General features: G+C 37.4%; 1 protein-coding gene and 1 non-coding gene across 2 annotated transcripts; one reads left to right on the top strand and one right to left on the bottom strand.

The window, feature by feature from the left end:
• Positions 1–18,837: 18,837 nt before the first annotated feature.
• On the bottom strand, positions 18,838–113,700 carry MED13 (mediator complex subunit 13). Its single transcript, XM_052657509.1, has 30 exons — positions 113,589–113,700; positions 111,560–111,794; positions 103,531–103,699; positions 86,279–86,424; positions 85,234–85,431; positions 83,644–83,838; positions 82,912–83,074; positions 82,608–82,718; positions 71,491–72,174; positions 58,590–58,803; positions 57,259–57,340; positions 55,476–55,597; positions 53,425–53,515; positions 53,076–53,290; positions 52,658–52,854; positions 51,014–51,930; positions 40,398–40,559; positions 36,176–36,399; positions 34,380–34,569; positions 33,046–33,508; positions 31,656–31,875; positions 30,805–30,996; positions 30,399–30,622; positions 28,460–28,602; positions 28,026–28,184; positions 27,722–27,907; positions 25,197–25,345; positions 23,472–23,645; positions 19,843–19,943; positions 18,838–19,501 (listed from the first exon to the last, which is right to left on the bottom strand). Exons 1-30 carry the CDS (start codon positions 113,652–113,654, stop codon positions 19,369–19,371), a joined length of 6,525 nt encoding a protein of 2,174 aa, XP_052513469.1. The 5' UTR covers positions 113,655–113,700; the 3' UTR covers positions 18,838–19,368.
• TRNAC-ACA (transfer RNA cysteine (anticodon ACA)) lies at positions 27,494–27,565 on the top strand. Its single transcript has one exon. It is a non-coding gene; the product is annotated as a tRNA-Cys (tRNA).
• Positions 113,701–122,834: the final 9,134 nt, after the last annotated feature.

Raw genomic sequence — 122,834 nt, 5'->3', positions numbered from 1 at the left:
CTGAAGCCTGGCTTGGAGAATTTTGAGCATCACTTTACTAGTGTGTGAGATGAGTGCAATTGTGTGGTAGTTTGAGCATTCTTTGGCATTGCCTTTCTTTGGAATTGGAATGTTATATATTCTATCTTTAAACTGATGGTCACTGAACACTAAAATTGATTTCACAATCTACTAATGGGTTACAAACCGTACAACACTATCATTTTTTTTAATTGATATCTATTAAAAGACACTTACTGAACACTTGCTAGGTACTAGTGCTTTTTATCTATTATCTGATTTAATTTTCTGATGTGTAATATTATTCTCCATTTTACAGTTATGGAAATTGAAAATGAGAAGTTAAGCAATTTCATCATCCTGGATGATCATTTATAAGAAGAGTGAAGGGAATTCAAACATGGCTTTGGTGGTTGAATGTGAGGAGGAGGTAGATGTATACTTTCTTTTTTGTGTTGGCTATGTTGCAGGTATCTTTCCTTGTGATACAGAGACCTCTTTCTATTGCAACACAGGGGCTTTGTAGATTGTGGCATGCAGGTTCTCTAGTTGAGGCACCTAGGCTCAGTACTTTGTGGCAGACAGGCTCAGCAGTTGGAACTCAGGCTTAGTTGCCCCACCGCATGTGGGATCCTATCTCCCTAACCAGGGGTCAAACCCGGGTCCTGTGCATTGGGAGGCAGATTCCTAACCACTGGACCCATCAGGGAAGCCTCTGAACTAAGTGACTTTTATCTGTTTATGATCCTGTAATCACAAATGGAGGCACAATATGTAGATCCATCTTGATAGATATACAGAGACCAGCAAATCACATCCAACCTGAATGAGAGACATCTAGAGTATAACAGTTATGAATATTGATACTTATTTTCCTCCAAGTACCTTCTTTTCCAATTTTTATCTCAGTGAATATCACCAAAACCCAAAGGTGCTCAGACCAGAAACTTGGAAGCCATCCTAGCATCCAACCTCTCCCCCTCATATCCACTTAATCAGCAAAAGTCTTTTAAATCTACATTACAATGTTTCAGTTCAGTCGCTCAGTCATGTCTGACTCTTTGAGACCCCCATGGACTGCAGCATGCCAGGCCTCCCTGTACATCACCAACTCCCAAAGTTTACTCAAACTCATGTCCATTGAGTCAGCAATGCCATCCAACCATCTCATCCTCTGTTGTCCCCTTCTCCTCCACTGTATAATCATAAGGGATGTGATTTACGTCATACCTGCATGGTCTAGTGGTTTTCCCTACTTTCTTCAATTTAAGTCCGAATTTGTTAATAAGGAGTTCATGATCTGAGCCACAGTCAGCTCCCGATCTTGTTTTTGCTGACTGTATAGAGCTTCTCCATCGTTGGCTGCAAAGAATATAATCAATCTGATTTTGGTATTGACCATCTGGTGATGTTCATATGTAGAGTCTTCTCTCGTTTTGTTGGAAGAGGGTGTTTGCTATGACCAGTGTGTTCTCCTGGCAAAACTCTATTAGCTTGTGCCCTGCTTCATTCTGTACTCCAAGGCCAAATTTGCCTGTTACTCCAGGTATCTCCTGATTTCCTACTTTTGCTTTCCAGTCCCCTATAATGAAAAAGACATCTTTTTTGGGTGTTAGTTCTAGAAGGTCTTGTAGATTTTCATAGAACCATTCAACTTCAGCTTCTTCAGTATTACTGGTTGGGGCATAGACTTGGATTGCTGTGATACTGGTTTACCTTGGAAATGAACAGAGATTACTCTGTCATTTTTGAGATCGCATCCAAGTACTGCATTTCAGACTCTTTGTTGACTATGATGGCTACTCCATTTCTTCTAAGGGATTCTTGCCCAAGGGATATCTTGTAGATATAGTGGTCATCTGAGTTAAATTCACCCATTCCAGTCCATTTTAGTTCACTGATTCCTAAAATCTCGACATTCACTCTTGCCATCTCCTGTTTGACCACTTCCAATTTGCCTGATTCATGGACCTAACATTCCATGTTCCTATGCAATATTTCTCTTTACAGCATTGGACTTTACTCCCATCACCAGTTATACCCACAACTGGGTGTGTTTTTGCTTTGGCTCCATCTCTTCAGTCTTTCTGGAGTTATTTTTCCACTGATCTCCAGTAACATATTGGGCACCTACTGACCTGGGGAGTTCATCTTTCAGTGTCCTATCTTTTTGCCTTTTCAAACTGTTCATGGGTTCTCAAGGCAAGAATACTGAAGTGGTTTGCCATTCCCTTATCCAGTGGACCGCATTTTGTCAGAACTCTCCACCATGACCTGTCCATCTTGGGTGGCCCTACACGACATGCCTCACAGTTTCATTGAGTTAGACAAGGCTCATGGTCCATGAGATCATGACAAGTGGTCCATGTGATCAGATTGGTTACTTTTCTGTGATTGTGGTTTTTAGTCTGTCTGCCCTCTGATGGAGAAGGATAAGAGGCTTACAGAGGCTTCCTGATGAGAGAGACTGAGGGGAAAGCTGGGTCTTATTGTGATGGGTGGGGCCAGGCTCAGTAACTCTTAAATCCAATTTTCTGTTGATGGGTGGGCTGTGTTCCCCCCATGTTATTTCAGTTCAGTTCAGTTCAGTTCAGTCGCTCAGTCGTCTCTGACCCTTTGTGACCCCATGAATCCCAGCACGCTAGGCCTCCCTGTCCATCACCAACTCCTGGAGTTCACTCAGGCTCACGTCCATCGAGTCCATGATGCCATCCAGCCATCTCATCCTCTGTCGTCCCCTTCTCCTCTTGCCCCCAATCCCTCCCAGCATCAGAATCTTTTCCAATGAGTCAATTCTTTGCATGAGGTGGCCAAAGTACTGGAGTTTCAGCTTTAGCATCATTCCTTCCAAAGAAATCCCAGGATTGATCTCCTGCAGAATGGACTGGTTGGACCTCCTTGTAGTCCAAGGGACTCTCAAGAGTTTTCTCAAACACCACAGTTCAAAATCATCAATTCTTCAGTGCCCAGCCTTCTTCACAGTCCAACTCTCACATCCATACATGACTACTGGGAAAACCATAGCCTTGACTAGACGGACCTTAGTCGGCAAAGTAATGTCTCTGCTTTTGAATATGCTATCTAGGTTGGTCATAACTTTTCTTCCAAGGAGTAAGCGTCTTTTAATTTCATGGCTGCAGTCACCATCTGCAGTGATTCTGGAGCCCAAAATAATAAAGTCTGACACTGTTTCCACTGTTTCCCCATCTATTTCCCATGAAGTGAGGGGACCGGATGCCATGATCTTCGTTTTCTGAATGTTGAGCTTTAAGCCAAATTTTTCACTCTCCACTTTCACTTTCATCAAGAGGCTTCTTAGTTCCTCTTCACTTTCTGCCATACGGGTGGTGTCATCTGCATATCTGAGGTTATTGATATTTCTCCCGGCAATCTTGATTCCATCTTGTGTTTCATCCAGCCCAGCGTTTCTCATGATGTACTCTGCATAGAAGTTAAATAAGCAGGATGACAGTATAGAGCCTTGACATACTCCTTTTCCTATTTGGAACCAGTCTGTTGTTCCATGTCCAGTTCTAACTGCTGCTTCCTGACCTGCATACAGATTTCTCAAGAGGCAGGTCAGGTGGTCTGATATTCCCATCTCTTTCAGAATCTTCCACAGTTTCTTGTGATCCACAGAGTCAAAGGCTTTGGCATAGTCAATAAAGCAGAAATAGATGTTTTTCTGGAAACCTCTTGCTTTTTCCATGATCCAGCGGATGTTGGCAATTTGATCTCTGGTTCCTCTGCCTTTTCTAAAACCAGCTTGAACATCAGGAAGTTCACGGTTCATGTATTGCTGAAGCCTGGCTTGGAGAATTTTGAGCATTACTTCACTAGCATGTGAGATGAGTGCAATTGTGCGGTAGTTTGAGCATTCTTTGGCATTGCCTTTCTTTGGGATTGGAATGAAAACGGACCTTTTTCAGTCCTGTGGCCACTGCTGAGTTTTCCAAATTTGCTGGCATATTGAGTGCAGCACTTTCTCACAGCATCATCTTTCAGGATTTGAAATAGCTCAACTGGAATTCCATCACCTCCACTAGCTTTGTTCATAGTGATGCTTTCTAAGGCCCACTTGACTTCACATTCTGGAATGTCTGGCTCTAGATGAATGATCACACCATCGTGATTATCTTGGTCGTGAAGATCTTTTTTGTACAGTTCTTCTGTGTATTCCTGCCACCTCTTCTTAATATCTTCTGCTTCTGTTAGGTCCAGACCATTTCTGTCCTTTATCGAGCCCATCTTTGCATGAAATATTCCCTTGGTATCTCTAATTTTCTTGAAGAAATCTCTAGTCTTTCCCATTCTGTTCTTTTCCTCTATTTCTTTGCATTGATCACTGAAGAAGGCTTTCTTATCTCTTCTTGCTATTCTCTGGAACTCTGCATTCAGATGCTTATATCTTTCCTTCTCTCCATTGTTTTTCACCTCTCTTCTTTTCACAGCTATTTGTAAGGCCTCCCCAGACAGCCATTTTGCTTTTTTGCATTTCTTTTCCATGGGGATGGGCTTGATCATTGTCTCCTGTACAATGTCACGAACCTCATTCCATAGTTCATCAGGCACTCCATCTATCAGATCTAGTCCCTTTAATCTATTTCTTACTTCCACTGTATAATCATAAAGGATTTGATTTAGGTCATACCTGAATGGTCTAGCGGTATTCCCTACTTTCTTCAATTTGAGTCTGAATTTGGTAATAAGGAGTTCATGATCTGAGCCACAGTCAGCTCCTGGTCTTGTTTTTGCTGACTGGATAGAGCTTCTCCATCTTTGGCTGCAAAGAATATAATCAATCTGATTTCGATGTTGACCATCTGGTGATGTCCATGTGTAGAGTCTTCTCTTGTGTTGTTGGAAGAGGGTGTTTGCTATGACCAGTGCATTTTCTTGGCAAAACTCTATTAGTCTTTGCCCTGCTTCATTCCGCATTCCAAGGCCAAATTTGCCTATAACTCCAGGTGTTTCTTGACTTCCTATTTTTGCATTCCAGTCCCCTATAATGAAAAGGACATTTTTTTGGGTGTTAGTTCTAAAAGGTCTTATAGGTCTTCATAGAACCATTCAACATCAGCTTCTTCAGCGTTACTGGTTGAGGCATAGACTTGGATTACTCTGATATTGAATGGTTTGCCTTGGAAATGAACAGAGATCATTCTGTCGTTTTTGAGAATGCATCCAAGTACTGCATTTCGGACTCTTTTGTTGACCATGATGGCTACTCCATTTCTTATGAGGGATTCCTGCCTGCAGTAGTAGATATAATGGTCATCTGAGTTAAATTCACCCATTCCAGTCCATTTTAGTTTGCTGATTCCTAGAATGTCAGCGTTCATTCTTGCCATCTCGTTTGACCACTTCCAATTTGCCTTGATTCATGGACCTGACATTCCAGGTTCCTATGCAATATTGCTCTTTACAGCATTGGACCTTGCTTCTATCACCAGTTACATCTACAGCTGGGCATCGTTTTTGCTTTGGCTCCATCCCTCCATTCTTTCTGGAGTTATTTCTCCACTGATCTCCAGTAGCTTATTGGGCACCTACTGACCTGGGGAGTTCCTCTTTTGTTATCCTATCATTTTGCCTTTTCATACTGTTCATGGGGTTCTCAAGGCAAGAATACTGAAGTGGCTTGCCTTTCCCTTCTCCAGTGGACCGCATTCTGTCAGACCTCTCCACCATGACCCGCCCGCCTTGGGTTGCCCTGAGGGCATGGCTTAGTTTCTTTGAGTTAGACAAGGCTGTGGTCCTAGTGTGATTAGATTGACTAGTTTTTTGTGAATATGGTTTCAGTGTGTCTGCCCTCTGATGCCCTCTTGCAACACCTACCATCTTACTTGGGTTTCTCTTAACTTGGGCGTGGGGTATCTCTTCACGGATGCTCCAGCAAAGTGCAGCCGCTGCTCCTTACCTTGGATGAGGGGTATCTCCTCACCGCCGCCCTTCCTGACCTTCAACGTGGGATAGCTCCTCTAGGCCCTCCTGTGCCCACGCAGCCACTGCTCCTTGGATGTGGTGTGGCTCCTCCCGGCCTCCGCCCCTGGCCTCGGAAACGGGGTGGCTGGGGCCAAACCCTGGAGCAGTTCTCCTGGGTTCCCTTACCCTACTGCTCTCCACCCAGGTGCCCTGACCAATAAAATCTCTTGTTTTGTCAGCACGTGTCTCTTCGGACAATTCATTTCCAAGTGTTAGACAAGAGCCCAGTTTCAGGCCCTGGAAGGGGTCCACCTTCCTGCAACAAATGGTGACTCTGGCGGGGACTCCTCTTCACTGAGACTGACATCCTGACCATTCGGGGTACTCAGGGGCCAGCTTGCCTGCCAATGGACCAGACCCAGTGGCCACAACTAGGACCCTTTTGTCCCTGGTCTCCTCCTGACGCGGACAACTGGCCAGAGTGCCCCCACCGGTAAGGAACAAGAGACTTTGTTGACCTCTCTCTGCTTCCCTCTCCCTTTCCTCTCCTTAACCCTACCTATCCCTCCCTGTTTTTCTAGTCCCCCGGTCCTGGACTCAGGAATCTGGTTGAAGGGCCCTCAGCCTGAGCTGAGGATTGTAGACTGATCACCTCCTCTTGGCAGAGAACTCGAATTCTGGTTCTGGTCTGGTCTGATTCTAGTAGGGCCGAGTCCCAGTCTCCCTTCTCTGGAGGCCCAGGGAAAAGTCCCATAATGCCTGGGTATTGGCAGGTGGCAGGAGACGTCTGTAAGGCCACCCTTTTTGCCCCCGCCTCCTGCCTCCTCCCCCTTCTTCTTTCAACCTGGCTTCCTTTCCTCCCTTGAAATCTTTGATGTTAGTACTTGGATCTGAAGTTCTGTGTCTCTATAGGAGGTTTTCTGAGAGACTGTATTCTTGTACTTAAGGGCTTCCCTGGTGGTGCAGAGGTTAAAGCATCTGCCTGCAATGTGGGAGACCTGGGTTTGATCCCTGGGTCGGGAAGATTCCCTGGAGTAGGAAATAGCAACCCACTCCAGTATTCTTGCCTGGAGAATCCCATGGATGGAGGAGCTTGGTGGGCTACAGTCCACAGGTCTCAAATAGTCGGACACAACTGAGAGACTTCACTTTCACTTTCAAACTATGGTGGAGGTAATGAAGATAATGGGGAAAAACATTGTAATGTTTGCCATTCAAATAATTTTTGTAATCATTATATAGAACTCAGACATCCTAGTGAAAAAATATTTATTCACGAGCTTTCAAGTTTTAGATCTGCTTTCTCTAAGCGTACTAACTAGGTGTGAGTGCTCAGTTGTGTCCACCTCTGTGACCCCACGGAAAAGTCCATCAGGCTCTTCTGTCCATGGGATTATCCCAGCAAGAATACTCAAGTGGGTTGTCATTTCCTCCTCCAGGGATCTTCCTGACCCCCTGGAGGAGGAAATAGCAACCTACTCCATACAAGGTACTTTTATAAATTACTGCCCTGTAAATGAGCTTCAAGAAATTAGAATACTTGGGTAAATATTTAAAAGGGCACCAATGTTCTTTGGAAATAGAATCACAGAATTTCAAAAATAAAGGGATCTTAGGAGACATCTAGCTCGTTTTTTCCACATGGAATTTTAAAATAATTATCCTAAACAGTGTGTCTATTATATAAGGTTTCTTCAATTGTTTCTGCCTGTTGGGATCTTTTGGACTCTTCTATTATACTGGCTATCTGCTTTAGCTGCTCCCAGGTGGCACCAGTGGTAAAGAATCCGCTTGCCAATGCACACAGATCCCTGGATTGAGAAGATCCCCTGGAGGAGGGCATAGCAATCCACTCCAGCATTCTTGCCTGGAAAATCCCATGGACAGAGGAGCCTGGAGGGCTATACTCCATAGGGTTGCAAAGGGTCAGACTGAAGTGACTTAGCACGCATCTGCTTTGGCTAAACACATCTACATTAATTTTATAAGTAAAATGTTGAGTAGAATTGAGTCTAGCCAAGGTTCTGTAGTGTAACATTAGAGACATCCCTCCAGGTTGACATAGCTCCACCAATCCAGCCTTTTTGGGTATGATTGTTCAACCAATGATGAATCATCCCAACTACTAATGCACTTTCCTGCCTAGGGATAAAGCTCACTTTCTTTAAGGTGGCACTTAAAAGACAGTTTTTCATGGTCTGACTTCTTTCTAGCCTGGACTCCTGCCATAACCCACAATTGTGCCTCCATTTTAGTCAGTTTGAACTGCTTGTTTCCCAAATCCTTCATGTTCTCCCCTACTATTCTTCTATCTGTAATGCCTCTTATTATTTTCATTTGTTTTATATAGTAACTCCCAAGTATCCTTTAGATCTCACCTCTAGTTAGAAATCCTTTTCTCATCTTGCAAGAAACCTTTCCTGACAAATCATTTATCTCTTCATTAGATTTAAGTATCCTTCTTTAGGGCTCCCAAGCCACCCTTTGCTTCTTTTCATCACAGGACTTCACATATTACACTAATCATTAGGATTTTGTTTGTCCTTCTCACCGGAAAGTCAGTCCTTTGAGGGTAGGATTCAATCTCTTTGCCTTTGACATACAGTATAATTACTATTGGTTTTTAAAATTAATTCAAATATGAATTATGAAACCTTATTAAATAAGCTGCTGAATGTGCACTTCCATAGCTTATCAGTGCTGTGAGAATAAAGTGTAATGAGCTTGATTTCAGCTATTCCCTCATCTATGCACTGCACTGTCATTCATATCACTTTAAAGGGCTTATCAAACTATGTTTATACAAGTATGTTTCTCAGTAGACGAGGGCTTAAGGTCAAAGACTTTCGTCTCATTACTAGTATAACCATCAGTTTATTGAAATAGTGCTTTAGTGAATAGTGCTTTATCCTGGCTTCTATTGATCTTGTTCAGAGTCAAGCACATTTACTACTGGTTTCTAGCAATAGCATACGTTTACCTAAGGTTTGTTTTTTTTTTAAACTTTAAAAACTGGGAAAGTTGTACATTTTCTCTTTCAGAACCCTTCATTTCCTCAGTGTTTCTGAACTCACATCTGCAAGTTTTTTCAGAACCAAGATGTAATTCCTTTGGGTATGGTGAACTGAGCAACTCCTTTAAAGCAGTTAATTTTATCAGATTTTAACTCCATCACGTTACATTTTAGAGCTTGAAGACACTTCAAACTGATTTCTTTTCAGTCATAGTAGTTTGGGACAGAAGGGAGCTAAAGCTTGAGTACTAAGTACTCCGCATCTTTTCCATCCTTGCTCTTGCTAGAAATATATTTGTGTTTGCCATTAAACATCTTTTTTCTCTTGCAAGCTTTAGCTCATTCTGGACTTCACTCTTCTAGAGAACATAGGTATTACATTAATCATCCCTTGTATTTGTATTTTACAAAGTTCAGTGTTTTTTGCAATTTTCCTTTGAGGTTCACAAAGTTGGTTAGGAAGTCATGGTTACTGTTGAGTTCGTGTACAAATGAGCAAATTGAGACTTCAAGTGTTTCAATGATTTGCCTGAAGTTACAAGAAAGAAAGTGATAAACTAGGCAAAAATCCTAATCCAGTGCTGCTGCTTGCTAAGTCGGTTCAGTCGTGTCCAACTCGGTGCAACCCCACAGACGGCGGCCCACTAGGCACCCCCATCCCTGGGATTCTCCAGGCAAGAGCACTGGAGTGGGTTGCCATTCCCTTCTCCAATGTATGAAAGTGAAAGTGAAGTCACTCAGTCATGTCCGACTCTTAGTGACCCCTACCAGGCTCCTCCATCCATGGGATTTTCCAGGCAAGAATACTGGAGCGGGGTGCCATTGCCTTCTCTGCTAATGCAGTGACTCTAAACTATTTCTACTAATATGAAAGTAAATGTACCAAGTAATTAAAATTGTATAAATTCATTTTAATTGTGTGTAAAACTCACACTAATACTAAGTTCTGTAGTTTCTGGTATTTGTTACAAGAAATCTATTCAAAAAATATTTTGGTGCCTTACTACATCCAGGTGTTGGATTCAAACCATGTGCAAAATAGACGAAGTTTCTACCCTCATGAAGTTGTTTGGTAGCAGACAAATCGTAAACTGCAAAACACTATGAAACACCATAAAACATAGGGTGTTACAGTAAGAGTATGTAACAAGGGACCCTGATCTGAGGCGAGGGTATATGTGCTAATTAGGGTGAGGCTTTAAGATGAGAATAACCATGGGGCTTTCAGAGAACTCAAATGCCTAGGAAGCTAGGAGGAGAACACAAGAGAAAGGCCCGTTTTGAAGCTTGTAGAGGAGGAGACAGAGGACAGATCATCTAAAACTTGTGATATCTAGCTTTTGAGCAAGCAGCAGCCATAAAGGGTTTTAAGCTACCAAGTAAGGAATATACTGAGGACTACCTTGGTGGTCCAGTGGTTGAGAATCCACCTGCCAATGCAGGGGATATGGGTTTGATCTCTGGCCTAGAACGATTCCACATGCTGCAGGGCAACTAAGCCCGTGTGCTGTACCTACTGAGCCACGCTCGGGAGTCTGCAAGTCACAACTAACTGAAGCCTGCGAGCCCTAGAGCCCATACTCTGCAACAGCAGAGGCCACTGCGATGGCCATCACACTGCAACTAGAGTGTGGCCCCTGCTCACCACAGCTAGAGAAAGGCTGCGAGAAGCAACAAAGATCCAGGGAAGCCAAAAACAAAAACACACAAATAAAAATTTAAAACATACGGAAAGTATAGAGACCAAGTTGGGAGGATATTGCAGAGATAAGATTCTTTTACCTAATACCTGTATGAAGTTGCACAGTGCTAATTTAGACTAAAGTCAGACCAACAGAGATAGAAATGGACATATTTGATAGTAAAAAGATAAGACCAACAGTTTTTGATGACTGGTTACAAGAGTTTATGGTTTGCCCTTGCAAGGATGACAGTGCAATTCACAGTGACCAGGAACACTATTAAGAACCAGCTGGTTTCTGTGGAGGAAGATTGTTGGTTTTAGTTACAAATAATTTACTCAAGAAAAACAAAACAGAAACAAGACAAACTGTAGCATTCTGAATGCAAGCCTATAAGACACTACATAGACTGGGGACTATTGAAATGTATCATTCAGTAAGAATTTTTTCCCCTGTAGTTGGGGCTGACAGAGTAAAGTTTTTGAAACATCAAACTTTAACTCCACAAAAGGCCACTCCTGAAACAGTCTGGTGGATAGCTCTGAAAGAAAAAACAAGAAACACTTCATTCAATTTTAAACAGAATTTCTGGTTATAGCTATAGTACTCTGAGAATGAGGGTTCTTTATTTTTCAACCCAGGTGTGACATCTCTGAGAGTATACACAGAAGACATTGATCAGTATAGATGACTCAGGAATACTTCCACAACAGTTAAATTTATCTTTTACCATGGGCCGAAACCAAAGATTCTCTATTGTTTCGCTTCTGTGAAAAGTGTTAGTTGTTCAGTCCTGTCTGACTCTTTGTGACTCTGTGGACTGTAGCCCGCAAGGCTTCTCTGTCCATGGGATTCTCCATGCAAGACTACTAGAATGGGTTGCCATTTCCTTCTCCGGCATATCTTCTCAACCCAGGGATCGAACCAAGGTCTCCTGCATTGCAGGCAGATTCTTTACCATCCTTTACCACTCTTTACTTCTGTGGACCTTTCAAATAACTCAGTGTGCCCTTTGGACTTTGGAACTTTTAATTATATGTTCTTGGGGGCAAGTGGAATTGACTTATCTGAACTAGTTGTTAGTAGAGCAATACACCCTGGATATCTTGTTAAGCAAAGCCTGGACATTCAACATACTTGAGATATAACAGTCTTCCATTAAATGCCTGTTTCCCTAGAAACTAACATTTCAAGATGATTTGTTTGCATGCACAATATATTCCTTGTAGAACATCTCAAAATGCTCACCATATTCCACAATTTTACCTCTCAATCTGTAGCTCTTAATTCATATGGAGAATGTGGCAGTTAAGTTTTACAAGAAGACTCCCAGGGATTAACTAGCATCTTGAGCTTTCAAGACTTGGAATTCGCCATGATGTAGAACAGTGTAGAACAGTAAACAGTGTAAAACAATGTAAAACAGTACATTTGCCTAAGGTAAGGAACATATCTGTTTCTAAGCAGCTTGAATTTTTCACAAATACTGAAGAAAAGAATAATTTCCTTCAGTAAGCCACTCAAAATAGGAAAGAATGAAGAGACAGAGCCAAAATGAAAGCAACACCCAAATGTGGACGTGACTGGTGGTGGAAGTAAAGTCCGATGCTGTAAAGAACAATATTGCATAGGAACCTGAAATGGTAGGTCCATGAATCAAGGTAAATTGGAAGCATCAAGCAAGATATGGCAAGAGTGAAGATCGACATTTTAGGAATCAGTGAACTCAAAGGGACTGAAATGGGTGAATTTAATTAAGACCATTATATCTACTACTGTGGACAAGAATCCCTTAGAATAATGGTTTAGCCCTCATAGTCAACAAAAGCGTCTGAAATGCATTACTTGGATGCAGTCTCAAAAGTAACAGAATGATATCTGATCGTTTCTAAGGCAAAACATTCAATATCACAGTAATCCAAGTATATGTCCCAACCAGTAATGCTGAAGAAGCTGAACAGTTCTATGAAGACCTACAATGACCTTCTAGAACTAACATCCAAAAAAGATGTCCTTTTCGTATAGGGGACTGAAATGCAAAAGTAGGCAGTTAAGAGATAGCTGGAGTAACAGGGAAATTTGGCCTTGGAGTACAGAATGAAGCAGGGCAAAGGCTAAGAGTTTTGCCAAGAGAACACACTGGTCATAGCGAACACCCTCTTCCAACAACACTAAAATGACTCTACAAAAGGAAATCACTACATGGTTAATACCAAAATCAGATTGATTATATTCTTTGCAGCCAAAGATGGAGAAGCTCTATACAGTCAGCAAAAACAAGACTGGGAGTTGCCTGGCTCAGATCATGAACCCCTTATCACAAGATTCAGACTTAAATTTTAGAAAGTAGGGAAAACCACTAGGCCATGTAGGTATGACCTAAATCAAATCCCTTACGATTATACAGTGGAAGTGAGAAAATAGATTCAAGGGATTAGATCTGATAGACAGACTACCTGAAAAACTATGGATGGAAGTTTGTGCATTGTACAGGAGGCAGGGATCAATACTATCACCAAGAAAAAGAAATGCAAAAATGCAAAATGGTTGTCTGAGGAGGCCTTTCAAATAGCTGTGAAAAGAAGCGAAGCGAAAGGCAAAGGAGAAAATGAAAGATATACCCATCTGAATGCAGTTTCAAAGAATAGCAAGGAGAGATAAGAAAGCCTTCCTCAGTGATCAATGCAAAGAAATAGAGGAAAACAACAGAAGGAGAAAAACTAGAGAGATCGCTTCAAGAAAATCAGAGATACCAAGGGAAAATTTCATGCAAAGATGGGTACAATAAAGGACAGGAATGGTATGGACCTAACAGAAACAGAAGATATTAAGAGGTGGCAAGAATACACAGAACTATACAAAAAAAGATCTTCATGGCCGAGATAATGATGATGGTGTGATCACTCACCTAGAGCCAGAAATACTGGAATGCAAAGTCAAGTGGGCCTTAGTTAGCACCACTTGGAATAAAGCTTCTGGAGGTGATGGGATTCCAGTTGTGCTATTTCAAATCCTCAAAGATGATGCTGTGAAAGTGCTGCACTCAGTATGCCAGCAAATTTGGAAAACTCAGCAGTGGACACAGGACTGGAAAAGGTCCGTTTTCATTCCAATCCCAAAGAAAGGCAATGCCAAAGAATGCTCAAACTACCGCACAATTGCACTCATCTCACATGCTAGCAAAGTAATGCTCAAAATTGAACCGTTAACTTCCAGATGTTCAAGCTGGACTTAAAAAAGGCAAAGGACCCAGGGATCAAATTGCCAACATCTGCTGGATCACGGAAAAAGGAAGAGTTCCAGAAAACATCTACTTTTGCTTTATTGGCTATGCTCAAGTTTTTAACTGTGTGGATCACAAAACTGTGGAAAATTCTGAAAGAGATAGGAATATCAGACCACCCTACCTGCCTCTGAGAAATCTGTATGCAGGTCAGGAAGCAACAGTTAGAATTGGAGAAGGATTAACAGACTGGTTCCAAATCAGGAAAGGAGTCTATCAAGGCTATATATTGTCACCCTGCTTACTGAACTTATATGCAGAGTACATTTTGTGAAATGCTGGGCTGTATGAAGCACAAGCTGAAATCAAAGATTGCCAGGAGAACTATCAATAACCTCAGCTACACAGATGGCACCACTCTTAAGGCAGAATGTGAAGAACAACTAAAGTACCTCTTGATGAAAGTGAAAAAGGAGAGAGAAAAAGCTGGCTTAAAACTCAACATTCAGAAAACTAAGCTGTGCACTGAAGAATTTATGTTTTTGAACTGTGGTGTTGGAGAGGACTCTTCAGAATCCCTTGGACTGCAAGATCAAACTAGTCCATCCTAAAGGAAATTAGTCTTGAATATTCATTGGAAGGACTGATGCAGAAGCTGAAACTCCAATACTTTGGCCACCTGATTTGAAGAACTGACTCAATGGAAAAGATCCTGATGCTGGGAAAGATTAAAGGCAGGAAGAAAAGGGGACGACAAGAGGATGAGATGGTCTGATGACATCTCCAACACGATGGTATGAGTTTGAGCAAGCTCCGGGAGTTAGTGAAGGACAGGGAAGCCTGGTGTGCCACAGTCTATAGGGTTGCAGAGTCAGACATGTTAAGTGACTGAACTGAACTGATTGCTAATTGTTTTAAAAGGTAGAGAATGACCAGATGTAATAAAAATATATATTTATATTTTTTTTCTGTCTTGACAGAAAAAAAATTAGAAATTCCAATGATATTCACACCTTTTTAAAGTATTCTGTTTTTACTTCTGCTGTCAGAAATGACCACCAGTTTTAAAATGAGCACAACAATTTTGGGGTTTGTCCTTACTCAGCTTAAGTTTGGACAAAAATATTTTGAACAGTTGCTTAAACAAAATCGGCAGAGCTATTTTTCAACTGGTTGTTTATATGTGAACACTTCTCTGGAAATTCTCTGGTAGTCCTGTGGTTGGGACTCCACGTTTTCACTACTGAAAGCCTAGGTTCAATCCCTGGTCTGGGAACTAAGATCCCATAAGCCATTTTGTGCTGCAAAAAAACCAAAAACAAACCAACAGACCTCCCACTCACCTACTTTGTTTATGTTTCAGTAACACTTATGCGATTTTTTTATAGTACAGAAGTAAGCTTTCAATTTCAAGGTAGCTTGTTTAGACTAGGAAACTGATATGAAACTGATCAGCCTAAAAGGAATTTATATGTATAAATATAATTTCCCTGTATATTATACACTGATGTATGATTAAAATCTTTTACAAAGTAAAATACTTCAAAGAAATTAAAAGCTCATCAGTTTTTAGATTGCCCCTTTTCATTTATAAGTGGCATAAAAATATCACTACTACTTTTTACATGAATTTAAGATGGAAATATTTTCAAGAGAATGAGACACCACAATGAAGGCTTCATGAATAATTTATTCCATTTGAAGTTTTTTTTGTTTTTGTTTTTTTTTAAAAAGTATAAACCTTTTCATTTCCTCAATCACAATTTGTACAACTCAGTGTTATGGCATTCGGCAGCAATAGTGTTTGTTCCTTATTCTTTTTTTATCACGTTAAAAAAAAAAAAAAGCAATTGGACCATATTAAATGTCACTGCTAAACAACTTTAAAACGCCCCTTCGTAAAGTGACCAAGCTATTTTGAGAGAGTTGATGCTGACATGTCCAGTAATGACATTACAATTTATAGTTTAAACTCAGTAACTTTAAGGTCCACAAATCCAGTTTACTCTGAAAACTAAAGCTATTTTAAAACTTCATGAATACATCAACCTGAGGAGTATTTTAGGTCCCAAATCCAGTTTTAAATTAATACTCCACAAAAAAGAAAACATATATATATAAATTTAAACCACAGTTCTGGGCCCATTAAAACATCAAGAAAAACTGAATGGTTAAGATTTTCTAGCAGACTTTTTTGAGGGGTGCAGGGAAGCAAAAGAATTTTATGTCAAAAACATTTTTCCTTAATTTAGACAAACTAAAGTCTTAAGAGGAAACCCAGACCAAAACATCACTCATGCAACGTTAAATGTATTAATAGACTGATATGTGATGCCACAGTGGATGAGCAGCAAATTATATGATGCGACAGCATTTAAAACCTTCGTTTTAATGTCTTCAATTTGAACATTTTAAATAACGCAACATAGTATTTTGATATTACAGTATTAACATAGTGCTTGATTAAAGATCTGCAAATCTTTGTAGTAACACATTAAGTTAAAAAATTACCTCAGAAGGTAAATATGAAGACGAAAGGAGAATATTTTAATACAGTAATCTGTGTCATACTGACAATTGAGTACGAATACAGCTGAGGATAGTTGACTAAGTAGTAAGAGCTTAATTTTTAGTGGTTTAAGAAAAGTTAGAAAGATTTAAAAATTACAGCTACTTTTAAAATTTAAGGATTACATATAAGTACACTTGGTGGCCTTCTGGCCAAACAATAAGGTGTACAGAAATTTATTCATACAGTGTTAATTCACAGTCCTGATAACTGAATGGCTTGCATAAGAAAGGTATGGCTAGATGTTTCTCACTGGCTGGAAGCAGACATTATATAACTAATCCTTTAAAATGCCAAAATACTCAACTCCCACCCTGCTTTGTAATGGATAACTGCACAAAAAACAGACATTAGCACTGTAACAAAGAAGTCATGGTGTTGGTGATCAACTGGTATAAAGTATATTACTTTGCTTACCTATTTAAACAAAACTTGTCTGTAACTACATTAGTAAGTCAGATCCATCATCCTGCACGAAGGGCTTAATATTTTTTTTTTTTTCTGAAACAAGTTTCCTGACCTTTTCGAATGGCTATTTAATAACTTTCCATTTGAGTGTAAATTTATGTATGAAGGGAAGAAAAAAATCTTATCAGTAAATCTTATATATTTGGGAACTATTCCTTGATTCCCAGATAAAAAGGAATCATGTAACGGGTTCCTTTCTTATGGCTCCATATAAAAGAAACTGTCAGGGAATAATTTTTTAAAAATATGTTTTCAAACTGAGGTGTGGTTACTATAGATTAGTGATTTTAAACAACTGAGAGTATATTTTTTAAAGAGTCACTACTGAGATAATAAAATATATAAAAAAGAATACCATTTTAATACAAATTTCAAATAAGCATCTTTCCCCTCAAATCTTAGACAAGTATTTTTTTAAGTACAGAACAAAACATGCCAACATAATCTGTAGTGTGTTAGCATAATTTAAGAACAAATGCACAGATGTGACCTTTAAATTTTCATTTCAAAATAGGCTGACCACTGGGATTGCATTATAATTTTGAACAAATGATTGAAAACCTTTGTTACCAATTGTGTTTTCTCTATAGGAAAAACAAGACTTGCTAATGTTTTAATGTACACAATTTGAAGAAGTTATATTTTTCATAAGAAAGTGATATTTAAGCTAAGCATATAGTATTTACAAAACAAGTTTCAGTTTAAAAAAAAAATAACAAAACATACCAAATTACAGTTTTGTAAATACAATCCATTTTGTCCTTGTAGAGAATTAGTGAACATACAAATTCAGAATTTAGCTAGACTGCTTCCAAGAAAGACAGGTAGACTTGGCGACTGTGAATTCAAGTCAGCTACACAGGTAGGAGGCTAACTTGGACTCTCTTGTGAGCAGCACTGTAGAAAGGATTTTTTTTAAGGGGATAAAGGCTGCATAAAAGCAGTTATCTTGGCATGTGCAAACAAGAAAAGGGAAAGCTGTATTGAAGGAAGGGGTGAATTAAAGTCCCTAAAATTCAAGTCCCTTCTTTAGGGAGGTGAGAACCTCCTTGGCATATGCCCTGCCTTTTCTGAGCTGTGTTATAGAAAAGTACAGACTCTGGTGTTTGGGACTGCCATCTCCAAACCAAGAAAATTAAATAAATAAAAAAGGCAAAAGGAAACAGGCTAAGTTTAGAAAATGGTTCTTTAACTAGTGGAATAGTCTGAATACCAGAATTCACTGAGATCTATTTACACCACAGTTTGATTGCACACACACACCCATACAAATGCATACTCTCACACACATTCCCAATCTTTAATTAAAAAAAAAAAGTCAAACAATCAAGAGTGACTGCTCTTAAAATAATTTGTAAAATGCCTAGAGCTGGGCTAAATTTCAACCTATAGCAGATCCTGAAGATAATTTTCATAATTAATAATACTCCCATGCCTAGATGTGCCACTGTTAAACAAAAAATTTTAAGCATGTAACATTAAACACCAAAATTAGTTTAAGCATTCAGTAGCAAATGTTTTTCTTGTAAAACTAAGTTTCTTTCACTGGAAATGGCCTGAAATATTAGTCATAGCCCTAAACCATAGTACAAAATATAACTGAAGAATTCTCATTTTTATTCTAAGTTAAACCACCTAACAATATCACTTGTATATTGCCATCATGTTATTCTGTAAAGGTGTGATCGATATAAAATGTTGTAAGACCCGGTACCTTTTCAATTTATAAACACAGTGAACTTCATTACTGTACATGTACTCTGCAACTACAGCTTAGCTGTAAATCCTCCACACACAATGGTATGGACATTATTTCCCCTCTATCCCCATTAAACTGTACATCAAGACAATACAAATTTACTGTCCCACCCACCCCCTTACAAAAAAATAATACTCTAAAAGCAACCCTACTGCAACTTTTTAATTAAGACGATTACATATATTTTAGACCAATTGCTTTAAAGCAAGAAGGCAGTATAAACCTTCTAGGAAAATTTTTATAAAAGAGGTTAAGAAATATAAGACAATTTATACATTTAAAAACTTACAATAAATAAGAGATGCAGGCATTTTTGAATACTAGATACTATAATCCAATACAAGAACATCTTGATGTTCTGAAGCCATATGTTGATATTCATTGTTCCTCATGTTTCCTTCTCCATGCTTTTAATATTCATTTAACATGACTGGGTACTATGGCTCATTACTTTTCACAAATACTGTGACTGGAAAAAAAAAGGTTAATTTTGCTACGAAAATGTTATAATACGTTGTGTATGATCAGTCATCATCCTAAAGAGTTCAGTATAGTCAATGAAAAATAACAGGGTTATCGCCCCTTCCCACAAGTCAAAACAATATTTGTTGAAGTAATAAGAATTAGACCCCATCACAAATGACTTTCACTGAGAAGATAACTGTAACTTAATCTTGCAGCGAAATCTTTTTCCTTGTTCTTTTCTTGCACAGTTCCATCAAATGAAGATCACAGCATATTCATGATAAAGTTATATAACTGATTCAGCACCACAAAATGAATTGGGAGACATGAGCGTCTGTCCTGGATTGCAGGGTCACAGGTTAGCCAGGAGAGTGCATTGTACTGTTCCAAAACAAACCTGAAAAGCAAGTAAACTAAGTAAGTCATGTATGTACCTGCACTGTAAATTTTTGAAGCAAATTAGAAGATGGCATATAAGATTAAAAGTCACACAAACAAAAAGTTAAAGTATGAAATGAAATAGAGGGTCTTAGGGAGGTTAAAGAAAACTGATTTTCATTAAAATTGTTCTCAGAGGTAGATAACATGTATTAGAAAGGAAAGCACTCATTCTGAATGATAAATAATTCAACTAGGGGTCCAAAGGTAACACAACTGTAAACTACTGCCCAAAATGAGAAAAATATGAAAGGATCAACATGATATTCTTCCCAAGCTTAATGGTAACAAGAATTGTACCTGAGGACATCTGAAGTCTGATTTGAGTCCAGTGGGTGGGAGTGTTTACTGTGAAGCAGCTCGTCAGATTGCACTGAAGGCACGTGGAGGTGCAAAGAGGCCTAGAAAGTAACAGATAATCGGTCAGCCAAATGGAAAAAATCTATTGGCTTTACCTTATTTTCCCAAGGTCTCTTCCTTGATGAAATATATTTTAGACTTATGTAATGAATGGGAGCCACTATAAACATGGCTATTCTTCTTGTTTAATTCATTATATAATTTTTAAGTGCATAACAAAATTTTTTCAGTTTCACTGCTTTTGAGGCCACATAATAATCCTATAAAAAGGATTTCTAATTATTTTCTACCTGCCTAGATGTGTAAAGTAAACATTTAAGAAAGCACAAAACTGATAAACCTGAGTACAGTCTCTATGTAACATAGACTATGTAAATTAACCTAGGTCTAGCGCTGAAAAAAGTACTGTGTTAAGTAGCTACAGTGTGTGTGTGACTCCTTGCGACCCTGCAGACCACAGCCCGCCAGGCTCCTCCGTCCACAGCAAATTTTCCAGGCAAGAATACTAGAGTGGATTGCCATGGCCTCCTTCAGGGGATCGTCCCAATTCAAGGAACGAACTCACATCTCTTATGTCTCCTGCACTGGCAGGTGGGTTCTTTACAACTAGAGCCACCTGGGAAGCCTGAAAAAAGTACCAGGAGTAAGCATATGCAAATGTTTTACCTATAAAGCTATAAATCTTAAGCAGAGCTACTTTCAGTGGCTGGATGAAGCACAAGCAGGAAATCAAGAATGCCAGGAGAAATATCAATAACCTCAGATATGCAGATGACACCACCCTTATGGGAGAAAGCAAAAAGGAACTGAAGAACCTCTTGATTAAACTAAAAGAGAAGAGTCAAAAAGTTGGCTTAAAACTCAACACTCAAAAAATGAAGTTCATGGCATCCCGTCCCATCACCTCATGGCAAATAGACAGGGAAGCAATGGAAACAATGACAGACTTTACTTTCTTGGGCTCCAAAATCACTGTAGATGGTGACTGCAACCATGAAATTAAGACACTTGGTCCTTGGAAGAAAAGTTATGACCAACCTACACAGCATATTAAAAAGCAGAGACATTACTTTGCTAACAAAGGTCCATCTAATCAAAGCTATGGTTTTTCTAGTAGTCATGTATGGATGTGAGAGTTGGACCATAAAGAAAGCTGAGCGCTGAATAACTGATGCTTTTGAACTGTGGTGTTGGAGAAGACCCTTGAGAGTCCCTTGGACTGCAAGGAGATCAAGCCAGTCCATCCTAAAGGAAATCAGTCCTGAATATTCATTGTAAGGACTGATGCTGAAGCAGAAGCTCCAGTACTTTGGCCAACTGATGTGAAGAACTGACTCACTGGAAAAGACTTTGAGGCTGGGAAAGATTAAAGGCATAGGAGAAGACGACGACAGAGGATGAGATGGTTGGATGGCATCTCCCAACTCGATGGACGTGAGTTTGAGCAAGCTCCGGGAGTTGGTGATGGACAGGAGGCCTGGCGTGCTGCAGTCCACGGGGTCGCAAAGAGTCGGACAAGATTGAGCGACTGAACTGACTGACTGACTGAGCACCTTAGGTAATACAGTGCACAGAAGCATTCTTTTGCCCATTCAATTTCATAGTGGAGGCTTAGGAACAACTCATACACTCACTTAGGTATGGCAATGAAGAGTAAAAGAAAGGAATATGGTATTCTTCTGTGTACGCCTATAAAAGGTACTATTTCATATTGAGATGCGCTCTCCTCTACAATTGCAATAATATGTATAAAATTTTGTGTTGTGTATTTAGAAATATAACCAAAAATATGTTTCAACTGCCCACGGGCCCTTGATTTACAAGTTATAAGCAAAAGTCTCTCATATGGCAGATTACAACAAATAAATGAATGTAATTAGTAGTAGTGCTCTAATTTCAATGATAAAAAGTTTTTTTAATCATCTAGGTAACAACCTTTTTTTCCCAAGACAAGAGAAACATACCAAATGATTTTATTGCCTATGGTATAGAAATAAAATGGAATGTATGAAAAAAAAGGGTGAACAAAATTATGGTAAGTTATGCCTTACCTGGTAATTCAGACCAGAAGTCCTAATCTTGTTACACTGTATCTGAGGGTGAATGCCCACTTTACACTATCCTCTCTGCAAATAAATATTGAGTAGAAAAGAATCTGGATAGTCCCTTGGACTTCTTATAGTGGTGTTTCTTAAAAACATGTTCTGTGAAACACTATTATTTGCTGCTGTTTTTCAGAGCTTTTAATGTGTATGGTAATAACAAAAGAGAGAGCAGAAAGCACACGGAGCACTTCCTACAGGAGCAAAGAACCCTTTGTTTTGTAGAAACTCCAAGGATTACTACAGAAGTGCAGAAATCCCCCTGGGAATACGTTCTTGTAATGAGACACAAGACTACTACACATATACTGGAAGGGGCAGAAAAGTCTTATGCTAAAACTATTACCTTGGCCAACACTCTCTAAATATATTATCTCACTAACAGTCAATTCAGATCAACAGCTCTTGTATTCTTCATGAATGTGCTACAGAAATTCACTGTTTAATCAAAATGTCACTAACTCAATGATACGTAAGCCAAGGGAATCAGATTTAATAGTAACAGGCTTAAAAGACAGCAACAAGCTTATTGGTTCAAGTACCCACTAAATATAATCCTAAAAAATTAAAGTATATACTATTCAACTTTTACCCTACAAATAAATATCAGTTGGCAAGCAGTTAAGTTAGCATAATTTATGGAATAAACCAGTCAACTTCTGATGGGTTTATATAAGAATAAGTGAAATCAGATCTACATTTGTTATTTTGGAAAAGTAGTAGTAGCAGCAGGAACAAACTCTAGATAGAGCTTTCACATTTCATTTTACCATTTTATGATTTATCTCCACACCTTGTTCTATCACTTGATAATTAACTTGTTTTGATAAAATAAGTCACTATGGGTCTAAGAATACCATTACTTGAAAACCACTGAATAGTTTTAACACAGGAATTTACACAAAGCTAGCAAGCTTTTTTAAGGAGGTAGGGAAGTGCACCTAAATAGTAAACATTTTTACAAAGATTATGACTCCTTTAGTTCTCAAAATAATGATGCATAATAGGAGTATACTATGATATAATTCAAAGAATAACATTACATAATCATTAGAAGATCCAGATTTTAATCAAGTCTACTACTAATTTATGACTGTGGACAAACAATTTTTTCTGAACTTTTAATATGCTCACTGAGAAAATGAAAAGGTTAGATTAAAGGTATTTTAATATAAGGTTTCTTCTAGCTCTAAACTCTAAATGTGCAGCTAAAAATAATTAAGAGCAAGGGTCTCAGATAGTCCATTTAAAGTTATTTAAAAGTTTAAACTTAATATAAATTTAAGAATTAGAGTTGTTTCATAATTATTCTCTTTGTTATTTTATCTACAGAGTTATATATGACAATGCATTTAAGACCTCAGACAAAAGCTAAAGACTTCAAAACATCACTTCCATACTTCTTAGGACTTAAGTGGTCAATCAGCATCACTCAGGAACTGGCCGAAAAAAAAATAAGAGCAATACCTTAAGAAAAAGGGGACACTGATATTGTGCTTGAGGACATGCTGACCAGAACCAGTCAGGTAAGGGACCCGCTTTGGCAGTTGATACAAAGTAACCAAGGGCCAATGGTTGCTGAAGAATATTAGTTACTTCATCATGAGATTCTGTTGAAAGTAGTCGATCAGTACCTTGACCCTTAAAAAGACAAAATTAAAAATGTGTTAATCCATTTACTATAATAGCTATAAATACAGAATGGTTTTTTATTATCAGTCTCATCTAATTACTTCAATTTAAAAAATACTGAAGGATATTTTAAAAAGTCAATTTGCTATGTATCATAATTAGTAATAGCATTAAATAAATGAATTTTAAGAGTTTTAAGAAAATATACTATTTTAACAAGTTTGTATTATTATGTCAAGCCCATGTTCAGTGTGTGAGTGTGTGTATAAATCTTTGTAGCTGACTCAAAAGTACAAAACATTCAATGAACTTTCTAACTTATTTCCTAATACCCTCTCAACTAATTCATGATGGTATCCTGACCCAAAAGGTGGACTGAATTTATCTTTGCTCATGTAGCACTATCTATAAAATGCAATTAAGAGATTTGGAAGGCATTATAGCAATGCTCATATCCTTTAGACTAGTTAACACATTCTTTGCTATTTATTTTAAGGAAATAGATAAAAAGAAAACTGATATATCAACAGGAAACATTCACTGCAATTATTACCTACAACAGAAAAAAAATAAAAGATTTAAGTGTCTAATATTTGCAGAATGATGTAACAAACTAGATAGTATTGCTGACTCAATGGACATAAATTTGAACAAACTCAGGAGATAGTGAAGGACACAGGAGCCTGGCATGCTGCAGTCCATGGGGTTGCAAAGAATTGGACATGACTTAGGAACTGAACAGCAATGAAAACAAACTATGGTAAAGGAACAGTGTAATTAAAAAGCTGCTAAGGGAATTCCCTGATGGTCCAGTGGCTAGGACTCAACGCTTTCTCTGCTAAGGATGCAGTTTCAGTCCTGATCTGGGAACTAAAATCCCACAAAATTGGTTCTATTAAAGTGGTATGATTATTGGTGCTTTTCCTTATTTGTTTCTTTTTTTCCATCATTTCATTTCTTTCCAGTTAAAAAAGAAAAACGAAAGGATGCAAAGTAAGGTCAAATGAAGATCCTTCTTTAAACATTATGTAAACATATGCATATTACAATAATCAAATAACCACTACATATAATTTCATTCAAATAATGATGTTATTCAAATGAAGCTCAAATAGTTTTGAGTTCAAACAGAAGGACAAGACAGAATGTTTCTGTAAGTGGTAAAAATAAAAAGGGTGGTGTTTTTTCTATTTTTATGGGAAAATCACTATTTCCTTTATGTTCCTTGTCCACAGCTCTGAGATGAATGGCAGCTCTTAGAGTCATATCCTGTTTCTCAGATAATCTAATCCTATTTCTACATAGAAGCTATTGTGAAGTGGCAGGAAAACTAAAAGAAGGATTAATGCCAAGTAGTCTAGAAAATACAAAGTCAGAGAAAGCAGAACCTTAGAGACCCTCTTAATAATGTACAACTCTCTGTGGTAGAAGTACATGAATGGACTGTTTTAATTTTCTTGCTTATTTTCAAGGGAAAAAAGTGTTCTCTCTCATTGATATAATCCATTACTAAGTTAATGAATGACATTTAGATAAACGGGACTTTTATAACAGGGTTACCTTGCCAGCATCACCGCCATGGGGGTAATGAGATCCTGGAGAATGAACAGGAGAACCCGTTGGAGATGCAGGAAGGATATTAATGATATCAGGGTCAAGATCATCTCCTGTGTCTAATAAATCAAAGATACCCATTCCATCTGCTCCATCTATGAAGAAGAAGAAAAAATTAAATACTCCCTTTTTCATATCCCACGGTCATTTACAAGAAAGGGTTAAAACAATGGATCTTAACCAAAATGAGTTAATTTAATCAACATTTATTGAATGTCTACCATGTGCCAAATATTGTGATAAGAGCCAAATAATCAACTATGCATAAATAAACATGAGACTGCTTTGAATAATGGTCCCTCCCCAAAATGCCCACATCCTAATTCCAGAAACCTGTGAATATGTTACAATGAAGAACTGCAGATGTGATCAAACTACAGGTCTTAAGATGGGGAGATTTTTCTGGATTATCCAAGTGGGTCCAATGTAACCAAACAGGTCCTAATAAGAGGGTTAAAGTACGCTTAGAGTCACTAAAGATGTGACTGTATTAACTTGCTGGCAGTGAAAATGAAAAAAGGGACCATGAGCAAGAGATGTACATGGTCTCTGCTGCTGCTGCTGCTGCTGCTACTAAGTCGCTTCAGTCGTGTCCGACTCTGTGCGATCCCATAGACGGCAGCCCACCAGGCTCCGCCATCCCTGGGATTCTCCAGGCAAGAACATTGGAGTGGGTTGCCATTTCCTTCTCCAATGCATGAAAGTAAAAAGTGAAAGCGAAGTCACTGAGTTGTGTCCAACTCTCAGTGACCCCATGGACTGCAGCCCACCAGGCTCCTCCGTCCATGGGATTTTCTAGGCAAGAGTACTGGAGTGGGGTGCCATTGCCTTCTCTGGTACATGGTCTCTAGAAGTTGTCAAAGACAAGGAAACAGATTCTCCCTTAGAGCCTCTAGAAAGAACCAACCCTGTAGATACCTTGACTTTATATTTATAGCCCAGTAAGAATAATTTTGGACTTCTGACTTCCAGAACTGTAGGAAAAGAAATGTGTGTTGTTTTAGGCCAATAAGAAGGTGGTAACTTGTTACAAATAGCAACAGGAAACTAACACAAATGCTGGGAATGAAAATGTATTTAAAATGAGACTAGTCAGAACAAATTCCTTAATTCTTTATTATTAAAATATTCAAGTTACTGTATACACATTAAAAGAGGAGAATAATTATTACCCATACTTTTGACTTTAGAGATGTGCCATTTTCTAAGGTAACTCAGAGCAACAATGGAATATCACTTATTTTCTCTTGTACTAAAATGCAATCTATACAAGTACATCTAGAAAAGTTATAAATTATTATATTAGTTTGGTAAATCAAAACAGAAAAGAATATAAAATGACCTGCAAAGTTTACATACAGGTAACTCAACAGTATGTACATAAACTGTACAAATATTTTACAACCAATGTTGCCTTTTAATGAAGGTAAACATCAGGGACTTCCCTGGTGGTCCAGTGACTAAGACTGAACTCCCAATGCAGGGAGTCTGAGACTGATTCCTAGGAAACTAGATCCCACATGCCACAACTAAGAGTCCGTATGCCATAAGCAAGACTCAGTATAGCCAAAGTAATTAATCAACTCAAAAAATAAGTAAACATTTATGGGATAATTCACAGCATTAGTTCTGATATCAATAAAGCAGAAGAATGGTATTAGTCTCCTGTAGCAGTTTAACAAATTTCCACAAACTTGTTTAAACAGTGAACATTATTTTCTTCCAGTTCTGGAGGTCAGAAGTCTAAAATCAGTTTTACTGGGTTGAAATCAAAATGCTAGTCATTAGGCCAGAAATCTAGGTACAGGCAGGGGTATGCTTTCCCTCAAGGCTCCAGGGGAAAAATCTGTTTCCTTCTTTCCCAGCATCTATTCCTATTTTCCTTGGCTCATGCTCTTTCCTCCATCTTCAAAGTCAGCAGCAGTCACTTCTCTCTGACTCTGCTTTCCTCTGTTCCCACTACCCAGTCCTCTCCTCTTCTGTGTACAGTCAAATTTCTCTTTGTCTCCCTCTTCTATGAATATGTAAGACTGTGTTTTGGGCCCACCTGCATAAGCCAGAGTAATCTCTCCATCTTAGATCTTTACTCAGATCTGCAAATGCATGCACATAACATTAACAGTCACAGGTTTCAGGAACATACACAGGACACAGATGTTTTGGGAGGCATTATCCAGTCTATAATCAGTCAGAATCACCCAGATTTATTTCATATTTGCAAACCTCTAGAGAACAATTTGACTTCCCTGGTGGCTCAGATGGTAAAGCGTCTGCCTACAATGCAGGAGACCCAGGTTCAATTCCTGGGTCGGGAAGATCCCCTGGAGAAGGAAATGACAACCCATTCCAGTACTCTTGCCTGGAGAATCCCATGGATGGAGGAGCCTGGTGGAATATAGTCCATGGGGTCGCAAAGAGTCGGACACGACTGAGCGACTTCACTTTCACTTTTCAGAGAACAATTCACTTACCATTGTTGGGATTGAAAGCTAAGTCTAAATTTTCAGTGGTATAAGTAGCTGAAGCTACTTGCACAGAAGCAGAAGTTGGAAACACAAGTATATGAGTACATGATGTATCCTGTGGGGTATTAAGCTGAGATGTCTGCATGTTTAGAGTGGAGCTTCTTCCGAATACAGAACCAGTTGACACAGAATCTGAAAAGAAAATGAAAGGTATTTTTTTCTCTTAATGAATGAAGAATTAATTTTATATAATACTTAGAAACTTAAGTACATAAAGAATTAAATCTGACATAAACTAAAGATAGCTAACCTGGCATAATAACAAAAGAGCCTTGGGGTTCCATTGCTACCAAGCAAGCACTGAGAATGCTAGGAGAGTCTGCAGCAGATATACCACACATTCTACACATGTCTTTCAGCCTTTTACTTAGAGACTGCAGGTTTCGACGACTCAGCAAACAGCTCCAATCTGTGGGTATCAACAGTAAATATTAATAGTAATAATAATATCCAAAGTAAAAGCACTCTGTTACCAACCTAGAGAACAAAAGTTACAACATAATGGTTTTGAAATTAATGTATTCTGCAAGAGTCAAGTCAAAAATCTATTACTGGTATGTCTCAACATCTTTTACCCCCCTAACTTCAATACATGCTGATAACAGTATCTACTGAACATAGGATGAGTTGACTAATAAGCAGAAAGAGGATAAAACTGGAAGATGACAAGAATAGCAAATTTACCTTTTAATTCTCCATGACCAATCCTTCCTAAACGGCCAATTACAACTCTCCATGGCAATGAACTCATCTGTACAAGTCCTAAGCACCATTCCCAAAGTTTCTGTAGACCAAATCTTCTAGCAGATCCTTTTTTCCGACGAGCTCTGTTGTATGGAATAGAGACAGTCATGAATATTTCTAAAATTCCTATGATGACATTTCAAAAGAGCTCTAATTTGTGAAAAATTGGTTCCTTCATTTTAATGCTTGACATTTTCCCACAACTCCTAAATAAGAATACATATAAAATTACAAGGTTTGGTATGCTAGTTTACATTTTGTTTAATACATGCTAAAACATATACTTAAAATTAAAAAGCATTCACAAATTATCAAAATTCATCAGAAACAGTGCTCTACACCAGAGACTGGCAAGCTTTTTCTTTAAAGGGCCAATACTTTAAGCTTTGCAGGCCATCAAAACTCTTCTGCAACAACTCAACTCTGCTGCTGCAGCATGAAACAGACAACAGTTACACAAATAAGTCTGGCCAGATATGGCCCCAAAACTGGAGTTTGCCAACCTCTGCTTCATACGTTAAATTGAAAAATATCGAACAAATCCCCCCATACTTCTCACAACAAACAATGCTGTTTTCATGTCCTTTATTAGGCAAGTACATAAGCACTCTCTGGAGAGCAACAGTAGCTATCATTGTTGAGTACTTACTATGTACCAAGTAGCATGCCCAATTGACTTCTATGTAACACCTCATTTCATCCTAAGAACCCTTATAAGGCAGATAAAATTACCCTCCTGACTTTACAGAAAAGCAAGCTATAGCTCAGCTGGGTAAGTAACCTTCTCAAGATCACACAGCCAATAAGCCAGGATTGGGGTCTGAGTCTAGATCGCTACGACTCCAGCATTAGGCTTCTTAACCATCATCTCACTTTTGCTTTCAGTGAAATGGCAATATACTATCTCTATACTGGGAAGGTGGTATTATTCTTTCTCTATTCTCATTCTCATCCTTCACAGATCCATGTTTCTATATCCGTTTCTTCAGTGCCACTATACCCAAATAATCAATTTTTTTTTGCATATAACCAATTTCTGACCTTAAAACTACAGCGTATTTATAAAACGAAGAAGAAAATAAAGGAGAGAACCAAAAGTGAAAGATTGAAAGTTATTTCATGGACTTTTCACGTTCTCTTAAGCAATGTTCACTAGCTTTGAAATATGGTATCAGTGTGTCTTCTTAGTGATAACTCAATACAAGGTTAATCTGTTGTAAACTATTAGTCACAGTCTTCATGAATAACTAGTCATGATACCTAACTACTATCAGCAAGAATTCTAAAGAGGGCCACCATTTTCAGAAGACACTCCAGTATTTAAATAGTAAAATTTTTAATTGGTGTTTAGTCACTAAGTCATATCTGACTCTTTCGTGACCCTCTGGACTGTAGCCTGCCAGGTTCCTCCATTCCAGGGATTTCCCAGGCAATAATACTGGTGTTGGTTGCCATTTCATTTCCCAGGGGATCTTCCTCACCCAGGGATCAAACCTACATCTCCTGCATTGACAGGTGGCTTCTTTACCACTGAGCCACCAGAGTAGCCCAAAATTTTCAGTGAATAAAGTTAATTCAGTTTATTAGGGACTGTATCTTAGATGGTACATGAGAAAAATAGATGTTCTAGGATGCTTTACTGGATTTTAAATTGCAAATGACCTTCTAGTCCCATGTTTCAAAATTTGTTAGGCTAAAATCATTACCTCAAGGTTTATTATATACAATTTAGGGGCTTTAACCTCTTTTGTCTATTTAACAGATTAATCAAAATTAATTCTCTTACATAATACAATATAAATATTCATTATAAAAGAAATGAAAAGTACCCATAATCCCAAGACTTCATATAATGACACATTTAAGAAAATAAAAATACCTGTTTGGGACATCAATGTTAATGATACAAGTTTCTAAAAGTTCTCCATATAGATCTGTGCAAGATGCAAGAATCCATCTTTGATCATGTGATAAACAGTAGCCCACGAAAAGAACATTATATTTCTGTCCAGCTTCCCCAAAGGTTTCTCCTAGCTCTGTTTGTTTATCCTTCACTGGAGCCAGGATAAAAGGAGGTGTGTAAAGTCGAATACACTCTGGTCTCTGTAGAATAAAATGTTAAGTTACTATGGCACCATACAAGTGCAGAAAAACTTTTTATTGAAAATAAAAACCCATTACAAGATAACTGGAAAATAAGAACTAAAAAGAAACCTGCACTTAGTTTTGCATAAAATCATACAAAGTAGTCATTTAATAACTTTGGTTATGGAAAACATACTTACATCAGGACTTTTAAGAGCTGTTTCCATGGCTAAACCTGGACCAAAACCAGTCAATGTTTTCACATTGGTTGATGTTGGAAGTGGTCTCCGACACTGGGTAAAGGCCGAAAAAGCCAGAGATTTTAAATGCTGGGTATAGATTTGTCTATCTTCATGCTTCACAGGTTGCAACAGGTACTGACAGGGAACAATCTAAGAATTAAAGGCAAACAGTACAAATGTTAAACTCTTAACAAGAGATAAAAAAAGAATAGTAGGTTTAAAACTCTAAAAAATTTTTTAGAAAATTTAAACTGAACCTAAGTAAAATAATAAAGAATTATACTTTCTTATCTAGTACATAGATTTTAATACTCAATTATACTAATGAGTTATGTAAAAATCTTTAAACATTTCTACATAGCAGCCATACTGATTAATACTGCCACTGACTGCCATAGTCCTATTGTAGTATATAAAGAAATAATTCAAATTCTCTGCATACAACTTAATGTGGTTAGTTTTTCTCTACTTTTACTTTATAATCAGTCTTTTTTAGAACTCTAGCTTATATCAGTCCATTCTTGATTTTCTTATTTAATCCAATGAATTTAAAAATTATATTACATAAAAGTAACATAGGAGAAACATTTACTCTACTTAATGCAATCTTTTTATTCTCCATTATTACTGTGGTATGACTGCAAGTTTATCTTTTATAAACTCTCTAAGATTTCTAATATCATTTAAAATGAAGTCAATAAAATAGAATCTGGCTTTTAGAAAATCAATCTAGATATAGAATAGTAGCTGTGAAATGTCTATCAGGACCAAATTGTTTTAAATAAACTTGTAACATTTATCATGCTTACCTGTACAGAAACAGTATTCTTAATATGAGGAGGAAGAGTCTGGACCATTTCCAGAAAACATCGAAGTAACCCCAAAGTCCATACATTAGAAGAATTAGTGCTCTCATCTTTATTTTCATATGTAAAAGGGTCAATTATATAAACAACAATTGCAGGTGGATAAGTGATTGCATGTGAATCACCATCTGTGGGGATGCCCACTTTGTCCCGATCCATTGTGCTAAAATTTGAAGTAGAAATAAGACAGTTAGGGAAAAATCTGTACACTACCTTCTTAAAATAGCATCAAAGGAGGTTCTTATCCTCTCCCCACTTTGGGGGTGGGGTGCTATCGAGAGCTTCTCTAAAAATGAGGGACACCGTTCCAAAGAGAATCATAAATGTTCACAATTTCATGGTGTACAACGACCCTTGGCATTAAGAGGTTTGCAATTAAAACAAACAGAATTCTTAAAACCACAGAGTATAAGAAATGTCAGACAGCATAGTGCTTCTGTGTTAAAACTGAGCTACAAGTTAAATGAGCTGCCCAAGATCACAAGGCTGTCTAGAGGCAGAGCTAGACCAGAAAGAAACCAGTTTTCCAGACTTAGTCAGTGGTCTACTACATTTTTAGAAAATACACATTCATTTCATACTTCATAACTTCACTGGTGACTAAGCTTCATTCTTTGATGGTGGTATGAGTTTTTCAAACTCCAAATCTATAGATATTAAAGATAGAAGGATCTAGCTGGGTAATTAAGAGTTTGTTTTTAATCACATTTGTAACTTTGGGGAAAACTGCACCTGGGAGCTGAAAGACATAACCAGGCTCAGGCTAACCTAACCTATAAATCAAAAGGGAATACCTTCTTCATAAAAGGAACAGAGCTGTCATCATCATTGTTGTTGTTATAAATAACTAATGAGATCGGAAGCATTTTCTGAGGCACACAATGTACATTATATCCTTCTGCTCCCACTTTCCAGATAAGAAAACACTGGCTCAAAAAGTTTAGGTAACTTTCCTAAAGTGATATAGCCAGTAAATGACAGAGCAAGATTCAAACCCTGGTACAACTCTTATGCCTCTGAACAGGGTCATTCAATAGTGACTTATAGATTATTGGAGTGATTTGCACAGGCGACTCAACTTGACAATTATGTCACAGAATAGACTCAAACATCACGGGACAACTGGACTAGACGGTTTTCAGGGTCTTCATTTCCACTCTGAGATTCTATGATAAAAGACTTTACAAAGAGTCTTCATCATAATTTTATAGGTAAAATATTCAACATTAAAAACTAAAATTTCAAGGGTAAGATCAAAGACTTTTCTATATTCTTATTCAGACAGAAGCGGCATATATTTATATTTCTGCAAAATTAGTATATTTAAAGATACCTTTCAGACACATCAGGATGTGGCTGAGTGGGAACTGAAGACGACTCTCCAGAAATGCCAGCAGTTTGTAGAGCTGATGGAGGTTGCCCTCCTAGCTGGCTATTCGGAACTGTACTTGCTTGTGTAGACATGGATCCCGTAGCGCTACTGTTCATAGTGCCAAAAGGTGGAAATGAAGGTAGTTTATTTGATGACATTCCACTATTCAAGTTGGAGGACAACGAAGATGAAGTTGAAGTTGTAGTCAAGGTTGAGTTAGCTGTGGCAACTGAAGAAGACATGGCAACACCTGAAGTCATTGTCATAGTGCTGCTCACTGTGGAGGCCAGGGTGGCAGATGGGGTACTAGCATTTCCAGTACTTGTCATCTGAGGTGGTGTAATCAAAGACTGACTTGTAGGGGCAACTAAATTTGGCTGGGAAAGTAAAGAGCTGTCCAGTGGCTGGGACGCAAGATAAGGACCTAAAGAAAATAAAAACAAGCAGGATAGTTAATTCTTTATTTCACTAATTGGTTCTTTAGTTACTATGTGAATAATAATTAGTGGATACTTTTTCAGTAATTACCCTCTCCCTAAGTTGCCTGGTAACAGTGTAGCGCACACTAGCTTACTATTTCCCCTAGAAAGTGAAAAAAATGAATTCTGAGTGGAATTGGAAACCACTTTCAATTGAAAAACCAACAGATACAAAATAAAAAAATGATTTCCATGAAATATCCAGCATGTTTTCATTAAACCATTCAAAGAGTTCCCTGGTCACAAGTTGAAAAGTGACTATACTGGGGACTAATTCAATATAAAACAGAGGGGTTCAAATTATGGAGTTCAAACGATAGGAATGTCTAATGAGGTTCAATGTTTTGGTTCTGTGTCTCTTTGGATTAAGTCTAAAGTAAATCCACTGATATTCAGTTAAGGGTTTTAAAAACAAGTCTTAATAACTGTCATTTTCTTAATGCTAACAAAGAACTCTCTCTTGATATTGTAGAGGGAACTACAAGTTGTTTTTATCTCTAAACCATTAACAAATCAAGAATCTCAATGTTAATAAACTTAAACAAAAAACACATATCTTCCTACTTGATAGGAGCCCTACTGCAGTGATCAAAGTTTTTTCTGTAAAGGATCAGATAGTAAGTATTTTTGGCTTTGCAAGTTACACAGTCTCTGTCACAACTACTTAGCTCTGATTTTAATAGCACAAAAGGAGGCCCAGGCAACCTGTAAATAAATGAATGGCTGTGTTTCATTAAAATATTATTTACAAAAAGTTGGTGAACTGGGTCATACTTTGCTAAAATTGGCCTTATACAATAAATATAATTTCAATACCTAGGTCGTATCTGCAGACTTGTGCATAAAGCTTGAGTTTAGAAAATGCTTCACTGTTACCATCAGCTGCCTGAGAAAACCATTCTGCTACCAACTTTTCTGATAATTTCTTTGATGCAGTAGATCCAACTCTCATGATTCCATCCGTCAATAATCGAGAAATAGGTCTATGTTGACCCAATCGACAACACTATAAATATACATACAGAAATCAGAATTAGTGAATTTGCTATAGTTGTTTTTAGTACATATCATAAAATAAAGCATTGAAGCTATTTAAAGAATAAGCTTTATCATTTATAATTAACATCTGGAATAAAAATATCAAGTGTGAATCAGTGCCATAGGTCTTCATGCTTTTTACATTAGAAATCCATTAAATTTCTATCAAAGTTATCTCCAATGAAATAAAACACCTAGATAATAATAATAGCACTAAAACCATGTACTTTGAATAACAAAAACTTGCAGAATACAGAAGTAACTGAGTATAGATCTGCAGCCATTTTTAGTCATATAACTATTTCAAATCATGTATATAAATACAAATATTCAGCTCTGCCTCCAATTCTGCTGGCCACTATGGTTTGTTATATGAAGTCCAATTTCAAATAGGTTTGCAACACTGGGTTACAAAACCTTATGACAAAGAATTTCTGTACTGTAAGAATTTCAAAGGCTTTAATAATCTAACATGTATAATAAATCTCTAAAAGGTAAATAAATACACAATGTCTCTCCAAACCTATCTAACTATGGAATTTTTTTCTCGGAAGATTTTGCAGGACTAGTGTTCTAAGTAACACTCTTTGGAATATTTTCTTTTATAAAACACACTACAGATATCTTGCAATTATTAAGCAGAATATTAATGAGGAACTAAACTGGCACAAAATAATGATTCAGATTGTAAAAGAAATTTTAAAGACTAGACTTCCAAGTATTTGTAGGAAAATACCATCGGTCCTTCATATCCTTAGGTTCTGCAACCACAGATTCAACCAACCAACCATGGATTAAAAATATTAAAAAAAAAAAAAAGTTTCAAAAAGCAAAACTTGAATTTCCCACATCTGCAACTACTTACATAGTATTAGATATTGGAAGTAATCTAGAGATGGTTTAAAGTATAAGTGAGGATATGTGTAGATTATATGCAAATACTATGACATTTTATATAAGAGATTGGGCATCCATAGATCTGGATATCTGCAAGGGGTCCTAAAATCAATACCCTCAGGATACTCAGGAATGACTATAAAATGAAGCCTTTATGTTCCAGAGTACTTAAAACTTATAATCATTGCACTCAATGATTGATACAACCTAAGAATTATAACTTAAAAGACCAGCCAAGAATTTCAGAAATAAAATGAGTCTTAGAGAGGCCTATCATAGCTATATACTTACTATGAGCAAAATAAGGACTAGAGTCACTACCTGAGGTCCTGCAGAATTAAGAATTCTTTTTAAGACTAGAATTTTAAAAAATGTAATTTTTTTCCTACCCATTTAACAACATTACCCTTTCTTTCAGAAAAAGATTATCTTAAATGGGATGTATACGCATACAATGTTTTCCCTCAGTATGGCAACTTCCACCGTGAGTCATGGCATACACATCTAACAAGGGATCTGGGTCAAAGCTGTAAAGAATGTAACTGGCTGGTACAAGAACTAAACATCTAGCCTGACATCATTATTCTTCTTTACCAATCAACTGAAATGTTCAGTATATTTTATATACAAACATACAAATCATAAGGTGTTTTAAAACGACCTTTTAAAGTACCTACCTCATATATTGCAGTAAGATCTCTAAAAAAGCTTTTAGCTCCATTTAACAAGGCTTCATTTTCTGGACAAAGTACAACATAGGCTATATCTCTTTGAGATCCATAGGGTTCCAGCATAAGTCTCTCCCAGTAAGGGAGAGCAAATGGAGAAAGCACCAGAAAATCAAAATCATAACCCAACAAAAACGTGGGAATTGGCAGTGGTTCTGGGGATTCATCAGTTCCTAAACAAGAAAAGACATATTTTAAGAAAAGATCTAAAAGAGGAACATTTAAATGTCAAGAGTTAGTGAAGTTATTATTAGTAGTAAAAATATTTAAAGACAAAAATGCCTAAAAGTCAGTGACTGAGACTTTTACAGTTAGGAATTTACTAAAAATCTGTATGAAACATGTGACTTATACCTTCACTTAAATGAAAAAAATTAATTTGGGTGAAAAACTTATCAGTACAAAAGAAAATATGGGAGGGAGAGTTTTTAAAAATATTAGTTTCAGGTGTACAACACAGTGATTTGACATTTTCATACATTATAAAATAATCACCAAAATAAGATCTGTTACTATTATTCACCACACAAAGTTGTTACAATTTTACGAACTGCATTGCCCATGTGTACATTACATCCCCATGATTTATTTATTTTATAGTTGGAAGTTTGTACCTGTTAATCCCTTTCACCTGTATCATCATCATTTTACTTTGAATAAATTTAGACTAGAAAAAATCTCCGCAGGCATAATGTAAAATCTGTACATATACAAATTGGTTGACCTGGACTTCTCTGGTGGTCCAGCAGTTAAGAATCCACCTCCCAGTGCAGGTAACATGGGTTTAATGCCTGGTCTGAGAAGATTCCACATGCCATGGGGCAACAAGCCCATGTGTTACAACTACTGAAGCCCACGTACCTAGAGCCCATGCTCTGTAACAAGAGAAACCACAGCAATGAGAAGCCGGCACACCACAACTAGGGAGTAGCCCCACTCACTGCAACTAGATAAAGTCCACAAGCAGCAATGAAGAAACAGCAAGGGCAAAAATTAATCATAAAAATAAAATTTAAAACTAAAAAAAAAAATAAAAATGATTAACCTGACAATATAAATTTTAAATTGTGGCATGAAAAAATACTACTAACAAAGGCAAACAATTAAAAACAAATCAGAAGAAAAGATTTGCAACACATACAACAAAAGGTTAATTCCCTTACCATAGAAAGGGAACCTATAAATCCATAAGAAAATGATCAACATCATAACAGAAAAATGGGCAAAGGATATGGACAAAGTTCACAAAACCCAGAAATACCTCTTATACATAAAAAGATGCTCGATCTCATTAAGAGCAAAGAATTTAAAATAATTAATAGCAAGTGTTACATGCCAGGAAACGTTCAAAGATCTTTACACACATTAAGTCATTTAACCCCATGAAAACCATGAGGCAGACACTAATACTAACTTGATTTTAGAGGTGAGAAAGCAGGAACAGAAGAGTTAATAACTTGTCCAGTGTCACACAAGAAGTGGCACAAATGGGATTAGGATTCAGGAAATCTACCCTTACAGTCTGTATTATTCTACCATTCAAACTATAAAGAAACACACCATTTTCTCCCATCTACTCAGCACCTCACTGGCAAAGGTTTGGGGAAACAGGCATTTTATTGATGGGAGTTTAAACTGCTATGGTAGGGGGCAATTTGGCAATCCTTTTTTAAAAAAAATTACAAACGTGCTTTAAGCCAGGGATTGTGTACATTATAGAAAAACAGCCGTAATGATAATGATGCAAACAATACACATCCATAAACAGTAGACTGGTAAAAATTACACCATGTGTAAAGAATAATGGAATATATGCAGCCATTTGACTGTTAAAAAGAATGTAAAAATAAGATAACAACAAATGCTGGAGAGGATGTGGAAAAAAGGGAACCCTGCTACACTGTATGTGGGAATGCAAATTGGTATAACCATTATGGAGAACAATATGGAAGTTCCTTAAAAAACTTAGAAATACCACATGATCCAGCAATCCCACTCCTGGGCATGTATCTGGAGAAAATCATAATCCCAAAGGATACATGCACCCCAGTGTTCATTGCAGCACTATCTACAACAGCCGAGGCATGGAAGTAATCTAAAGGTCCACTGAAAAAGAAATGGATAAAGAAGACATGGTACAAATATTGTTGTTTAGCTGCTAAGTAGTGTCTGACTCTTTGCATCCCTAAGGACTGTAGCCCACCAGGCTCTTCTGTCCACGAGATTCTCGGGCAAAAATACTGGCATTAAGAAGAAGAAGGAAAAAAAAAAGAATATTGGAGTGGATTGTCATTTTCTTCTCCAGAGGATCTTCCTGACTGACCAGTGATCAAACCTGGGTCTCCTGTGTGGCAGGCAGATTCCCTACCACTGCCCTACCTGGGAAGCTCAGTACATATATACAATGGAATGTGTGCCTGTGCTGTGTGCTAAGTCACTTCAGTCGTGTCTGACTCTGTGCGACGCTATGGACCATAGCCCTCCAGGCTCCTCTGTCCACAGGATTCTCCAGGTAAGAATACTGGAGTAGGTTACCATGCCCTTCTCCAAGGGACCTTCCCGATCTAGGGATCAAACCCAGATCTCTTATGTCTCCTGCATTGGCAAGCAGGTTCTTTACCTGCAGCACCACCTGGGAACCCTATAATGGAATATTACTCAGCAATAAAAAAGAATGAAAATGCCATTTGCAGCAACATGCATGGACCTAGAAATTATTATACTAAATAAGTCAGACAAAGACAAATATCATAGATTATTCAGCTGTGGAATCTACTTGCAAAAAAAAGATACAAATCAACTTATTAGCAAACACAAAAACATACTTACATATATTGAAAACAAACTTACCGTTTGTTACTAAAGGGGAAATGTAGGGGGGAGGGATAAATCGGGAGCCTGTGATATACACACTACTATACATAATCAACAAAGACCTACTGTACAACCCTAACTCAAGATTCTGTGATGACCTATATGAGAAAAGAATCTAAAAAAGAATAAATATATGTATAACTGAATCATTTTGTTGCACACCTGAAACATTGTAAATCATTTTAAATCTTTTAAAATCATTGTAAATCTATTTAAAAAATAGAAAAAAAAACTAAAAATACTATAATTAAACTGCAGTTTTCACTGAGTATCAAGGTTTTTTTTTTTTTATGACTGAACTGCATCTTTGTTGTTGCACACAGGCTTTCTCTAGCTGCAGCGAGCAGGGGTTGCTCTCTAGTTGTAGTGCATAGGATTCTCATTTCAATGGTTTCTCTTGTTGCAGAGCATGTACTCTAGACACCTGGACTTCAAGAGTTGCAGGTCACAGGCTCTAGAGTGCTAGCTTATGGGCTTAGCTGCTCTGCAGCTTGTGGGATCTTCAGGGACCAGGGATAGAACCTATCTGCATTGGCAGGCAGATTCTTAACCACTGAGTCACCAGGGAAGCCCCGAATATCTTTTTTTTTTAATGAAATTTATTTACCAATTAATAAGAGGAAAAGGAAAATATGAGCAAATCTACTACTTCTGTACATGATGCATTCTAAAACCATGCAAAAAAGTCAAGGATTTCAATGCTAAGGACAGTGATTCCAAATATATTTTAAAGTTCCAATTACATCTCACCTTTCAGAGACAATTTTTTCCCCTCTAGAGACAATGTTCAACAGATAGTTCAAGTATTATGAATGTTCCTTCCATTACAGTTGATTACAAATCTACTGTGTACTATGCGGGAGTTATTCTTGTCACAACTGGCAAATTTCATGTTTTTGTTTTTTTAAAAAAGGAAGACCTTTGGGCCTCTTATCACTAGGATTATTTTTATATCATTTTTCATTCAATTTTGTATGTAAAATGGTAACTTACAAAAAAAGTAGTGTATCAATCCTTTTAAAAAATTTGGCAGTATGATTCTTTCTTGGCATAGAATCTTACTGGTCAATGTAACATGTAAAAACAAGGTGTTCTTTCTGAAGTGAGATTGGAAAATTCAGTAAACTGAATGCTGAAAATGTTTAAAATAAGGAAGGCTGAGATTGACCACAATGGCCTTAAGTCAAGCATATGCCACAGAAATATTTAAGGAAGATAAATGTGCTTATTAGAGTTGGGTAAAGACACTGAGAACTGATATGAAATAAGTCAATACATATGATTATAAATTACTTACCATAAGAGCCTCGGCCAGCCATTTTATGAAATTGTTGCCAAGTGAGAGGACCTTGAACCCCCCAAGGCCTTACTGTTCTTTTTTTCTGAATAGCATCCTGAAGAACTGGCTGAAGCGATAGGAGCATTCGAAGTATATCTTGTGAGCACTGCACACTCACATCTACAACCATTAAAAAAAGAAGAATTGCTATTGTCAACAAACAAAAAATTTTAAGATAAGAAATCCATCTAGGAAAGTAAACTCAGCTCTACATCACCAAGATTAAGCATCTGCTTGTACAGAACTATATTGAGTTCTATCTAAAATGACCTGTGCGTGCATGCTAAGTCACTTCAGTCGTGTCCGACTCTTTGCGACCCTAAAGACTGTAGCCTGTCAGGCTCCTGTCCATGGGATTCTCCAGGCAAGAATTATGGAGTGGGTTGCCATGTCCTCCTCCAGTGGATCTTCCTGAACCAGGGATTGAACCCACATCTCTTATGTCTCCTGCATTCACAGTCACGTTCTTTATCACTAGAATCACCTATAGAGATGATTTTTCTAGGTATTTAAAACCAAGAAGAAACGTAATAAAAAACATCGTAGCTTATCTTCATAAAGTCATTCATTAGCTCATTAACCAATTTATAAATTAATCAAATCAATTTCTTCCCTTTTGTATTTATTTTGATTGTCTTTGGTGCTCATCAGTTCAGTTCAGTCACTCAGTTGTGTCCGACTCTTTGTGACCCCATGAATCGCAGCACGCCAGGCTTCCGTGTCCATCACCAACTCCCGGACTTCACTCAGACTCACGTCCATCCAGTCAGCGATGCCATCCAGCCATCTCATCCTCTGTCGTCCCCTTCTCCTCCTGCCCCCAATCCCTCCCAGCATCAGAGTCTTTGCCAATGAGTCAACTCTTCGCATGAGGTGGCCAAAGTACTGGAGTTTCAGCTTTAGCATCATTCCTTCCAAAGAAATTCCAGGGCTGATCTCCCTGCAGTCCAAGGGACTCTCAAGAGTCTTCTCCAACACCACAGTTCAAAAGCATCAATTCTTCAGCGCGCAGCTTTCTTCACAGTCCAACTCTCACATCCATACATGACCACTGGAAAAAACCATAGCCTTGACTAGACGGACCTTAGACAGCAAAGTAATGTCTCTGCTTTTGAATATGCTATCTAGGTTGGTCATAACTTTTCTTCCAAGGAGTAAGTGTCTTTTAATTTCATGGCTGCAGTCACCATCTGCAGTGATTTTGGAGCCCAAAATAATAAAGTCTGACACTGTTTCCACTGTTTCCCCATCTATTTCCCATGAAGTGAGGGGACCAGATGCCATGATCTTCGTTTTCTGAATGTTGAGCTTTAAGCCAACTTTTCCACTCTCCACTTTCACTTTCATCAAGAGGCTTCTTAGTTCCTCTTCACTTTCTGCCATAAGGGTGGTGTCATCTGCATATCTGAGGTTGTTGGTATTTCTCCCGGCAATCTTGATTCCAGCTTCTGCTTCTTCCAGTCCAGCTTTTCTCATGATGTACTCTGCATAGAAGTTAAATAAGCAGGGTGACAGAAGAGCCTTGACGTACTCCTTTTCCTATTTGGAACCAGTCTGTTGTTCCATGTCCAGTTCTAACTGCTGCTTCCTGACCTGCATACAGATTTCTCAAGAGGCAGGTCAGGTGGTCTGGTCTTCCCATCTCTTTCAGAATTTTCCACAGTTTCTTGTGATCCACAGAGTCAAAGGCTTTGGCATAGTCAATAAAGCAGAAATAGATGTTTTTCTGGAACTCTCTGGCTTTTTCCATGATCCAGTGGATGTTGGCAATTTGATCTCTGGTTCCTCTGCCTTTTCTAAAACCAGCTTGAACATCAGGAAGTTCACGGTTCACATATTGCTGAAGCCTGGCTTGGAGAATTTTGAGCATTACTTCACTAGCGTGTGAGATGAGTGCATTGTGTGGTAGTTTGAGCATTCTTTGGCATTGCCTTTCTTTGGGATTGGAATGAAAACTCACCTTTTCCAGTCCTGTGGCCACTGCTGAGTTTTCCAAATTTGCTGGCATATTGAGGGCAGCATTTTCGTAGCATCATCTTCCAGGATTTGAAATAGCTCAACTGGAATTCCATCACCTCTATTAGCTTTGTTCATAGTGATGCTTTCTAAGGCCCACTTGACTTCACATTCCAGGATGTCTGGCTCTAGGTGAGTGATCACACCATTGTGATTATCTTGGTCTTGAAGATCTTTTCTGTATAGTTCGTCTGTGTATTCTTGCCACCTCTTCTTAATATCTTCTGCTTCTGTTAGGTCCATACCATTTCTGTCCTTTATGGAGCCCATCTTCATGTGAAATGTTCCCTTGGTATCTCTAATTTTCTTGAAGAGATCTCTAGTCTTTCCCATTCTGTTATTTTTCTTGATTTCCTTGCACTGATCGCTGAGGAAGGCTTTCTTATCTCTTCTTCCTATTCTTTGGAACTCTGCATTCAGATGCTTGTATCTTTCCTTTTGTCTTTTGCTTTTCGCTTCTCTTCTTTGTACAGCTGTAAGGCCTCCCCAGACAGCCATTTTGCTTTTTTGCATTTCTTTTCCATGGTACCTTAATAGACAGAACACTACCTCATACACAAATGGTACCATTAATTGGTATTATTAAATGGTATTATTAATTATCCACTTTAAATACCTCTACTTTGGTAAAAAGGTCAGATAGATAACATTGGTTACTATGATTAAAGTTTAATTTGTGAAAAATAGTAAACTGTAACAATTCTAAAGTATACAATTTGCATAGTAACATATAAACTTGTTCACACTGCTAGATATTGTCATAATGCACATACTTTATAAACCTAGACTTAAATACCCACATAATTTTTATAAACCTAGACTTAATAGATTTACAGATTATCAAATTATTACGATCTACATTTCTGACCAACTATCAGAATGGATATGAAAGGTGATGCTCTTAAACATCAAATGGCTTTTTAAAAAACCATGATATTTCCTAATGTAATTAATCTGTCCCTTGAGAATGGTTCAGTTCTATCATTAAATCTTGTCTGAGCACTCTGTTACATTAAATCATTTAACTTTAATTCATTATTATTATTACTGCCTAACCTATTATTTCCTGCTCTAATTCCCTATATCTATAAATAGTATGCTGCTGCTGCTGCTAAGTCGCTTCAGTCATGTCCGACTCTGTGTGACCCCAGAGACAGCAGTCCACCAGGCTCCCCCGTCTCTGGGATTTTCCAGGCAAGAACACTGGAGTGGGTTGCCATTTCTTTCTCCAATGCATGAAAGTGAAAAGTGAAAGTGAAGTCGATCAGTCGTGTCCAACTCCTAGCGACCCCATGGACTGCAGCCTACCAGGCTCCTCCGTCCATGGGATTTTCCAGACAAGAGTACTGGAGTGGGTTGCCATTGCCTTCTCCAATAAATAGTATACAGAATCAGAAATAACTAAATTTCAGATATATTGCTAAATAACTATTATACTTAATAAACTAGTATATACATAGCAAAAATACTACTTAAAGTGATAAGAGCTATTTGAAGTGGACTGATAATACACTAGTAAATAAAAAACAGGTTTTAAAACTGGAAGATATTTTACACAAATAGAACTGTGTACTGATATGTGTTTACATAAAATCTAGAAAAAGCTTTCACTGGCTAAGGCTGTTTATCATAATCAAAAGGGGAACTTTTATAAAACACATATACAGAGCTTACCCTGAGAAATTCTGATATGAGTAAAGTTCAGGAATTTACAGTTTGATTTTAATTCAGAGAGATTCTCATTCACAATCTTTCATTATTAAAAACATATAACAAAGACCTACTATAGTTCAGGAATTATGATAGCTGCTGGGAATACTGTGAAATACATTCTTATTCATGTCTTCAGGGATTTTATAATCTTGTGGGAAGGAATGCATGAAAAAGAATATAACTGCCAGGTCTCAAAGCTAAAATCTGGTTGGAAAGCAATGGTTTTAGAATATATATTTTTAAGAGTGATCATGAGGAACAGATATTCTGTTGAGTAGAACAGAAATAAGCATCCAGAAATAAAACTTCATATTTACAGTCAATTGATTTTTGACAAAGATGCCAACACAATTCAATGTGAAAAGATAATCTTCTCAACAAATGGTTCTAAGGCAACTGGATATTCATGTGCAAAAGAAAAAAACTGAACCTCTTCCTTACATGATATACCAAAGTTAATTCAGAATGGATCACAGATGTAAATATGTGACGAAACAATAAAACTCAGAAAAAAAACAGAAGTAAATTTTCATGACTTAGGATTAAAGTCATTGTAGATGTGGCACCAAAAGTATGGACCAAAAGTACAAACCAAAAAGTACACAAGAGAATAATACACTGAACTTCATCAAAATTAAAAACGCTTCTCCTTCAAATGATAGTATCAAGAAAGGGAAAAGACAAACCAGAGAAAAGGAGAAAATATGTGCAGATGTTAAGAAACTCATATCCAGAAGATATAAAGAACACTCACAACTCAACAATGAAAAAACTAAACAATCTAATTTAAAAAGGATCTAATGGGCAAAGGATCTGAAAAGACATTTCTCCAAAGAAAAAATACAAACAGGCAATAAACACATGAAAAGACATTCAGCATCATTAGTCATTAGGGAAATGCAAATCAAAACAATAATGAGATAATATTTCACAATCCAGTATGATGATGATGATGGCAATAATTACAAACACATGACAAGTGTTAATGAGAATGTGGAAAAAGTGGAACCCTCACACACTGCGATGGGAATGTAAAATGGAGCAGCTGCTTTAGAAAAGAGTCTGGCAATTTCTCAGAAACTAAAACAAGAGTTATCAAGTTCACTCAAGACTTATAATAAAAGTATATGTTTACACAAAAACTTGTACACAAATGTTCAGTGTATCATTATTCACATCAGCCAAAGAGGGTAAACAATCCAAATGCCCATCAACAGATGAATAGGTAAATACAATGTGGTATATGCATAAATAGAATATTATTTGGCAATAAAAATGAATTAAGTACTAACACATGCTACAACCTGGATGAACTCTGAAAAATTATGCTAAGAAAAAGAAGTCAATCACAAAAGACTATAGAGTGTATAATATTATTTATATGGAGTATTTAAGAGGCAAATCTACAAAGACAGAAAATAGACTGGTCATCGGCCAGTGCAAGGAGCGGGTGGTTGGAGGAAAACAGGAGTGAGTGCTCATAACTATAGATTTTGGGGATGATGAAAATGTCCTAAAATTGATTTTGGCGATGGCTACACAAGTCTGTGCTAACTAAAAACCATTCAGTTGTTCACTTCAAAGGGATGAATTGTATGATATGCCAAAGTTGCTTAAAAATGCGTGATCATGCAGTGGTGTAATGATGGGGCTGGGGCAATTTTTACTTCTATTTGTCTATATTATTTAGATTAACTTTCGTTTCAGAAAGTATGTATTTTTTATAATTAGAACAAAGCTTTTCCTATTTTGAAAAAAAATAAACATTACCATTAAATTATAGACTCTTAATTCCTTCTAACAAATATTTCAACACCTTGGACTTCTGGACATCTACTACATGCCAGGTACTATTTTAGGTATTTGGACATAACAAACAAAACAGACAAAAATCATTTCTTGTACACAGAACTCACACAGAGTGAACTTAATGGAGTGAGAGATAATAGTTAATACATTATGCAACATGTTTAGAAGGTAATAAGCAAACACTAGAGGGAGAAATCAAAAGCAGCAGGATGGGGAAGATGAAGGGTGGTTTGCAATTTTACACTAAGATGACTTCTGACAAAAGTAAAGAGAAAAGAGAGTTACTCATGTGAACACCTGGAAGAAGTGTCCCAAGCAGAGGAAACAATTGGGGCAAAGGTACTAATGTATTAAATCAGAGCTTGCTACTATTTAATGAAGCTGTTATAATTTAATGAAAAAGTACTCCATGATTGAAAATTTAGGTTTTATAGCATGTTTATATTGAAATTTTAAACTGAAATATATTTTCTTTTGTTCTGAATTATTTTCTCAATGTAAGTTCTTAGGATAAAACTCATCTTTATGGCTGCAGAGTTATCTGTTTATATCAATCTTTATTGTTATAAAGAAAGTGCTCATTAGGTAAATAACCCAGTATTTGCCATTTGTTGCTGTTGTTCAGTCGCTCAGTCATGTCCAACTCTTTGTAGCCCCATGGACTGTAGCATGCCAGGCTTCCCTGTCCTTCACAATCTCCCAGAGTTTGCTCAAACTCATGTCCATTGATTCAGTGACGTCATCCAACCATCTCATCCTCTGTCACCCCCTTCACCTCCTGCCTTCAATCTTTCTCAGCACCAGGGTCTTTTCAAATGAGTCAGCTCTTTGTATCAGGTGGCAAAAGTACTGGAGCTTCAGCTTCAGCATCAGTCTTTCCAATCAATGAAGTGAAGTGAAGTGAAGTTGCTCAGTCGTGTCTGACTCTTTGCGATCCCATGGGCTGCAGACTACCAGGCTCCTCTGTCCATGGGATTTTCCAGGCAATAGTCCTGGAGTGGATTGCCATTTCCTTCTCCAGGGGATCTTCCCAACCCAGGGATCGAACCCAGGTCTCCCGCATTGTAGACAGACGCTTTACCGTCTGAGCCACCAGAGAAGTCCAATCAATACTTAGGGTTAATTTCCTTCAAGACTGACTGATTAGATCTCCTTGCTATTCAAGAGACTCTGAACAGTCTTCTCCAGCACCACAATTCAAAAGCATCAGTTCTTTAGCACTCAACCTTCTTTACGGTCAAACTTTCACATCTATACATGACTAGTGGAAAAAACCATATCTTTGACTATATGGACTTTTGTCAGCAAAGTGGTATTCTGCTTTTTAATATGCTGTCTAGGTAGGTCATAGCTTGTCTTCCAAGGAGCAAGTGTCTTTTAATTCCATGGCTGCAGTCATCTTCTACAGCGATTTTGGAGCCCAAGAAAATAGTCTGTCACTGTTTCCCCAGCTATTTGCCATGAAGTGATGGGACCGAATGCCATGATCTTCATTTTTTGAATGTTGAGTTTTAAGCCAGCAAACTCTCCTCTATCACCTTCATCAAGAGGCTCTTTAGTTCCTCTTCACTTTCTGCCATAAGGGTGGTGTCATCTGCTTATCTGAGATTGTTGATATTTCTCTCAGCAATCTTGATTTCAGCTTGTGTTTCATCCAGCCTGGGATTTTGCATGATGTACTACTCTGCATATATTTGTTTCTGCTTTATTGACTATGCCAAAGACTTTGACTGTGTGGATCACAACAAACTGTAGAAAATTCTGAAAGATGGGAATACCAGACCACCTGTCCTGCCTCTTGAGAAACCTATATGTAGGTCAGGAAGCAACAGTTAGAACTGGACATGGAACAACAGACTGGATTCAAATAGGAAAAGGAGTGCGTCAAGGCTGTATATTGTCACCCTGCTTATTTAACTTCTATGCAGAGTACATCATGAGAAACGCTGGGCTGGAGGAAGCACAGGCTGGAATCAAGATTGCCGGGAGAAATAATACCTCAGATATGCAGATGACACCACCTTTGTGGTAGAAAGTGAAGAAGAAGTAAAGAGCTTCTTGATGAAGGTGAAGAGGAGAGTGAAAAAGTTGGCTTAAAGCTCAACATTCACAAAACAAAGATCATGACATCTGGTCCCATCACTTCATGAGAAATAGATGGGAAACAGTGGCTGACTTTATTTTGGGGGGCTCCAAAACCACTGCAGATGGTGACTGCAGCCATGAAATTAAAAGATGCGTACTCCTTGGAAGCAAAGTTATGACCAACCTAGACAGCATATTGAAAAGCAGAGACATTACTTTGCCAACAAAGGTCCGTCTAGTCAAGGCTATGGTTTTTCCAGTGGTCATGTATGGATGTGAGAGTTGGACTATAAAGAAAGCTGAGCCCTGAAGAATTGATGCTTTTGAACTGTGGTGTTGGAGAAGACTCTTGAGAGTCCCTTGGACTGCAAGGAGATCCAATCAGTCCATCCTAAAGGAAATCAGCCCTGAACATTCACTGGAAGGACTGATGCTGAAGCTGAAACTCCAATACTTTGGCCACGTGATGCGAACAGCTGACTCACTGGAAAAGACCCTGATGCTGGGAAAGATTGAGGGCAGGAGGAGAAGGGGACGACAGAGGATGAGATGGTCGGATGGCATCACCAACTCAATGGATATGGGTTTGGGTGAACTCTGGGGGTTGGTGATGGACAGGGAGGCCTGGCATGGTGCAGTTCACGGGGTCGCAAAGAGTCGGACGTGACTGAGCAATTGAACTGAACTCTGCATACAAGTTAAATAAGCAGGGTTACAATATACAGCCTTGATGTACTCCTTTCCCAATTTGGAACCAGTCTGTTGTTCCATGTCCAACTCTAAACTGTTGCTTCTTGACTTGAACACAGGTTTCTCTGGAGGCAGGTAAGGTGGTCTGGTATTCCCATCTCTTGAAGAATTTTCCACAGTTTATTGTGATCCACACAGTCAAAGGCTTTAGCGTAGTCAATAAAACAGATGTTTTTCTGGAATTCTCTTGCTTTTTATATGATCCTGCAGATGTTGGTAATTTGATCTCTGGTTCCTCTGCCTTTTCTAAATCCAGCTTGTACATCTGGAAGTTCTCGGTTCACGTACTGTTGAAGCCTAGCTTAAAGGATATTGAGCATTATCGTGCATTTTCTATTGCTTGGCAAATAAGTGCTTTTTTCTTTTTTTGAGGAATAATTGACATAATATTAGTTTCAGGTGTACAAAATGATGATGCATATGTATTGCAAAATGATCACCACAGTAAGTCGAGCTAACATCCACCAACAAATACAGTTGTAAATTCTATTTTCTTGTGATGAGACCTTTCATCACAAGAAGATGAGTTGTTTCTTAAAAACAAATAATAAAACAGAATACCACTAATGCTACTCTTTGTTATTATTGCTACTGTTACTACTGCAAATATCTGAATTCTTATTTTGTGCCAGGCACTCTGTTTTATATGGTCTCTGTTTATTTGTATTAGCTCATTTGATTCTCTCAACATTGTAAGAGGTAAATACTATCACTATTTCCAAAAACTGAGACAGAGATGAAATAATTTGCCCAAGGGCATAAATTATAGTGATGGAGCCACGTTTCAAACCCAAGTGGTCAGTTCCATGGCCTATGTTCTTAATTACTACTTTAAAAATCTATGTATTAAATCTGTTATCTATAGATACATTAAATCCACCAGTATACCATACTTCCTCGGTCTTCTTCCTACCTCCTTAATCGCCTACCCTGGGCCCTCCTCTTCTTCCCCCTCTCTAAACGTGAGTCCTACCCTTAGACTTCTCTACCTGCAGTCACTCTCCAGGCTGTTCCATGCAGCTCCACAGTCTAAAACACTGACAGGGGCCATGTAGGCGTCACATGTTCAGTCATGTCTGACCCTTTGAGACCCCATGGAGGAAGGGCTGCGACCCCCTAACAGGCTCCGCTGTCCATGCCTGGAAAATACCAGAGTGGCTTGCAATTTCCTCCTCCAAGGGATCTTCCCAATCCAGGGACTGAACTCACATCTCTTATGTCTCCTGCACTGTAGGTGGATTCTTCACCCACTGAGCTATCACTGGGAAGCCCCAAAACACTACTAACACACACACACAAAATTTTTTAATCTCTAGCCCCAACCACTCCTCTCAATTTAAAACTTGTACTTCCAAATATTCATTTGGGTAAGTAAGGATCGTCTTACTTTTTTGCTCAAAACTGTCCTAGTCATCTTGGAATAAACCATAAAGGCCACAGTTAAACATGGGCCATAAGACTCCACATGACATTGGTGCTACCAGTCCTCCCATCACCCAGCTCATTCCAACAACAGTGCCTCTTTCCTGTTTCTCAAACATTAAGCACACTACTACGGTCTTTGCACTGTCTGAAAACACTTCTCTCGTTTAGCCACACAGCTTACATTCCCCCATTCTATGTAGGTCTTTGCTCAAATGCTGTCCCTCAGTAGTATCTTCTCTAAACATACCTCTAAAGTAACACATTTCTGTCCCGTCTTTTTCCACTTCTTTCCCTGCTTTTCCTTCAAAGAAGTTGTCACTATCTGATACCATATAATACTTTCACTTAAATTTGTTATTTTGAGTCTTATAGGCTCAGAAAGGGCAGGAAATATGTTTGCTTTAATACTGTAGTTTATAAAAGAACAGTCCCTGGCACATACTAGTTGCTCAATAAATATTTAATGAGTGAAAGAATTCTGAACAAAGCAGACAACCAACAGTTTTCTGTTAATTAACATGTGCAAAGTACCTTTTATACTCCTACACAAGTACGTAATTACAGACTTGTAATAACCATACTTTTGTTGCTGAAATTAAACTAAACTACTCGGAAGTTCTTTCTTTAAAAGTGTCATTCTTGAAGGAGTTTTAAGTGCAAATTTAAGTGTCTCTATTAGCTAAATGGGAAACTGTCTTTATTACCTTTTTTTTAGAAGGAAAAGTCATACAACTGAAACAAATAGAGAGGAAAAATTACTTCATTAGCATACTTACCATTTCTTTTGGACCAGGGGTGTAAGCATGAACTTTTCACAAGTGCTTCATCAACTTTGCCTCCTGACATGTTATCCATGAACTGACGCCCATGTTCTAATGCAAGGTAGCAGTCATTGCAACAGTCCCGCTCTTCAACACGTACCCAATTGTTAGTTACACCAATTTTGGGAAAGGGATCTTGGTCTGCAGCTCCAAAAGGCGAAAATAAATTAGTGCACTGATCTTGTAGCAATAGTATCAATTCATCAGGCAATTTTTCGGATTCCTTTAGTCCTCCATTAACATGTTCAGCAGAAGTAGCCCTGAGAGCTTCAAAACGTTTTTCTGCTTCTTTGCCACATTCTGTGTTGCGTCCTATGATGTCTAGTTCATCTTCTAGAAATAATCCTGAATTGTTTCCAAACTTCCTGTTCATGACAGCACTGAAGCCACAAGTACACCGATACTGTGCTTCCTGTGTTGGATCTGGAATGTAAACTCCAACATCGGCACCCTTGATATTCATGTTGCAAACACAGATACAGCAACTATCAAAGTTACAGTCTTTAAACAAATTCATAACTGATTCTGAAAGAATGAGGTTTACATAAAGACTGTGTGCTTCAGGGATGGAAGGAACAGTTGCAGGTTCAACAGAATTAAGGGGTCTGCAGGTGGATGGGGTGGAGGCTGGTGAATATAAGTCTGAATTTTCATATTTGACTGAACCTTGAGCACTAGCCGGTCCACCAGCTCCACGAGGAGTCCTTGGAGTCCTTGGGGTCCTTGGAGTTGGAAACCTAGGGGTAGATGGAGAAGGAAGAATTCCTGTTCCACTGTTACTAGGAGGTGCACTGCTAGGAGGCATCCCAAAGGAAGTATGAGTTTGAGGTGTATAAGCAGGGCCATATTCTTGATCCATAGTACTTCCATCACTAGCATCATCAGGGGAAAAGAAAATAAAAAAACATACATAAAGGAACATATTAGTAATGTGAAATACAACTAAAAATGTCCCAAGTATTTTTCAGTGATACTGAAAATTATGAAAACACAATTGGTCCAAAAATTGTTAAGTACAATTAAAATATATGTTTGGTTAATATATCCACCCCAGGTGATTGTTGTGTGGTGAAATCCAACTAATTAGCTCTATTATAAATAAAATTTGCATATACTGTTCCACATCTATATATCCATGATTACTATCTCTACAGTTCTTGTACTAGAAATACTCATACTTCATTGACTCTAAGATGCCACTAATTGTTTAAAAAAAAAACCCTGATTTTAGAGATGTTTATGGGTAGAAAAGGACAGTGGCAATTTTAAGATGTTACCAATTATAAGACAACCCAATTTCAGAGATACTTAAATATAAAAAGTGTGTGAAATATGGCAAATATACAAATAAGTGTGATTAGAATTTTAGACCAAAACAAAAGATGCTTCCAAATACTAAGTTTTCTCATCTTTTGTGTTTCAATACTTTAACAGTACCAAACACCATTATAAGCTATTAATCAGAAAATAATTTTTAAAAATTTTCAAAAACCAGTATCTTTTTCCAGATACCAATATATTAGGTGTTAATTATTAAAAAAAAATTGAAGCTACCAAAGTGTTCATATACTATACCAATAACATAAATTTAAATCATACCCTTCTTTGATGAATGGCATTGTAGGCCCTGAAGAAAGCAATTCTAACTTTCCAACAGTCCAGCTCTGACGGTAAATACACTCTTCTGGCAATTTGATAGGAGGCAGACACTGGCTTGGTAGAGTTTTTAGAGGTGCAAACATGGAACATCCCACTAGAACCTGACAATTTTCAGGCTTATACACATAAGAAAAATCCTATAATATAAACAACATGATTTTCAGCATCTTGTCTTTCAAGGGGAAAAAACAAAACAAAACAAAGTAACTCTAACCTTTTTTTCCTTTTTTAAACAGAATAATAAAATGTAAATATAATTCTACTCTTTCATTATGAAAGCATTTTCGAATATAGCAATAAACCAATTCTATATAAAATGTAGAAGTGAATCATTTTTCTAGAAAAATAAAATACTTACTTTAATTTCAGAAGGTTTTGGGCTACAGAATCCTTCATCAACCTCAATTTTGAACTGTGCTCCAATACTAGAACTATTTCCTTCTAGAACAGTTCCTCCAGGTGTTGTATCCATACTACCATATTCTTTATTATTCATATTCATTGGGGAAAATCCCATAATATGTTGTTCCAATGATGGTGGTGTAGGATACATTTTATGAAGATCTGCAGTGCCTATATTTAATAAAATACACATTTTAACATAAGACTAAAAAGAAGTTATTTTGTATATAAAACAAAGGGATGGGAAACATTATTGAGATTAAAAGTTTGCAGATTTATCTGGAATATATATTTGGTAAGCTTACTTATGCAAGATAATGGGTCCAGATTTCCTGTCTTTGATTCCTTGCAGCTGGATTTATCATCTGATCCATTCGCTGATTTTTTAGATCCAGGCTATTAAAAAAACACACACACACATACATACATATTTCTCTGAAATTTAAATCCAGTGTGATCAAGATAGTAATCATTTGTATGTAACTTGAAAGTAGAGCCCATTTGTGTCATAGCCAAATATCTACTAGATGCATTTTAAGGACATAAAAAAATTTTAGGTATCAATAAACCAGATTAGTTTCTCTAATGATTATAATAATACTCCAAATTAACAGAGAGAGGAAAAAGTTCCTTCATGAAAACAACCATTACTTTCAAAATACATTAAAACCTATTAAAATAACAAAAAAATAATAAGAAAACTTACAGAATTTGGGAACTGCCTCTTAGTAAAAGATACTTATAAAGCATTTGTCTCTTTAAATAAAAGACATTAAAGATTCCTATATAATCAATAACCTCTCCAAATTCCTTTTACATTTTTATCTTTCCTAATAATCTTGCCCCTACAAATATGCTACAAAAGGTTAAACTAAGCAAAACTTCAGAAAGATCTTGTACGACAAAGCAATAGGATCCCTAACTAAAGGCAAGTTTTAATACATTGAACAAAACAAGTCTTAAAATCTCCAATCTGTCATCAGTGTTGTTAGAACTGACAATTTGGTTCCTAAAACCAAGTGCCTAACAGGATACCAGGAACTAAGCTGTCAGCCTAGCAACACTGACAAATGAGCAGCAGCAGCAGGGAGAAAGCACAGAAGTATCGGAGTGCTCAGGGACTGCCGTTAGTCTCCAAGTCTTGTCTGACTCTTTGTGACTCCATGCACTGTAGCCTGCCAGGCTCTCTATTCACAGGGTTTCCCAGGCAAGAATACTGGAGGGGGCTGTCATTTCCTTCTCTAGGGGACCTTCCCGACCCAGGGATCAAACCCACGTGTCTCCTGAATTGGCAGGCAGATTCTTTACTGCTGAGCCACCAGGGCTTCCCTATATATATTTACCTAAAATACACTATATTATGGGATGTGGAGTAGAAGTTTATATATAGTGATATCTGCATTGTATCACTTATTTGAAGAGACCAAATGTACAGTAGAAGTTTCCAAGCTACTTTTATACAGATGAAAAAGGAATTCCCTTTTATAATGTAATGCTCAATTCATTAATTTCCCAGAGATTTCAATTCTGAGTGATAGTCGCTCAGTCATGTCTGACTCTTGGTGACCCCATGGACTATAGCCTGCCAGGCTCCTTTGTCCATGGAATTCTCGAGGCAAGAATACTGGCATGGGTTGCCATTTCACATTCTAGGGACTCTATCATTTTAAGCTTTAATTTCTTTTATCTTCACCTTTCTCTGCAAATGGGTGTTAAAGATTAAATATTACTTTTTCTTCCTCTTTCACTACTATAGTATATAGATGTCTTATAATAATAACTGTGGTACCAAACAAATTCCTGAATAAATTGACAATGCATGTAACTTCAATGTTAATTATTTATTCTCTGATTGAGTCAATTCTTGGGTCATTTCTAAAATTACAGGATCAAAGATTAGGTAACTAATTCTGCTTTCTAAGGACTGCAGAAAAGGAACATATGGCCGAGATCAAATTAAGCTTAATTATACATGTCCTTCAAACATAAAAAATAACAGAAAAAAAAAAAACCCTTGAAGTTTATAGGTGACATTATAAATGGAATGCTTAGGGAACTCTCTGGTGGTCTAGTGGTTAGGACTCTGCACTTTCACTGCCAAGGGCCTGGGTTCAATCCCTGGTTGAGGAACAAAGATCCCGCAAGTAGCACAGTGGAGCCAAAAAAAAAAAAAACCACCACCACCTCAAACACGAGGTTAAAAAAAGAATACCAATTAGAGAAATTTTATTTCAAAACATTTCCTATCATTCAGGGCTAAAACATAGTATTCAAGTCACATATCACTTCTAAAGAAAAACTTCTATAAAACTGAGGAAAATAAATTTTAATTGTAATCATTAATAAGGATACTTACTGTCAGTTCATCTTCATCAGAATTAAAAAGATTATCAAGGTCAGTATAAGAGACAGCCAGGTCTGAGTCATAAATCAAACTGGTTGATGGAGGTCGGGCATGACCAGCAGGGCGGGGAGCATCTACATACGGCAATTAGAAAAACAAAATAAAAAATTCTACTACTGACCAAATAAGTATTATTCTATTTATTTAACCTAGACATGTACATTTACATTTATAAGGGTATTATGCAATAAGAAATTCTGATTTGCTTAAAATCCATAGATTTTTTTTCATAGAAATAAAAATTGTAAATATATGGTGATACCTTCCCCAGGAAGCTCACCATACACAGGAAGCTCAGGTTATATAACTGATAACATAGCTAAGCAACCTACACTAATAACACATCAAATAAAACTGTAAGGACAACAGAATTAAACAGACATTTTTAGTTTCTCTTTCTGAAACATAAAGGAAGCACAGAATAATTAAGTTCTCTAGTTATGTCAGAGAGACTATTTTAACTTGAATTCCAATTCCAGCACTAACAGTATGACAAGAATTAAACGTGAGAGAATGCATTAATGGATAAATCACTTTTGCCCAGTGACAGGAACTTAAGTACTCACTTAAGTACCTCTTAGTTAAGTTTCATTTCAGTTTTAAAATTTTATTTTCCTTTTTGCTTTTCTCCCCAGTTTTAGTGAAAAAATATTACTTTAGAGAAAATAAACATACAAAGGAAAAGTTATATTCCACTTGCATTCCCACACAAGGAAAAAAAAGAAGCAGTTGGTGTATAAACCTTCCAAAGCATCCTCAGGATGGTTAAACGACTTGAAACAACCCTCCCTTTCAGACAGATTAAAGTCACTCTCCAACTAAAGCAGTAGTTCTGAAATTTTAGTGTGTAAAAGTCATCTGGAATACTTATTAAACACCAAGATTCCCAAGTTTCACTTCAAAAGATGCTCAGTGGCAGATGGTCCACATTTTGAAAAAGCCACACCATAGGCATAATTACACAGTCCCTTTATCCTAAGGCAGGTAAATAAGACTAAAAAACCTAAATAGTTAACTCACCAAGATACTTAGAACCACTGACAATTAAATTTATTCCATGAAAGACCATCATCTCTTCTTTATTTAGATGGACATTTTTTCTTATTTCGTTTTTGGCTACAAAAAGTCTGATGGATCCTCCCTTATTTATTCCAAATGCTAAAACAAAACTGTCCCTCATAGACACATACCAAAGAACAATTTATTTTGCCTCCATCAAAAGTTAAACAGATCTTGTAAAAGAAACAATACAACCCGTCTCTCTTTTCTACTTACAAGGAGGACAAAACAGACGCTTTCAAAGTGGAGTCTTCAGTGTACCTCCAGTGCTGAGAACATTCTGGGCTAGAAAACTATGTCAATATAAGGACCTCAGCAATAACTGCTCTAACTTGGGCGAAGGGGGAGAAAAGGACAACCAAATTACAGTAAAGTCGAATTCATAAACTGAGTTTTTATAACTGAGAGGGATCTTAGGAAATGATCTTATCCTATCTCCTTCTTTTACAGGGAGTTATTTTTATTTGTTAAACACAGGAAAGCAGCTCCACAATTCAAAACAGAATTTCTATCACCTAAGCCTCCTTCTCCTTAAAATCCATCATTTAAAAGATTAGTCCCTTTATATGAAACATGGATTATGCAAAAAGGAATACTAAAAGTCCAAGAATATCAGATATACTTTAAAGCAACAATCCTGGAATGCAGTATTTTGATGGGAAAATAAAAGTTTTACCTTGCTTGATAGAGGGACTAAATAATGACATAGCATCTTCTTCATGTGATAACACTGTAACACTAGATGGCCCATCTTCTACCTGCATACAATATTACATATTAGATTGAAATACTTATTTTACCAATAATAAAATATACCAATTCTTGAGTAGCTATGTATTGATCCAAACAGTCCATCCTAAAGGAAATCAGTTCTGAATACTCACAGGAAGGACTGATGCTGAAGCTGAAACTCCAATACTTTGGCCACCCGATGCAAAGAACTGACTCATTTAAACAGACCCTGATGCTGGGAAAGATTGAAGGTGGGAGAAGGGGACAACAGAGGATGAGATGGTTGAATGGCATCAGCGACTCGATGGACATGAGTTTGAGTAAACTCCAGGAGTTGGTGATGGACAGGGAGGCCTGGCATGCTGCAGTCCATGGGGTCGCAAAGAGTCAGACACAACTGAGCAACTGAACTGAACTGCTGTACTGATCATTCTGCTGGGTGTTCTACAGACATTATCAGTAACTCTCACAACTAACCTACAGGAGAAGTAAGTATGTTCACCTTACAGACGAAAAATACTTCTATAGATAACACAGGAAATACAACTGATAAGTAGTGGAGATGGGATTTTAAACTAAATCTGTCAAATTTCAAAGTCCATGTTCTTTCTACAAAATCTATTACCTTCCCAGCTACTTGTTTTCATATTTACAAAAAAACAAAATGTCAAGTACCTGGCACACAAAAAGGCTAAGCAAAACTTTGTGAAATGAATTCTTTGAATTAAACATATTACTGGGTCCTTTTTGTAATTTTATAGCCTTCAATTTCCAATTCTGTGTTTAAGGCAAAACTCTTCTCTAGCAGAGTTATCTTGTGCTTAATATTTGATTTAAAAAATTTTAAAAAAACTTTATTAACTTAAGACTTTACTTCTTGGGTCACATATTCAAAATATCATGTATTTTATAAACACAGTCATGTGTATTTTACTGCATTTTTGAAAACTGTTAATTCACTTACAGCATAGTTTTACTCAGAATCAAAGCAGTTTATCAACCTAAGTGTTCTGATTTCAATATAACAGAAATTAATGTCCTTTTTCTCTAATCTCAAAACTTTTGTAATAAAGATCTATTCATTATCATCAGATCTAGTGATAATTTCAAATCCATATAAGCTCTTAAATTTTGTACAATGTGCCTGATTAACCTATTTTTAAGAAATGTTTTTCTAAGTTAAAATGATGAATCTTTTTTTAAAATGAGAATTGTGGTACCATATGCAGAGTTACAAAACATTAGTGACGCATTGGTGTACTTTCTCTTACTCACCTTGTGTTTTTTTCCAGCTTCTCTTTCATTATTTTGTCTATCTTTCTTATCAGGAAAAAGGAATTCCTCATCTCCTTCAACGAATGCATATGGATCAATTTTAGGTTCTTGTTCTGAATCAGATGCTATTGCTGAAAGATACTGATTTTTAATTTGATATTGCTGCACTAATTCATCAGAAACTTTTAAAGGTTTCTTACATTGCACCATTAACCTGCATTAAAAAATAAAATTAGAAAAATTAATTATATTCTCCATAAAAGCATAAAAATTTCTAAAGTGACTAAGTATCAAAGTTTTCAGAATTATTTTCTTAAAAAAAAAAAAGAATTATTTAGAGATGATCTAACTTGCAATCCTCCATTTTACAAATGAAGAAACAGGCATAGAAAGGTTTTGTGATTCACTGAAGTCTCAAATTCAGCAACAAAGAAATGGAGTTAAAATCCTGGTCTCACAGTCTTTCACCCAAATGTGTTGTCTTTTGGTAATCCACTCCATTCCCAAATACTCAAGTGCACTAACCTGTACAAATTCAATCACTTGAAAGGGATTCATATTTAAACTACTTCAGCACAGAACTCTCAAAATTTGCACTCAACAGTGAGATTATTGAACTTTTATACAATTTATATCTTTATATAATACCTTTATATAATTTATGTCTAATTCTATACAGTTTATACCTTTACACTTTTATACAGTGAAAGTGATTATCCTTTTCCTATTGCCATGAGTGGATATACTTTAAGTTTAAAAAGTTTAAAAGGCTGATTTGTATTTCATGAAATCAACAATTTTCTACTGTATTAGTCAACTGTAAATAATTCTAGCAAAACTTTTATAATGTCAAGTGGAGTTTCAGCACAAGTTATCTCAGAGGTTTTTACTAAACACATTGGAAAATAAGTTATTAGTCTTCTGGTTCCACTTCATGAATGATAAAAGTATTCTCTATACTCTCCTAAAATATCCAATAAAATGACAAAGGACAACAGAATAGGCAAGAAGACAACACTGAAGTTAGAAAGATGAACTACTAGAAACAGAGACGAGAAAAAAGGGAAATCTAAGGCTTAGCAAAGGAAGTCACAAGCTGATCCCATCACAAAACCCTGGAAATCATTAGGACTTTTACATGTCTGAAGACCAAGGTGCTTGGTGAGTGTGAATAGAGAAATGACTCATTTTTGGTTTGTATGACACTTTTAGACTCCTGAATTCATTTTCTCTATGGCTTGCAAAGTTGAGATTCCCACACTACCGTTACGATGGCAGCCCGGCTTCTAGTCAGATAATGCTTAAAATCCTGCAATAACTATTTTACCCTGAGTAAAAAACAAAGTCCTTATAATATCCTATCAAAGCTTTCCATGACCTGTCTTCCCTTTTCCCTTCAACTTCATCTTCTACTATTCTATTCCTCCCTCTCTCACTGTTCTTTCAAGGGCTTCCTTGACGTTCCTCAACAGGTCAACACACTCTTGACTGTTCTTTTTATCTGGAACATTCTTCCTCCAAATATCTGCATGATCAACTCCCTCACTTCCTTCAAGTCATGTCACCTATTTATGAGACTTTATTTAAAATAAATCCACTATCTCAACATTGATCCCCCTTATCTGGGTTTACTTTTCCCTCCACAGCATTTATCTCTTAACATACTATGTAATTTGCTTACGCTCACGGTTGTCTGTCACTCCACTAGACTATAAGCCTCTAAATGTCAGGGATTTTGTCTCTGTTTATTGAACTATCCCAAATGCCTAGAGGAGTGCCTGGGACATAATAAGTGCTCAATAAACACTTGCTAAATTAATACATGAAACCTCAAAGCCACAGAGGATTGAGATACTGTGTTTGCATTAATAATTCTAAGATACAGTATGTTGTACTTTGAAGTAAATCACCTTTATTTGTCAGAAAGTGATAATACTGCTGCTACTTGTCTGTCCTGGATATCAAGACAAAAAAAAACATAAAGAGAAATAAGGTTTGGAATCAATGAGGTATTTGCTAGTTTATAAACTATCTGAATGACAGAGCTATCATAGCTAGCTAATCTATTCACTAATGTCCAGCACCAGAAGCACTCTATACCCTATAAACTAAGGTTTGAAATAATCAAAAGAATAACTGACATTTTCTCACAATGCTATCAAATATATGTCACTACTATCTCAATGTGCCTCAGATTTATCCTCAAACTGAAATCTCAAATATACAAAACCTTTTTCCATAGGAACATAGTGCTAACCCAACTGTCAATGGGGTGTATGCTTTACAGTTATCCGTTAGAATGGCTCTGTTCTATAAATAAGCATTTATTTCTTAAGAGAACTTTTCTATCTCACCATATTAGATGCTAAATGTTTCCTGAAATGTCTATCAGATACCAACATAAATCATTAAAATAGTATTCCTATCTACTTTGACATGTATTTTCTTATTTAATACTTAAAGTCATGAAATAGGAACCAGAGGGTGTGCTAACTTGGATGTGAAAATTAAGTTGGAAGAAATGGTCCAATAGTGGCAGGGTTAGGGCAGGGAAGATTTTAAATATGCAAATACACGTAACTATTCATAGGGGGAAAGTATGAGAACCTACCCCTCCAGCCCCAGTCACTAACCTGAAAGACTACTCTGTGTTGAGGTGAATAAAACAACTATTTTCATATTAAGTTGTCCTCTGGCAGAAGCATAAAAACTGCCACACTGTTCACGTAAGTAGTTGTTAAGCTAGTGGGCAGTAACATTAAAAAGAAAAATCCTACTGCACAGGGCTCTTTTAGGAATAAAAATGAGTAAACCAAATGCAATACCTAAAGACAACTTTTTGTTATTTTATTGAATGGTTCTCACAGCAAAGAACTGAAATGAAGTCAATGATATCAAGAGTATCAAGTCACAATAAATGAAAAATGTAAATTATTTACATTATACATCCTTCTATATTTAAAACTGATAAAAGAAACAAAAACTGTGATTTTTTTTAAAGATAGGCCAGATTAAAAACTGAAGTTAGCATTTCATCACTATCCAATTATAAAGTATACAGACACTTTTGTGAACAGGAAAAACACACCTCGCCTTTTCTAAAAGGAACTTTCACATAAAGCCAAACTGTTAACTACAGAGATAATTTCAGTCAGATATAAAAGCAAATACAGACAAACTGGGAAAGAATGATTAGGTACAACGATGAATAGGAACCTTTGTAATGCCCAAAGCAAACCAGAATTACTTTTATTAATTAACTGCATCTCCTTCTTTTCACTATGACAAAGCAGCACACTACCCTAACAAGTATTTGTAGAGAATTTAACATGGCTTACAGCTTATGGTTTTATGTCTTTATTCAAAAGAAATTCTTTCAGACAAGATGTAACAATATTTTAGAACTAGCAATTATAAAAAGAGGTAAGCTATAATTCAAGAATTGTTAATGAAGAAATAAATTTAATAAATCTCAAAAAGTTAATAGTACCTTTTCTAATACCATCTCCCATATTCAGAACCAATCCTTAAACTGAGTCAAACTAGCTGTCAAAAGTATAGCTGTATTGCATTAAAGTAAGATATCAAATAAGGAAGAAAAAAACCTTAAAAAGAAAAAAACTTAAAAGATCTTAGAATACAGTAAATCAAAGCAAGTTTACTTCATCATAGACATCTTTCTATGAAGCAAAGTAAAATCTTTTGGAGATCAAATAATGCATTATAATAAGTATATACATACAATAAAAATCTGATATACCACTGAAACAACATAAAAGCTAATTCTACTAATGGACATTATGGTTAAGATATCCTGATGTATCCTTATACTGACCAAGACATCATGATAAGAACTATGCTCAAGTACAGCTCTTTGTTCAGAGTTTAGAAAGATTCCTTGTGAATCAGAATAGCAGATTATTTTAAGCTGTCACAAATTCTACTAAAACTAAACTCTTGAAAAAATATGTCAAAGAGCAACTGTAATGTTTCTTGGCAGAAATTTTGCTTTTAAAAAATATTTACAAGGTCTTAAGCCACTATTCTAAAATAGATGTTATCATTAACAAAGAAACTAAAATAAATTAGACACAAAAAGAAAATAAAGATATTTGTCACAGATGTGTATATCTTGTATGTGCGATACTCTAAGCTTCACCCAACCTCTCTCTCCTCCAATTAAATTCTAACAAATCAGAAAAGGAATTTTGCTTTAAAGTGGCTACTAAAAAATTCCATACTGGATGAAGCACAAGCTGGAATCAAGTTTGCCAGGAGAAAAATCAGCAACCTCAGATATGCAGATGATACTACCCTCATGGCAGAAAGTGAAGAGGCTCTAAAGAGCCTGTTGATGAAGGTAAAAGGGAGTGAAAAAAGGTGGCTTAAAAGTCAACATTCAAAAAACTAAGATTATGGCATCCCGTCCCAACACTTCATGGTAAATAGACAGGAAAACAACAGAAACAGTGACAGACTTTATTTTTCTGGGCGCCAAAATCACTGCAGATGGTGACTGCAGCCATGAAATTAAAAGATGCTTGCATCGTGGAAGAAAAGCTATGAACAACCTAAACAGCATATTAAAAAGCAGAGACGTTTCTTCGCCAACAAAGGTCCATCTAGTCAAAGCTATGGTTTTTCCAGTAGTCATGTATGGATGTGAGAGTTGGATCGTAAAGAAAGCTGAGCGTCTAAGAACTGATGCTTCTGAACTGTGGTGTTGGAGATTCTTGAGTCCTGTGGACTACAAGGAGATCCAACCAGTCAATCCTAAAGGGAATCAGTCCTGAATATTCATTGGAAGGACTGATGCTGAAGCTGAAACTCCAGTACTTTGGCCACCTGATGTGAAGAGCTGACGCATTGGAAAAGACCCTGATGCTGGGAAAGACTGAAGGCAGGAGAAGGGGATGACAGAGGATGAGACGGTTGGATGGCATCACTGACTCGATGGACATGAGTTTGAGCAAGCTCTGGGAGTTGGTGATGGACAGGGAGGCCTGTCATGCTGCAGTCAGTGGGGTCACAAAGACTTGGACACAACTGAGCAACTAAACTGAACTGAGCTACTGAAAAATTTGGCATCAACTCCTGCACATGAAGCCTAAGAATAAAGGAAATGCTTAGAAATGATGAAGTAATTACTCTTCAGAAGTCAAGCGGCCATCACCAACTAAAACTGATAAGCAAAATAAAGAGTATATCTTTCTTCTATCTACTTATTATTAATACCTATTACAACCCTCTTCCAACAACACAAAACAAGACTCTACACATGGACATCACCAGATGGTCAACATCAAAATCAGATTGATTATATTCTTTGCAGCCAAAGATGGAGAAGCTCTATACAGTCAACAAAAACAAGACCAGGAGCCACTGTGGGTTAGATCATGAACTCCTTATTACCAAATTCAGACGTAAATTGAAGAAAGTAGGGAAAACCGCTAGACCATTCAGGTATGACCTAAAAGAAATCCCTTATGATTATACAGTGGAAGTGAGAAATAGATTTAAGGGCCTAGATCTGACAGATAGAGTACCTGATGAACTATGGAATGAGGTTCGTGACGTTGTACAGGAGACAGGAATCAAGACAATCCCCATGAGAAAGAAATGCAAAAAAGCAAAGTGGCTGTCTGGGGAGGCCTTACAAATAGCTGTGAAAAGAAGAGAGGCGAAAAACCAAGGAGAAAAGGAAAGATATAAGCATCTGAATGCAGAGTTTCAAAGAATAGCAAGAAGAGATAAGAAAGCCTTCTTCAGTGATCAATGCAAAGAAATAGAGGAAAAGAACAGAATGGGAAAGATTAGAGATCTCTTCAAGAAAATTAGAGCTACCAAGGGAACATTTCATGCAAAGATGGGCTCAATAAAGGACAGAAATAGTATGGACCTAATGGAAGCAGAATATATTAAGAAGAGGTGGCAGGAATACACAGAAGAACGGTACAAAAAAGTTCTTCACGACCAAGATAATCACGATGGTGTGATCACTCATCTAGAGCCAGACATCCCGGAATGTGAAGTCAAGTGGGCCTTAGAAAGCATCACTACAACAAAGCTAGTGGAGGTGATAGAATTCCAGTGGAGCTATTTCAAATCCTGAAAGATGATGCTGTGAGAAAGTGCTGCACTCAATATGCCAGCAAATTTGGAAAACTCAGCAGTGGACACAGGACTGGAAAAGGTCAGTTTTCATTCCAATTCCAAAGAAAGGCAATGCCAAAGAACGCTCAAACTACCACACAATTGCACTCATCTCACATGCTAATGAAGTAATGCTCAAAATTCTCCAAGCCAGGCTTCAGCAATATGTGAACCGTGAACTTCCTGATGTTCAAGCTGGTTTTAGGAAAGGCAGAGGAACCAGAGATCAAATTGCCAACATCCACTGGATCACGGAAAAAGCAAGAGAGTTCCAGAAAAACATATATTTCTGCTTTATTGACTATGCCAAAGCCTTTGACTCTGTGGATCACAATAAACTGTGGAAAATTCTGAAAGAGATGGGAATACCAGACCACCTGACCTGCCTCTTGAGAAATCTGTATGCAGGTCAGAAAGCAACAGTTAGAACTGGACATGGAACAACAGACTGGTTTCAAACAGGAAAAGGAGTATGTCAAGGCTGTATATAGTCACCCTGCTTATTTAACTTATATGCAGAGTACATCATGAGAAACGCTGGGCTGGAAGAATCACAAGCTGGAATCAAGACTGCCGGGAGAAATATCAATAACCTCAGATATGCAGATGACACCACCCTTATGGCAGAAAGTGAAGAGGAACTAAAAAGCCTCTTGATGAAAGTGAAAGTGGAGAGTGAAAAAATTGGCTTAAAGCTCAACATTCAGAAAATGAAGATCATGGCATCTGATCCCATCACTTCATGGGAAATAGATGGGGAACAGTGGAAACAGTGTCAGACTTTATTTTTTGGGCTCCAAAATCACTGCAGATGGTGACTGCAGCCATGAAATTAAAAGACACTCCTTGGAAGAAAAGTTATGACCAACCTAGATAGCATATTCAAAAGCAGAGACATTACTTTGCCGACCAAGGTCCATCTAGTCAAGGCTATGGTTTTTCCACTGGTCACGTATGGACTGTGAAGAAGGCTGAGCGTTGAAGAATTGATGCTTTGAACTGTGGTGTTGATGAAAACTCTTGAGAGTCCCTTGGACTACAAGGAGATCCAACCAGTCCATTCTGAAGGAGATCAGCCCTGGGTGTTCTTTGGAAGGAATGATGCTAAAGCTGAAACTCCAGTACTTTGGCCACCTCATGCGAAGAGTTGACTCATTGGAAAAGACTCTGAAGCTGGGAGGGACTGGGGGCAGGAGAAGGGGATGACAGAGGATGAGATGGCTGGATGGCATCGCTGACTCGATGGACGTGAGTCTGAGTGAACTCCGGGAGTTGGTGATGGACAGGGAGGCCTGGCGTTCTGCGATTCTTGGGGTCGCAAAGACTCAGACACGACTGAACTGAACTGAACTGACAACCCTTTAATACCAATCAGTGGAAAACTTCATTTATTTCTGCCAAATGTAAACTGAGTTGCCACTTAACAAAAATAAAGGTCTAAATTTCTCCTTCATCATTTCCTAAAAAGGCATACATTTGTAAAAGTCAACTAGTATAAAGAAACTATTTTTTATTTCTACTGATGCATTCTTGCCACTCTTTGTATGATAGATCTATTCTAATTGGCCATAAGGTTCTTTAGTCTACTCCACATCTATAAAATCCACCCATCCCTACTGCATCCTTCTAACTTCCTCGGAAGGTCCCTGTATCACCTTATAAACAATATTCTGCTACTCTATTATACAGCCTCACCGTCCTCTTGAGATTTCATTTCTCATCATGTCATACCAAATCGCTGAGCAGCACCCTATAATCTTTCCATACTAAGCTACTTAAAGCTTCTGATCTCTATAAATGGAACTATTTTCCACTCTGGCTCTGTGTTCCTACTATATTGTACATATGTCTGTATCAGAGAATTTAATATTATTTTCCATTAGATTAGAATTTCATTTAGGGCCAGGATCAAATTTATCTTATATTCCAACATCTTACAGCATCTTGTATGCTACAGAAACTTCAGTTTTATTCAAATTGATAATGCATCTTTGAGGAACATGAATTTAAAAACGATAATCTTCCTACAAAAGGAGAAAGAATAATGTAGGAGTTGCAACAACCTTCTACTTAACCTCATTAAAATTAAGTGTTATACGTTTTAAGACTTTCAAAACTCAAAGTATGGAAAAGGATGATAGAAATTTACAGTGACTGGGTAATAGGAATTCACAAATTTTTAAAATATAAAACAAACTAGGCTTTTGAATGGATTACTATATGGCCAGAAATGTGTTTGACATATTACATCCTTAAAAATATAGAATACTTCTACAAAGAATTTAAGAAGATTGTTTAAATGCCATTAAGGAAGTTTAACAGCAATTTAGGGTATTTATAATTCTTTTTAGAGAATTCATTTTTAATGATAAGGGACATCATCTGACTCTGTCAGCTGGCTTTGCCATTTACTGTAAGGTGATGACCAGTCCTCATGAATTCCCATCTCAAGTTATATTAAGAGCAGGCACTTGAATTAATAAGTTATTTCAACAAGATCTCTTTAACTGTGAGAAAAAATAACTTTTGTTTCAGCACAATACAAAGAAGACCATGCCAGGTATTTTACTGTGGTTTGGAGAGACAGAGTACGGGAGAGCTCTCACGTGAAACTAATCATTAAACATGTTTAGCATATCTAATATAATAACTTATTCTATATTTCTATTTCTGTTAAAAGTTATTCATGACATTAAAGGATCTCAACATGATTAACATTTCAGGCTGGAGAATTCCTTGTTGTACGGGATAATCCTATACATTGTAAGATATTTAGCAGCATCCCTGGCCTCTACCTATCAGATGGCAGTAGCACACTCCTGGTCGTGACAAACAATATATCTCTAGACACTGCCAAATGTCACCTGGGAGAGTGTGTGTGTGTGTATCAGATGTCAGCAGACATTGCCAAATGTCACCTGGGAGGGGTGTGTGTGTGTATTTATGTGTTGTCTGTGTATCTCAGATGTCAGTAGACACTGCCAAATGTCACGTGTGTGTGTGTGTGTGTGGTGTCTGTGTATCAGATATCAGTAGACACTGCCAAATGTCACCTGTGTGTGTGTGGTGTCTATCAGATGTCAGTAGGACACTTCTGGTCATGATAAACAATCTATCTCTAGACATTGCCAAATGTCACCTGGGAGGGGTGTGTGTGTGGTGTGTGTACCAGATGTCAGTAGTACACTTCCAGTCTTGACAAACAACCTGTGTATGTGTTTATGCTGGAAGAACACAGTAGTACACAAGATGAAATTCTTACCCTCACAGAGTTTACATTCTAATGGGGGAGGAGACCATTAACAAATATGCAGTTTCAGGCAATTTTATATATATATACACACACACACACATATATATATATACACATATATGGAAAACAGGAAACCAGTTCACAGGATAGGCAGTCACTTAGGGATTAAAGAGAAGCCACAGTTTAGTTACAGTGGTCAAGGAAATACTTCCTGACAAGGTAAATTTCGAGTTCGACTGAACAAAAAGGAGTGAGCTGTCCCCTCTCCCCCACTGCCCCATAATGCAGTTCTAAAGGCCTTGAGGAATGACCTTAACTTTCTGACAGAACAGCAAGAAAGCTGATATGGTTAAGTCAGGAAGCAAATAGGAGAGTAGGAAACACAAGTGAAGAACCAGGTATGCAGGAGATTACAGATGAGGAAAAGACTATGGATTTTATTCTGATGTAAAGGGGAACTAATTACTTGTTTCCAAGACATCAGTTGTTTTCAAGAGATCTGCTGACTAATTTAGTAACTAAGTTAGTCATCTTCCGTGATCATAAGGATATCCTAAAGTCCCTCAATTTTAAATTAATTTTAATTTTTTAAAAAGTCATACTAGTATGCTTTTACAGTTCAAAGTGCTAGACAAAGCACACAGATACATCTTTTAAAATAATAATCAAGGAACTTTAAAAGAAAATACATCTCTGTAGGGATGAGAGGCTATAAATGGATTGGGCATTTTTATCTCAGGGAAGCTCAAAAATTAATGAAACACAAGCAAAAGAAAAAAAAAATCAACAAAACACTGTAGAGAAAGTTCATAGTTTAGAATATGCAAAAGGGGGCTAAAGGCAAACTACATTAACAACAGGAGAGCCAAACTGCCTAAAAATCTCTAGAAAGAAATGAAAAAGCTGAAAATGGAGAAACAGAGTGCTCCTTTTTAAAAATAACCATTTTTTAAATTGAAGCATTGTTAATTTACAACATTCTATTACGTTCAGGTGTACAGTGATTCTGTTTGGTGTGTGTGTGTATACATTAATTTTTCAGATTCTTTTCTATTACAGGTTATTACAAGACACTGTGATATAGTTCTCTGTGCTGTACAGCAGGTCTTTGTTGTTTATCTATTTTATATATACTAGTATGGATATGTTAATCTCAAACTCCTAGTTTATCCCCCTCCTCTAACCCCGCCCCAGTCCTGAAAGGGTTCCTTTTCTAAGAAAAATGAATAAATAACCTGCTGAAGGCACAAGATTAGTCATTCTTTTTATCCTGAAAGTTTAGGTATAAGGCCTCCCCTCCAAAACATCCCCTACCCCATTACCATAAAGCAAAGTGTTTGGAATTGATACACAATTGATACTGAAATATTTATTGAATGAGTAAATCCTGCCAATTGACAAGGTTCTATCTTTACACACTAATTTCCACTCAGCTCCTTTATTCCCTCATTCTAAACTCTGTAAGATGAGGAGCTTCCCTGGTGATCCAGAGGCTAAGACTCTGCACTTCCAATGCAGGGGGCATGGGCTTGATCCCTGGTCAGGGAACTAGCATCCCATATGCTGCAGCCAAAACGAACAAATAAAATGTGTAAGATTAAACAATAATATGATGAGAATCAGTAAAGAAAAAGACCAAAACAAAGTACTTCTAAAGGGAAAAAAAAGTTACAGGACATTTAACAAGGGGGTGCTATTTCTTTTTAGTTTAGAAATTAAAAACACATGAATAATAAATATTAAAACTGTAAGAAAAGAGCTAGAAGTTGAGGAATCCCCTCAGGAAAAAAAAAAAGAGAGAAAATATAAAAGTTCAACATCTAAATTCTAGAAATTCCACAGAGAATGGAGGAAGAAACAAAGACATTATCCAAGAAAAAAGTAACTTCCAGTGATGGGAAAAAAAAACAACCAAGACTTCAAATTAAACCAGCCCTCCTGAAAAGTTCAGCACAAGGAATGAATGAATAAAATATCACTACATTTATATGTGTGCGTGCACGCACGCGTGTGTGTATATATATACACATACACATATTCTTGTGAAATTTTAACATTCTAAGCAAAAGATCCTAAAAAATTTCACTGACAACAGACAGAGAAGAAAATGTAATTAACCTCTGCACGCTACTTGGCCTTGTATTGATAAATAGGTAGTTTTAATGACTATAATAGTAAATGAATATAATGGTTGGTTTTCACCTTTTAAAAAAACACCAACTGATTCACTTTGCTGTACACCTGAAACTAACACGACACTGTAAATCAACTATACTCCAACAAAAAATCAGGGGAAAAAACCCTACTATAGATAAGAATGCAAAAAGCTTATGGGACAGATGATAATCAGAACAACAGAGAAAGTGAAGGGAGAACTGAAAATAAGACCATTTTTGCCCCAAAGTATGTCATACATAATGTGTACGTATGACATACTTTGTGGACAAAGAAAGCAGACCACAGAACAGAGGAAGGTATCTGTAGTATGTATAGCTAACCCAAGATTAACAGCCAGAAGATACGAAGAATAAATCGGGGTGGGAGGGAGGTGAAAGACCAAAAATGGACTAAAAATTATATCCAAAGCATATATAACTAATATAAGATTAACAACCAGAATATGAAAAGAATAAATCAGGGGTGAAAAAGAAAATAGACTAAAATATGATATATAGTATAGGCGCATAAACACTTTAAGTGCTGCTTAACCTTACTAGGAAACTGTAAAACATATAGTAAGATAATATGCCATTCTGCATGCAGCAGACTAGAAAATTAAAAGTCTCTTCATACCAAGTACTGAGGAAATGTAGAATAGCTATTCTCATACTCTGCTGTTTGATGAGGGTATAAACTAGTATAGTTTAGAAGGTAATTTGGCAACAACCTTTAATGCTGAATATCAATATACGCCATGGTGCAGCAATTCCACTTTTTGCTATATGCCCTAGAGGGATTCTTACATACAAGTGTACAAGGAAATGTGTACAAAAAAATTCACTGCTACATCTTGTGAAAAACTGAAAATAATCAACATGCCATCTCAAGAGAGTAGATAAATTGTGTAAATTTTGGCTAATATATTCATAACAAAGAAAATACTTGAAAGCAAGTGAAATTAGTTAACTAGAGCCACATGCATAAAAACATGTAGAGAAGTGATAAATATCAAATTCAGGATAGTGGAAGGAAGAACAGAGGAAAAATAATAGTATACAAAAGTGCTAATTGTATGTAAAATCCTTAAGTTGGCTGATGGACCAACTTAGTTGATGGATAAATGTTATTATTTTCTCTTTTTTTGTGACTAAAATATTTCATAATAAAGAGGTCCCCTGAGGAAAAAATACAGTAGAGAAATTATCCAAAATTAATACTCAACTACTGAAAGGATTTATTATTGTAAATCCAACCCTGAAACCATTCTGGCATCTATTAAGAACGTACATCATTTCCACCCTTAAATTTTAATTGACTATTAAAAAAAATACATACTCTGTAACTGATGTTACACTTTCCTGTCCAAAAGGTCCAACTGGATCATCCTTGAATTTATCACTTGGAAGTTGAGGTGGTAAAAACTCTAAATCTTTTTTCTTTGGGACCTTGTAATACTTCCAGGCTATATTAGCTTCATCTTCTTCCAAGTTTACTGCTGTACCAACATATATTGTAGGTTCTACAGCTTCCTGGAATTGAGCTGGGAAAGACTGGGATAAACTGTCTATCCCATCTTCCACTGGTTTAGAAGGAATCAAGGGATCCGGTGTTGGCATTTGATAAAAGTGTTGACTTTGCGGAGTTGAGGGTGTTTTAGTCACTCCTTCATCAACCACATCACAGGGGTGAGGACTAAGTGGGGGTGGTTGAGGTGAATTTGCCATTTCAGTGCCATGCATTTGAGGAGTCTTTGCTACATCATTAGTTCGGATATTTGTAAATCTCACTTGACTGTCTGGAGCAGATATCACAAGTCTTTGGCTGGCTGAATCTGTGTCCATGCCAACATCATCGCTAACAGATACACGATGGTGAAAAGGAGTCAAGGGGCGTTTTTGTGGTTTTTCACTCTTTTCTTGCTTTTCATTGGTCTTGTGCTTCGGAAGTACTTGCTGTTGCTGACTTAAAGATGGTGCCTGTCCTTGCTGTCCAGGATTTCTAGGTTTGAGATTTTTGTGTCTGAAAAGTTAAAAAAAAAAGGTGTATTTATAGTATAACTATTGTATCAAAGTATATAAGTTAACAGTATTAGAAATTTCAGATGTCATTTTTCACACATAAGCCTAAAAATTATTTAAATTTACATAGGAAAATTCCCTTTAGTGGCCTAAAACTAAGACCATGCAGAAAACTTTATAAAAGTCAATTCTCATGCTCACTTAATATGTGGTCAGATAGGCAAAGGTGATTTTCCTTACATAATTTAAGTATCCTAGTATTTGAATATAGAGATAAGATTCTAGTTAAGATAAAAAGGTATAAAATGAACTCAAATTTATCCATTTAACCCTCTCCACTGAGGGAACATACTGAGATACCCTTCTGTGCAGAGCCTGGGACCTCTTATTGTACAGGAGGGGAAAAAACCATGAAGTTAAAACTGCAATTATGCTGAAATGACACAAGAGAAACCCATTATTACCATGACACCAAAATCAAAGACACTGTAAGAAAAGGAAATCATAGAACAAAATTCCTTAAGAAAACAGATGTACTTAGTGATTACATGGTTGTATATATTTGTCAGAACTCAAAACTGCCCACCTGAGAAGGATGAGTGTTACTCTATTAAAATTTACCTCAATAAATTTCACTTGAAAAAAAAAATGCAAATCAGTAACAAAAGATAAGCAATTGAGAAATGCATAAATTAAGAACACATCAAACATAATCAAACTGGATTTGTACCATGAATGTAAGGTGTAACATTCATAAGAAAAAAAAACAGTATTGTTCATCATATTAATAAAACTATATGATTATCTCAATACATACAGAAAAAACATGACAAAATTCAATACTTATTCATATAAAAAGATTCAGCTAGCAAGTACTAGAACTTAATCCAATGAAGTTCAGTTCAATTCAGTTTCTCAGTTGCGTCTGACACTTTGCAATCCCATGGACAGCAGCACGCCAGGCCTCCCTGTCCATCACCAACTCCCAGTTTACTCAAACTCATGTCCAGTGAGTCAGTGATGCCATCCAACCATCTCATCCTCTGTCATCCCCTTCTCCTTCCACCTTCCATCTTTCCCATCATCAGGGTCTTTTCAAATGAATGAGTTCTTCACATCAGGTGGCCAAGGTACTGGAGTTTCAGCTTCAGGATCAGTTTTTCCAAATAAATTCAGGACTGACTGCCCTTAGGATGGTCTGGCTGGATCTCAGTGCAGTCCAAGGGACTCTCAAGAGTCTTCTCCAACACAATTCAAAAGCATCAATTCTTTGGTGCTCAGCTTTCTTTATGGTCCAACTTTCACATCCATACATGACCACTGGAAAAACCATAGCCTTGACTAGATGGACCTTTGTTAGCAAAGTAGTATCTCTGCTTTTTAATATGTTGTCTAGGTTGGTCACAACTTTTCTTCCAAGGACCAAGCGTCTTTTAATTTCATGGCTACAGTCACCATCTGCAGTGATTTTGAAGCCCCCCAAAATAAAGTCACTATTTCCAGTTTCCCCATCTATCTGCCAGGAAATGGTGGGACCAGATGCCATGATCTTAGTTTTCTGAATGTTGAGTTTTAAGCCAACTTTTTCTACTCTTACACTTTCATCAAGAGGCTCTTTAGTTGTTCTTCACTTTCTGCCATAAGGGTGGTGTCATCTGCATATGATATTTCTCCCAGCAATCTTCATTCCAGCTTGTGCTTCATCCAGCCCAGCGTCTCGCATGATGTACTCTGCATATAAGTTAAATAAGCAGGGTGACAATATACAGCCTTGATGTACTCCTTTTCCTATTTGGAATCAGTCTGTTGTTCCATGACCAGTTCTAACTTTGCTTCTTGACCTGCATACAGATTTCTCAAGAGGCAGGTCAGGTGGTCTGGTATTCCCATCTCTCTCAGAATCTTCCACAGTTTATTGTGAGCCACACAGTCAAAGGCCTTGGCATAGTCAATAAAGCAGAAATAGATGTTTTTCTGGAACTCTCTTGCTTTTTCTATGATCCAACCGATGTTGGCAATTTGATCTCTGGTTCCTCTGCCTTTCCTAAAACCAGCTTGAATAGCTGGAAGTTCACGGTTCACGTACTGTTGAAGCCTGGCTTGGAGAAAATTGAGTATTACTTTACTAGCATGTGAGATGAGTGCAATTATGAGGAGTTTGAGCATTCTTTGGCATTGCCTTTCTTTGGGGTTGGAATGAAAACTAACCTTTTCCAGTCCTGTGGCCACTGCTGAGTTTTCTAAATTTGCTGACATATTGAGTACAGCACTTTCACAGCATCATCCTTGAGGATTTGAAACAGCTTAACTGAAATTCATCACCTCCACCAGCTTTGTTCACAGTGATGCTTCCTAGGCCCACTTGACTTCACATTCCAGGATGTCTGGCTCTAGGTGAGTGATCACACCATCATGATTATCTGGGTCATGAAGCTCTTTTTTGTATAGTTCTTCTGTGTATTCTTGCCCCCTCTTCTTAATATCTTCTGCTTCTTTTAGGTTCGTACCATTTTTGTCCTTTATTGTGCCCATTTTTGAATGAAATGTTCCCTTGGTATCTCTAATTTTCTTGAAGAGATCTCTAGTCTTTCCCATTCTATTGTTTTCCTCTATTTCGTGGCATAATCACTGAGGAAGGCTTTCTTATCCCTCCTTGCTATTCTTTGGACCTCTGCATTCAAATGGGTATATCTTTCCTTTTTGCCTTTGCCTTTCACTTCTCTTCTTTTCACAGCTATTTGTAAGGCCTCCTCAAACAATCATTTTGCCTTTTTGTATTTTTTTCTTAGGGATGATCTTGATCCCTGCCTTCTATACAATGTCATGAACTTCTGTCCATAGTTTTTCAGGCACCCTGTTTATCAGAGCTAATCCCTTCAATCTACTTCTCACTTCCACTGTATAATCATAAGGGAAGTGATTTAGGTTATACCTGAATGGTCTAGTGGTTTTCTCTACTTTCTTCATTTTAAGTCTAATTTGGCAATAAGGAGATCATGATCTGAGCCACAGTCAGCTCCCGGTCTTGTTTTTGTTGACTATACAGAGCTTCTCCATCATTGGCTACAAAGAATACAATCAATCTAATTTCAGTATTGACCATATGGCGATGTCCATGTAGAGTCTTTTCTTGTGTTGTTGGAAGAGGGTGTTTGCTATGACCAGTGCATTTTCTTGGCAAAACTCTATTAGCCTTTGCCCTGCTTCATTCCATATTCCAAGGCCAAATTTGCCTGTTACTCCAGGTGTTTCTTGACTTCTTACTTTTCCATTCCAGTCCCCTATAATGAAAAGGACATCTTTTTTGGGTATTAGTTCTAGTTGTAGGTCTTCATGGAACAGTTCAACTTCAGCTTCTTCAGCGTTACTGGTTGGGGCACAGACTTGGATTACCATGATATTGAATGGTTTGCCTTGGAAACGAACAGAGATCATTCTGTCATTTTTGAGACGGCATCCAAGTACTACATTTTGGACTCTTGTTGACTATTATGGCTACTCCATTTCTTCTAAGGGATTCTTGCCCCCAGTAGTAGATAAAATGGTCATCTGAGTTAAATTCCCTCATTCCAGCCCATTTTAGTTTGCTGATTCCTAAAATGTTGACGTTCACTCTTGTCATCTCCTATTTGACCACTTTCAGTTTGCTTTGATTCATGGACCTAACATTCCAGGTTCCTATGCAATAACTGCCCTTTACAGCATTGGACTTGACTTTCATTGCCAGTCACATCCGCAACTGGGTGTTGTTTTTGCTTTGGCTCCGTCTCTTCATTCTTTCTGGATTTATTTCTCCACAGATCTCCAGTAGTATATTGGGCACCTACTGACCTGGGGAGTTCATCTTTCAGTGTCCTATCTTTTTGACTTTTCATACCGTTCATGGAGTTCTCAAGGCAAGAATACTGAAGTGGTTTGCCATTCCCTTCTCCAGTGGACCATATTTTGTCAGAACTCTCTAATCCAATAAAAACACCTATTAAAAAACTCCCGGAGAAGAAAATGGCAACTCACTCCAGTATTCTTGCCTGGAGAATCCCACAGACAGAGGAGCCATGGGGTCGCTAGAGTCAGACATGACTTAGCGACTAAACTACAACTAGTAGAAGAAAAACTGTCTTTATTCACAGAATACATGATTAGAACTTTACAATGAAGGTATTAGGCTGATCACCACCTTCTCAATCTTAACATTATTAACAGTAGGAAAACCAGGCACATGTCTCTTTTGATGTGACACCATACAAAGCAACACAATACTACCTATGAAATATTTTCACCAAAAATATTAAACCTGAATCTGACTAAGCCTCTCAATCAGTAGTGCCCAAAAGAATTTTCAGTGATGACAGAAATGTTATGTGGCTGCTGCAGATTTAAAATGATATTTATGCAATGGAGGGACTAAATTTTTAATTTTATTTAAAACCAGTTACTTTAAATAGCCACTCGTGGGTACAAACATAGCTAGCTAGTATTGGAGGGTATGGCTCTAGAGCTACCTTCCATTTTCAGAAATACAAGGAATAAAGAATAAGTTAAACTATATGACAAACTGAGAAAATTTGTAATGTGGGACATTCTAGAGAACAACTTATCTAGTTTCTCCAACCAAGTCCATGTCATAAAAGGGGGAAGAGGACTAAAAGAGAGACCTGGAAAACTTAATAATCAATTCTACGTTCCTTGTTTGAATCCTTGAAGTCAAACCAAACACAAAAAGATATTTCTGAGACAAATCTTTATAAAGTATCAGATGACACCAATAAAATGTGGTTTCTTTTATCAGATATGATAATGGAATTATGTAAGAAAATACTGACTTTTTTTAAAAGTTGCAGGCTGAAGTAGGAGTGAAATGAAGATACTTAAGATCTGCTTTAAAAACCTTCAGCAAGACTGCAGCTTTGAGGGACTAGCTAAATAAAGCATTAAATCAATAGTATTATAGAGTACCATGAACTTGAAAAAACAGTGGAAACTATATGTGCTGACAAGGAAGGATACCTAGGATAACGGTTTTTTTAAAAAGCAAGTTAGACAACAGTATACATAGCATGATCCCTTTTGTGGAAATGAAAGCACACAGGCAGATCCACATATATACATAAGAGGGAGAACTTTTCATTTTAATTTTTTTATTCATGCACATTATTTTTTTAATAGCATTTTAAATTTTTAATAAAATTATTGGCTATTAAAAAAATAAACAGTAGTTCCTACCCAATGTTAAGAATAATCCCTTGTCCACCCATCCCCTCTTTGAATATTTTCAACAAGGACCACATTACCTTATGAGGAAATGCATTCCATCATCAAATAGCTCTAGTTGTTAGAAAATTATACTGAAATAGAAACTTGTCTTTTCTATGTCAGACATTCATATATGTGTGTGTGTGTGTGTGTATATATATATATGCATTTTTCCTATACCCAGGTATTAGTCTTATATTGAACTCTATTTCTAAAGCTGTCCTGCCCAAGAATGGTATCCAAAGTCACACGTGGCTTATAATGTAAAACATACTTTAATTTTTAAAGACAGTTATGAAAGAATGTTAACTTTTTTTTTTTTGCCTTCCAAAATACAGTTGATTTCTATAAAAGTATTTTACTCATGTTAATTTGTACTGGGCTTATTTTTTTTTTAATAAACTAAGCAGTGGTTTAAGATTTCTCTAAATTATATAAACAGACATGTTTATTCTTTTGCGACCCCATAAACTAAATAACCAACTAGATTCCTCTGTTCATGGAATTTCCCAGGCAAGAGTCCTGGAATGGGTTGCCACTTCCTTCTCCAGGGGATTTTCCCAATTCAGGGACTGAACTCACATCTCCTGTATTGGGAGGTGGATTCTTTACCACTAAACCACCAGGGAAGCCCCATAAACAGACATAACCCATATAAATAAAAGCACATTCAGAGCCTCTGTAACTTTTAAGAGTATAAATGAGTTCTGAAACCAAAAATTTAAGAATTCATCAAGTTATGCAAGGCACTAAGGAGAGAAACCATCTCTAATAATCTAAGGTGTTGTTCCAAGTATACAAGGGATATGAAAAGTATCCTTCTGTAAGGCTAAGAATTATTAATCTGAGCTATATAAGAACAGCAGTGGCTCTCCAAAAATTTGGTAACATCAAATCATAGTCCCTTTCTTCAGTTATAGACCTTTGCCTAAAAAGTCTAATTTTTAGAGACAAGTGAATTTCATACTAGAAGTCAACAAAGGGGAAATCTTTCTAAAAAAGAAGCTGTCCTGAAAGTACAATCCAACAAAACGACTCCTTTAGATTATGTTTCCTGCTGACTGAAGTTCCTAGTATTTCAGTGTTAATATCTAAAATAACTGCATCACTTTCTATTTATATAGCTTGCTAAAGTCTAATTTTCTTATGAACATTCCACCAGACTAAAGCCTAATAACCATAAATGTGCAATTTTTAATCTCACTAATAACCAAAAAAAATGCCAATTAAAACAATCTTATGTTTTTCATGTTTTATGTTTCATTATAATAGGAAAAAAATAATTTTAAGGACAGTTCTCAGATCAGTGAAAGCACAAGAAAAACCAATACCTTTGTATGTAAAAAGTGGAAGTAAAACTGGTAGTCTTTCTGAAGTCAAAATAAAAGTATTTAAAAGGTCCCCTCACCCACAATTGTCTATCACATCACCCACCTAATTTTATTTCCTTCTTAGCACTCATCACTCATTAATTTTAAAAGATTAAGAATTCTTTTTGAAAACAAATTAATTATCTGCCCCACTCCCCTTAGCATGCAGGCTTCATAAGAGGAGAAGCCCTGTTCACTAATGTATCCTGAACCTTGGACATCATCTATCATTAAATGAGTGTTTCCAAAAAAAAAAGACCTAGCAAGTAACTGATAGTCACAAAATTGTTATTTTATTTTTAAAAAGTTAAACACAAGCTAAAAACTTTTGGAAACAACCTATTTGCCCATCAATCCCAGAATGATTAAAAACACTATGATACCTGTATTCAGGAGAATATAAAGAAGTTTTTTAAAACAAAGCAGAGTCACAAGTAACTAGAATGAAGAGATTGAAGGCACATTAAGTGAAAAAATAAGTTGCTAAATACATCTGTATTATGTTTCCATGTTGGCAGGAAAAACATATATACACACAAAATTACACACACACACACAAAAGAATAATATCTAACTGGCAAGTAATTATTTCTAGTGAGAAGAGAGTAGGATTTGGAAAAAGAGAGCAGTCAAGGGGTACTTCAGCTTTATTTGTATAATTTAAATTTTTTAAAATCACATATACTCATGCAAACTGCTTATATAACTATGCAACTTTTTTAAAAAATCAATTTCCAAGAGAAAGGTCCAGTCCTATCTTTCACACAGAGTTAACTTACTACACAGAATCATTTACAAAAAAAAAACCACTTAGGAAAATGAGGTAACAGAGAAAGTAGTAACAGCAGGGAGCTTCAATCACTTCTATGACTGAAAGGACAATAAGATGATGTAGTCACATCAGATCACAAAAGCCTGGGACGATGCTAGAGCCACAGCAGGAACTACCTAACGGTAACTGGGACCAGGGAAGAACCAGCTGATAAAGGGACACAGCTGTTGCTGGAGCTGGTTCAAAAAAGGGGTGGGGAAATACCGTGGTTTCTTCCAATCTTGAAATTATAACTAATCTTCTGTTAGTGCCTCCGATTAGTCAACTCCGAAAAACAAGTGAGCCCAATCAATCATCATGCTGTACATCTCTAAGTCATACAGTATCACTGTCAATTATACCATAATAAAATAGGAGGGGAAACCAACAAAACATATTGAAAGCAAGGAAGCCTATGAAATGTAATTCCCTGCAATACAGAATAGGGCAGGGCAAAGATACGGATAGATTTGATAATAAGCTGGTTGACTGGCACATTCAGTTATCAGTGTATGCCCTATTTCCGATATTCTATGGCAGGAGAGGACTCACACATATGGTGGCTCAAAGTCTGCTTCAAGCCTTACTTAAGTAAAAAACAATCAGATTTGGCAGGAGGGGCAGGGGTAGAGCAGGAATCTAAAGTACAAAATGCAATAGTAAAACAGTAAATGATTAGAAACACTATTTACTAGAGGGGTAAAATTACCAAAGTTAGTCACCATACATAGATTATATGAAATTTCACCATATGAAATCTCTGTATTCCAGAGGAATTTCTGGAAATCTGAAACAAAGTATGTCTTTAAAAATAAAAGTTTAGCTTAGAGACCAAGAATTAACACTTATGTTTACGAACGTGAACTTTGAGTGTCTTCCTCTAAAACTATTCTAGGCAAATAGCCTTAAAACCTAAATCTTTCAAAAAGAATAAAGCAAAGCCTAGGTTAGAAACTAAAACAGAAGAGCTGCTATCAAAACATGCCAATACAGGGAAAGAAAAGCCTAATTTCACTTATGCATTCTATTGGTCTTAGACCAGGGATTAGCTAACTTTTTCTGTAAAGGACCAGACAGTAAATATTTTAGGCTCTAGGAGTTATATAGTCTCTCCTGTAACTAATCAACTCTGTAAAAGCAGCCACAGTTAGTACATGGATGAACAGATATGGCTCTGTCCCAATAAATTCTTATTTATGGACACAAAAATTTGAATTTCACATAACTTTCACACAATTTTTTTTTTCCCCCAAATATTTAAAACTGAAATCATTTCAGCTCACAGGCCATACCAAACACGTGAGCCAGATTTAGCCAACAGATCAGTTTGCCAACTCCTGGTCTCAGACAAAATAATGCACTAAGCATTTCAAAACTAAGTTTGATTTTTCCCTCCAAGGTGAGAACAGCTTTTAACTATTTTAAACTGTTAAACAGGAACTAATCTATCTATATTTTTAATCCAACCTATCAACAACACAGGTGCATTTTTTTTGTTTTTCGCCCCCACCCCCACCTGCATTCCCAACCTGGCACTTCCCTGATGGCTCAGAGGGTAAAGAATCTACCTGCAGTGCAGGAGACACAGGTTCCAACTGTCCCTGGGTCAGAAAGATCCCCTGGAGGAGGAAATGGCAACCCAGGCTAGTATTCCTGCCTGGAAAATTTCATAGAGGAACCTGGCAGACTGATAGTCCATGGGGTCGCAAAAGAGTCAGACATAACTGAGCACATGGCCCACCTCCATCCCACCCCCAGCATAGACGGATTTATTCAGGATAAGCAGAGAATGGCAATATGGGGTCTACAAACATGGTGAGCAAAGAGTGAGTTTCCTGTATGGCAAAGGAAGGCCAACACTTTGACAGAGGAATAAAGGAAGATGGGAGGGTTATAGTAAACAGAGTCCATGGTTGTTCATTGGCCTCATCCTTGCTAGGAAAGGAGAGGAGTGTTTCTTCTTTCTGTTGTGCTCTATGATTGTCACACACAGTGTGAGAGCTCCCCCCATTCTGGTCAGAGGCAAGTTTTTAACGAGGCTGACAAATATTTAAAAGTGTAGTCTTTAACCCAAAGAAATCTATATAAATGTAAATTTAATCTATGCAAAAACATATCAAAACACTTGAAGGGGTGTCACTGTACTCAAAGCTAATATAAGAAAAACCCTGCCCCTAACCTGCATGCCTCCTTCCCTCTGGCTCACAACCATGACAAGAGGTGGCTGGTCAACTATTCATTCACAAGTCTTTGGTTAAGTGCCATTATCTGTTTACTCATCTGCAAAAGCATATGATCTACCTTTAATCTGTAGACTAAAATAATAAACTCTTGGCAATACAATCTGCATCCCTTGATAACCAAACCTCATCCAAGTCCCTAAAGAATTCCATGTACATTCATTCTTTTACTGAGCTTTCAATCAATACACTCAATTAGAAAGCCTGTATTTTTACACCTTTGGTCCCTTGTCGAATCTTATTTTCTGAATTTTAGTTCAGCATTTCACCTACAGCTTGACCAAAGGGATGCTATAAGAAACTGCTGCACAAAACCCAATATTGTATTTACTATAAAAAAAAATTGAGAAAAATTTTATCTAGTATATCATGCATCATCTTTTTTATGAGGACCCTTGGGAGAAATTTCTCAAGCACAGTGCTATTTACGAATAATTTTCTCAGGAGACTTGTGTTCCTCTTACCTTATAGATACTATATATTCCATAATTCAGTATAAAATTCTTTTAGGCTGTGAATTCAAGCTCTGGTAACTGTGTAAAAATCTATGACATACATTTTTATGTACTTCTATAATTAGCTCCATATTACTGAATTTTTATTTTCCTCAAATTGTTTTCTTTTGGGAAAAATTCTGACACTGTGTTTATATATTTTTACCTCAAACAAAGTGGGGCATAAGTATGCAATGGCATAAAAAACTACCACACACATATATGTACTAACTAACATCATTCAACTGGGGGAAAAAAGTACTTACCTCAAACAGCTGCAATTTGTTCTTTGTGTGGCTTCAACAAAATCCCAGGATGCTACTTTATCAGCTGTCTCTTCTTCACATAGACCACCTGATGAAGCCGAATACTTCCTCCTAAAATTTGAAATTATATAATCTTTAGAATTCATAAAAATTTTTGTAAACTTGAATTAAGCATTAAAAGTGAATTTTTTAATCAATTTTTTTTGAATTAAAATCATATGAATGACCACGTATACTTTCAAATCTCTTATCTGCAAGTAACTACCAACATGCAATTTTTAAACTTGAAGATGAAAATACATACTTGTTCTGTGCTCTGTTCATATTACATTCTTGCCAAACTCTATCCACCACATGATTTGCTAATTTTCTGGGTATCTTCCCACCATGATGGCTAGTACTATCTGAGCTGAAGCCATCAGATACTGAAGAAAATCTGATCCACTTCTGGGCAGACTGAGGATCAACTGAAAACAAAAAAAAAAATTTATTGTAGGAGAATAAAGGCAGGTTTAAAAGAGTATTACTTTGTTTTCTGTTTCTTTGATTTCTCATACAACTTGCTCCAGCTATCTGGTAAGCCTACTTATATTCTGAGGGAAAAAAGCAGGTCACTTCACTTAAAATAGAGAAAGCAAAAAAGTCTGAACAGGAGATGGGAACTGATGGCAGTATTATATTAATGTTAATTTCCTGACTTGGAAGATTAACTGGTGGTCATACAGAAGAGAGTCCTTAATTTTGGGAAACAGACTTAGTACTTAGGCGTATTGAGGCATCATGTCTGCAGCTTGTTCTCAAATGGTTCAGAAAAAGACCCATGATAAGGAATATATGCAGAGAGAGAGGGTGATGGAGCAAATATTAACAATTTGGGAATCTGAATGAGTGGAGCTTTGAGTAGAGCTTTTTGTACGGTACTTGACAAACACTTCAGTAAGTGTGAAATTATTTCAAAGTAATTATTTTTAAGTGTTTATTATATTCAAGAGAACAGATTTACCACTAGAGCTAATGAAACAGATTAGTACAACACCTGTTTGGACTTCCTCAGGAGATGTAGGTGGTGTAAGAGTAACCGAAGACATAGCAGGATCTCTTGTGGAAGCAGGCACTTGGTGGACACCCAAGCAAGAAGCTGAACAGTGAGAGGATCCCACAGAGCTAGGAGCAGGAATGTCTGACTGAGGGACTAGAACAAAGCATGCTGGGTAGATCATTCGGACACCAGCTAAAAGGGGGGAAAAGAGGAAAAACCAATTACCTTTGGGTTTGTAGTGGGATTTGTTTCACTCAAAAGTGCAATAACAGAAAAGCAGATACAAAATGATCACATTCGTTAAAAATACATTAAACATAAAATACATTTAGTGTATTTTTATAAATATACACTCTTTCTGGTAAAATGTTTTTCTGAAAGAAACAAGAAGCTGGTGGTAGTGGTTATCCTTCTTGAGAGAGACTTAGAAGAAAGCAGCTTTCTTGTTTCACTTTTGGATTTTCTAACCATGAATGTGTATCACTTTAAGAACACTGTATTTGCAAGTATGATCAAATTTATTTTAAAACTTTAACAAAGGTAACTGGCACTGAAATTATGGACCTTTTTATTTTCTTCTTTATATATCTCTATCTGAAAAGTCTAATATATGTTACTGTGTTTTGTTCCTAATTCTGATGCAACTACTCTGGTGATGTATTTACTGAAACTGAATACTGATACTCCTTGGATTCAAAAAAACAAAGAAGGTAATCTTCATATAACATTACCATATGAATTCATTAAGTACAGTGCTGCAAACTTTAATCCCAATTATCTGCTCAACCACATATTCCCCACACTTTCCACAGCTCTCTAGGTGGAGTATACATCCACACTCTTTGTTAGGCCGGACGTGCACTGTACTCTGGAATCTACATGCATGTGACAAACGCCACCACGCAACAAGAGCTTCAGATGCCCCTGCAGGGTCACTGCAGCCTCTCCTACTCCATGTCCTCTGCCTTCACATTAGCATGTCTCAAATATCGTTTACCTTGTTAACTTAGGTCCCTGAGGAGGAAGATGCATGTAATACAGCGTACCTAAGCAGAGCTGACCTGGACCAAGCTAATCAGCCACAAGGTCTTTAAGTATACATTTTCTGCCTTTCAAGTCATCAGAGGCAACAGTTTCACCACACATTAAGATACTGCATCACACAGGCTGTCAACTTTCTCACCTCCAAATATTACTCATTCACAATTATTTTCTTCTCACCTTTAGCATGCTTCCCTCTAGGTGGGTTATAGTTCCCTTCCCCAATGACTGACTTGGCCATATGACTAGCTTTTACCTAATGGAATGTAAGCACACGCCACATATGTCATATTCTAGCATAAGATTAAATATACTTAATATGGTTAGGCTCAGTTCCTATTATTCCTCTGTTCTTTCAAGATTATGTCCCAGATACTGGATATTCCTTGAACCTAGGTTGCAGAATGAAAAGATACAAGAAAGCCAAACCGAATGTTTGATGTTAAAAGCCACTAAGATATTAAAAGAGTTATATCATTCAGCAAAATCTAACTAATACATATAGTCACACATTTCCCACTTAGGATTAATACTCAGAATCCGTACCAACAAGAACTTCTACTGCAGCTAAAGAATCATCTTCCCAATCCATATCTTCCTGTTTTTCTTCAGACATCTCCTTCAAACAAGATGAGATAGGATAGAACTGTTTCCATTCACCAATCAATTTTTTTGTAGCTGAATCGGACATCTTGAATGCCTGTCCTGTGAGAGTGCCATTTAGTCCAAACGGGCTTAAGATAACTAGAAACCCAAAACAGACATTAAGTAAGTAACTAAAGACAATTATACCAAATGACACTGAATAGTATGGGAAATAATTACACAATTCAAACAAAGAAAAGGAAACCCATAGTGATCAATTCCAAAGAAAATGAATTTACTGTATTTCATTAATTGAAGATAAAGTATAAACACTGAGTTTATTATAAAAACTTAAGATTCTGTCTACCCAAAAATCTCAGATGGATAGTTTCAACATAAACTGTGAATATTTGTATATCCTTCGATTTCTCTTGACTTTCCATTAAGAAAAAGCAATTTAAGGAAAAACATGTAAGTCTTTATTATATACTGCCATATAAATTTTAAAAGAGCAAATAGTAAGCTTAGAACTAAAACAAGAACACACTGCCTTACAAAGAACACACTTGTAAGAACTCACAGTCCTTGCAAACAAATCATATTTTTATCTTTAAAATCATCGATCTTACAAAATTATTTCCTCTGAAGTTCAACTACTTTCATGATATGAATTATATCAAAAGTTCTATGTACCTACGTTAAACATAGCTTATGTGAACTGATACAAAAGATAACCTTGAATATATATAACATGTATGCCATCTATAGCTTATTTAAAAGAACACTTTAAAATATGCTAACATTCATGTACAAGGACTTTAAAAAATAATATTTGCATTAAAAATTTATTTAATTGACTTAATACTCTAATGGGAAAGAAGTAAACTACATCAGAATCACCATTAGGCTAAAGATTGGGGGAAATCTCATTAATCTCTACCACTAAGATTTTTTTCTTGAAACAACAATAAAAAAATCAAGTAACTATACCCATAAATTAATCTACCTTGAAATGGGCTATTAGACTGTTGAGCAAGGGTGATATGTTCTTCACTAAGAAGGTATACAGGTTGATGTTGATTAATTTCCACACTGGTACAAACATTGCTGTCTCCATGCAAGAAAAAGGTGAAAGAGCAGGACAAGTGTTCACTAATAAAGAAGAAAAAATAGTATTTTAATAATGATTTATAGCCAAAAACAAAGTCAATTTGCTTTTCTTTTTTAAGAAGTTACACCACAAAAATGCACATTCTCTTTAACCCAGAAAATCTACCTTATCATCTAAAGGAAAAAAAAGAAATCACAGATATAAGCAAAGATTTAGCTATAAGAAATGTTCTTCACAGCACTGTTTATAATAGGAAGAGCTGCAAAGAAAGGAACCAGTTAAGCAAGTTAGGTACACCCACACATGATGATGATACAGCCACTAAAATAAATAAAGGAGGGGGAGTGGGTTTGATAGGAAAGGTAATAGTATAGTTTAGTATAGTTTCAATTTTTTTAAAGGAAAAAAAAGGTTACGTTGATGAAAAAAATCTATGTGTACAACAGAATTAAAAATGATCTAATTTTTTATTTCCCCTCTATTAAAAAATAAATACAAATATATTTTCTCATATTATTGCTGAAACTGGGCTGAACGCAATTAATCAAGCAGCTACAATGAATAGTTATTTTAAAGCAATGATGAGTGTTATAATTGAAGGTATTCTAGAATCAAAGTTACAAGCAAAATAGACCATCTTAGGAAATTTAGATATGACTGGGTATACAGACTGGAAAATGAAAGTTCCCAAGAGGAAAGTAGATATATCCTTAAGGAAAAATTTAGAAAAGTCGAGTGGCCCAGAAGAGAATGAGATTCTACACTAAGAAGAATTTACTCACCTTATTCCTCCTCCAAACACTTATCCTAAGAATCATCCTAAAGAACCAATTCTTTAAGCTATAACCATTAATAAGCTTGAAATCTACTGTATACATCTATAAACCCCTTGAATTTTTTCTGGACGAGACAAGGGCATAATAAATTAAGTTACAGTTAAAGTAATTACTGTATTTTCCCCATCCCAGTAGCTTTTGTTGTTAAATTATTTTCAGGATAATTTTGAATTTACAGAAAAGTTACAAACATAGCAAGTCCCCATATACCCTTCACTCAGTTTTCCCTAACTTCTTACATAACCATGCTTTGTTGGTCAAATAAGTAATTAACACTGGCACATTACTACAACAAACTCCAGTTTTTTATTTGTTCACCAGAATTTTCCACTAATATCCTTTTTCTGTTTCAGAATCAAATCCAAGATATCACAATGCATTTACTCAATTATTTTTTTGCTTCAGCTGTATTGAGATTTAAGTGATAACTACAGGAAATAAAATTATTTATATTATTTAAAAATAAATTAAGCTCATTTCTTCTGATTAAAAACCTAAGCCCTTTGGAATAACTATGGTTGAGTAATTACAAAGACTATAGACATCTGCTTATATTCAGACATAAATGCACTATATATTAAACAACCAAGTGAAAACAAGTGTTACTCCTTTTATTAAAAAAGTGTTTTGTAGCAAAGCACATGACACTATGTTAATCTCAATTATTTAATTACAGCTATGCTAAGTGCTATAACAAAAATTATGTACAGGATACTGAGAGACTGTCTTAACAAGACCTAAATAATGAAAATAAACTTATATACATACATTATATATATATAATTCCTAAGGGAAAAAGAATCACACTTGGGTAACGCCATAAAAGTTATTACGTCCTATGAAAACTTTCATCAGCCTACCCACCCCATACCTCTTATTGCTCCAATTTCATTTCTTACTTATCATTCTCTAATACTTCCCCCTTTTCCCTCAATTGACCCCTCTGCTGTTCCTTAAACACATCAGGCCTTTGTACCTACTGCTATTCCATCTGGAACACTCTAGATAGCTATATTCACCTTCATCAACCTTTCTCAGGTTTTTAAACACCTTCTAAGTGAGGTCTTCACTGATCACCCTCCTTTAAATTGTTCTTCTGGGATTTGTTTTGGCTTAAGAAGTAATCAAAATCTAACTTATTACACAGTTTATTTCTTATAGTCACCAAGAATGTAAGCTCTGCTGGAGAAGGAATCTGTTTCCTTCATACAATGTTGTATCCCTATATTGACAGATTAGGTCCTTGGCACATAGTACTAAATACTGTAGAATAAAATCCACATTTGATCTTTTTTCCCCCTAACCATACTCTTTTCTTCTCAACTCTGCAGAGTTGTGAAAGCCAAATATATAAATCATCTCAAATTTTTCATTTCCCCCAAACTTCCTACCTTCAACTAATCCATCACTAATTCCTACTGATTCCAGTTCTTAATTTTTTTGTTGTCTTTTTAAGGTCTGAGTAGTTGTTAAAATCTCTAATTTACCTTTCTTTACAACAATGCCAGCGATCTAAAAATTAATTCTAATCATGCAACTGGGAGGCTCAAAATCAATAGTTTCCCAATCCCTTCAGGACTAAGTCAAAAAACCCCTAAAACCTTAGCACAGCACTTTAGATCTTCCACAATCTGACCCTTGCACTAAACTCTTTAGACAGAGATCACTTAATCCACCAAGAATTACCCCTTTGTTTAGATACCTCACATAAAGAGAATCACACAATATTTGCCTTTTGGTGACTGGCTTCTTTCACTTAGCTTAATGTCCTCAAGGTTCATCCATAGTGTAGCACATGATAGGATTTCTTCCCTTTCAAAGGATGAACATTAATTCATTGTATGTTTATAAAACATTTTGCTTAGCCATCATCCATCAATGGATATTCGGGTTGGTTCTACCTCTTGGCTATTAAGAATGCTGCTGCTATGAACATGGATGTGCAAAATGTCTTCAAAATCCTGCTTTCAATTATTCTGGATACACACTCCGAAGAAGGTCTGATGGATCATACAGTATTTTGTTTTCAATTTTTGGAGCAATCCTATAACATTTTCCACAGTTACTGTACTATTTTACAGTCTAACTAACCATGCATAAAGGTTCCAATTTCTCTATCCTTAGTAACAGCTGCTATTCTTTATTTCAATAGTAGCCACCCTAATATGTTTGGGGGCTTTCCTTGCGGCTCAGCTTGTAAAGAATCCGCCTGCAATGTGGGAGACCTGGGTTCGATCCCTAGGTTGGGAAGATACCCTGGAGAAGAGAAAGGCTACCCAATCCAATATTCTAGCCTGGAGAATTCCATGGACTACAGTCCATGGGGTCACAAAGAGTCGTAACTGAATGACTTTCACTTTCACATTTTTATTTATCCGATTAGTGATACAAAGTAACTTTTTTTAAAGATTTATTATATTTTTGGCTGTGCTCCGTCTTTGTTGCTGCACATGGGTTTTCTCTAGTTTCACAAAAGGAGGCTACTCTCTACTTGTGGTGCACATGCTTTTTATTGCAGTGGCTTCTCTTGTTGCAGAGCACAGACTCCAGTAGTTGCAGCTTACGGGCTTAGCTGCCTCACAGCATGTGGGTTCCTCTCAGAGCAGGGATAGAACTGTGCCCTCTGCATTGGCAGGCGGACTCTGGATCACCAGGGAAGTCCTGAACATCTTGTCTTATGCTTATTGACAATTTTTATGTATTCTTTGAAGAAATATCTATTGAAGTATTTTTCCCATTTTTTAATTGGGTTATTTGATATTTTGTAGAGTTGTAGCTCAGTTCAGTGGCTCAGTCGTGTCCGACTCTTTGAGACGCCATGAATCGCAGCAAGCCAGGTCTCCCTGTCCATCACCAACTCCCGGAGTTCACCCAAACTCATGTCCATCGAGTCGGTGATGCCATCCAGCCATCTCATCCTCTGCCATCCCCTTCTCCTCCTGCCCCCAATCCCTCCCAGCATCAGGGTCTTTTCCAATGAGTCAACTCTTTGCATGAGGTGGCCAAAGTATTGGAGTTTCAGCTTCAGCATCAGTCCTTCCAATCTTTATAATGCTGGCTATTAACACCTTAGCAGATACATGATTGCAAATATTCTCTCCAATCCATAACGCACGAAGAAATTTAGGTTGGATATAGTCCCATTTGTCTATTTTTGCTTTTGTTGCCTATGTTTTTGTGCAATAACCATAAAATCACTGCCAAATCCAGTGACATGAAGCTTTTCCACTACATTTTTTTTCTAGGACCTTTATAGTTTTAGGTTTTACATTTAGGTTTTTATTCAATTTTAAGTTACTTTTTGTATACAGTATAAGATTAAGGGTCCACGTTCATTCTTTTACGTGTGGATACTTGTTTTCCCAACACCGTTTTTTGAAGAGAATGTCCTTTTCCCACTGAGTGGTCCTGGCACACTTGTCAAAGGTCATTTGAACATATACACAAGAATTTATCTCTGAACTTTCCATTCTCTCCCATTGGTTTACATGTTTCTCTTTATGCCAGGACCATACTGTTTTGATTACTGTAGCTCTGTAATGTTTTGCTCATTCCTCCCTTTATCCAGACTTTGTAGTTCTTCCTATTAGAGGTGAAATATACTTCTCCAACCCTTGAATCAGGCTTGCTTTGTGACTTGCTTTGGCCAAGCAGAAGGTTGAAGAATACTTATATTTCACATATAATTTAGCTTGCCCTTTGGTGCTTCTGTCATCACAAGAATATGCCCTGACTGGTTCTCTGGTCTAAAGAGGGATGAGAATCATACAAAATACACCTCTACTCACACTACAGTTTACAGTGACTAGACTGACTAATCCCTAGCTAACCTGTAAGTACACAAGTGAGAACACATAACTGTTTTAAATCCTTATGTTTTGGGGTGGTTTATTACACAGCCATAGCTGATATAAGAACTGGCACCAAAGGTGAGGCACTACTATAAGAAAAACCTAAACATGTGGCATTCAGTTTTGGGATCAGAGAATTGGTAGCAAAGAATACAAACACTGAAACACAGTCAGGAAAATGGTAACCTATGTTAATATGATATACGAATACTTCACCTTACTGTTGCCTGAAATAATCTGGAATGCAGAACACATACCTAACTGAACTTACTCCAGGGCTGGAAAATAAGTTTCCCAACAAAGCAATAGTGTGGACTGTGTTATAACACAGTTCAAGAAAAATACCAAATCAACAGTGTGAATGTCAGGAACTTCCCTGATAGTCCAGTGGTTAAGAATCTGTTTTCCAATACAGGGAATGAGGGTTCAATCCCTGGTCGGGGAAATAAATCCCACATACCATACCACAGGGCAACTAATCCTGCACACCGCAACCTGAGAGTCCCTATGCCACATGAGAAGCCCTTGTGCCACAAAAAAGACCCAGCATAGTTAAAAAAAAAAAAAAAAAGAAAGTGTGTAAAATCTCAGACCCTCTTGTTAATTAATACCAAACATTACTCTTTAATACCAGCTGAAACACTGGCATTTTTTAAAAGATTTTTTTTAATGCAATTAATTGAAACACAATCAGAATATACTTCAATTTAAAAAAATACATTAGAATGTCTATGGAGACAAGGCTAACTTGAATAAATATGAAACTACTGGCTTGCTAAAAAATAATTCTGGATTTTTTAAATTAACTATCATTGCTATAAATAAGGACTGAGCAAAATGTGCATCTCTTCTTCTGAAAGCGGGACTACTAAAATCAACTTGTTAAAAATTCAACACCTTTGTGAAATAACACAATTATTTTCCCTACTCCTAAATAAAATATTTCTTTGTAACACAATTAACCACCTTAACAGTTTTACTGAAGAAATCTTTACCACCTTCCTTTTAAAACTTAGTGATATCTGTAAAGCAATTATCCTTCAATTAAAAAATAAATTTAGAATTTTAAAAAGTGATAAAGAGGTTCTGGCAAATCATTATGGACATGAGCCACATGACCTGGTGTATAATAATAAATGCTCAGCAAAATTTACTGTGTTGAAGGTCTACATGGTAATGGCTTCTTTGTATGTAACACGTAGTGTGTTGTAGTCAAATCTCAACTTTTTTTTCTTACTATCTTTTAATTATTATTTAGGCCCTACTTCTCTTTAATTATCTTTCTGAAGCTATTTTTATTAGATTTAATTCAAATGTAAAAATTTGTACTAGGAAAACATACTAAAATGCAATCATGTTGGAACTCTTTTCTCTTTAATCATGTTTCCATATCTGGAAAGATAAAAGAACTCTTAGAAGGGTTGCTTTCAGGAACATATTGGTGGAAATGGAGACTTTCACTAATTAACTAATTCAGCAAATATTTATAAAGCGCACATTGTGTGTCAGACACCATGCAAAGTGTAGGCTATGCAGAGGTGACCAAGATAGACAGAGTCTCTGTCTTCATGAATTTCACAACCTAATGGAAGAGGCAGGCATTTTATGTGCACACACATAAACACACATACATATACATGCATTCATACACATACATATTTATTTACTTAAAGACTGTAATAAATGATACAAAGGATGTTAAGAGAGAATTCATTAGAGGGAACTAATTTAATTTGGATGGAAGGCGGTTTAGGGAGAGTGATATTTGTGCTGAAATTTGAAAGATGAATCAGTTTACAGGGCAAGAGGTGAGGAAAACATTCCAGGTAGAGCAACCAGCAGGTCCAAAAGCCCTGGGGCAGGAAGGGTTTTGGCTTACTGGAAGAACTGAAGGAAGATCAGTATCAACTGGAGTATAGACAGCAGCAAAAAACTGGGATTAAGATGGAGAGGAACAAGCAGGTCAGAAAATATACAACGAGGCAGTTCAAATTTTGTTCTGAAGTGCAAGGGGAAATTATTGAAGGGTTTTTAATCAGAGGAATGATAGTACCTGGCTTTTTATTTTTACTTGGGAAATGCCACCAGTTACTAGAGAAGAGACTCCATAGGGTATGTGTGCATGTGCACATGCTCAGTCATTAAGTCTGACTCCTTACAACACCATGTACTGTAACCCTTGAGGCTCCTCTGTCCACAGAATTTTCCTGGCAAGAATAATGGAGTGGGTTGCCATTTCCTCCTCTAAGGGATCTTCCCAACCCAGGGGTTAAACCTGTCTCTCTTGCGTCTCCTGCATTGGCAGGCAGATTCTTGACCATTGAGCCCCCAGGACCTAGAGCAATAATAGCCCAGGTGAGAGACAGTGGTGACTTGGACTAGGGTAGTGACAGTAGAAATGGAGAGAAGTGGGTGCATCTAGAATGTATTCGGGAATTTGGTGATGGATTATACACAGGAACCAGGAGGTCCCTAGAATTAAAGCAGTATCTGATGATATGAGCCTCAGGGTAGAGCATACAGAAGTCTAGAGAAGGAGCAGGTTTGGGGTAAAGATCAAGAAATCAGTTTTTGGACAAAGTAGCTTTTCTGATGTGGTGGAGGTTTGGGTTTATAGTATAAATCTGGGGATTATCAGGGTGTGGATAGTATTTACATCTTTGTGAATGAATGTGATCACCTAGAGAGGGAATGTTGAGAAACAGAGGGAACTGTCCCTAGGGAGCTCTAAAAACTGCAGCTTTAGTATAATAGAAGACACTCACAGATGGGACCAAGAAAGAACAGCCTGAGTGTCAGAAGAAGACATTGAGAAGAATGGGTGTTGTGAAAGCAAAAAGCGTTTCGGTAAGAATTCGGCCCATTCTTGTACAGTTGCGGTATGCGCTTGTGCCTGTGTGCGTGCTCATTTGCTTTAGTCATGTCCAATCCTTTGTGACCCCAGGGGTTGTAGCCCACCAGATTCCTGTCCATGGGATTCTCCAGGCAAGAATACTGGAGTGGGTAGCCATGTCCTTCTCCAAGGAACATTAGGATTTTTAAAAAATTACTCACAAGCCGCCATACATTTTCCTCAAAGAATGTATCTAAAGTAAACAAATATACGCAACCAATCTCATTACTAGATGTGGGAATGCTTATGAAGCCATATTTACACTTTTCTTTCGAGTGACTTCTTTTCTGACAAAATTATTCTATAACTGTGAAGGCTAAGGTGCAGAAAGTATATATACATAATATCATTTCTAAATAGTATTTTTATCTTAGCAAGCCAACAGTGTTCTGAGAGGGTTATGCCCATTGTACATTGCTTGTTGTTTAAGTACTAAGTCGTGTCTGACTCTTTTGCAAAGCTGTGGACCTTAGCCCTCCAGGCTCCTCTGTCTGTGGGATTTCCCAGGCAAGAATACTGGATTGGGTTGCATTTCCTTCACCAAGGGATCTTTCCAACCCAGGGATCAAACTTGCCTCTCCTGAATGGCAGGTGGATTCTTTACCACTCAGCCATCTGGGACCCCAATTATATGTACTGACATAAAACAAGCAGAAATCAGTTTTCAAAGCATCTCTCTCCAGAGTGTGTAAGAGAAAAGACACGGTTAAAAAAAAATTAAGAATATTTCATATTAAACTAGTTAGAATGAATATATATATATATTTTAACATTATAACTCTTCACAGGTTTTTCAGAAAACATTAAAAGATAAATTTTGCTGACAAAACAACTTAAAGAATTTAAAGGGGAATAACTAAAAATTCTCTATGTCAAGGGAAACATTTACTAAGGAAGTGACTGAAGTAATAATAATCTACACATAGGTAAACTGCGATTTGATTAAGTTTAAGGTAAGTATGCTATACAAATCATCACGAATGCTGTGTGCTTAATCAGTAATTCAATAGCAGATTCCAAAATCTAAATTGCAAAAACTTTCAAGAACATCTGCAAGTTTAAGCAACAACCCAGAACAGTCTATTGTTCTTTATTTTTAATTTTTATTTGGCTGCCTGGGGTCTCAGTTGCAGCACGCAAGATCTTCGTTGACATCATTTGGGATCCTTAGTTACAGCACATGGGGCTCAGTAGTCGTGGGGCACAGGCTCAGTTGTTCTGTGGCATGTGGAATCTTTCAGACCAGAGTTCAAACCTGTGTCCCTTGCACTGCAAGGTAGATTCTTAATCAGTGGACCACCAAGGAAGTTCACAGTCTTTATCTTTAAAAGATAAAGGGGCTTGGAGACCTGTATTTTATATCTTCATATTTAATTAGTGAACTGTAGTTAAAACTACAGCTTTCAACTGTTTCATTTCATACATAAAACATTAAAAGAAAATAAACTCTCCATTCCACCCTACTTAACAGCAAGCTCTCAATTCCAGTTGCCTATTTTAGGAAAAACATCACACCATATACTACTAGCATGTTTCCTATACAGACTGATCTAGTTGTAATAGAAAATGGTTTAAAATAAACCAAGTTTGTGCATGTATAGGAGGAAAAAAACTAAACATTCTAAATATGGGATAAATTTTCTGAAATTCTTAGACAAGTACACCTTGCTTTACTGTGCTTCACAGACAACTGAGGGCTTTACAAATCGAAGGTGTGTGACAAGCTGGCACTGAGCAAGTCTGCTGGTACCACTTTCTCAACAGCGTATGTTCACTTCGTGTCTATGTGTCACATTTTGGTCATTTCCACATTTCAAACTTTTTCATAATTATTATACTTGGTATGGTGATCTATGGTAAGTGATCTTTGATGTTACTATTGCAAAAAGGTTATGACTTGCTGAAGATTCAGAGAACGGTTAGCATTTTTTAGTAATAAAGTAAGTTATATACGCTGTTTTCTACAAATACTGCTACTGTACACTTAATAGATTAGTGTAAACGAACTTTTATACGCACTGGAAACCAAATAATTTCCTGTGACCCAATTTATTATGATGCATGCTTTACTGTGGTGCTACAGAATAAGATGATTCAACACAATCACAATAAAAATTGAGCAGTTATTTTGCAGATACTGACAAAATGACTCTAAGGTTTATGTGCTGTGCTGAGCTTAGTCGTGTCCGACTCTTGGCGACCCCATGGACTGTAGCCCACCAGGCTCCTCTGTCCATGGGGATTCTCCAGGCAAGAATACTGGCATGGGTTGCCATGCCCTCCTCCAGGGGATCTTCCCAACCCATGGATCAACCCAGGATTCTTTGCCATCTGAGCCACCAGGGAAGCCCAACAATAGTGGAGTGGGTAGCCTATCCCTTCTCCACAGATCTTCATCTTCCCAATCCAGGAATGGAACCAGGGTCTCCTGCTTTGCAGGCGGGTTCTTTACCAGCTGAGCTACCAGGGAAGCAATTATCTCCACGGTATACCTATATTAAAGGTAATCTAGTCAGAAAATGGGATTTTCCAGGCAAGAATACTGGAGCGGGTTGCCATTTCCTTCTCCAGGAGATCTTCCCAACCCAGGGATTGAACCCGGGTCTCACACATTGTAGGCAGATGGTTTACCATCTGAGCCACCAGGGAAGTCCAGTCAGAAAATATTATAGGCCAAAGTGAATGTTAGGTAATACCACCATACTAAATTCACAATGGCTTGTCTTTCGAGGAGAGAGACCATTTTACACCACCACTTCATTTTCAGTACTCAGCACTTAGAAAAGTGGAGTTAAAACAAATATGTGCAACTACAATAAGAATCCAAGGTACTGTTAAGCTACCATAAAGTATTATGGAGAATAAAACTGCTCTCCAGGAGCTTTTACTATAATAACCAAAGCAAAAAGGTAAGAATAAAGTATAATTTTACAGATGAAACCTGGACAGATAATCTTCTGTTGTAGAAAAATGTTCCTTAGGTACTGAAATTAAACAAAAGATCCTTTATTTCTAAGACATAAATTGAAAATATGCTTACAGATTAAAGTCAGCTATTCTAATACTATAACAGGTAAGTATACTGCTTTAAGAAGTGCTGTATTTTTAGCACTTCTGTTAGGCAGGTACAGAAAAACGATATCCCATTTTGCTGGTAGGGAATTCAAGACACAAAGAAGTTAACTAACTTGTCTTAAAATCATAAACCTATTTAAAGGGAGTGTTGACTTAAAGTTCTAGTCATCCTAACAATCAATTAAAAATGGGCAAAGGACTTGAACAGACATTTGAAGAAGATACACAGCCACCCAACAGGTGTAAAGATGCTCAACATCACTAGTCATTTAGAAAATGCAAATTAAAATGACAATGAGATAACTACTTCACATCCATAAGGATGGCTGTTATTTTTTAAAAAATGAAGTGTTGGTGAGGATGTGTAGAAACTGCAATCCTCCTACACTGCTCACAGGAATGTAAAATGGGCCAGCCACAGTGGAAAAGATTTCAGAGATTCCTCAAAAAATAAATTAAAATAGAATTACTGTATGCCCTAGCAAATCTACTTCTTGTATGTTTCCAAAAGAAGTGAAAGCAGGGACTTGCATAGATATTTGTATACTAATATTTATAGCAGCATTATTCACAATAGACAAAAAGTAGAAACAACCCAAATGTCAACTGACAGATGAGTGGATAAACAAGATGTGGTATAAAAATACAATGGAAAATTATTCAGTCTTAAAAAGAAATGGGGACCTCCCTGATGGTCCAGTGGCTGACTCCACACTCCCAATTCAGGGCCTAGGTTCGATCCCTGGTTTGGGAACTAGATCCAACAAACCACAACTAAGAGTTTGCATGCTGCAACCCAGAACAGTCAAATAAAGAAATATGTAAATATCTTTCTAAAGAGAAATGAAAGTACATGCTACAACTTGGATAAGAACCTTGAGAACATGGTGCTAAGTGAAATAAGCCAGACACTAGAAGACAAGTGGAGAAGGCAGTGGCACCCCACTCCAGTCCTCTTGCCTGGAAAATCCCACGGACAGAGGAGCCTGGTGGGCTGCAGTCCATGGGGTCCCGAAGAGTCGGACACAACTGAGCAACTTCCCTTTCACTTTTCACTTTCATGCATTGGAGAAGGAGATGGCAACCCACTCCAGTGTTCTTGCCTGGAGAATCCCAGGGACCGGGGAGCCTGGTGGGCTGCCGTCTATGGGTTTGCACAGAGTCGGACATGACTGAAGCGACTTAGCAGCAGCAAAGGACAAACACCTTTTGATTTCACTTATGTAAGGTATCTAGAACAGTCAAATTCATAGAGACAAGAAGTAGAACGGTGGTTACCTGGGGCTGTGAGGGGGAGAAAATAGGGAGTCATTAATCAATGGGCAAATTTTCAGCCTGGAATGATGAAAAATTTCTGGAGATAGTGTGATGGCTGCACAACAGTATGAATGTAATTAATGTTATTGTACCATACACTTAAAAAATGGCTAAAATGGTAAGTTGTGTTGTTTATATTATACAACACACACAAAAAAGAATCCTAGTCATCCTAATTCAAGATTTTTATTCCATTGATTAAATAGTTTTCAAACCTGTCTATCCTTCATTAGAATCACACAGAGATCTTTTATAAATTCCAAAGCCTACACCACATTCCCAGGTTAATACACAGATTATTTTTTTATTCTCTCAAGGTGATTCCATATCCCGACAAGTTTGGGAACCACTGCATTAATCTATATTTCTGTAGCCCTCAGAATGATTCTTTAATTTCCTTAACTGTATAGGTATAATTTCAATATCAAATATCCTTACCATACATATCTCAATGAACAAAAGATGTATATTAAAATCCAGAATATAACACCTTTATCTGTGAATTTTATATACTTTAGCTCACTTAGTGAACACATTACTCACATTATATAGTAAAGAATACTCAGAAAAGCAATGACATTATTTTGGTTTACAACTTCAAGTGCTCAGCAAATATAGCATCTCCCTAATATTTTTAAGTCTTCTGTTTTACTATTTTCTGTAACTTTAAAAGATGTAGATAAGACCTCCCTGGTACTTTAATGCAGATCACGTTGATGTGGGTTCAATCTCTGGTCAGGGAACTAAGATCCCACAATGCTGTGTGACACAGCTAAAAGATTTTTTTTAATAATGAAAAATAAATAAAATAATAACACGTAGGTACAGGAGATATACCTATCTACATGTCACAATCTGTCTCATATTTTTTCATGCCCTATAATCCAGCTCCAATACCTGCAAGATGTATGAATTCCAAGAAGTTCCTTAACCTCCCTATTCTTCAGATTTAACAACTGTAAAATTGGACTAACAGGTCTGTTTTGAAAACTGATTTGACACCTATTAAGCCCTGATTTCAAACACAGCCTGGTCAGTTATGCTTATGCAAAGGTTTCTCATTCCCTTTTCCCCTTCAGAAAAAAGAAAAACTTCTCTATTATTGTTCATATCTAAAATCAACAGTTCAAAAAGACAGATCTGCATGAATCTCTAAGAATCACAGTAAGAAATGACAGTAAGAAAAGCTTAATGGGAAGGAAAAAAGAGAGGAAAACGTCTTTCCTAGCCCTGAATTTTTCTCAAAAATGTTTCTAGAAAGCATGAGAATGGGGAAAACTGATCATGCAAATCCTAATGACTAAAACATCACAAAGACATTTCATTAGGTCATAAGTACTATTATATATCATCACTGAGGACTTCAGAATAATCTTGATGATGGACATTAATGACAGACTAAGCTAAAAGGAGGAAAAATAAGACAGTAACCAGGCCCAACTTGGCAAATAATGGACATCTTGACAGAAGTTGGAAGTTTCCTCTATTTTTGAGTCTCAAGTACACTCCCAATTTAGCAAACAATTCCAAGAGGGTTCATCACCACTGATGCAAACCAATATACACATGACTATCAGGCACCTGTAAACGTGGACAGATCACACTGAGATGGACTCTAAAGTATGGAGTGCATATTAGATTTCAAAGACCTAGTTTTAAAAAAGTAAATTACCTCATTAATATCATTTGCATGTGCAATTACACACTGAATTATTTTAGATATATTGGGTTAAATATATGAAAATCAATTTCACTTTTTAAAAAACTTTCTTTAATGTGCCTACTGCAAGATTTTAAAATACATATGTGACTCATATCATATTTCTATTAGACAGTGCCATCTTAGAAGACAAGAAGAAAAGAATTGAGTCCTTAGAAAACATAATAGCTTCCCTAGAAGTTAAGTTTTCAAAGGTATTGAGGAACCCAACCAAAGGATATCCCAAAACTATATAAAATGGCTATTAATATACCACCTTAAATCTTGTGGTGCTTATATTTAAATAAGATGGAGTTGAAGGGACTGTGTAAAAGCCACAGGTGTATGAAAGACGACAAAGCTTTACGAGTGAAGTTTAAAGTAAGTCTTTCAGTTACTGCCCAACCCCTCCAAACAAAAACAAAAACAAAAAAACCTTAACTGACTTCTTTAGTGATGCTAAGGCATTATTTTAAGTGTAAAGGCTCTGGTATAAGCAATATCATCCAAAAGAACTTATGCAATACAATAACCAGTACTCATAAGAGTATTCGAAATGTGGTTTAGACAACTGAGGAACTGAATTTTTATTTTTTCAATTAACTGCAATTTAAATAGCTACAATTGATTGGTGGCTACTGTAGCAGCACAGTTCTAAACAAAAATGGCCAAATCTCGGTCCAATCACCTTACTAAAGCCTGCAGCTTGCTTCATAGCTATTTACATATACAAAACTTCCAATCAGCATTTTAGTGCCCAGAAGTCTTAAGAGTAGAAAAGGAGAAAATTCAGACATCCAGGATCTCAAAAATATTACTTCTTATGTACTCTCTTCTCAGGAAACTACAGGTGATGCGTATTACCAGAACAGTAAGACAAAAAACCAAAACATGAGATCCAGGAAATAAGTGACCCAACAGACAAAAAGCAAAGCAAATTCCCAAGATAACTACTGTGAAACAGGCCTAATAGAACAACAAGTCCAAAACAGAACCGACCAATGACGGGTTCAAATAGGGATACTGAGAGAGAGTAAGAAGAAACTAAAAGATTACACAAACTCCTTAAAGGTAGAGGGGAGACTTATACTTCCTGCAGATAGCCTAGGGGTGAATTACCAGTAAGTATACAGGCTGGGGATCAGCACACTATCTGTAAAAAGCCAGAGAAATATTTTAGGCATTGTGGGATCATCAGTCTCTTATCACAACTATCCAACTCTGCCAGAGTGTGACAGCAGGCATAAAGTAATCCAAAAATGAAGGAACAAGGCTGTGTCACAATGAAATTTACAAAAACAGGGGGCAGGCTGTATCTGCCCTGTGAGGAAGTAGTTTACCAACCCTTGACATAGGTAATTAAGGGAAAAAAGAGGTAATCACATTAACACTGGGAAAAACAAAATTATATAGAGGAAACAGAATGTAATCCTACATGCTATATGACTCACAAATATTTATAAAATTATAATAGAAACAATAGGTACTTTTTTTTTTTTTACCAAATCTCATAACTATATTGGTAAGATAGGGGAAAAAAAGAAGGGACAGGAGAACAGAGTATCTTAGTATGCCAATGTCCAAGTGGTAGGGATGGGAGCTGGGAGATGGCTGGGGTGGAGAGGATGGTAAGATAGCTAAATTATTAATAGAAGATTAAATCCTGAATAACTGAAATAACAGAAAGCTCAATAATTAGCATTTGCTTGGAAGTTTTTAAACGGGTAAATTAAAGTTAAGTTAGAAGAATTTAAAGGGATTGCCTCTGAGGAGCACATCTAGTAGTTGGGGCTCAGAACTGCAGGTTCTCTTTTTAATTCTCGGTAATCAGCTTGAATTCTTCAAACTGCCTACCTACTATCTATTCTCCATTTCCTCTTACTAACCAAGGTTTATTTTGCTCAGCGTGGCAATGTTCCCATATACAGAGTATTTACCTCAAGATAGCCAATGATATGTCAGCTAAAATTTCCAGAAAATAATCTAATTTCTGATCCAACAGTCACCCCTTCTCATCTCCTCCCTCCCTTCCTCTTCCTGCCGAAGTCTGGAGATGCAACACTTACTGGAACCACGAAGATAAAAGCCAAAGGACAGAGATAAAAGAGCAGAAAACTCCAGGGAACCCAAGTTTTGATGACATCACTGAACATATCTTCCTCCAAACTGTTATTAAGAAAAATCAATTTCTACATAAGCTGCTGCTAATTAACTCCAGCCGTGTCCGACTCTGTGCAACCCCATAGACGGCAGCCCACCAAGCTCCCCCATCCCTGGGATTCTCCAGGCAAGAACACTGGAGTGGGTTGCCATTTCCTTCTCCAATGCATGAAAGTGAAAAGTGAAAAGTGAAAGTGAAGTCGCTCAGTTGTGTCTGACTCTTAGCGACCCCATGGACTGCAGCCCACCAGGCTCCTCCGTCCATGGGATTTTCCAGGCAAGAGCACTGGAGTGGGGTGCCATTGCCTTCTCCTCTACATAAGCTAGTTAGGACTTTTTTGTCATTTGCAACTGAATGCACTCCTACCTTGTACAATTATTCTTTTGACAATAAAGGTTTGTTTTAATTTTCAGAGAGGAAAAATGAAAGCCTTGATATGTCTTACCTTCTCATCGATTATAATGAAACTAGAAAGGGGAGTTAACAAAAAATTTCGTGTGTGCATGGAAAAAGATGTGCACCTGACATAAAATGACATCTCAACAATGATTACAACCGTCACATCTTTTAGGGAAAACCAATAAATTTTCTTCATTTTTTTTCTTTTCCCATATCCCATCTTACACACCACTATTTCATTTCTCTAGAAGTCTCACTAATTCAACAACTGCTTGAGACTAAATCTTCTTACAGATTATGCCTTATATTATTTAAACCAGAGAACTGTAGTAACCTAAAGCTTTTACCTGAATACGTCTTAAAAGTCTTCTGTGCCTCCATCTGCAACTATCCTACACATTAGCATCATGAATTTGCTTAATTCAAAGCTGAAGAAAATCATAAGCACCCCAAAAGGAAACATGTCCTACATAGAAACATACAAATTTAAATAACTTTAATTAAAGCAAAAAGATCTGAGAATGAGGATTACCTCAACCCAAACATGACTACAGATCACCATCTAAAAAAAAAAATTAATACTACTTAATTTTAACAGAGTACCATGAATGTACTTCCACTAGTACTAAAAAATATATATACTTCAATGCGTAAGTCTCTGCTTTCATCTCATTTTTTCTATTATCCTAAATCAAAACTTAAGCCACTGTACTGACACACAGCCTATCCGTAATACAAGAAAATTCTTAAAATGTGTAAAAGAATGAACGAGTCAAAGAAAACTGAATACTTATATACTTTGCCAAAGTTAGCCTTCTGAATGTCTGTGAGATATTAGTTTTATCACACATTCTATAAAGTCATTAATATTAACAAGCCTAAAGAAATATCAAGTAAGAGTTTAAAGACAGCTTACCTTTTATTTATAGGTTTTTCGTCTTTTTCATAAGGCTTTACAAACCACTTGCCAATACGTACAAAGTTCCGGTTCATTAAACACCGTTCCAACAGATTGTGAACTGCTTTGAAAAGCAAAGTTCGGCATTCATAGGAAAGTCCATTCTCCCACACTCCATCTTCCTCTTCTGTAAAACAAATGAAAGAAACAAAAAGTAACATAGAGGCACTGTATCTACTCAGAGCTAAACTGAAAGTATTACAGTTTAATCCCTAAATTCATAAACCCTACTTCACCTCAGAATATTGAGCTACGACCACTTTGCTATCTCTCTAGACACTAAACCATCAGGTTTCAAAGCTAATCCATAGAGAATAAAAGGCCAAAGTGCCATGTACTCTATTAAATTACCTGAAAATTATTTTCCCACCACATAAAAAGGCAATGATATATCACAAACATACTGATTTGGTTTCTGTATAAATGAATAGGACATCTGTATAACCAAGGGAAATACCACACACTCTATACCTAAAGTGCCAATTTCTAAGTTGACTCACTTGTTACTTTGTCCTAACTCTTCCAGTCATTCACCCTGCCAAAAAAAAAAAAACTGGACAGTTAATAATTAAACTCAAAACATCTTACGTCCATCAGCATTCTAATCCACAACTCAACTATAAAAATAAGTGATGGATAAAAAGGAAGGTTCTGGCACAGAGCCTAACAAGTAGTGCATTATCAGCCACCTTAGGTCTCATTTCAACCAAATGATTCCCATGCTTACTATTTAGAATAAGATTCTCTACATGGGGTGAAATTTAAAACTTTAAAGACAAATTTTAAATGGCACTTCTGATATAAAGTTATGTTGGTAGTTTAGTCGCCAAGTCATGTCCAACTCTTTGTGACCCCATGGACTGCAGCACGCCAGGCTTTCCTGTCCTTCTCACCATCTCCTGGAGTTTGCTCAAATTCATGTACATTGAGTCGGTGAAGCCAACCAACCCATCTTATCCTCTGCCGCCCCCTTCTCCTTTTGCCTTCCATCTTCCCCAGCATCAGGGTCTTCTCCAATGAGTCGGCTCTTCACATCAGGTGACCTAAGTATTGGAGCTCTAGCTTCAGCATCAATCCCTCCAATGAATATTCAGGGTTGATTTCCTTTAGGATGGACTGGTTTGATCTTGATGTCCAAGGGACTCTCAAGAGTCTTCTCCAACACCACAATTCAAAAACACTACTTCTTCAGTGCTCAGTCTTCCTTATGGTCCAACTTGCACATTTGTACATGACTACTGGAAAACCGTAGCTTCGACTATGAAGACCTTTGCTGGCAAAATGATGTCTTTGCTTTTTAATACGCTGTCTAGGTTTGCCATATCTTTTCTTCCAAGGAGCAAGCGTCTTCTAATTTCATGGCTGCAGTCACCATCCACAGTGATTCTGGAGCCCAAGAAAATAAGACCTGTCACTGCTTCTACTTTTTCCCGTTCTATTTCCCATGAAGCGATGGGACTGGATGCCATGATCTTGGTTTTTGCAACCTTTGCTAACTATACAGCCTCAATTTTGCCAGCAAATCTATTAACCACTCCAAGTGAAGTTACAAAAAAAAAAAATAATAATAACATAGTCATTTTGAGATAAGTATGGATGTGGTTCAGAAAAAAAGCTTTTTACTCTCTATTCATCTATACCTATAAGAAAGCATCCAAGGAATCCTACTATAAATAGGAGCTACTGCCATCAACATTTTAACTTTTGGAATATTTTAATTTGCTATTTCAAATATAAAATAGTGTGGCATACTCCTATAGTCTATTTAACTTTATAAAACATTTTTAAAGTATGGACCTTCTTTCAATTTAAGTAAAAAAAAAATCTTTCTTAATTCAACACTAAAAATGTGTAACTATCTCAAGAGAAAAATAATAAACCATGATGCTCTAGAATAAAAGCAAAGACACGTATTAAGAGTGACAGATGGCAAACATTCATAACTTGTACAACAAATGAGCAGAATAAACATTAACTCAAAAGCACAATAGCACAATGACAATGGACTTTAACTTCACTAGAAATCTGTGCTACAAGTTAATGTTGATTTTATGTTGTTCTTTAAAATGTCTCCTAAATTAGTCAAAATCTTTCAAATCAACTCTTTTTTCCGAAAGATAAGCTTTTTAAAAATGAGAAAAGCTTTAGAAAATGACCATATTTGAGAGTTAATTTTTAAATCATTAATAATAAACAGAAGAAGTTCACATTCTGCTGTATTATCGACATCCTTATCTACTTCCAATTAAAGCCAAAATTTCACAAGTTTCACTTTATTAAAGGAAACAGGAGGCTAGAAGAAAAGGGAAGTGGCACATAGTGGCTTCACTTTATTTAAAAAGTCTAGATCACAAGCATATCTGAGTTGTTGAGAGAAAAAAAAATCAAAACCTTCTCAATCTGTTTTTAGTCTAATCAGCTTCTATCATTTCAAATCAAAGTTACATTAAAAGTTTTATCTAAAATTATGTGATTCATGATTACTAAAAGTACACATATTCTTAATTCCAAAAGAATTATGCTGGAATTCTTCAGTTCTTTATAAACTATCTAGTGTACTTTTTATAGCCTTTTACCTCAAAAATCCTTACCTTCTAAGGAAATGCAATGGAGTAACATGTCACACACAAGAAGCCCCTACCAAAATCTTTTCTCAAACTACTTCTAAGTTTTAAAGCAACAAAGAACCAAAACACAGATATCATTACATTTCAAACATCTACAGTCACTATAAACTTCAAATATCAGAAAATTATTCACTTAAAACTTGAGACTGAATTCACCTTCCTACCCAAAAGTTAAAAATCTTTAAAACAGTAAAAACTGTAATACAATAATTTTTATTAATTTTACATATTAAGATTTTATTTTAAAAAATCTATTTCAGTTAAACCTGTATGTAGTTAAACAGTTTAAGAAAACTAAATATAGTTTAGAAAATTAATCAGTATTAATATTCAAGCATTTCTCTCTCATTGCTCTAATTCTGTGTCTAGAAAAACTCAGGTGAACTTAATCCTCATTTTACATTAAACCCTCAAATGCCCACAAAGCTTATTAACACTAAATGGGAGTTATGCATAAAACAAAGATCTGATCACCTGTTAGGATTTTCTAAGGCCAACAAATCTCTTAAGCACATCTTCACCTATATGGTAGATAACTAAGCAACCATCACGCAACCATCACAGTAAATAACAATTTCATTTTTCATTGCTGAGGAAATAAGAATAATTCCTAATAACATTCAATGAAAAGTCAGACAGTTTTTTTTTTTTTGGAGGTCCGGGGGGAGTGTCACTCAGAAAGCAGCCTACTAAGCCAAGCTTCTATCTTGATATTATAGTAACCATAACAGACGTACTTCTCCACATCTTGTATTCATGGATATAAAAAAAGAAATGGTACAACCAAGCCACCAAAGACATAGTGGCATACACCCCTTACATTAATTAAAATAAGCCCTTGTATCTCAACACCAGCTTAACAGAAAAGGGTGGGAGAGGGAACACACAGGCAAATCTTTACCTAACTTTTTTGAACTTAATTAACCCCAGCCTAATGGAAAAAGTCTGCTTAATGTATTTAAATAAATGTTTCCCTCCTCTTCTATCTGTATCCCCAGAGAAAACAGTTTCAATTCTGTGTTTTTAGTACTTTTCTGTTACCCTTAGGATAAGAACTCTTTAACTGTTGTTACTTGAAAAATTTTTACAAGGTATTTGAACAATAAGTTCAAATGCTAAATTTGATTTCCATAATTTTTTGAGGATACAGATTATAGTGATACAAAAGGATGTGATAGGTCATCAAAATAATTCTCTGAAGTAGGGGGAAAAAATAAAAACAAAAAGAATTTTTGATATACCTAAGCATTTGTACTCAGTTTTCTCAAAACTGACATCGTTAAATATCCTCATGGTGGTAAGCCAGTAAAAAAGGAATCTACCTAAGTAAGTCTGCCAAGCTATTAAAATGCAGCATATATTAAAAAATAATAAATGGGTCAAAACCGATCACTGTTGAAAATACTATGTATTTCTTGAAAGAATAAAGAGAAATGTTTAAGTGTCTAGTTTAGCACCTGTATTGAATAATAATTGCCCATTCATAAGCTGTTCTTTCAACAAACTGCTGAGAGCCTTAAATTGGCAGCATTATTGATCAGCAAAACCTGAAAAACATTGGTTTAAAAGCAGCCTCTTATGTTTATCTTTGATTTGAAGATCTAAAAAATACAGTTTTCTTGCTTGATAGTACGCAGAAAAGCATGGCAATGTTGTGCCTAGAAGACCAGCAAACATAAAAAGTTGGATCACAAGTAAATTATGTAACAGAAGACAGAAATGAATTAACTCTCTTCAGGCTACCTGGGGCATAAAATAAATTTTTAGTTGACTAACACTAGACTGCTATACTCGGCTGCTATTTATCTATTTGTCAATCTTGTTAAAGCTGTCACTTAAGGTTAAATTCCACTGTAATTAATATCCTTCAGTAAAAGCATCCAAAATTAAATTCTAAGACTAAACAATGACCTATTTGACAGTATTTACAATGAAATTGTTATAATAAAAGTATTTGGATATGTCGCTAAAATCCTGCATTATTACCACAGAAGTCAGGAAAAAGAAATATTTTTAGCCCTGACTGATTCTGTTTTTTCAATTCTCAGGGTATCAGTTTTCTCAGAGTCTCATCACATTCTAGCTACTATAAATTTTTTTAGCAAACCTCAGAGAGCGGGTAGTTGTTTTTATTTTTGTTTCAAGGGAAAAACTAAAAGCCAATGACGACAACAATAAACTTCGAACTGAGGGTTAAAGTATCAAATCAGATTTGGCTTGTTGTAAAAGACTTTTATCAATTAACAGTAAAACTAGTTTACATTCTATTTCTACACATTAGCAAAACTTGAAAGGAAGGTGACCCAGACATGTGCTACATGTAAGAGGCAGGCAGAAATTAAAAATGTACTATGGAACCTTAGCAATGGAACCTGACTAGACTCTTCAGAACTATCAGGATCATTCAAAATAAAGCAAGTCTGAGAAACTGTCAGAGTCTAGAACAGTCAAAGGAAACATGACAACTAAATGTAATATAGTATCCTTGATGAGATCATAGGATAAAAAAGGGCATTAAGTAAAAATAAAGGATAACCAAAGAAACTATCGATTTAGGTAATACCAGTATCAATATATCAGTATTGTTTCATTAGCTGTGGAAAATGCACCATTTTGATGGAAGATGTAACTCAGAGAACTCTATAGTGTCTCTGTTAAATTTATGGAAATCTACACCTATTTTCAAACAAAAAGTTACTTAAAAAAATACACTATGAATGACACAAATGAAATTCATAGGGTGAAGCAAAGGCAATTTTGTACTTTTATTACTGACTTAATATGAAACACTGAGAATTCTCATCTGCAAAAAGGAATGGCTTCTGCCTTCTCTCACCAAGAACGGCAATGTTACTGCCACAATCACAAATATTTCAGTAACAAGATGTGGTAGCTGCTGAACCAAACAGAAAGACACTGCCTGCAAAGAGCACACTCAAGCTAAATTAACCAGCTCTTTAGTTACCACCTGGGTCCTTCCGGTTCCCCTCTCCTTGCTACCACACCTCCACTTGGAACTCAGGACTGCCTCCAGCAGCTGATGCCACCCCTACTGTCCAGCTGCTCTCTTCTCAGGGGAGCTTAAAAGAAGGGGATGGAGTGCCACAGATGGGAAGAAATGAAAAAGGGGTTAGCTCGAGAGACAGCGGCAGACTAATTACCCCAAAAGGGAGGCAGACGGTGTCCCTGGAGCAAAGAAAAGGGCGAGACAAATATACTCCATCTGAAAAGACCTTATTATTCTTTAAGATGTGTCTGATTTAAGTAAAAACATTCTAAAGTAAATGACAGGTTAAAAAAAACGCTAAAACATTATAAAAATACCACTGGCTACACAAACTGTTTAAGATAGTACCAGACAGACTTTGGAACAGAAAATATGATTACATATAACCATTACTATATTTAGGTTTACTATTTTAATTGCTTTCACTGATAAATTCTTAAGTTAATTGGCATTCAGCAAAATCTGACAAGTGAAGCCTAAACTTCCAAAATTACTTTCATTATGTTCAAATAAATATTTTAAAGTATAGGCAGCACTATTTTAAATAATTACGCTCACAGGCAAACTAGAGAAAAAAATTTAATAGCTGTGAATTTTCAGGAGAAAACCTATTTAAAACAGAAAATAAAACTCCCCACATAGTATTTTAATATACATCACGCCAGTTCACAGTTAACTTTAATAGGCTTTTAATTTTCAAAATGTTAGTCCTACTAATGTAATACTAATACTACATAACTGTTAAGATTATGTTTGATTCCACGAAATGTATTTCATGGAATCTGGGGGAGAGGGGGTGGGGAGAGGGAAATGGTCTGTTCAGATGTTCTAACTTTATTAAGAAGACCGAAACTTCCAAGTCAGCATAATAGTTTATCTATATTATCAATAATATTAAAACAGTCTTCAAATATTTTAGTAAGGTGGTATTTATAATCACTTCAAGATTAAAATAACTCAAGCATACCTAAAGTCAATGAAAGAAAAAGGAAGCTGGCAGGCTTAGTTTTTGGCATGACAATTACAAAGCATCACCTTGCTGATGCTGTAAAGGAATATTATAGTCTGATGTATATGCATACATCATATACACATACATATATACAAACTCATCATTTAATATATTTAGAACCACACTACATACTTAAAAATAAGGGCTAGACTCTCCAGCAGGATCTTATTAGAAAAGCTGGAAAGCACTGATCATAAGAGAATTGCAACCACTCTCAAAAATAAATATTAAGACTGAAGGGTTTGTTAATTTGAAGATAAAAAATGTGACATACACATTCCTGCACAAACACTGGTCTTAAGTGCTTGTTTGAGATAGTCACCTGGATTACATACATCCAAAAATAAAATAAGTTCTATAGATCAAATAGACAATAATAGAAACTCCAGAGTACTTGATTTCCAATAAGAAAACTTTTTCAGTTATCTAAAAATCCTCAATTTTCTCGTCAAGAATCATTATGTTACATCATACTGAAATCTTTCGTACATTGCAGCAAACAACTAATCATTTACATTCCTATCATCAAAGATTCAGTTAACATGGACTCTAAAGTAAACACAAGCTTCAGTACTACATGAAGAATTATAGTTTCTCTTTTGAAAGTAACATTTGGTCCTAAATATCAAGAAAATAAGACAGAAGTAATCTAATCAATTTGCTCATAATAAAATTACTTCCCTAACTTTTCAGATTATGACACATGTTCCACTGTAAAAGCTAAACAATTGGTACTGTTTCATATCAAAGACAGTCTTTGATGGAACAGTACCTAAAATAAAAGAATCACATTCCAAGAATAAGAAAATTAACATAAGCCTTCATTTGTTAATAATGTAACAACCACAAATAAAAATACTGAAAAAACTATATGCCTAGGGGGAAAAAAAAAAGCACAAGAGAAAGTTACAATATTTCCAGATATTTCTACAGCTGTGTGCTTATTTACACAGAAGAGAGTAGTAGCAGAATTGACTCAAAGATGAGTTACACGTGGTTTCAAAAGTATTTTTTGACTATGTTAGGAAATGCTCCCCAATTCCATTTTTCTTAATTTTACTAACTCGCCTTCCTTGGGCTGTCTGCCAGAAATTCATGAGAAAGCTGGGAGGTGGAAGAGAGAATAAAGTTATTCGAGGCTCAAAAAACCTGCCATAAAATGCATAATTTTCAGTAAAATAAAATAACTGCAGTGAAATAAAACATGAAGCTGAATATTTGTCTGGTTTCACAGTAAACAATGTTCCACCAAAAAAAATCTCCATTTGTAATACAAATGTTTTCAGGAAAAGTATACAACATTGCTATATCTTTAAGTTAGAAATGATAAGCTGCTTTCACCTGATAAATCATGGTGAATTAGGTCAGCAAAATTGGGGTCTTCACCCCACCAAAATATCCACAATTCTCTTCTTCCAGGTCTCTGATCACGCCGCCAAACACCAAGTACATCTGCCTTAAGGCAGCGACTAAAACTGCTCAAAATGGGGTCTTCCTCTGTCACCGGAAACAGAATAGGGGCAGAAGTTGGGCCTTGCCACACGTATCTCTTCCATTTAATTCCCGTCAAGTCAGCCTGAGGAAAACAAAGTATGATTTTTTTATTATTGCATATTCACTCAAAATCAAAAGTCCTCACTATTAAAGTCCCCTATTTCATTAAGACATTACAATTTTTCAACATATCCTTGGGATACTGAAAACAAACTGACCAAAAAAGAAAGGGGGGAAAAAAAGCTTATTCTGATCATTCAACAACCAAAAATTAAAGGAAAAGAACAAAGACACTGAAAAAATTAATACTGACATATCATGAATATAAGTCAATAAATGTGTCCCAAGGATAAACTAAAAAGCTTTAATAATGTTAAATATAAACACAGACTTTAATACTGCACACTGAGTAAACATTTGCTCTCAGTCCTAAATTCTGTTCTTACTGGTTACATTTGTTTCTTGGTATCAAACTTACTACAAAATTAACTTTTAAAGATTCATCATTCCATGTTTATAGACGTCACAGCTGTAACGAAAAGAAATCTCAACTACAAATGAAAACACTCTTGTTAAATCTTTACATATATATCCCTTTAAGGAAAAGTCAAATAGCTGCTCACAAAGAACTGTCAGATTTGCGTTAGTCTTCAAAGAACCGGATCCTAAAAGTACCAAAAATAGACTGAGTTGGAGAAGACAGAAATGTAAAACCTGCTGTTTGTCTACTATATCTGAAGAGATGCTGATTAATGGATATTGTACAAGAAACATTTTATAAGGGGGAAAGGCATTCAAGATCTCAATTTAGTATCGTAAAAGAAATTATCAGCATGAATTCAGTAATTTTTTAATCTAACTTAAAAGTGCAAGCTTAAGGTGCCAAAAATGAAACTGCTGATACATGACTGGCAGTTTACACTTGCCAACTAGTTGTGCTCCGCCCACTCAATTCACTTACCTATCACACACTCTTAATATTCCTCATAGGACAGGGAAAATGAAAAAAAGAAAGTTACCGAAACTTCAGATCATTGATGAAGCTAAGCTCCTATCCAACTGCAGACTGAGTATTTGCAACAGTTGGTACTTTTGAAAGTCTTTATTGAGATGTTCCCAGACCGGGGCCAACCAACACAACTGCCATCCCTAGAGCCACCTTCCCCTCGACTTTTCAGTAAGAGGAGCAGCAGCCTTCTGTATAAAAATATTTAGTCCAGAACCATAGCATCTCTTCCATAAGTTCGCTCCACTCTCACAAACCTAATGTTCTAATAAAAGCAAGTCGGCTAGAGACTGTCAAAATCTCCAACTGTTTTCAAAGTTTAAAAGAAAAACTACGGAATGGCATTCACTGTTTTTTTTTAAGAGTCTGAAGCCACCCAAGGAACAAACGAACCCCCTACAGTTTGACTCATCTTTATAAAGAACAGCACGTAAAATTAAAAGAGTGCTAAGTTCCGGGGTCTCGTTTATCGGGGGAAAACAAGAGGAGCAGAGCCAGGCAGTGGGAGAATGGGCAATAATAGAAAGTGGCAGAAAAGGGATACACGGTCAACAAGGAGACAAGCAACAGTTAAGCCAGCAACACAGGAGGGAAATGCCGCTGTCCTGCCAGGAAAGGAGCCCAAGTTGGGAGACAGGACCGCGGGTGAGAAAAGTGTCGGAAACGGGAGCAAAGGCCGACGCTCCTAGGGCAGCCCGGGCCCGCGGCGCCGGGCCGGCGCGGGGCTCCCGCGGCGCCGGCTCGGGCCGGGCCTCGCCCGGGGACTCGGGCATCTGGATCCGACCCGGACCCCCTCCCCCACGGCCCAAGGGCGCACCTCGCGGCCCCTCCCCCACCGCCCGCCCGCCGCGGCCCCCGCCCGGCACTCACCAGGCAGAAGAGGTTACAGTGACAATCTTCCAGGCTGGCCCCGTTCGGCACGAAGGAGGAACTCATCGTCCCTCACAGCAGCCGCCGCCGGCGCCACAACCCACCATCCGCCATTACCGCCGCCTCCGACCAGAGAGAGAAACAGACACCGGGGAGAGCGGGGGGGTGGTGGTTGGGGGGGCGGTGGAAGAGGAGGCCGCCGGGCCGCCCGCCCTCCCCACCCACCCCCCCGCCGCCGCGAGCAGCCCCCGCCGCCCGGCCGGCACCCAGCCGCCCGGGGCCGAGGGCCGGAGGCGGGAGGGCCGCGCCGCGCTCGCCCCGCCGGCCGGGCTGCGGCCGCCGCGGAGCCCGCGGACGCTCGTCCCTCTTTGGGGGACGGAGGGGATGTGTGCCCCTGCCACCAGAAAAAATAATAAATTACAGAATAAATAATTAAAAACGAGTCCGAGAGGGCAGAGCCCGAGCCCCGGAGGCTGCTCCCGGGGCGGAGAGGCGCCCGCAGAGGGGCGGGAAGGGCGAGAACCGGGAGAGAAGCCCAGGCCCCCGGCCCGGCGGCGGCGATGTCCTTAAGCCCAGAGTCTCCTCAGTGGCGGAGGTTGGTGGCGGCGTCTGCGGGCTCAGACCATTCTCTGGCTGTGTCTTCGTGTCGTCCCTGAGCCAGACCGGCCTAACGTCCGCTCTCCTGCGGCCTCACCGCCGGGACGCCGTAGTCTCCCCCATTTTGTGGGCCCAGCGGGCGGTGTTTTTCCCCCTTTAATCCGAATTCACGGGTTTTCCCTTCGCTTTAATGGCGGCCACAGGGACCAGCTCGCCCTCTCTGCTCGCCCATTGGCCGCCTCGAGGTCACGTGGGCCCAGGCTCCGTGGGGAGGGGGAGCGAGAAGGGAGTGAGAGAGGGCCGGGAAGCTTTCAAGCGGAGGCGCTGAGCCCCGGGGGACGGGGCAGCCGGCTGTTGGCCACCGAGACAGCGCCACCTGCTGGGTGCCCCGGCCAGTGTGCGATGACCCGGGCCCTGGCCCTCTCTGTCTCTCCTTACCCGGCAATTGACAGTACCAGAGGGTGCAAATCACACATCTGAGAATTACGTTGAAATCAGTTTGGATTCTGTGGAAGAGAAAAGTACTGCAAAAATTCCAAGCCAATCTCACTTCTTCCTCAAGGCTGTTGGGGTGCGGCACAAACCCCTGGGCTTGGGCGTCAGATCCTCTGAGACCGGACTCGGCCACTCGAAAGTTGGAATATTATGAAGGAAACATAAATGAAACAGTATAGCCTTGAGGTTCACAGCCAGGGAGTTAGAGTTACACTGCCTGGGTTCGAACTTTGAGCAGATCACTTACCTGCGTTCCAGTTTACTCATCTGTGAAATGAGGAAGACATGTCTCCCTCACGGGTTGTTGTGGTAAATGAGTTAATACAAAGAAAACACGTAGGTAAGCCTAGTGCCCGGCACAGATAAACACTGCTTAGAGTTGTCTATTACTGCTGTCATCATGACCTCGTGTGGTTATTGTGAGGAGTAAGTGACCCAAGTGTATGTAAAATGCCCACTGACTGTCATCTCTCCGTGAGAACCCGCACTTCCTTTGCTTTACCGCTGTATCTCCAGTGTCTCAAAAAGGTTCCTAGCACACAGTAGGTGCTTGATATTTGTGAATTTGCGACTGAATGGAAAGAAGTAGGAGCCAAATAAACTGTTCGTTCCCGTTCCCACAAAACATTTCAGTTCTTGTTTGGATCATACTTCAACGTAGGAACTCAAGACATTTTTCCTAAGTTTTAGAAGGGAGAGAAGGGGAGAGAGGGAGATGGAAAGGAAAGAGAGCAGCGAGGGGAAAAGAAGGGAAGAGGGAAGAAGGGAGGGAGGAAGAAGTAAAGTTGATTCAAAAAATTGGAGACATCATCGAGTTAGGACTTTACCATAATTTTTCATCTTAGTTGCCTCTGTAAAATGATGGTGGATTCTTCTATGCCCCTTATTCAGCCACAGATTGGAAAGCCTTCCTCCTGTATTGATTCATATATGGTAGTGAAGACCCCAGATATTGAAGCCAAAAACCTACAGAAGTTCTGCCACTTACTAGTTGATCTTGGATCAAATTTGACTTTAGATCAAATTAATTTCTTCTGCTCTCAATTTTCTCATTGTGAAATAGGGATAATAAAAGTACTTTCCTCCCAAAGTGTCTGGTGGATGAAACATTGCAGACATAGGGTTTGCCACAGTGCTTGCTAAATGTTATCTGTTAATATACTTGAAAAAATCATTATTGAGCACACTCATATGAATGTGTTCCTGGTCTGTGCTAGGCCTGGGATACAAATATGAATAAGATATATGCATAACCCTCAACACTGGCCACCTGATGCAAGGAACTGACTCATTAGAAAAGAGGTTGAGGCTGGGAAACATTGAAGGCAAGAGGAGAAGAGGATGACAGAGGATGAGATGGTTGGATGGCATCACTGGCTTGATAGGCATGAGTTGGAGCAAGCTCTGGGAGTTGGGGAAGGACAGGGAAGCCTGGTGTGCTGCAGTCCATGGGGGTTGCAAAGAGTCAGACAGGACTGAGCAACTGAACTGACTGAACTGAACTGAAAGATTCCTGAAGCAAGGCAACAAAGGAACCATTTCCCACAGGATAAGATAAAACACAATGTAGGTAATTGCTTGAATAAGGTATGTATCAACTGGCACAAGAGGAGTGCTGGAGGAGAACCAAAGTCAGAGAAGGCGGCTCAAAGTAGGTAGCATTTGAAATCAGATTTGAAGGATAAAATGAATTCTTATAAAGCCCTTTGAAGCAGTTAAATCTTATTAAACCCAATTCAGATCCAAAGGCCACATATCAAAGTCAATTACGCAACCAGGACTAATTCAATCCAGGAGCTCAAATCAACTAAAGTTCACATCCTTTCTAACTAAGTTCCTGCACTGGGAGATGGCAGTCTCCAGACCCAACAAGGTAAGAGACCCTCTGCTCATTTCTCTTTCCTGGAGAGAATCCTCAGGCCCTTGCTCCCACTGCTTTTGTCACCCTGAAAAGTTCTCCTCCGTCATTTATCTAAAACCAACCTTTTTAGAAGTCTCGCCCTCCACTGTCCTGCCCCCAACTTGAGCAACCTTCCTTAGGACTCCAGAGGCAGACAGGATCTGCCTGAAACCCACCTGATGGGAAGTAACATTTTGACTGGCATTTCATTTGAGTATCAATCTTCCCCTAAAGACAGGGATTGGGGGGTGGCCAAGAATGGAAGGAAGAGATGAAAAAGTAAAGAAAAATTGAGAGAGAAAGAAAGGAGAAGCAAAGTGGAAGAAAGAGACACCAACAGTGAGAGGAATGGAAACATCTTGAGATCTTGGGGAAGAGATAAAAGAACAATATATCATAGCCATCCGCATTCTCTTAAAATGGCATTTTCTGTGAGGTAAATAATAAGAAATAAAAATGTATATGTACATTGTCAAAAGTTTGGAAGACACAGGAAAGTGTAAAGGTGAAAACATTTTAAACACATGTGCTACCTCCTCCCCTTGTAAATGCCCACGAGCACATCACCATTCACAGTTAACTGTCAAATGTGTATATATGGGAAATACATATATGCATGGTTGAAGTCATACTATAATACATTTTACTACACATACTTGTCATCTAGAATGTCAGTCAGGTCATGAAAGGATAAGGTACAGGATATACAAGGAACTCATTCATAATCTTGCTAGATATGGCATTTAGACAGTTGAACAAACTAGTATCAAAACTCCACAAGATGCTTACTAGTCCCCTAACTTCCAAGAGTACTGGGTGAATGGCACCCCACTCCAGTACTCTTGCCTGGAAAATCCCATGGACGGAGGAGCCTGGTGGGCTGCAGTCCATGGGGTCACGAAGAGTCGGACACGACTGAGCGACTTCACTTTGACTTTTCACTTTCATGCACTGGAGAAGGGAATAGCAACCCACTCCAGTGTTCTTGCCTAGAGAATCCCAGGGATGGGGGAGCCTGGTGGGCTGCCGTCTATGGGGTCACACAGAGTCGGACACAACTGAAGCGACTTAGTAGTAGCAGCAACTTCCATTTACTCATTTGTAAAATGCATTACTGTGTCATAATAGTACCTACATTTTACTGTTGTGATGACAAGATGTAATTCAAGTGAAAGAGGAGAGTCAATCAGGAATCTCAAGATGAATCTAGAGGTGCCTTGAGTTGATAATCACCGATTGTCTTCTACTGTTTGAATTGTGGACTCAGTGATCTACATTTAAAACTGTTGTTTCACTTCTTCATCCTTTTCAGGGCTCCATCCTGAGTGAGAAAATGGAGATCCCAAGCCTCCAGGAAGGGTGACCGTCTCACCTGAGACTGAGAAAGTCCAGGAAAGGGCAGTGTTTGTCCTTAGGACTCCTGCTTCCCTCCTGATTCTGAAGCAAGCCAGGGTCTCAAGCAGTAGAAATAATAAGAGCTAAATAAGTAACTAAATGTTTTTCGCAGCCACATTTAAAGAGAAAAAGAGAAATAAGTGAAATTCATTTTACTTTTGTACTATATTTGGGTTTCCCCCATGGCTCAGCAGTAAAGAATTCGCTTTCAATGCAGCAGTCACAGGAGACGCAGGTTCAATCCCTGGGTCTGGAAGATCCCCTGGAGGAGAGCATAGAAACCCACTCCAGTATTCTTGCCTGGAGAATCCCATGGACAGAGAAGCCTGGTGGGCTACAGTCTATAGGGTCGCAAAGAGTAGTACATGACTAAAGTGACTTAACATGCACACACTCTATTTACCCTAATATAACATAAATATTATTATTTCACATGTAGTCAACATAAAAATTATTATTGGGATATTGTTTTTTAATCAAAACATTAAAATCTTCATGTATTATATTTTCACTTATAGCACATTTCAGTTTAGTCGCATTTCAAGTGCCTAATAGCCACATGTAGCTAGTGCTACTGTGGTGGATAATACAAGCTTACAGTCAAAAGCTAAAGCTAAGGACCAGTTAAGTTGTGGAAAGAATGGTCTTCAGCCTGGGGACAATATTGATTTTCTTAAGGTCATGTTAATGGTTTAATGTTGTACTTAATTCAATAGAAAACAAAACGCTGAGGCATCACAAACTATTTTATTTAGTGAATGCACAGACACTACTTAGTTGAAGGTAGAAATAAAGAGATACCCTTGGACTGCAAGGCGATCAAACTAGACATTCCTAAAGGAAATCAACCCTGAATATTCATTGGAAGGACTGATGCTGAAACTGAAGCTCAAATACTTAGGTCACCTGATGCAAAGAACCAACCCATTGTTGACCTTGATGCTGGGAAAGATTGAAGGCGGGAGGAGAAGGGGGCAACAGAGGATGAGACAGTTGGATGGCATCACTGACTCAATGGACAAGAGTTTGAGCAACCTCCAGGAGATAGTGAAGGATGGGGAAGCCTGGCGTGGTGCAGTCCATGGGGTCACAAAGAGTCCACAGGACTGAGCAACTGAACAACAATAGTAAATCAGCAAGTTGAGACAATAAGAAAACTTATTAGTTCTAAACCTTAAATATCCTGAATTATCTTGAAAGTTGCCCTGACTGGCCATTTTCTTAGTAGTACATTCTCTCAACCTTGTCTATTTCTCCATAAATGTTTTATTTTAATGTTAAATTTGAAGTCAGTTCCCTCTAATTTCCTTACTTTGAAATTAGAATTGTGAACCTTCATAAGTGAATCAGATATCTCCCTCCCCCATCTTTATTCCACTTGAGATAGTCTTTGACTCCTCTGGATGTCTGTTTCCTCAAACCTAATGAAAGAGATCAGATTAAATAGCTGGTATGATTTTATCACCTAATATGCAATACTTAATATATGTCAAGCACTGTGCTAAGTATTTGCATTCAGTTCAGTTCAGTTGAGTTCAGTTCAGTCTCTCAGTTGTGTCCGACTATGAGACCCCATGGACTGCAGCATGCCAGGCCTCCCTGTCCATCACCAACTCCCGGAGTTTACTCAAACTCATGTCCATTGAGTCAGTGATACCATCCAACCGTCTCATCCTATGTTGTCCCCTTCTCCTTCCGCCTTCAATCTTTCCCAGCATTAGGGTCTTTTCAAATGAGTCAGTTCTTCACAGCAGGTGGCTAAAGTATTGGAATTTTAGCTTCAATATCAGTCCTTCCAATGAATATTCAGAATATTCCTTTAGGATGGACTGGCTGGATTTCCATGCAGTCCAAGGGACTCTGAAGAGTCATCTCCAACACCACAGTTCAAAAGCATCAATTCTTCAGCACCCAGCTTTCATTATAATCCAATTCTCACATCCATACATGACTATTGGTAAAACCATAGCCTTGACTAGACAGACCTTTGTTGGCAAAGTAATGTCTCTGCTTTTGAATATGCTGTCTAGGTTAGTCATAACTTTTCTTCCAAGCAGTAAGTGTCTTTTAATTTCATGGCTGCAGTCACCATCTGCAGTGATTTTGGAGCCCCCCAAAAATAAGGTCTGTCACTGTTTCCACTGTTTCCCCATCTATTTCCCATGAAGGGATGGGACCAGATGCCATGATCTTCGTTTTCTGAATGTTGAGCTTTAAGCCAACTTTTTCATTCTCCTCTTTCACTTTCATCAAGAAGCTCTTTAGTTCTTCTTTGCTTTCTGCCATAAGGGTGGTGTCATCTGCATATCTGAGGTTATTGATATTTCTCCCAGCAATCTTCATTCCAGCTTGTGGTTCCTCCAGTCCAGCATTTCTCATGATGTACTCTGCATAGAAGTTAAATAAGCAGGGTGATGATATACAGCCTTGACATACTCCTTTCCCAATTTGGAACCAGTTTGTTATTCCATGTCCAGTTCTAACTGTTGTTTCCTGACCTGCATACAGATTTCTCAGAGGCAGGTAAGGTGGTCTGTTATTCCCATCTCTTTCAGAATTTTCCACAGTTGTTGTGATCCACACAATCAAAGGGGATGGCATAGTCAATGAAGCAGAAGTAGATGCTTTTCTGGAACTCTCTTGCTTTTTATATGATCCAGCGGATGTTGGCAATTTGATTTCTGGTTCCTCTGCCTTTTCTAAAACCAGCTTGAACATCTGGAACTTCAGACTTCATGTACTGTTGAAGCCTGGCTTGGAGAATTTTGAGCATGACTTTACTAGCGTGTGAGATGAGTGCAATTGTGTGGTAGTTTGAGCATTCTTTGGGATTGGAATGAAAATGGACCTTTTCCAGTCCTGTGGCCACTGCTGAGTTTTCCAAATTTGCTGGCATATTGATTGTAGCACTTTCACAGCATCATCTTTGAGGATTTGAAACAGCTCAACTGGAATTCCATCACCTCCACTAGCTTTTTTCATATTGATGCTTCCTAAGGCCCACTTGACTTCGCATTCCAGGATCTGGCTCTAGGTGAGTGATCACACCATTGTGATTATCTGGGTCGTTTAGATCTTTTTTGTGTAGTTCTTCTGTGTATTCTTGCCACCTCTTCTTAATACCTTCTGCTTCTGTTAGGTCCATACTGTTTCTGTCCTTCATTGAGCCCATTTTTGCATGAAATGTTCCCTTGGTATCTTTAATTTTCTTGAAGAGATTCTAATCTTTCCCATTCTATTGTTTTCCTCTATTTCTTTGCATTGATCACTGAGGAAGGCTTTCTTATCTCTTCTTGCTATTCTTTGGAACTCTGCATTCATATGGGTATATCTTTCCTTTCTTCCTTTGCTTTTCACTTCTCTTCTTTTCACAGCTATTGTAAGACCTCCTCAAACAACCATTTTGCCTTTTTGTATTTCTTTTTCTTGGGGATGGCCCTGATCCCTGCCTCCTGTACAATGTCACAAACCTCCATCCATAGTTCATCAGGAACTCTATCAGAGCTAATCCCTTGAATCTATTTCTCACCTCCACTGTATAATCATAGAGATTTGATTTAGGTCATACCTGAGTGGTCTAGGGGTTTTCCCTGCTTTCTTCAATTTAAGTCTGAATTTGGCAATAAGGAGTTCATGATCTGAGCCACAGTCAGCTCCTGTTCTTGTTTTTGCTGACTATATAGAGCCTCACCATCTTTGGCTACAAAGAATATAATCAATCTGATTTCAGTATTGACCATATGGTGATGTCCATGTGTAGAGTCTTCTCTGGTGGTGTTGTAAGAGGGTGTTTGCTATGACCAGTGTGTTCTCTTGGCAAAACTCTATTAGCCATTGCCCTGCTTCATTCTGTACTCCAAGGCCAAATTTGCCTTTTACTCCAGGTGTTTCTTGACTTCCTACTTTTCCATTCCAGTACCCTATAATGAAAAGGACATCTTTTTTGGGTATTAGTCCTAGAAGGTTTTGTAGGTCTTCATGGAACAGTTCAACTTCAGCTTCTTCAGCGTTACTAGTTGGGGCACAGACTTGGATTACCATGATATTGAATGGTTTGCCTTGGAAACGAACAGAGATCATTCTGTCATTTTTGAGACTGTATCCAAGTACTACATTTTGGACTCTTTTGTTGACTATGATGGCTACTCCATTTCTTCTAAGGGATTCTTGCCCCCAGTAGTAGATATAATGGTCATCTGAGTTAAATTCACCCATTCCAGTCCATTTTAGTTCGCTGATTCCTAGAATGTTGACGTTCACTCTTGCCATCTCCTGTTTGACCACTTCCAATTTGCCTTGATTCATGGACCTAACATTCCAGGTTCCTATTCAATATTGCTCTTTACAGCATCAGACTTTGCTTCCATCACCAGTCACATCCACAATTGGTTGTTGTTTTTACTTTGGCTCCGTCTCTTCATTCTTTCTGGAGTTATTTCTCCATGGATCTCCAGTTGCATATTGGGCATCTACTGACCTGGGGAGTTCATCTTTCAGTGTCCTATCTTTTTGCCTTTTCATAGTGTTCATGGGGTTCTCAAGGCAAGAATACTGAAGTGGTTTGCCATTCCCTTCTCCAGTAGACCACATTTTGTCATTTTGTCACATTAATTTTGCATTAATTATCTATATAATCCTTGCCACAAGCTTCTGAGGTAAGTACACACTACTGATATATTATTCCAGTTTTCTAGATTGGGATAAGTAAGTGTTAGTCACTCAGTCATGCCCAACTCTTTGCGGCTCCATGGACTGCAGCCCACCAGGCTCCTCTGTCCATGAGCTTTTCCAGGCAAGGATACTGGAATGGGTTGCCATTTCCTGCTCCAGGGATCCCTAGATTGGAATGCTGAGGCTTA

The sequence above is a fragment of the Budorcas taxicolor genome, chromosome 19 (genome assembly GCF_023091745.1).
Source record: "Budorcas taxicolor isolate Tak-1 chromosome 19, Takin1.1, whole genome shotgun sequence".
In the NCBI taxonomy this organism is placed as follows: Eukaryota; Metazoa; Chordata; class Mammalia; order Artiodactyla; family Bovidae; genus Budorcas; species Budorcas taxicolor.
Note: the sequence above shows the minus strand (reverse complement) of the source record. Positions and strands in the feature narration are given on the sequence as shown.

What these genes read in the sequence shown, in the direction of transcription:
- MED13 (XM_052657509.1), bottom strand. Translation starts at nt 113,654, where the DNA reads ATGAGTTCCTCCTTCGTGCCGAACGGGGCCAGCCTGGAAGATTGTCAC. An exon ending in GGACCCATTATCTTGCATAA is followed by an intron (nt 53,291 to 53,424) that starts GTAAGCTTACCA and finishes TATTAAATATAG; the next exon opens with GCACTGCAGATCTTCATAAA. An exon ending in GGCTGGCCGAGGCTCTTATG is followed by an intron (nt 36,400 to 40,397) that starts GTAAGTAATTTA and finishes TTTCTTGTTTAG; the next exon opens with GAACTGATGAATCCCCAGAA.